A 123,112-nucleotide genomic window follows, 5' to 3' on the forward strand; every position below is an offset into this window, starting at 1 on the left:
CCTTGTGGCACTCACTGGTCACAGGCCTCCAGTCTGAAAACATCCCTCCACCACACCCTCTGTCTTCTATCTTTGAGCCAGTTCTGTATCCAAATGGCTAGTTCTCCCTGTATTCCATGAGATCTAACCTTGCGAACCAGTCTCCCATGGGGAACCTTGTCGAACGCCCTTACTGAAGTCCATAATGATCACGTCTACTGCTCTGCCTCATCAATCTTCTTTGTTACTTCTTCAAAAAACTCAATCACGTTTGTGAGACATGGTTTCCCATGCACAAAGCCATGTTGACTATCCCTAAACAGTCCTTGCCTTTCCAAATACATGTCCCTCAGGATTCCCTCCAACAACTTGCCCACCATCGACATCAGGCTCACTGGTCTACAGTTCCCTGGCTTGTCCTTACCACCCTTCTTAAACAGTGGCATCACGTTTGCCAACCTCCAGTCTTATGGCACCTCACCTGTGACTATCAATGATAGAAATATCTCAGCAAGGGGCACAGTAATCATTTCCCAACCTTCCCACAGCATTCCAGGGTGCACGTGATCAGCTCCAGGGGATTTTTCCACTTGTATGCATTTCAAGACATCCAGCACTTCCTCTTCTGTAAATTGGACATTTTCCAAGGTGTCACCATCTATTTCCCTACTGTCTATATCTTCCACATCCTTTTCCACAGTAAATACTGATGCAAAATACTCATTTAGTATCTCCCCCATTTCCTGTGGCTCCACACAAAGGCCACCTTTCTGATCGAGGGGCCCTATTCTCTCCCTAGTTACCCCTTTTGTCCTTAATATATTTGTAAAAACCCTTTGGATTCTCCTTAATTCTATTTGCCAAAGCTATCTCATGTCCCCTTTTTGCCCTCCTGATAACCCTCTTAAGTATGCTCCTACTGCCTTTATACTCTTCTAAGGATTCACTCGATCTATCCTGTCTATACCGGACATATGCTTCCTTCTTTTTCTTAACCAAACCCCCAATTTCTTTAGTAATCCAGCATTCTCTGTACTTACCAGCCTTTCCTTTCACCCTGACAGGATTGTACTTTCTCTCGATTCTCGTTATCTCATTTCTGAAGGCTTCCCATTTTCCAGCCGTCCCTTTACCTGTGAACATCTGCCCCCAATCAGCTTTTGAAAGTTCTTGCCTAATACCGTCAAAATTGGTCTTTCTCCAATTTAGAATTTCAACTTTTAGATCTGGTCTATCCTTTTCCATCACTATTTTAAATCTAATAGAATTATGGTCGCTGGCCCCAAAGTGCTCCCCCACTGACACCTCAGTCACCTGCCCTGCCTTATTTCCCAAGAGTAGGTCAAGTTTTGCACCTTCTGTAGTAGGTACATCCACATACTGAGTCAGAAAATTGTCTTGTACACACTTAACAAATTCCTCTTCATCTAAACTCTTAACACTATGGTACTCCCAGTCTATGCTTGGAAAGTTAAAATCCCCTACCATAACTACCCTATTATTCTTACAGATAACTGAAATCTTACAAATTTGTTTCTCAATTTCCCTCTGACTATTAGGGGGTCTATAGTTGGTCTACAATCCCAGTAAGGTGATCATCCCCTTCTTATTTCCACCTAAATAACTTTCCTGGATGTATTTCCGGGAATGTCCTCCCTCAGTACAGCTGTAATGCTATCCCTTATCAAAAATGCCACTCCCCCTCCTCTTTTGCCTCCCTTTCTATCCTTCCTGTAGCATGTGTGTCCTGGAACATTAAGCTGCCAGTCCTGTCCATCCCTGAGCCATGTTTCTGTAATTGCTATGATATCCCAGTCCCTTGTTCCTAACCATGCCCTGAGTTCATCTTCCTTCTCTGTTAAGCCCCTTGCATTGAAATAAATGCAGTTTAATTTATCAGTTCTATCTTGTCCCTGCCTGCCCTGACTGTTTGACTCACTTCTGTTCTCAGCTGTACCCGTCTCAGATTGATCTCTTTCCTCACTGTCTCCCTGGGTCCCACCCTCTTCCCCCCACCTTACTAGTTTAAACCCTCCTGAGCAGCTCTAGTAAATCTCCCTGCCAGTATATTAGTCCCCTTCCAATTCAGGTGCAATGCATTATTCTTGTACAGGTCACGTCTACCCCAGAAGAGATTCCAAAAATGTGAATCCTTCTCCCATACACCAGCTCCTCAGCCATGCATTCATCTGCTCTATCCTCCTATTCCTATCCTTACTACTCTTGAAGACCTCCTTTTCAAATTCCTGCCTAACTCTCTGTATTTTCCCTTCAGAATCTCATCCTTTTCCCTTTCTATGTCGTTGGTTCCAAAGTGTACAATGACCTCCTGCTGGTTCCTCTCCACCTTGAGAACATTCTGCACCCTCTCTGAGACATCCTTGATCCTGGCACCAGGGAAGCAACACACCATTCTGATTTTTCACTGCTGGCCACAGAAACGTCTGTCTGTACCTCGGGCTAGAGAGTCCCCTAACACAGTCGATCGTTTAGAACCCGACATACCTCTCATTACATTGGAGCCAGTGTCAATACCAGAAACTTAGCTGCTCATGCTAAGTACCCCTGAGTTTCCATCATCCCCTACATTTTCCAAAACAGCATACTTGTTTGAAATGGGAATAGCCACAGAAGACTCCTGCACTACTTGCCTACCTCTCTTACCCTTTCTGGAGTTAACCCATCTATGTGACTGCATCTGCGACTTTTCTCTCTTCCTGTAACTGCCATACATCACATCCCCTTGCTGTTGTAAATTCCTCATTGCCTCTAACTGTCATTCCAACCGTTCCATTCGATCTGATATGATTTACAACCAATGACATTTATTGCAGATATAATCCTCAGTAACCCGTAAACTCTCCCTAAACTCCCACATCCGACAAGAAGAGCATATCACTCTACTAAGGGCTATTTTTGCTTCTTCCAATCTGCAGACCCAGAAAATAGCCCCGTCTTATTCCTCTACAAAACACTGCTTCAGGCTAACTCAATACTTACGGCTTATATTTTTAAGTTTAGTCAAGAAGCATATCACAATAAGACATATAATCAAGAAAGAACCCACTCTACTCACTACTGCAGACTTACAGCAAGGCCCCAAGGCCACACTTAAAACTATTCACTTATCTGTCTCTGGGCTGTGACCTCTCCCAAACAGATTTCTCCAAGATCATCACTGTTTGTTAATTTTCCTAGATGCACTCTGATATCCAGTGACACATGAATTCAACAGCAAAGGCAGTAATTGTGCAGGTTCACTACTGTGTCAGTTAGCAGTGTGGGTATCTTTCTCTCTCTCTCTCCCCTGCACTGACCTCATCTTGTGCTGCCTTTGGCTGTTCCTCTCCCTTTTAAAAGTGTCGTCGTTTTGAATTTTTTTCTCCCAAGTTCCAAAACAACGCAACAACATATAAAACAGTAACTGGTAGTACAGAACTTGAGTATTGCTGAAAAAAGAAAAGTTTTATCAAAACTTTTCATTTTTAATTTATCAGGACAATTTGCTGAGAAATACCAATGCAAAGGGAAAAGTAACAGAATAAGAGGAAATTACTGATTGGTAGAGGTGTTGCCATAGGAAATGTGCCAGTTAATGCAGACTGACAGTTAACTGCCCAGGCTTTGTTTAAATATTAAACCTGGCACTTTGATTCTGAGGTATGGCCTTGCTCTGAGAAGTGAATCAGATCATAACTGTCACTTATTCTGCTCATTTGAAACAGATGCAGTGCATGCACAACGGATAGGGCCATGTGTTTATCTAGGTAGCTTCAAGCCTGAATGACAGCTTAACTCTTATTTAGCAAGTGTTTAATTGCATACTCGCATCTAATGCTGGTCACTTTACAGTGAACTTTACAAACAGGCTGGTTTGTTATTGTCAGTACATTTCTTATTGATTATCTTACAAATTGGTAATGTGTTATATAAATTATAGATGTTAGGTATGTTGGCCATATTTCCAAAGCACTATAGGATCAGATCAAATAGCATATTCTTTCAGTTGTCTACAATTGTGAATTATTCTGGTGAATAGAAGATGAAAAGTGTTGAGAAAATTTGTCTTTTTTTCCAGCCACACTCAAGATATCAAAAGCATAGAGAGCCTACAATTTTGACTCAATGTTAATGCCAGTTTGAGAAATAATTATGAGAGAAGCACGATAGCTGGGCCATTTCCACTGGAGGAGAGAAGACTGGGAAGATATGTCAGGCCTTGAGAATTATTTAAGGTTTTGATCAAGTGAATAGAAAAAGACTGGGGAATTGCAGAGGAGTAGTACAATTTAGGGTAAACAACACGGGAGTTGCAGGTAGGTAGGATAATGAAGAAGGTGTTTGGTATGCTTGCCTTGGTCATTGAGTACAGGAGTTGGGAGGTCATGCTGTGGTTGGTTAGGCCACATGTGGAATATTGCACGCAATTCTGGTCTCCCTCCTATAGGAAGGATGTTGTGAAACTCGAAAGGGTGCAGAAAAGACTTACCAGGATGATGGCAGGGTTGGAGGGTTTGAGCTATAGGGAGAGGCTGAATTGACCGGGGCTGAGGGGTGACCTTTATAGAGGTTTATAAAATCATGAGGGGCATGTGTAGGATAAATAGACAAAGTCTTTTCCCTGGGGTGGGGGAGTCCAAAGGTTTAAAGGTGAGAGGTCAGTGGTTCGCACTGCTGCCTCACAGCGCCAGAGACCCGGGTTCAATTCCAGCCTCAGGCGACTGACTGTGTGGAGTTTACACATTCTTCCCGTGTCTGCGTGGGTTTCCTCCGGGTGCTCCGGTTTCCTCCCACAGTCCAAAAATGTGTGGGTTAGGTGAATTAACCATGCTAAATTGCCTGTAGTGTTAGGTGCATTAGTCAGGGGGAAATACAGGGTAGGGGAATGGGTCTGGGTGGGTTACTCTTTGGTTGGGCTAAAGGATCTGTTTCCATATTGTAGGGAATCTAATCTAAGAGGGGCAAGATTTAAAAGGGACCTAAGGGAAACTTTTCAGGCAGAGGGTGGTACGTGTACGGAATAAGCTGTCAGAGGAAGTGGTGGAGGCTGGTACAATTACAACAACTAAAAGGCATCTAGATGAGTATATGAATAGGAAGGGTTTAGAGGGATATGGGCCAAATGCTGCAAATGGGACTAGATTAATTTCGGATATTTGGTCAGCATGGACGAGTTGGACCGAAGGTGTCTGTTTCCGTGCTGCACATCTCTGTGACTCCATGACTCTAAGTCATTGGCACTACTATGTTTGGGAAGTTCTGTAGCTGGGTGAAAGTGAGGACTGCAGATGCTGGAGATCAGAGTTGAAGAGTGTGGCGCTGGAAACGCACGGCGGGTCAGGCAGCATCCGAGGAGCAGGAGAATCGAAGTTTCGAGCATTCCCGATGAAGGGCTTTTGCCCGAAACGTTGATTCTCCTGCTCCTCGGATGCTGCCTGACCGGCTGTCCACATTCTGTAGGTGGGATTTTCCTACCTCTCCCATCACTGAGTTCCAATCACCTTCTGGCCTGTCCTGGCGTCAGACTGGAAGTTGTCAGGCCACAAAACGTGGCAGCCGAGGTAAACCATTCTGCCCATTGAGTTCTCTGCACCATTTAAATGAGATCACAGTTGATCTGATCATACTCAACTCCAGTCTCCTGCCTTTTCCCCATAACTCTTAACTCCCTTCCCAATTAAAAAATCAGTCTCAGCCTTGAAGGTACTTAATGGTCTAACCTCGACAGCCACTTGTGATAAAGAATTGCACAGATTCACTCCACTCAGAGAAGGAATTTCTCCTCATCTCTATCTTAGACAGGAGCGCCCTTATTCTAAAAATCTGCCGTCTGGTTTTGGACTCTCCAACAGGAGGAAACAACCTTTCTGCAACTGCTCTGTCAAGTCGCCTCAGAATAGAGTTGGTTTCAGTAAAGTCGCTTCACATTCTTCTATATTCCAGGCCCAACCTACTCAGCCTCTCCTCATAAGACAGTCTTTTCGTACCACAGATCAGCCTCCAATGTCAGTCTACCTTTCCTTGCAGAAGGGCCCCAAAACTGTCCACAGTATTCCAGCTGTAATCTGACTGGTGCCTACTAGAGCTTTTCCTTTCCAAGACCTCCCTGTTTTTATACTCAATTTCCTTTAAAATAAAATATTCCAGGTGTGGTTTGACTAGTGCTTTGCATAGTTTCACAAAACCTCCCTACTTTTATACTCCATTTCCTTTGAAATTTAGCAAACAGAATCAAGGAGAGATTAGGTTGAGGTGGACAGGATTATAATGGGTTTGGATAAGAGAGACAAGGAAAAGCTGCTCCTATTGGCTGATGGTTCAGGGACTAAGGGACCTAGATTGAAGGTTTTTGGTCGGGCGATATAGGAAAGGCAGAGGAAGGGGTCATATGAGGAAGAACATTTTCTCACAGCGAGTGGTAATGACCTAGAACTTTGGATAAAGTGTAAATTTCTCTTTATCTACCAACTCAGCCTCTGTGCTTCAATTTCCCACATTCTGAGCTCAGATCTGGTCTGACCGCAGCACATTGCATTTCAATGTTGAAATGAGGTATGTTCCTTCGCTCACATCCAGACAGAATTCTACCCTTACCACCTACTCTTCTCAATGAAAACCAGCAAGGTTTAACTCTTTGAAGTTTGACTAGTCATAACTATTTAATTTAGAGCAGATGTACAGCACACTCGAACTCATTTTTTGAATAAATATCAGCTCCTCGTCTTTCTATTAAAGTACATACTGGAACCATCTGATATGAGCACAAGCCTGGGGCCTACCTGTCCCCGGTGGGAATGAGACCTGCTGAGACTTGGGGACCGAGAGAGCCGCCCATCCCGGGGATGGTGCTGTGGATACTGAGCACGTTCTGCTGAGGTGCATAGGGATCGATCAGGTGACAGCAAGTGTTTCCTTTCCTTTGAACGGCCTCTGTCCAGGCTGTCTATATAAGGGATGTCCACTGTTCGCAGCCCTGTGAAAGCGAAACACATCTCTGAGAACACAAGCTCATTCCGTTCTTAAGACTGCGATTATGATAATAGTAAGTACATCAAGGCAAAGATAACTCAAAACAGTCCAAGCCAGCATGGAACAGAATGCTAAGCCCAGCTAAGGGAAGGAGTGTGGCGCAGAGGCCCAGCAATAATCGCATTAGTTGTCACAAAGTCTGGGGGAATTAAAACTGAAGCCTTTTTTTCTGGAGCGTTGGAGGCTGAGGGGTGACCTTATAAAGGTTTATAAAATCATGGGGGACAAGGTAAGGCGAATAGCCAAGGTCTTTTTCCCAGTGGAGGGGAGTCTAAAACTCGAGGGCTAGTTTTAAGATGAGAGGAGAAAGATTTAAAAAGTACCTGAGGGATAACATTTTCACGTGGGGTGGGGGGGGGGGGAGGCAGTTCATGTATGTAATGAGATGAGTTGCCAGAGGAAGTGGTGGCGACAAGTACAATTGCAACAGTTAAAAAGCATCTGAATAAGTTGATGAATAGGAAGGGTTTAGTGGGATATAGGCCAAATGCTGGCAAATGGAACGATATCAGATTGGAATGTCTGATTGGTATGGATGAGTTGGACCAAAGGCTTTGTTTCCATGCTGCATGACAGTATGCTCACCTTGTAAAGGCCTCGCATTTGTCAAAAGCATTCAGAGTAATACTTGGAACTGGCCTGATAACAGGCTCTATTAGGTTTAACAATGTGTCAGAATGTTTTTCTCAAGCACATGCCTTTTGAGTTTGTTTGAGATATCCTCACCCTTTGTTCTCTCTTTAAGGACAAAAGGGTGAGGAGATCCTCTTTAGTGGTTACGTCTTTAAAAACAATCAGCTGTGAGTTGTGTCATCCATGTCAAAGATTCATGGAACTGCAGTGAATGCATTCAGAGTCCTTCAGGGCCTGAGTAGTTGCTGATAGACCTCTTCAGATAAAGATTCCACCCATCTTGCTCCTGTGGGAGCACAACCCTCTGGATTGCCCTTATTATTTCTTCTTTGCTGTTAAAGTCTTTGAGGAAAGAGTCAGCAGCCATAGTCTTTGATTCCTCCATCATCCATAAATGATTTCCTGTGTTCTGCCAAAGTGCAAAATGAAGTTTTAGTGCAGGTTGGTTTAGAAAAAAATGACATTGAGTTTTCAAAATGGCCTTCAGCTCATCACTTCTCTTTGTCCGAAGCATGCTGGTCAAGGGAAAACTGTCCTTGAATTTAACGTGCATGGTCGTGCAGTGTCATTCCAAATTCACCTTTTTACTTCTTGACACACCTTGGTGACACATCAGGCAAATGCTCTTGTCTTTTACAGTTGTGAACAGAATTTGTTTTCCCATTCTGTGTGGAAGTTGTAAATCTCTGATTTCCTTTTAGATGGTCCAGGTTCATCATTCACCATCGATAGCCAGGGATATGTTTTTATGTAGCTAAGATAAAGCCAAGCAAACACTAGCCTAGAACTGAGATCATACTTAGGGTTAGAGACTTACATTATACGTGACAAACCACCAAGAGCATAGGCTTTTTAACCAGCTGTTTAAACTAGTGATGGAGTCAGAGTCATACAGCACGGAAACACGCCCTTCTTCCCAACATTTCCATGCTGAACAGGTATTCTAAACTGAACTAGTCCTATTTGGCCCATATCCCTTTGAACCTTTCCTATCCATGTACCTGTCCAAATGTCTTTTAAATATTGTACCGTACCGACCCCCACCGCTCCCTCTGGCAGCTCGTTCACCACCCTCTGTGTGAAAAAGTGGCCCATCAGGTCCATTTCAATTCTTTCCTGTCTCACCGTTATACCTATGGTCCCTAGTTTTGGACCCTGGGGAAAACACCTTGGCTATTTACCTTATCTATGCCCTTCATCATTTTATAAAGCTGTCACCCCTCAACCTCTTACGTTCCCAAGAAAAATATCCCAGTCTACCCAGCGTCTCCATATAACTCAAACCCAGCGGTCCCGGCAACATCCTTGCCAACCTTGTTTGCAGCCTTTCCAGTTTAACATCACGTTTCCTATAACAAGGCAACCAGAATTGAACTCCAACATAAATTTTGCACTTGCAGCCAACTATGACTTTTTTTTAAAAACAGGTCGAGAGGCTGCTTCCCCTTGTAGACTGTGCTGTCTCTCTGTTACTAGTCACGCTGCAGGTAGGCACCTGGATACACATCTCCGGAACATGTCTTGAACATTGCTGACTGCATTTACATGCGGAGGAACAGGAGCCAGTCACTATTGGTCAGTTTGTTTCCAGGTCCCCGGGTTAGCTCATGTTGCTCATATAATGGATGCAGCAGCATTCCCAGTAGCTTCTCTTTGTTCTGCATGATGTTATGAAGTTGAACTACAGCATGTACTGTACCTTTAAGAGAGAGTGAATGCTGTTCGGCACAGAGAGCTTACAAAAGCAGTCTCAGAGTGTACTGGAAAAATGAAAATATTGGGTGTGAAATGGAAAGCTGAGTTGGTTGCTGTTTTGACAACAGTTCGAATTTGACCAGTTCAAATTATAGAGTCATAGAGATGTACAGCACGGAAACAGACCCTTCGGTCCAAATCGTCCATGCTGACCAGATATCCCAACCCAACCTAGTCCCACCTGCCAGCACCCAGCCCATATCCCTCCAAACCCTTGCTATTCATATACCCATCAGATACTTTTTAAATGATGCAGGAGAAAACGGGGATGCTACAGATCAAAGTCGTGAGTGTGGTGCGGAAAAGCAGAGCTGTTCAGGTAGCATCCGAGGAGCAGGAGAATTGACGTTTCGGGTCCTGATGGAGGGTTTATACCCGAAATGTCGATTGTCCTGCTCCTCGAATGCTGCCTGACCTGCTGTGCTTTTCTAGCACCACCCTCTCGTGTTTAAATTATGCCCCAGGATATGAAAACCCAATTGAGTTTGAATTTATTGTTTTGCCAACATCGAACCAATGAGACAATTCGATGTTGGGGATATCAAAAAAGGTAGGGATTTTAAAAATCAGACAGAGCAACTACCATCAAGAGACAGAGAGAGAGAGAGACCCAAAACATTGAAACACTTTCTATTTTCTTTTTAGGTTAGATTCCCTACAGTGTGGAAACAGGCCCTTCAGCCCACACCTCCAAAGAGAAGCCCACCCAGACCCATTTCCCCTACCCTATATATGTCCCTGACTAATGCACATAACGCTATGGGCAATTGAGCATGGCCAATTCACCTGACCTGCACATCTTTGGATTGTGGGAGGAAACTCACACAGATACAGGGAGAATGTGCAAACTCCACACAGACAGTCGCCCGAGGCGGGAATCGGACTCAGGTCCCTGACGCTGTGAGGTAGCAGGGCTAACCACTGAGCCCCCGTGCCATCCATAATGGTACCTTTTCACAGTAAAAAGAAAGAAGACGACCCAGGGAGAACTTCAGCCGGAAGAAGAAAGACACCGAAGATGACAACGGCCGTGTGGTTTCGAAGTTAAGGTGATGTAATAAGTGTCTTATTAAAACTGCATATTGTTGTAGGGTTGGAGGCAAGTAATACACATTTCAGAGAAAGGGGTGCTCAGAGTTGTGAACAGCTGTTCAATGTTCACTTTTAGAATTAAGGAATAAATTGATATTATTTTAGTGGAATTTGGGTGTTCTCTGTCACTCATACTTTAATAGATGACGGGGCAGGGTCAGCTTTTCTGGGTGTTTGGTTTAATTAGCAGACAGGTCCACTGCCATGTTGGAACAATAAAGCTCCGAGTTTCGTGTATGGGAGTATTTTCAGGAAGCAGAAGTTACGTTGCAGCATTACAATTTTCGTGTGCTCAGTTTAGTGTAACGTAGGCAGTGTATGAGGGATTGAGATTGACCAATAGACTCAGTGATTGATGGCTTGAACTAGAAAGACAAGGGCAGTGTGCAATAACCCAGCCCATTGGTGGGGAATAACTTATCCCTCATTATTTCAAAGCTTACTGAATTAACATTTAAAATTTTGTCTCGTAACTCTCTCCCTCCTCCTGTTTAAACTTAATATTGAATTAATTTACATTGCCATCACTGTTTGCAAGATTGTACCATTTGGTCATGTTTTATTTTATTCACTGACAGGGAGATTTCAGTTATCAGTAGGAATAATAGGGTGGTTATGGTAGAGGATTTTAACTTTCCAAACATAGACTGGGACTGCCATGGTGTTCAGGGTTTAGATGGAGAGGAATTTGTCAAGTGTGAACAAGAAAGTTTTCTGATTCGGTATGTGGATGTACCTACTAGAGAAGGTGCAAAACTAGACCTATTCTTGGGAAATAAGGCAGGGCAGGTGACTGAGGTGTCAGTGGGGGAGCACTTTGGGCCCAGTGACCAAAATTCTACTAGTTTTAAATTAGTGATCAAAAAGGATGGATTGGATCTAAAAGTTGGAGTTTTAAATTGGAGAAAGGCCAATTCTGAACCAGAAGGGCACCAATATCCTGGGGGGTAGGTTTGCTAGCTATCTTCGGGGGGGGTTTAAACTAATTTGGCAGGGGGATGGGATCCGGACTTGTAGTCCAGCAAGTAGGCTAGCTGTTTGTCAGGATGTCCAAGTGTGTGGGGAAGCTGTGAAGAAGGTAGCACTGACAGGGAATACTTACGGACACACAGATGGGTTCAAGTGTGTATACTTCAACGCAAGGAGTATCAGAAATAAGGTCGGTGAACTTAAGGGGTGGATAGGTACCTGGGACTACGATGTTGTGGCCATCACGGAAACGTGGATAGAAGAGGGACAGGAATGGTTGTTGGAGGTTCCTGGTTACAGATGTTTCAGTAAGATTAGGGAGGGTGGTAAAAAAGGAGGGGGGGTGGCGTTGCTAATTAGAAATGGTATAACAGCTGCAGAAAGGCAGTTCGAGGGGGATCTGCCTTTAGAGGTAGTATGGGCTGAAGTCAGAAATAGGAAAGGTGCAGTCACCTTGTTGGGTGTTTACTATAGGCCCCCCAATAGCAGCAGAGATGTGGAGAAACAGATTGGGAAACAGATTTTGGAAAGGTGCAGAAGCCACAGGGTAGTAGTTATGGGCGATTTCAACTTCCCAAATATTGATTGGAAGCTCTTTAGATCAAGTAGATTGGATGGGGCGGTGTTTGTGCAGTGTGTCCAGGAAGCTTTTCTAACTCAGTATGTAGATTGTCCGACCAGAGAGGAGGCCATATTGGATTTGGTACTCGGTAATGAACCAGGACAAGTGATGGGCTTGTTAGTGGGTGAACATTTTGGTGATGGTGACCACAATTCTGTGACTTTCACCTTGGTTATGGAGAGAGATAGATACGTGCAACAGGGTAGGTTTTACAATTGGGGGAAGGGTAATTACGATGCTGTAAGACAGGATCTGAGGAGCATAAGTTGGGAGCATAGGCTGTCGGGGAAGGATGTCGTGGAAATGTGGAACTTTTTCAAGGAACAGATACGACGTGTCCTTGATATGTATGTACCGTTCAGGCAGGAAAGAAATGGTCGTGTGAGGGAACCTTGGTTGACGAGGGAGGTTGAATGTCTTGTAAAGAGAAAGAAGGAGGCTTACATAAGGTTGAGGAAACAGGGTTCAGACAGAGCAGTGGAGGGATACAGGATAGCCAGAAGGGACCTGAAAAAAGGGATTAGGAGAGCCAAGAGAGGGCATGAAAAATCTCTGGCGGATAGGATCAAGGATAATCCAAAGGCATTTTATGCGTATGTGAGAAACATGAGAATGACGAGAACGAGGGTAGGTCCAATCAAGGACAGTAGTGGAAGACTGTGTATTGAGTTGGAAGAGATAGGAGAGGTCTTGAATGAGTACTTTTCTTCAGTATTTACGAATGAGAGGAACCGTATTGTTGAAGAGGAGAGTGTGAAACGGACTGGTAAGCTAGAGGAGATACTTGTTAGAAAGGAAGATGTGTTGGACATTTTGAACAACTTGAGAATAGACAAGTCCCCCGGGCCTGACGGGATATATCCTAGGATTATGTGGGAAGCAAGAGAGGAAATTGCAGTACCGTTGGCAATGATCTTTTCGTTTTCACTGTCAACGGGGGTGGTACCAGGGGACTGGAGAGTAGCGAATGTTGTGCCCCTGTTCAAAAAAGGGAATAGGGATAACCTTGGGAATTTCAGGCCAGTTAGTCTTACTTCAGTGGTAGGCAAAGTAATGGAAAGGGTACTGAGGGATAGGATTTATGAGTATCTGGAAACGCACTGCTTGATTAGGGAGAGCCAGCACGGATTTGTGAAGGGTCTTGCCTTACAAGTCTGATTGAATTCTTTGAGGAGGTGACCAAGCATGTGGATGAGGGTAGAGCAGTGGATGTAGTATACATGGATTTTAGTAAGGCATTTGATAAGGTTCCCCCTGGTAGGCTTATGCGGAAAGTCAGGAGGCATGGGATAGAGGAAAATTTGGCCAATTGGATAGAAAACTGGCTAACCGGTCGAAGTCAGAGAGTGGTGGTAGATGGTAAATATTCAGCCTGGAGCCCAGTTACAAGTGGAGTTCCGCAGGGATCAGTTCTGGGTCCTCTGCTGTTCGTAATTTTTATTAATGACTTGGACGAGGGAGTCGAAGGGTGGGTCAGTAAATTTGCAGATGATACGGAGATTGGTGGAGTTGTGGATAGTGAGGAGGGCTGTTGTCGGCTGCAAAGGGACTTAGATATGATGCAGAGCTGGGCTGAGGAGTGGCAGATGGAGTTCAACCCTGCCAAGTGTGAGGTTGTCCATTTTGGAAAGACAAATAAGAATGCGGAATACAGGGTTAACGGTAGGGTTCTTAGTGAGGTGGAGGAACAGAGGGATCTCGGGGTCTATGTTCATAGGTCTTTGAAAGTTGCCACTCAGGTGGATAGAGCTTGTAAGAAGGCCTATGGTGTATTAGCGTTCATTTGCAGAGGGATTGAATTCAAGAGTCATGAAGTGATGTTGCAACTGTACAGGACTTTGGTTAGGCCACATTTGGAGTACTGTGTGCAGTTCTGGTCACCTCACTTTAGGAAAGATGTGGAAGCTTTGGAGAGGGTGCAGAGAAGATTTACCAGGATGATGCCTGGAATGGAGAATAGGTCGTACGAGGATAGGTTGAGAGTGCTAGGCCTTTTCTCATTGGAACGGCGAAGGATGAGGGGTGACTTGATAGAGGTTTATAAGATGATCAGAGGAATAGATAGAGTAGACAGTCAGAAACTTTTTCCCCGGGTACAACAGAGTGTTACAAGGGGACATAAATTTAAGGTGAAGGGTGGAAGGTATAGGGGAGATGTCAGGGGTGGGTTCTTTACCCAGAGAGTGGTGGGGGCATGGAATGCGCTGCCTGTCTGAGTGTGGCAGAGTCAGAATCATTGGTGACCTTTAAGCGGCAATTGGATAGGTACATGGATGGGTGCTTAAGCTAGGACAAATGTTCGGCACAACATCGTGGGCCGAAGGGCCTGTTCTGTGCTGTATTGTTCTATGTTCTATGTTCTATGTTCAATTTTGACAGTGTTAGGCAAGAGCTTTCAAAACTGATTGGAGGCAGATGTTCGCTGGTAAAGGGACGGCTGGAAAATGGGAAGCCTTCAGAAATGAGATAACGAGAATCCAGAGAAAGTATATTCCTGTCAGGGTGAAAGGAAAGGCTGGATGACTAAAGAAATTGAGGGCTTGGTTAAGAAAAAGAAGGAAGCATATGTCAGGTATAGACAGGATAGATCGAGTGAATCCTTAGAAGAGTATAAAGGCAGTAGGAGTGTACTTAAGAGAGAAATCAGGAGGGCAAAAAGGGGACATGAGATAGCTTTGGTGAATTGGATTTACCGAGAATCCAAAGGGTTTTTATAAATACATTAAGGACAAAAGGGTAACTAGGGAGAGAATAAGGCCCGTCAAAGATCAGCAAGGCAGCCTATGTGTGGGACCGCAGGAGATGGGGGAGCTACTAAATGAGTATTTTGCATCAATATTTACTGTGGAAAAGGACATGGAAGATATAGAATGTGGGGAAATAAATGGTGACATCTTGAAGTATGTGCATATTACAGAGAGGAAGTGCTGGATGTCTTAAAACACATAAAAGTGGATAAATCCCCAGGACCTGTTCAGGTGTACCCTAGAATTCTGTGGGAAGCTAGGGAAGTGTTTACTGGGCCACTTGGTGAGATATTTGTATCATTGATAGCCACAGGTGAGGTGCCAGAAGACTGGAGGTTGGCTAATGTGGTGGTAGGTAAGGATGGTAAGGACAAGCCAGGGAACTATAGACCAGTGAGCCTGATGTCGGTGGTGGGCAAGTTGTTGGAGGTAATCCTGAGTGACAGGATTTGTATCTGTTTGGAAAGGTAAGGACTGATTAGAGATAGTCAACATGGCTTTTCCTTGTGGGAAATCTTGTCTCACAAACCTGATTGAGTTTTTGAAAGAAGTAACAAAGAGGATTGATGAGGCCAGAGCGGTAGATGTGATCTATATGGACTTCAATAAGGTGTTTGACAAGGTTCCTCATGGGAGACTGGTTAGCAAGGTTAAATCTTATGGAATACAGGAAGAATTAGCCATTTGGATACACAACTGGCTCAAAGATAGAAGACAGAGGGTGGTGGTGGAGGGTTGCTTTTCAGACTGGAGGCCGCTGACCAGAGGGGTGCCACAAGGATCGGTGCTGAGTCCTCTACTTTTTGTCATTTATATAAATGATTTGGATGTGAGCATAAGAGGTACAGTTAGTAAGTTTGCAGATGACACCAAAAAAGCGAAGAGGGTTACCTCAGATTACAACAGGATCTGGACCAGATGGGCCAATGGGCTGAGAAGTGGCAGATGGAGTTTAATTTAAATAATTGCGAGGTGCTGCATTTTGGGAAAGCAAATCTTAGCAAGACTTATACACTTAATGGTAAGGTCCTGGGGAGTGTTGCTGAACAAAGAGACCTTGGAGTGCAGGTTCATAGCTCCTTGAAAGTGGAGTTGCACGTAGATAGGATAGTGAAGAAGGTGTTTGGTATGTTTTCTTTATTGGTCAGAGTATTGAGTACAGGAGTTGGGAGGTCATGTTGTGGCTGTACAGGACATTGGTTAGGCCACTGTTGGAATATTACGTGCAATTCTGGTCTCATTCCTATCGGAAAGATGTTGTGAAACTTGAAAGTGTTCAGAAAAGATTTACAAAGGTGTTGTCAGGGTTGGAGAATTTGAGCTACGGGGAGAGGCTGAACAGGCTGGGGCTGTTTTCCCTGGAGCGTCGGAGGCTGAGGGGTGACCTTATAGAGGTTTATAAAATCATGAGGGACATGGATAAGGTGAATAGACAAGGTCTTTTCTCTGGAGTGGGGATTCCGGAACTAGACGGCATAAGTTTAGGGTGAGAGGGGAAAGATATAAAAGAGACCCAAGGGGCAACTTTTTCACGCAGAGGTTGGTGTGTGTATGGAATGAGCTGCCAGAGGAAGTGGTGGAGGCTGGTACAACTGCAACATTTAAAAGGCATCTGGATGGGTATATGAATAGGAAGGGTTTGGACGGATATGGGCCAAGTGATGGCAAATGGGACTAGATGAGGTCGGGATATCCTGATAAAGAGCTTATGCTGGAACCGACGACTCTCCTGCTCCTCGGACGCTGCCTGACTGGCTGTGTTTTTCCAGCAGCACACTTTTTGACTCTGATCCCTAGCATCTGCAGTCCTCACTTTCTCCTAGTACATCTGTACATCGACATGGACGAGTTGGACTGAAGGGTCTGTTTCCGTGCTGTACATCTCTATGACTCTGTGTGTCGAGCGTCTTGAGTGCCGTTGGAGCTGCACTATTTTACATCAGGACTTGCCTGGGCAACTTTCCACATTGTCAGGCAGATGCCACTGTTCCATATAACTCGATGACCTTCCCCAGTCAAAAACTAACTTTCTTAATCTGAAATTTTTCTGACGGAACAACCCCCACAATGTGTTTTCTGGGAAGGGTGTTGTGCTCAGTGGAATAGAGATGGGGGTGTGGGGATGAGACACAGTTTCTGATTCCTACAACCTTATTGGGAAGCAGCCTTTTCTGAGTCCACTCCTGAAAGACCTTCAGTATCGGATCCCCCTGTTCTGCATACCCACCCACCTTCCCCAGTAACTCCCCTCCACAATACCTCTGTTATCTCCACATTTCAGTTAGATCACCATGCAATCATCCGAAGGCAAGGGAATGCAAAGCAGGTTGATGAAACCTGCCCTTAGTTAAACTCGGGATCATTCTGGTGAATGTGTGCTGTACCCCATACCTCCAGTATCTCTCTCCTGAGGTGCAGAGGTCAGAACTGTCCCCAGGTTTCCAGGTGGAGTCAAACCCGAGCTTTCTGCATTGGAAACAGATACTTTTTGATTACAGCCACCTTGAGATCCACACCAACTTTCCTTTCAACTTCTTCAATCGGGTTTGGAGCTGTCTTGTGAGCTTTTCATGCTTTCTGTACTTGGAGGCCTCAAATCACTCTGTCTGTCCATAGTTCCTAAATTCTCCCCGTTTCGAAATGACTCGGATCAATCTTTCTTCGGACCAAACTGGGTGAGCTCCCAGTCCATGATATACGCTTGGATAAGACCTGGGTGGTGACTCTCTGTCCAATTCCGTGTCACTAATGGATTCAAACAGTGCTGCCTGCTAGCATCCATCACCTTCAGCATGTTTTTCTCTGTCGTATTGTCTGATACATTGAAGGTGATCCTGGGATATCTCAGCCAGAGATGACGCCAGACTAAAACAAAGTCTCCAAGGACATACTTGCTGACTTCCCATTTGCTGACGACTGTACATGAACTGCAGACTCCGAGTAGGTCCTGCAGTGTAACATGGACAGCTTCGCCAATATGACTTTCACAGTCATACGGTCAACTTGAAGAAAACTGAAGGCAGGTCCCAGCCCGTTCCACACATGCCCTCTTTGTTCCTGCCAGCTACTCACTTCCCTGAGTAGCACTCTCGTGAGCTATCCCCGTTGACAAAGAGAACACATTCACTAAAGCCAGTGGAACTTTCAGCAGACTCTGAACATCAGTCTGGGAATGTGGCCGATTAAGTCCTTCTACCAAACTGCAAGTCTGGAGGACAATTGTCTTGCCAATTCTGTTGCTCGGACTGTGTAACAGCACTATGCCAACAAAATCAACCACTTTCCCTTTCCTTTCAGCTGCCTTTCGGAGATCGGGCGGCAGGACAAAAGGCTGGGCACTCAGCCGAGCTTGCCTGCCAAACACGCACACCCAAACTTAGGCAGGCACAATGGAGATTAGCCTGGTCACCACTCACCAAAGCATATCCATGGAGTGTGTGGGTCCGAGGTGCACTCGCAGAATGGTTAAAGGAAGCGTGGTGAGCGCACTCTGAACATTTCACTTTGGGTTTTTTATATCAGTTGCAAATCCTGGGAAGGGGTTGGCTCAGGATCACTGTTTACAGCATAAGCAACCAAACAAAAGTGCAGAAAGCAAAGGCAGAGAAGACAACAAAGGGGGCTGGAAATCCCGAGACAGCAACTCAGCCAAAGCTCCATCGTCTGCAGTATCCTGGCCTGTTTGCAGCATGATCACTGGGCACTGGTTGGTCTCAATACGCATTGGAACCCCCAGAGGAGGAATGTGCTCATCATCGCCTTGAGGGAAAGTGTGGAAGAGAATGATAAAGCTGATGCCTTGGTATGAACTCCTTCTGTCTCTTTCTACCACCAAACATTATCCCTACTCTCTGTCTCTTACTTCCAATCCAATTCCTCACCCAAATTCCATGCGCTTCCATGTTTATGAAAAGTCTCTTGTATGGAACGTTCTTGAATGTCTTCGGAAAGATCACATACAGTAGAGTAGCTTTGTGTTTGTCATTTTTGCCATATACAACTCATACAATAAAAACAAGACAGTGTTCCTCCAGGACCGAGGGTGCTACATGGACAGCACAAACTACACAATCGTATATGGCATAAAGTGCGTGGGAGTGCAAAACATGCAAGTTGTAGTGTAATAAAAGAATGATAAATAATAAGACATTTTTCTCACAGCAAATCAAAGTTGTGCAAAGAATTTCTGATGGGAAAGAGTCCGATCATACAGTGTTAAGGAGCCTGATGGCTTGGGGAAAGAAACTCTGGCCATGAGAAACCATATGTTCTGATATCTTTTGCCTGAGGCAGGAGGGAGTTTGAGTGAGGGGTGTGTGGGTCTTCCTCAATGCCCTTCGCCCTTCAGATGCAGCATGTGGTGTAAGTGTCTGTAATGGAGGGAAGAGAGACCCCGATGATCTTCTCAGGTGTCCTCACTATCCGTTGTAGGGTTGTACGATCCTAGACGGTGCAATTCCCGAACCAGGCACTGGTGTAGCAGCTCAGGGTACTCTCATTGAACAATATCCATCGACATTCCCTTATCTCTCACATTAGTCAGGTCTTTAAAGAAAGTTACCATGTTGATCAAAGATGTCTTAGCCTTTGTAAATCCAGGGCGAAAGTGAGGACTGCAGATGCTGGGGATCAGAGTCAAGATCAGAGTGGTGCTGGAAAAGCACAGCAGGTCAGGCAGCATCCGAGGAGCAGGAAAATCGACGTTTCGGGCAGGAGCCCTTCATCTTTGTAAATCCACTCTAACTCTCTCTGTTCAGGAGATATGTTCAGTCATTTTATTTGACTTTGCCTGCAAAACTTTGGTATTCCTTCCAAGTTCTCTTTTATATCCTCTTCTCAATGTTGTGCTGCTACTTATCTTTCTATCTCTACCAGTTTGGGGGAATCTTTACTGCTTTATATCTTCATATAAACCCCTAGTTATAATTCCATGCCATTTCACATGTCCCTATATTGTTTAATGACACAAATAGAGTTCTTGCCCTTTAAGAGTATGTTTAGATTAGATTAGATTACATTAGATTAGATTACATTACAGTGTGGAAACAGGCCCTTCGGCCCAACAAGTCCACACCGACCCGCCGAAGCGAAACCCACCCATACCCCGACATTTACCCCTTACCTAACACTACGGGCAATTTAGCATGGCCAATTCACCTGACCCTGCACATCTTTGGACTGTGGGAGGAAACCGGAGCACCCGGAGGAAACCCACGCAGACACGGGGAGAACGTGCAAACTCCACACAGTCAGTCGCCTGAGGTGGGAATTGAACCCGGGTCTCAGGCGCTGTGAGGCAGCAGTGCTAACCACTGGGCCACCGTGCCGCCCACAATGTGTACAAGTATTAATTACAGGTATTAAATTCTTCTTTCGACACCTCCCATTTCTCACTTGTAGACACCCCCCCCATTTCTCAACTGTAATTCCTGTCATCAATCAGTGGGAGTTGGTGGTGTAGTGGACCAGTAATCCAGAGGCGAGAGTGTTTCCAGGGGGCTTCTGTCCTTGTTGCGTTGGGAGGGGTGAGGTTCAAGGGCGGTGGTGTGTGAAGTGGAGGAGATGCGCTGGACGGCATCGTCAACCACGTGGGAAGGGAAGTTGTAATCATGGAAGAAGGAGGCCATCTGGGACTTTCTGAGGTGGAATTGGTCATCCAGGGAATAATGTTCTGGGAATAGGGGTTCAAATCCCTCCACGGCACCTGGGGTTTAAATTCAATGAATATTGGCGGAATTGGAAGCAAGCTTCGGTAATAGCAACCATTAAATGGTCATTGATTGGGCATAAATACCCAGTTGGTTTGCTGATGCCCTTGTGGGCAACAAAACCAGCTGGCCCTACTGCTCTGGTTTCCATGTGACTCCAGACCCACAGCAATATGATTGATTCTGAAAATGGTCGAGCAAAGCAGTTAGCGATGGGCAACAAATGAATTGAACTGAATTAGCTTCATTGTCACCTGTACTCAAATGAATACAGTGGAAAGTTTACAAGTCCCCACTTTCAGCACCATCTTAGGTACAGATTCTTCAAAACACGTTCTTAGGAAAAACAATGAGAAAAACAAAAAAAAAATCCAGTATTGCTGTCCTTGCCTGTGATGCCCACATCCCATGAAAGAATATAGAAAATTAGTTATGTCCTGTTTATTATGGTGAACTTTATCTTATAGCACTTGGTTCATGAGAGAAAGTGAGGACTGCAGATGCTGGAGGTCAGAGTCAAAACGTGTGTTGCTGGAAAAGCACAACCGGTCAGGAAGCATCCGAGGAGCAGGAGAGTCGATGTTTCAGGCGTAAGCCCTTCATGAGCTAACTGAAGCTCATGAACCCTTCAGCAACCTCATTCCGGATGAAGGGCTTATGCTCAAAACATCGACTCCCCTGCTCCTCGGGTGCTTCCTGACAGGCTGTGCTTTTCCAGCGCCACACTTCTTAACACTTGGTTCATGACTCATCCTCATAAACCACTTGGCCATTGTTCGCCCCTTTCCCATTATCAAGGGGCCTTGAATTATTTCACCAAAGTGACACCCTTTTACCTCAATAGCCATTTGCACGAGCCGCATCCAGCTGCCAGTGCTATCCCCGGTGAACGAGTCAGGGGGATGCTGCAAGGCTCAACCGTCAGGAGACAGCTAAAACACGAGCAAGGAACTTTAACCCAATGACTCCTCTGCCAACCCAGGCCAAAGCAGTAACCTTTTTAATCCGGCATTCACAGGCGCAAGATCATTGCCGTCCTCAGCCATGCCTGAGCGTACCTGCAGCTGAAGACCTGCCGGACGACCTCAGTGGTCTGCGGCCCCGTTTCTGGTATGGGTCCTCTGGGCTGGTTCTCTCCAGTGAGTACTCATTGAGCCAGGTCCCACTCGAGTGATGGCCAGCAAACGTGGAGAACGAGCGTTTCATTGGACTGATGTCTTCTGTCGACTTCCGGGTCACACAGGAACAACACACATCAGAGAAGAAGGATCAGCAGCACTGAAATTACACACATACTAACACAAAGTGTTTTAATAACAAAGGCGTTATTATTATTTGGCCGTGAAGTACCTTTAGGTTTTGACTGGGCTCTCTCTATCCTTGTATGTAGTGAGGATTAGCACTGCCCACTTTCCCGACATCCTACCTGTGTGCTGTTATTTTATCGCCTACTCCCACTCAATCCTTTCAAAGGTCCCTTTGTTCCTGCCCCCGGTGTTTCCCTCTTCCAGGATATAAGAGGGGATCCTCTGCTTTGGTCTTTTAAAATCAATTTTGAAGCATTTCCAACGCTTATAGCCAGCATTTGATCGATACCCATACTCAAACAGCCTGCCACAAAGTGAGACCAGTCCTATCATCCCATCAGATACAAAACTGAAACCAACCCTCAGCCCATTCGGGATCAGTTTCTGAATAGTTAAGTGGATGAACAATGTTAGTGAAGAGGGAAAGACAGAAAGAGATCCAATGCAATTGCCAGTGGAGAAAGTCATTATTTTGATTTGATTTATTATTGTCACATGGACCGAGATACAGTGAAAAGTACTGTTTGCCTGCTATAGAACATACGCACAGCACAGGAATGGGCCCTTCAGCCAACGGTGTTGTACTGAACAGGACGTCAAGTCCCTTCTGCCTGCCCTTGGTCCACATCCCTCCATTCCTTGCATGTGCTTATCTAAAAAATCCCTTAATCCCCCCAATTGTAGCTGCCTCCACTACCTCCCCTGGCAGAGTTCCAGGGCCTCCTCCACCGCCGTTCCCTCACCACCCGATGCCTGGAGGAAGAAAACGCCTCATCTTCCGCTTCGGAACACTTCAACCCCATGGCATCAATGTGGATTTCACCAGTTTCCTCCTTTCCCCTTCCCCCACCTCACCCCAGCTCCAACCATCCAGCTCAGCACCACCCTCATGACCTGTCCTACCTGCCTATCTTTCTTTCCATTTACCCACTCCAACCTCCTCTCTGAAACTATCACCTCCATCCCCACCCCCATTCACCCACTGTACTCTTTGCTATCTTCCCTCACCCTCCTCTCTGACCTATCACCTCCATCCCCACCCCCATTCACCTATTGTACTCTTTGCTACTTTCTTCCCACCCCCACCCCCCTCTCATTTATCTCTCCACCCTGCAGGCACCCTGCCTCTATTCCTGATGGAGGGCTTTTGCCTGAAACGTCAATTTTCCTGTTCTTCGGATGCTGCCTGACCTGCTGTGCTTTTCCAGCACCACTCTAATCTAGAGTGTTCCAGACTCTGTATAGAAAAAATTGCCCCTTACATCTCCTTTTAACTGCCCCTTCACCTTAAATGCCTGCCCCCTAGCATTAGACATTTCAACGCTGGGAAGAAGATTCTGACCGTCAACTTATCTACGTATCTCCTAATTTTATCACATAGTCTGCCATTAGACACTACCTTTTGTTCGACACTAACAGTCTCCATTAACTAGTCAGATCATTATCAACTCCTTTGTCTGTCCAATTGTTCTTCTCTCTCTTTGGGCTCTGAGCCCCACCTTACTCCTTACCCTCCCCCTATTTTCTGCATATAAACCACCATTTTGTTCGCGACATCAGTTCTGAGGAAGGGTCACAATAACTCTGACTCCTCTTCACAGATTCTGCCAGACCTGCTGAGCTTTTCTAGCGACTTCCGTTTTTGTTCATAAATTTATAGACTTCTGTCAAGTTTCCCCTCAGCCTCCCCTGCTCCAGAGAAAACAACCCAAATTTTTCTAGCCTCTCCTTATAGCTCATGCCCTCTAATCCAGGCAGCATCCTGATAAACCTCTTTTGCATCGTCTCTAAAGCCTTCACATCCTTCCTGTAATTTGGTGACCAGAATTGAACACAATACTTGAAGTGTGGCCTAATCAAAGTCTTAAAAACTGCAACGTGATATCCTGACTTTGTACTCTATTCCCCGTCCAATAAAGGCAAGCATGCCATCTGGTTACTTTACCATCTTATCAACTTGCGTGGCCATTTTCAGGGAGCTGTGTACTTGTTTAGGATTCTGCCATTATCTGTATACTTTTCCTTAAGATTTGATCTTCCAAAGTGCAGGACCTCACACTTACTCAGATGAAATTCCATCCACCATTTCTCCGCCTATATCTGCAACTGATCTGTATCCCGCTGTATCCTTTGACAGCCTTCCACACTATCCACAACTCCACCAATCTTTGTATCATCTGCAAACTTACTCAACCACCCAGCCACATTTTCATCCAAGTCATTCACATGTCACAAACAGCAGAGGCCCCAGGATGGATCCCTGCAGAATTCCACTAGTCATGGACCTCCAGCCAGAAAAATAACTTTCCAACTCTACCCTTTGCCTTCTATGGGCAAGTCAATTCTGAATCCATGTGGCCAATTATATGTTGATCCCATGCATCTTAATCTTGTAGGTGAGCCAATTCTGAGGGACCTTACTAAAAACCCATGTGGACAACATCCACTGCTCTACCCTCATCGATCACCTTTGTCATTTCCTCGAAAAACATAATCAGGGTACTTGGACATGACCTGCCCTGCACAAAGCCATGCTGACCATCCCTAATTAGGCCATGCCTTTCCAAATGCGCGTAAACACCGAGAACTCTCTCCAATAGCTCCCCAACCACTGGTGTGAAACTCACCGGTCTACCATTTCCTGAATTGTCCCTATTTCCCTTCTTGAACTTCTTTCTCGATTTCAAAACGCCCTCGCGTATTAGCATGCTCTGCATGCTCCATACCCTTCTCCTGGGGGAATACCGATGCAAAGTACTCATTTAGGATCCTGTCTCCCATCTCCTCTGCCTCCAAACACAAGTTCCCTCCTTTATCCTTGAGTGGTTCTCCCTTCTCCCTCATTAGCCTTTTGCTTTTAATGTATGTATAGAATACCTTGGGATTTTCTTTAATCCTTCTTGCCCAGGTCAATTCATGGCCCCTTCCTGCTCTCTGAATTTCCTGCTTGAGTTCTTTCCTGCTTTTGTTTATACTCCTCAGTGGCCCTGTCCAATTTAGCTTCCTTAACCTTATATCTGCTTCTTTTTACCTTTTGACTAAAGTCACAACCTCCCTCGTTATGCAAGGATTGTCATCCTAGTCCTTCCTCCTTACTACAACATGCTGGTCCTGAATCCTGATCAGTAGGTCTTTAAACAGCTCCCACATAACAAACGTGGACTTGCCCAATTACAGCTCCTCCCAATTAACACTCCTTAGCTCCTGCCTAATATTTATGTAATTTGCTTGCCCCCAATTTGGTAACTTCCTGCAAGGTCCTGACTATCCAGGCAAAATTATGTCTGACATAGGCTCACCAGGATAACAAAACCAAATGCAGAGTTTAGTGTTACTGCTACAGAGAAGGTGCAGACAAAAGTCAACTCTAATAAATGAGAGGTGCATTCAGAAGTCTGATAACAGTGGGGAAGAAGCTGTTCTTGAATCTGTTGGTATGTGTTTTCAAATTTTTGTATCTTCTATATGATGGGAGAGTGTGGAAGAGAGTGTAACTAGGGTAGGAGGGGTCTTCGGTTATGTTGGGTGCTTCCCTGAGGAGGGTCATTGAAGGTTTGTGTTTTACAAACGGGGATACAGAGTACAGGACATCAGACATTGTTTTAGGATCTCTTGCTCTGGAAGGTGCAATAGAAACACTGAACATTGCCATGCCCAGAGGACATCAAAAATATTATTAATTATTTTTGGACATTACCTTCCTTTTCTCTTTAAGGAAATGGACTTTGCTGGACTTTTAAACTCCCGGTAGATGGGATATTATTAGACTGGAAAAGATGCAAGGATGATACTGAGACTGGAGGGTTTGTGTTATAAGGAGAGGCAGAATAGGCTGGGGATTTTTTCCCTGGAGACTCATTGAGTCCTACAGCACAGAGACAGGCCCTTTGGCCCAAACTGGACCGTGCTGACCAAAATGCCCCTCTATGCTAACCCCTGCACTTCCCTGCACTTGGCCCATATCCTTCTAAATCTTCCCTGAATTTGTCCAAATGCCTTTTAAATGTTGTTAATGTACCTGTGTCAACCACTTCCACTGGCAGCTCATTCCATATGTGTACCACCCTCTGTGTAAAAATGTTGCCCCTCAGGTTCCATTTTATTCTTTCCCTCTAACCTTAAGCTGATGCACTTCAGTTCTCAATTCCCCAACCCTGGGAAAGAGACTGAGTGTATTTACCCTATCCATGTCTCTCATGATGTTATACACCTCTATAAGATCCTCCTCAGTCTCCTACATTCTAAAGAAAAATGTTGTGGCTTGTCCAATCTGTCCATAAAACTCAGACCCTTGAGTTCTGGCAACATCCTTGTAGAACAAAGAACATTTCAGCCCTTCGGCCCTCCAAGCCTGTGCCAATCCAGATCCTCTACCTAAACCTGTTGCCTATGTTCTAAGGATCTGTATCCCTCTGCTCCCTGCCCATTCATGTATCTGTCTAGATACATCTTAAATGACGCTGTCGTGCCCACCTCTAACACCTCCTCTGGCAATGCGTTCCAGGCAGCCATCACCCTCTGCATGAAGAACTTTCCACGCATATCTCCCTTAAACATTTCCCCTCTCACCTTGAACTCGTGTCTTTTAATTTTCTTCAGCACTCTTTCCAGTTTAATAACATCCTTTCTAAAGCAAGGTGACCAAAACTGAACACAATGTTCCAAGTGCGGCCTCACCAACATCCTGTATAACTACAACATAACTGCTCAACTTCTATACTCAATGCCCTGACTGATGAAGGCCAGTGTGCCAACAGCCTTCTTCACTGCCCTGTCTACCCATGACTCCACTTTCAGAGAACCATGCACCTGAACTCCAACGTCCCAATGTTCTTAACTACACTCGTTAAGGTCCTACCATTCACCATGAAACTCCTACCTTGATTTGACTTTCCAAAATGCAAGAACCTCACACTTATCTATATTAACCTCCATTAAACTTCTCGGCCCACTTCCTCAGCTGATCAAAGTCCTGATGCAATTTCCTCTGTCCATGATACCGCCTATTTTAGTGTCTTCAACAAACTTACTAATCATGCCTTGTACATTCTCATCCAAATCATTGATATAGATAACAAACAGTAATAGACCCAGCACTGACCGTGAGGCACTCCACAAGTCACAGGCCTCCAGTCTGACGAGCACCCTTCCACTATTGCCCTCTGCTTCCTACCATCAAGCCAATTTTGTATCCAATTTCCCAGCTTCCCCTGGATTTCATGCGATCTAATCTTCCAGAGCAGGAGAAAGTGAGGACTGCACATGCTGGAGATCAGAGCTGAAAAATGTTTCCTGAATTTCGGGCTTATCCCCGAAACGTCGATTCTCCTGCTCCTTGGATGCTGCCTGACCTGCTGCACTTTTCCAGCATCACATTTTTCAGCTCTAATCTTCCAGAGCAACCTACCATGTGGAACCTTATCAAAGGCCTTACTAAAATCCATATGATTACATCTCTGCTCTGCCCTCAACAACCTTCCTGGTCACTTTATCAAAGAACTCTAACAAATTTGTGAGGCATGATCTCCCACTCACAAAGCTGTGCAGACTACTCCTAATCAAACCCAGTCTTTCCAAATGAATGTATATATTATCCCTCAGAATCTTCTCAAATAACTTAGTTCCCAGGTTTTCTTTGCAGCCCTTCTTGAATAACGGGACAACATTCACTACCCTCTAGTCTTCTGGGATCTCAACCGTGGCTAACGATGATGCAGAAATATCAGCCTGGGCTCCCACTATTTCTTCTCTCGCAGGGTTTTTGGATATATCTAGTCAGCACCAGGAGATTTATCCACCTTCATATATTTTAATATATCCAACACCTCCTCTACTGTGATATGGACTGTCCTCAAGATATGGCAACTAACTTCTCCAAGTCTTCATGTCTTTCTCCATGATAATCACAGGGGAGAAATATTCATTGAGGGCCTCATCATCTCCTGCGGTTCCACACATAAATGTCCACTATGGTCCTTGAGTGGTTCTATTCTCTCTCTTTAATCATTCCTCCTTTTTTCAGGTCAAAGTCTCAATATTTCTTACCATCCAGTGTTCCCTATTCCTGCCAAACTTGCCCTTCACCCTCACACGAGATTATAGACCTTGAACTCTAGCTGTCTCACTTCTAAAGGCCTCCCACTGGCCAGAGGTCCCTTTGCCTGTAAACAAACTATTCCAATCAACTCCTGCAAGCCCCACTCTCCTTGCCCCAATTTAGAACTTAAACCTTTGGACCAGTTTTGTCCCCCTCCATCACTATTTTAAAACGTGGTCCCAAAGTACTCCCTCACTGTCACCTCAGTTACCTGGCCTGCCCTATTTCCCAAGAGGAGATCGAGTTTTGCCCCTTCCCAAGTAGGGCCCTCTATACATTGCTTGAGGGAACATTCCTAATGCACTTAACAAATTCCACCCCTTCTAAGCCTTTAATGCTCTGGCAGTCCCAGTCTTTGTTAGGAAAATTAAAATGCCCCACGATGACAATGCTACTGCTCCCAATCTCCCTCTATATGTGTTTCTCTAATTCCCATTGACTCTATTTGGGGGCCTATAGTATAACCCCAATAATGTCGCCATCCCCTTCTTATTTCTTAGCTCCACCCTCTAAGCCTCACTGAACGATCCTTCAGTTATTTCATCTCTGACTACTTGCTGTGATATTCGTCTTAATCAAAAATACAACTCCCCCTCCCCTCTTTCCAGCACCTCTGTCCCACCAAAGGACCTGCACCCTGGCCAATCCTGTCCCTCTCTTAGCCATGTTTCTGTAATAGCTGTAATATCCCAGTCCCATGTACCTATCCATATCCCAAGTTCATCCAACATACCTGTCAGCCCTCTTGCATTGAAATAGATGCAATTTAATCCAAACAGGCATTCCTTGCTCAGTGTTCCAGCTGCCCTGTCTCTTTAATTTCTGATACTGTATCTCCTTCTAGCCTCGCACTTATCTCCCTACTGTTAAGGATCTCACTTCCCTGCCAATTCCCTACTTTAACCCCTCTGTAGTAAACTTGGCCGCCAAGATATTGGTCCCCCTCCTGTTCAGGTGCAACCCAACCCTCTTGAACAGGTCACCACTGCCCCAGAAAAGATCCCAATGTCCTTAAAACCTGAATCCCTGCATCCTGCACCAGTTCTTTAGCCACACATTTATCTGCCACATCCTCCTATTCTTACCCGCACCAGCATGTGGCACTGGAAGTAATCCACAGATTACCACCGTCGAGGTCCTGGATTTTAAAAGATTTTCTTAGCTCACTATAATCACTCTGCAGGACCTCATCCCCTATTTCTACCAATGTCATTAGTGCCAATGTGCACAGTGACGTCTGGCTGTTCATCCTCCCCCTTGAGAATGTTCTTCCAGAGGTGACCTCATAGTGGTTTATAAAATCATGAGGGGCATAGATAAGGTGAATAGCCAAGGCCTTTTCTCCACATTAAGGGGTGTCCAAAATGAGAGGACATCGGTTTAATGTGAGATGGGTAAGATTTAAAAGGGGCAATATTTTCTCACCAAGTGTGGCACCTATGTAGAGCAAGCTTCCAGAGGATGTGGTAGATGCAGTTACACCATTTAAAAGACATTTAAATGGTGAACAGGAAAGATTTAGAGGGATGGGGGCCGAATGCAGACAAATGATACTAGTTTAGTTTGGGAAGCCTGGTTGGCATGGGCGCATTGGATCGGAGGGTCTGTTTCCATGCTGGATGGCTCCATGACTACGATTTACTGGCTAACTACATTCTGGAAGCCTCGGCAATGAAGTGGCAAAAGGACATGGCTAGTCGGATCAGCCTGGTGGAAGTTTGCAATTGTTGGTACAGCAGCAAGACAAAGAAAGCACAGATCGTTAGTCTCAGAGACTGCAACATTAACAAAAGCAACATTTCAAAGTGATTAAAAGTAATTAACTTTCTCTTAAGGTGTTCAGTGGATATTAACCAGAAAGAGAGAAACTTTGGGCGGCACGGTGGCACAGTGGTTAGCACTGCTGCCTCACAGCGCCAGAGACCCGGGTTCAATTCCCACCTCAGGGCGACTGACTGTGTGGAGTTTGCACGTTCTCCCCGTGTCTGCGTGGGTTTCCTCCGGGTGCTCCGGTTTCCTCCCACAGTCCAAAAATGTGCAGGTTAGGTGAATTGGCCATGCTAAATTGCCCGTAGTGTTAGGTGAAGGGGGCAATGTGGGGGGATGGGTCTGGGTGGGTTGCGCTTTGGCGGGTCGGTGTGGACTTGTTGGGCCGAAGGGCCTGTTTCCACACTGTAAGTAATCAAACCAACCATTATGCTAGGACCAGAAGTCGGCCAATCAGCCCAACAAGTCTGCTCTGCCATTCAATGAGATCATGTCTGCTCTGAAAATCCTCAATTCTGCTTTCCAGATTCTCGTATTGATAGAAAAATCAATCGCAACCTTGAAAATACTTTCTGACCGAACCTCAACTGCCCTCTGCGGTCACTACTGTCTGGGACAAGAAATTCCTCCTCATCTCTGTCTTAAATATGCGACTTCTCTGGTCCTGAATTCTCCCACAACGGGAAGTAACTTCTCTGCATCTACTCTGTCATGTCTCCGCAGATTCTTGTATATTTCAATAAGGTTTGATTAGATTAGATTCCCTACAATGTGGAAACAGGCCCTTCGGCCTAACCAGTCCACACGGACCCTCCGAAGAGTAACCCACCCAGACTCATTTCCCTCTGACTAATGCACCTAACACTACAGGCAATTTAGCCTGGCCAATTCACCCTAATCTGCACGTCTTTGGACTGTGGGAGGAAACCCATGCAAACACGGGGAGAACGTGCAAACTCCACACTGTAGCCCGAGGCTGGAATTGAACCTGGGATCCTAGTGCTGTCAGGTAGCAGTGCTAACCACTGAGCCACCGTGCCACCCCATTCATTTGCCTGTCATTCTTCTAAATTCTAAATGAGTACTGGCCCGACCTACTCAACATCTCCCCATAAGACAGTCCAATGGGATCAGTCCAATGATCCTTTACTGGAAATGAATGCCAGGGTATCTTCTAAACCCTCCCCACCGCACCTTGAACCTGTGCCTCCCAGCAATTGACCCCTCCACCCTGTGAAAAAGCCTCGTACTTTCCACTCTATCTATACCATTGACAATCTTATAAACTCCTATGAGGTCATCCCATAACCTCCTATGTTCCAGTGAAAACAATCCCAGTCTAGCCAACCTTTCTTCCTAGCTAAAAATCCCCCATACCAGGCAACGTCCTGGTAAACCTTTTCTGTATCCTCTCTAAAGCAACAACGTCCTTTCGGTAGTGAGGTGACCAGAACTGTACACAAGTCAGGTTTTTGCTTTACACAATGTTGAAGGTTTCCCGACAGCAAATGGCCATTTCCTGGAAGTAATTTACTTGGTAATCCCTCTTTACCAGTTTGCCTGCCAAGGAGAAACTACTCATAGCGTTCCAGCCGAGTTCTGACCAGTGCCTTGCATAATAGCAAGACATCCCTATTTTGATAACCCATTCCCTTTGGAATAAAGGCCAACATTCCATTTTTTGCCTTCTCTATGACTCACTGAACCTGTTGTGAGCTTTTTGGGATTCATATATTAGAACTCCCAGATCCCCCTGTTCTGTAGATTTCTGCAGTGTTACTCTATTGCTTTTTCCTACCAAAGTCCCTCGCCTCACATTAAATCATTGCTCACTGGGCAGCATCACGTGATCGAAGCCCCTCTGCTATTTGAAGAGTTTAAATTCTGACCTTATGAAATAGTCCATCTGAAACATCAACGCCACAACAGCAGCAAGAGAAAATAAAACTCCAGCCCGACACTCAGATTTGCATAAACCAAATGAAAAGTATTAAGTATACGTTTCCCCGAAATCTGAGGTTTTTGTGTTTGCCTGAAAAGCACAGGTTGTCAACTCTCAGCCTGCTGTACTCATGTAGATTTTGACTTATGATTGCAGGAGGCCTCCTGCGCCCCGCCCAGCTACCCCTCCAGCCTGGCTCTGCACTTGACCCCTCACTCTGCTCCTGCTCTTGCGCCCCTCCAACCCCTTTACTGGACCCTTAATGCTAACACTCATGAATTACTTAGCCTATTTTACACCACTCCTGGACTGAATGCAAGAATAAATAACTCTTGGACAACATTTTCAGAGAGGACTTGCTGAGCCCCACTTTAACAACTGACTTCACACAAACGGCAACAGGGTTTGGGGGAAAAAGAATTTCTTGAAGTTAAATTTGACCTGCTTACGGACAGAAGGCTTGGGAAATGATGGGGCCTTGTCTGTCTTTCTCTCTCTCAGTGGCTGTAACAATGGGTGAAAGAGGATTGAGAAAAAGGTTACAAAGAAAGATTCAGGAATGCTGGGATTGCCAATAAGACCATGAAGGTGTTTTCTTTTTAAAATGATGTGCAGTTCTGATGTCGAGCTGGCAGAGTTACAGAGTCATAGAGATGTACTGCATGGAAACAGACCCTTCGGTCCAACTCGTCCATGCTGGCCAGATATCCAACCCAATCTAGTCCCACCTGCCAGCACCCGGCCCATATTCCTCCAAACCCTTCCTATTCATATACCCATCCAGATGCCTTTTAAATGTTGCAATTGTACCAGCCTCCACCACTTCCTCTGGCAGCTCATTCCATACATGTACCACCCTCTGTGTGAAAACGTTGTCCCTTAGGTCTCTTTTATATCTTTCCCCTCTCACCCTAAACCTATGCCCTCTAGTTCTGGACTCCCTGACATCAGGGAAAAGACTTTGTCTATTTATCCTATCCATGCCCCTCATGATTTTATCAACCTCATGATTTTATAAACCTCTATAAGTTCACCCCTCAGCCTCTGACGCTCCATGGAAAACTGCCCTAGCCTATTTAACCTATAGCTATTTAACCTATAGCCTAGCCTATAGCTCAAATCCTCCAACCCTGGCAACATCCTTACAAATATTTTCTGAACCCTTTCAAGTTTCACAAAATCTTTCCAATAGGAAGGAGACCAGAATTGCACACAATATTCCAACAGTGGCCTAACCAATGTCCTGTACAGCCGCAACATGACCTCCCATCTCCTGTACTCAATACTCTGACCAATAAAGGAAAGCATAACAAATGCCTTCTTCACTATCCTATCTACCTGTGACTCCACTTTCAAGGAGCTATGAACCTGCACTCCAAGGTCTCTTTGTTCAGCAACACTCCCTAGGACCTTACCATTAAGTGTATAAGTCCTGCTAAGATTTGCTTTCCCAAGATGCGGCACCTTGTATTTATCTGAATTAAACTCCATCTGCCACTTCTCAGCCCATTGGCCCATCTGGTCAAGATCCTGTTGTAATCTGATGTAGCCCTCTTCACTGTCCACTACACCTCCAACTTTGGTATCATCTGCAAACTTACTAACTGTACCCCTTATGCTCACATCCAAATCATTTATGTAAATGATGAAAAGTAGAAGGTTTGCTCAGGTTATGGAAAGGAAATGATGAAGGAAATCAGGAATTTACTAGCACGGGGATCAAGAACAGGAGACATACCTTTACGTCACTGCGTGAACCGGAGAAAGAAGCACAGACATTAGTTTAGACAAAGACAGGAAAGAGGAGTTACCTCAGACTCCAGCTCCAGTCGTGGCATTGACACAGCTCGTCCTTGGTTTTCGATGGGGAGGTAATGGCTGTTGTGGGGATACCGCAGTCTTCCTTTTTCTAGCTCCTAGTACGTCACAAATTAAAGATGCACAGCCCAGATTAATGCAATATACTCCACTAACAACTGTATACAATCGAAATGTACCTTTCCAAATCAGTAGTCTGGCCACAACTGGAGTATTGGGTTCAGTTCTGAGCACCTTGTTCAAGGAAGGATGTTAAAATCCTATAGAGACTTCAAAGGAGATTTAAGGAATGATACCAGGAATGAGGGATTTTAGATACAAGGAAAGATTAGAAAGATTGGGCTTATTCTCCTCTGCGCAGAGAAGGTGAATTGGTGATTTTATTGAGGCGTTCAAAACTATGGACAATTTTCATTGACATTCTGTTACCATTCGTTGGTATATCACTAATATGGGCTCACACAATTTCAAGATTGTCAGCAAGACAGCTAGGAGTGATTTGAGGAGAAACTTGTTTACTTTGACAGTTAGAAAGTTTTGGAATGTGCTGCCTGGGAGAGGAGTGGAGGTGGATTCCTAAAGAAAGCTGGATATATAGTTGAAGGTCCTGAAGTTCGAAGGCTGTGGGAATCGGACTGGAGAATGGGACTAGCTGGCTAGCTCTTTCTGGAGCCGGTGCAGGCAGGATGGTTCAAATGACCACCTTCTGTACTGTCAAATTCCATGATTCCCTGACCACAAACCTTACTTCCTATTCTCCTGTCTTTTGGTCACAGTTCTGTGTTATCCCTGAAAATGTCTTGTCTTTCGTTCTTTTTATTATAGGATGGCATGGCGGCTCAGTGGTTAGCCCTGCTGTCTCACAGCGCCAGAGACCGGGGTTCGATTCTTACCTCGGGTCACTGCCTGTGTGGAGTTTGCACATTCTGCGTGGGTTTGCTCCGGTTTTCTCCCACGTTCCAAACGATGTGCAGGCCAGGTGAATTGGTCATGTTAAATTGCCCATAGTATTAGGTGCATTAGTCAGGGGGAAATGGGTCTGGGTGGGTTACTCTTCGGAGGGTCGGTGTGGACTGGTTGGGCTAAAGGGCCTGTTTCCACACTGTAGGGAATCTAATCTAATATCAAGTAAATATTTTTAATTGGAAAACCCTGTGCAGGGTTATTTGTCACTGGTTATATTTCCAAATCAGCTCTAAATTTCTATACCATTTCTTCTTTCAGAAAATGACATTCGGTTTGTAATGACCGAACCAACCCAGTGAATTTGAGTTTGAAAAGATATTCCCTTAGTTACCTCCAGGCCTCAGCCTGTCAGAGAAAGCTGAGGTTCTACACAATGTGATTGCTTTCAGGCAAACTTTAGAGCCAATCTGTACATTCGGAGCACGTGTACCTTGCACGGTGAACTGGCTCATGGTTTGTGCATTCACAGGATCCGGCCATGAAAACAGTTTGGAAAATATTGAAAAACTGCCTTCTCCAAAAGACTTGGAACACCCTCACTAAACTGAAACACCCTCACTAAACTGAAACACCCTCACTAAACTGAAACACCCTCACTAAACCGAAACACCCTCACTAAACTGAATCCTCAAACCTTAGTTAGATTCATAGCACAGTGCAGAAGGAGGCCATTTGGCCCATCGATTCTGCGCTGACACTGAAGGCCATCCCACCCACCCACTCTATCCAGATAACCCTTCACTCCATGGCTAATCCACCTAGCCTGAACGTCTGTGGACACTATGGGCAATTTAGCAGGGCCAATCCACCTGACCTGCACACCTTTGGACTGTGGGAGGAAACTGGAGCACCCAGAGGAAACCCACGCAGACACGGGGAGAATGTGCAAACTCCACACAGACAGTCGCCAGAGGCTGAAACCGAACCCAAGTCCTGCTAACCACAAAGCCATCGTGCCAAAAATTAAAAATGAATGTTTTACGTAGTGAATTAATCAGACAATCATCATCTGTGAATTGCACTGTGCTTGAATCTAGATATAAGACACGTTAACATAGAAACGATTGTTGAAAATGTAATTATCAAAAGGTTCTCTGAGCAATTTATTGACTTTAAGGAATTTTTGTTTTAACACTCAGCAAACTGCACATTTATACACGTCAGAGCATTGTTGGTCAATTTTGATTTGCTTTTGAAATGTTGGGCAGCAAATTCATGAAAGATGCTTTCTTTGCTGGTGGACTCATGATTTGCGACTTGCCTGAGCATGAAGCCAGCAAATACATCCCCCTGTATTCCATTTTAAATGATTCTGGAGGGGGATAAATAAAATGGACAGCGGGGAAGGGGAGAGAGGCAGCTGAATGTACACTGGGGCTATGGAGAGTGAGGTGGGAGAACAGATAATGGCTTTTCCTTCCCACTGTCCCCTGACCTCTCTCCCTTCTCATCGCAACCACCCATCTCCCCTCAAACACCTCCCCAAACACCCCCTGCCGACTCGTCACTGTGGGAAGCAAGAGAGGAAATTGCAGTACCATTGGCAATGATCTTTTCGTCTTCACTGTCAACGGGGGTGGTACCAGGGGACTGGAGAGTGGCGAATGTTGTGCCCCTGTTCAAAAAAGGGAATAGGGATAACCCCGGGAATTACAGGCCAGTTAGTCTTACTTCTGTGGTAGGCAAAGTAATGGAAAGGGTACTGAGGGATAGGATTTATGAGTATCTGGAAAGGCACTGCTTGATTAGGGACAGCCAGCACGGATTTGTGAAGGGTAGGTCTTGCCTTACAAGTCTTATTGAATTCTTTGAGGAGGTGACCAAGCATTTGGATGAGGGTACAGCAGTGGATGTAGTGTACATGGATTTTAGTAAGGCATTTGATAAGGTTCCCCATGGTAGGCTTATGCAGAAAATCAGGAGGCATGGGATAGAGGGAAATTTGGCCAATTGGATAGAAAACTGGCTAACCGGTCGAAGTCAGAGAGTGGTGGTAGATGGTAAATATTCAGCCTGGAGCCCAGTTACAAGTGGAGTTCCGCAGGGATCAGTTCTGGGTCCTCCGCTGTTTGTAATTTTTATTAATGACTTGGATGAGGGAGTCGAAGGGTGGGTCAGTAAATTTGCAGATGATACGAAGATTGGTGGAGTTGTGGATAGTGAGGAGGGCTGTTGTCAGCTGCAAAGAGACTTAGATATGATGCAGAGCTGGGCTGAGGAGTGGCAGATGGAGTTCAACCCTGTCAAGTGTGAGGTTGTCCATTTTGGAAAGACAACTAAGAATGCGGAATACAGGGTTAATGGTAGGGTTCTTAGTGAGGTGGAGGAACAGAGGGATCTTGGGGTCTATGTTCATAGATCTTTGAAAGTTGCCACTCAGGTGGATAGAGCTTGTAAGAAGGCCTATGGTGTATTAGCATTCATTAGCAGAGGGATTGAATTCAAGAGTCGTGAAGTGATGTTACAGCTGTACAGGACTTTGGTTAGGCCACTTTTGGAGTACTGTGTGCAGTTCTGGTCGCCTCACTTTAGGAAAGATGTGGAAGCTTTGGAGAGGGTGCAGAGAAGATTTACCAGGATGTTGCCTGGAATGGAGAATAGGTCGTATGAGGATAGGTTGAGAGTGCTAGGCCTTTTCTCGTTGGAACGGCGAAGGATGAGGGGTGACTTGATAGAGGTTTATAAGATGATCAGAGGAATAGATAGAGTAGACAGTCAGAAACTTTTTCCCCGGGTACAACAGAGTGTTACAAGGGGACATAAATTTAAGGTGAAGGGTGGAAGGTATAGGGGAGATGTCAGGGGTGGGTTCTTTACCCAGAGAGTGGTGGGGGCATGGAATGCGCTGCCTGTGGGAGTGGTAGAGTCGGAATCTTTGGTGATCTTTAAGCGGCAATTGGATAGGTACATGGATGGGTGCTTAAGCTAGGACAAATGTTCGGCACAACATCCGTGGGCCGAAGGGCCTGTTCTGTGCTGTATTGTTCTATGTTCTATGTTCTATGTCACTTCCCCTTCCTGGACCTTCCCTCCAACCCTTACCTGAACTGGAAGTGGCACCGTGTCTCTTTGCCACCTCCACACCCCCAAACTGTCATTTCTTTTCTCTCCACTCACTCTAAATCCACCCCCCTCCCCCCCACCCCACCCGATTACTCCAATGCTCCAACCTCCCCCTTCCCACCTCGGTGACTCAGCAGTGTCAGCAACACAGTCTAATTTTCAATACGGCCAGCCCTCGCGGCAACAATGGTGCATCTATCAGACCCAACGGACATGTTTTGGCCCTGTGGAATACACAGCCTTTTCCACACATGCACCTTGATCTGCTCTGATCCCGAGTTTGAATACAAGCTGATTCCTTACCTTTAGCCGCTGGTCACGGAATTCCTCGGCTTGCCTTGTTGACATCCTACTATGCTGGAACATAATCGATGGGGGCAAGGGCACCAGAGGAGCAAACTCACTTCTGCTATCCCTGCCAGGGGCATTGGAATGAAAGACAGAATCCACATAAGTGCCACTCGCAACCGCAGCTTTTGCCGAATCATTTGACAGACATTGAACTGCTTTGGAGGACTGGTCGCTACCGCCTGGCAAGAAACTGTATAGGTCACTTCCAGACAAGGATGATTCCCAAAAGCAGCAATATCAGAATAACTGGGCGACCTGCTGTTTGGGGGATCAACGACATGGAGCAGTGTGCACATGCCATGGATTGGAAAGTGCCACTTCCCTGGATCGCTTCCCTGAGAGACAGAGGGGCGCTCAGTTTGACATCTCATCCGAGAGACGTCTCTACAACAGTGTGGCACACCCTCATCACTGACTCGCCAACAGTGTGGCACTCCCTCAGCACTGACCCACCAACAGTGTGGCACTCCCTCATCACTGACTCGCCAACAGTGTGGCACTCCCTCATCACTGACTCGCCAACAGTGTGGCACTCCCTCAGCACTGACCCACCAACAGTGTGGCACTCCCTCAGCACTGACCCACCAACAGTGTGGCACTCCCTCATCACTGACCCACCAACAGTGTGGCACTCCCTCAGCACTAACCCACTAACAGTGCGGCACTCCCTCATCACTGACCCACCAACAGTGCGGCACTCCCACAGCACTGACCCACCAACAGTGCAACACTCCCACAGCACTGACCCACCAACAGTGTGGCACTCCCTCATCACTGACCCACCAACAGTGCGGCATTCCCACAGCACTGACTCACCAACAGCGCGGCACTCCCACAGCACTGACCCACCAACAGTGCGACACTTCCACAGCACTGACCCACCAACAGTGTGGCACTCCCTCATCACTGACCCACCAACAGTGCAGCACTCCCACAGCACTGACCCACCAACAGTGTGGCACTCCCACAGCACTGACCCAACAACAGTGCAACACTCCCACAGCACTGACCCACCAACAGTGTGGCACTCCCTCATCACTGACCCACCAACAGTGCGGCATTCCCACAGCACTGAGCCACCAACAGTGCGGCACTCCCTCATCACTGACCCACTACCAGTGTGACACTCCCACAGCACTGACCCACCAAAGTGTGGCACTCCCTCATCACTGACCCACCAACAGTGCAGCATTCCCTCAGCACTGACCCACCAACAGTGCAGCACTCCCTCAGCACTGACCCACCAACACTGCGGCACTCCCTCAGCACTGACCCACCAACGGTGTGGCACTCCCACAGCACTGTCCCACCAACAGTGCAGCACTCCCTCATCACTGACCCACCAACAGTGCAGCATTCCCTCAGCACTGACCCACCAACAGTGCAGCACTCCCTCAGCACTGACCCACCAACAGTGCGGCACTCCCTCAGCACTGACCCACCAACAGTGCAGCATTCCCTCAGCACTGACCCACCAACAGTGCGGCACTCCCTCAGCACTGACCCACCAACAGTGCGGCACTCCCTCAGCACTGACCCACCAACAGTGCGGCACTCCCTCAGCACTGACCCACCAACTGTGTGGCACTCCCACAGCACTGACCCACCAACAGTGCGGCACTCCCTCAGCACTGACCCACCAACAGTGCGGCACTCCCTCAGCACTGACCCACCAACAGTGCGGCACTCCCTCATCACTGACCCACCAACAGTGTGGCACTCCCTCATCACTGACCCACCAACAGTGTGGCACTCCCTCATCACTGACCCACCAACAGTGCGGCACTTCCTCAGCACTGACCCACCAACAGTGTGGCACTTCCTCAGCACTGACCCATCAACAGTGTGGCACTCCCACAGCACTGACCCACCAACAGTGCGGCACTCCCTCAGCACTGACCCACCAACAGTGTGGCACTTCCTCAGCACTGACCCATCAACAGTGCGGCACTCCCTCAGTACTGACCCACCAACAGTGTGGCACTCCCTCAGCACTGACCCACTAACAGTGCGGCACTCCCTCATCACTGACACACCAACAGTGTGGCACTCCCTCAGCACTGACCCACTAACAGTGCGGCACTCACTCAGCACTGACCCACCAACAGTGCGGCACTCCCTCAGCACTGACCCACCAACAGTGCGGCACTCCCTCAGCACTGACCCACCAACAGTGTGGCAGTTCCTCAGCACTGACCCACCAACAGTGCGGCACTCCCTCAGCACTGACCCACCAACAGTGTGGCACTCCCTCAGCACTGACCCACCAACAGTGTGGCACTCCCTCAGCACTGACCCACTAACAGTGTGGCACTCCCTCAGCACTGACCCACTAACAGTGCGGCACTCCCTCAGCACTGACCCACTAACAGTGCGACACTCCCTCAGCACTGACCCACCAACAGTGCGGCACTCCCTCAGCACTGACCCACCAACAGTGTGGCACTCCCTCAGCACTGACCCACTAACAGTGCGGCACTCCCTCATCACTGACCCACCAACAGTGCGGCACTCCCTCAGCACTGACCCACCAACAGTGCGGCACTCCCTCATCACTGACCCACCAACAGTGCGGCACTCCCTCAGCACTGACCCACCAACAGTGCGGCACTCCCTCAGCACTGACCCACTAACAGTGCGGTACTCCCTCAGCACTGACCCACCAACAGTGCGGCACTCCCTCAGCACTGACCCACTAACAGTGCGACACTCCCTCAGCACTGACCCACTAACAGTGCGACACTCCCTCAGCACTGACCCACTAACAGTGCGACACTCCCTCAGCACTGACCCACTAACAGTGCGACACTCCCACAGCACTGACCCACTAACAGTGCGACACTCCCTCAGCACTGACCCACCAACAGTGTGGCACTCCCTCATCACTGGCCGTCCGATACTGCAGCATTACCTGAGCACAGACCATTTGACAGTGCAGCACTCCCTGAGCCCTGCACTGCACTCTCAGCCTAGATGATGTGCTCATGTCTCTGGAGTGGATGTGAAGGAACTGCTCCCACTGAGGCCCAGCTGATGGTCCAATACATTATTGGGTTTTGCTGATTTTTTTTTGCATTCATCCACAAGATGGGGGTGTATCTGGCTAGGCCAGCATTTATTGCCCATTCCTAACTGCCCAGAGGACAATTAAGAATCAACCACCTTGTTTGGATCTGGAATCACATCTAGGCCAGGCCAGGCAATGACGGCGGTTTCCTGTCTTAAAGGACATTAATGAAGTAGATGGGCATTTTCCAACAATTGATAACAGTTTCATGGCCATCATTAGACACTTAACGCCACATTTTTTTTTCACTACATTCAAATTCCACCTCCTGCCATGACAGAATTTGAACCCATGACCTGGGTTTCACAAACAACAGACCAGCAATAATACCGCTAGGCCATCGTCACCCGTTATAAGGTAAGCAGCTTCTCCACACACTCACAAGTGGGTAGATTGACAAAGACAGTCACAGCGACAAGAGATTTGCTTGCACCAATTCTTAAAGAGAACGAGTTCCGAGCCAGAAGCCCATCTGACAACGGGCTCAACCGGAACAGGCCGAGTGTCCGGTCGCTGCGGAGGGGTGACCAAGCTCAGGAATGACTGGGAAAGGGTGTGGAGGGTCTGGAGTAGGTTAGGGGGTGATCAGGAGTTGATAAAGAGATGGACGGTCACCAGTGAGTGAATGGTGTGGAGGGTTAGGAGTGGGGCAAAGCGATACTGGGGGGGGTTAAGTAAGTGGGCAAAGAGTTGGCAATCAAATATAACCTGGGAAGATGCTTTTACAGTTGTGGGGGGGGGGGGGGGGGGGGGGGGGGAGGGGGTGGGGGACGGAAACTGCAGACCAGCTACAACACAAAGAGACTTGAGAGCACTTGTGCACCGAACACCAAAAGGGTAGGGCAGGGGATGTTGTCTCCAAGAACTTTACAAAAGCATTTGACAAGTTCCCTCACAGTGGACTGGTCCAGAAGATTAAGTTACATGAGATGCATGGTGAGTTGGCAAGTTGGATGTAAAACAGGCTGGGTCTTAGAAGATAGAGAGTAGTTATGAAGAGGTGTTCTTCTGTCTGGAGATCAGTGACCAATGGTTTTCCAAAGATCAGTGCTAGGACCTCTGGGGTTGCTTATAATTATGTAAATAACTTGGATACAAATGTAGGTGTTTTGATGTTTGCAGATGACATGAGAATTGGTGGAGCTGTGGATAGTGAAGAAGGTTATGAAAGAATACAGCAGGGTCTGGGTCAGTTCGAAAGTTGGGCAAAGAAATGGCAGACAGAGTTTAATCTGGACAAGTGTGAATTGTATTTCAAGAGGTCAATCGCAAGAAGGAAGTATACAGTTAATAGCAGGACCCTTACGAGCAGTGACATACAGAGGGTCCTTGGGCTGCAAGTCTGTAGCTCACTTAAAGTGACAACACAAGTGGATAAGGGGGTTAAAGTAAGCCTATGCCATGGTGGTCTGCAGCAGGTGGGGCATTGAGTAAAAAAGCTGGCAAGCCATGTTGCAGATGTAAAAAAACGTTCGGCACATTTTAGAGTTTTGTGTGGAGTTCTGGTTGCCATACTATAGGAAGGATATAGAGGATTTGTAGAGGGTGCAAAGAGATTTACCAGGATGTTGCCTGGTTTGGAGCATTTAAGCAACAAGGAGAGGTTGGACAAACCTGGATTGTTTTCGCTACAGCATTGCAGTCTGAGGGGTAACCTGACAGAATTATACAAAATTATGGATAGGGTGGATATTCAGAGCTTTTTCTCAGGATGGAAATATCAAAGACTAGGGGGCTTAGGTTTAAGGGGAGAGGGGAAAAGCTCAAGAGAGGTGTGCAAGGTTACAAACTGGGTGGTTAAGTGCCTGGAACACGCTATCAAGTGAGGTAGCTGAAAATGTGTTGCTGGAAAAGTGCAGCAGGTCAGGCAGCATCCAAGGATCAGGAGAATCGACGTTTCGGGCCTGAGCCTGAAGAAGGGCTCATGCCCGAAACATAGAACATAGAACATAGAAGAATACAGCGCAGTACAGGCCCTTCGGCCCTCGATGTTGCGCCGATCCAAGCCCACCTAACCTACACTAGCCCACTATCCTCCATATGCCTATCCAATGCCCGCTTAAATGCCCATAATGAGGGAGAGTCCACCACTGCTACTGGCAGGGCATTCCATGAACTCACGACTCGCTGAGTAAAGAACCTACCCCTAACATCTGTCCTATACCTACCCCCCCTTAATTTAAAGCTATGCCCCCTCGTAATAGCTGACTCCATACGTGGAAAAAGATTCTCACTGTCGACCCTATCTAAACCCCTAATCATCTTGTACACCTCTATCAAGTCACCCCTAAACCTTCTTTTCTCCAATGAAAACAACCCCAAGTGCCTCAGCCTTTCCTCATACGATCATTCTACTATACCAGGCAACATCCTGGTAAACCTCCTCTGCACCCGTTCCAGTGCCTCCACATCCTTCCTATAGTATGGCGACCAAAACTGCACACAATACTCCAGATGCGGCCGCACCAGAGTCTTATACAACTGCAACATGACCTCAGGACTCCGGAACTCAATTCCTCTACCAATAAAAGCCAGTACGCCATATGCCTTCTTCACCGCACTATTTACCTGGGTGGCAACTTTCAAAGATTTGTGTACATGGACACCAAGATCCCTCTGCTCATCCACACTACCAAGTATCCGACCGTTAGCCCAGTACCCCATCTTTTTGTTACTCTTACCAAAGTGAATCACCTCACACTTACCTACATTGAACTCCATTTGCCACCTTTCTGCCCAGTTCTGCAGCTTATCTATATCCCGCTGTAACCTGCCACATCCTTCCTCACTGTCTACAACTCCTCCGACTTTCGTATCATCCGCAAACGTGCTCACCCAACCTTCTAACCCCTCCTCCAGGTCATTTATAAAAATGACAAACAGCAATGGTCCCAAAACAGATCCTTGCGGAACACCGCTAGTGACGGCACTCCAAGATGAACCTTTGCCATCAACTACTACCCTCTGTCTTCTTCCAGCCAGCCAACTCCTAATCCAAACCTCCAACTCACCCTCAATGCCATACCTCCGTATTTTTTGCAGTAGTCTACCATGGGGAACCTTATCAAACGCCTTACTAAAATCCATATACACCACATCTACTGCTTTCCCCTCGTCCACCTCCTTAGTCACCTTCTCAAAGAATTCAATAAGGTTTGTGAGGCACGACCTGCCCTTCACAAAACCATGTTGACTATCCTTGATCACATTATTCCTATCCAGATGTTCATAAATCCTATCCCTTACAATTCTCTCTAAGATTTTGCCCACAACAGAAGTGAGACTCACCGACCTATAGTTACTAGGGTTATCCCTACTCCCCTTCTTGAACAAGGGAACCACATTTGCTAGCCTCCAATCTTCTGGCACTACTCCTGTAGATAACGTCGATTCTCCTGATCCTTGGATGCTGCCTGACCTGCTGCGCTTTTCCAGCAACACATTTTCAGCTCTGATCTCCAGCATCTGCAGACCTCACTTTCTCCTATCAAGCGAGGTAGCAATGTTTCAGAGGTACTTAGATGGAGACATGAACAGGGCAGGCGATAGAAGGATAGGGATTAATTTAAGATGGCATCATGGTTGGCACAGGTGTGGTGGGCAGAAGGACCTGTTCCTCTGCTGTCAAATGTTCTACGTCTTACTGCAATTATACAGGGTGATGGCGAAGCAACACCTGGAGTACTGTGAATAGTTTCGGTTCCTTATTTCAGGAAAGATATCACTCCATTGGCGGCAGAGAGGTTTCAGAGGTTCAGACAAGGTTCGCTCGAATGGTCCCTGGTCTGGAGGGATTGTCTTTTGAGCAAAGGTTAAACATCGCTGGGACTCTACTCATTGGAGTATAGCAGAATGAGAGGTGAAACATCATTGAAACATCACCGGTTATTAAGGGGCTTGATAGGGTCAATGCTGAGACAATCTTTCCCCTAATGTGAGAGCCTAGCACCAAAGAGCAGAGTCACAGTATAAAGGGGTGCCAAACTAAAACTGAGATGAAGAAGAATTTCATTACTCGGCAGGTTGATTGTCGTGGAACCCCTTGCCACAGAGGAGAGCTCTTGCACATAGTTAAGGCTGAGATCGATAGGCTCTTGATCAGTCAGGGAATCAAGAGCTCTGGGGATAGGGCATGAAAGTGGAGGTGAGGAATGTGGTATCAGCCCATGATCCTGTGGAATGGGGGAGCAGGTCTGAGAGGCTGAACAGCTTCACACTGTTCCCATTTTTTGTGGTTTCATAATCAGGATTGGGGCAGTGGGTCAGGAGTCGGTGAATGGGGTGGAGGGTCAGGACTAATGACTGGGTGAAGGGTGAGGAGTGGGGGAGTGTGGTGGAGGGTGAGGAGTGGGGGAGTGTGGGTGAGGAGTGGGGGAGTGTGGGGGAGGGTGAGGAGTGGGGGTGTGTGGGTGAGGAGTGGGGGAGTGTGGAGGAGGGTGAGGAGTGGGGGAGTGTGGGTGAGGAGTGGGGGAGTATGGAGGAGGGTGAGGAGTGGGGGAGTGTGGGTGAGGAGCGGGTGAGTGTGGGGGAGGGTGAGGAGTGGGGGAGTGTGGGCGAGGAGTGGGGGAGTGTGGGGGAGGGTGAGGAGTGGGGGAGTGTGGGTGAGGAGTGGGGGAGTGTGGGGGAGGGTGAGGAGTGGGGGAGTGTGGGTGAGGAGTGGGGGAGTGTGGGTGAGGAGTGGGGGAGTGTGGGCGAGGGTGAGGAGTGGGGGAGTGTGGGTGAGGAGTGGGGGAGGGTGGGGGAGGAGTGGGGGAGTGTGGGGGAGGGTGAGGAGTGGGGGAGTGTGGGTGAGGAGTGGGGGAGTGTGGGGGAGGGTGATGAATGGGGGAGTGTGGGTGAGGAGTGGGGGAGTGTGTGGGAGGGTGAGGAGTGGGGGAGTGTGGGGGAGGAGTGGGGGAGTGTGGAGGAGGGTGAGGAGTGGGAGAGTGTGGAGGAGGGTGAGGAGTGGTGACTGAGTGGAGGGTGAGGAGTGGGGGAGTGTGGTGGAAGGTGAGGAGTGGGGGAGAGTGGAGGAGGGTGAGGAGTGGGGGATTGTGGTGGAGGGTGAGGAGTGGGGGAGTGTGGTGGAGGGTGAGGAGTGGGGGAGTGTGGTGGAAGGTGAGGAGTGGGAGAGAGTGGAGGAGGGTGAGGAGTGGGGGAGTATGGTGGAGGATGAGGAGTGGGGGTGCATGGGGGAGGGTGAGGAGTGGGAGAGAGTGGAGGAGGGTGAGGAGTGGGGGAGTATGGTGGAAGGTGAGGAGTGGGAGAGAGTGAAGGAGGGTGAGGAGTGGGGGAGTGTGGAGGAGGGTGAGGAGTGGGGGAGTGTGGTGGAGGGTGAGGAGTGGGGGAGTGTGGTGGAGGGTGAGGAGTGGGAGAGAGTGGGGAGGGGGAGGAGTGGGAGAGTATGGATGAGGGTGAGGAGTGGGGGGTTTTGGGGGAGGGTCAGGAGTGGTGACTGGGTGGAGGGTGAGGAGTGGGGGAGTTTGGGGGAGGGTGAGGAGTGGGGGAGTGTGGAGGAGGGTGAGGAGTGGGAGAGAGTGGAGGAGGGTGAGGAGTGGGAGAGTATGGTGGAAGGTGAGGAGTGGGGGAGTGTGGTGGAGGGTGAGGAGTGGGGGAGTGTGGTGGAGGGTGAGGAGTGGGGGAGTATGGTGGAAGGTGAGGAGTGGGAGAGAGTGGTGGAGGGTGAGGATTCGGAGAGTGTGGAGGAGGGTGAGGAGTGGGGGATTTTGGGGGAGGGTCAGGAGTGGTGACTGGGTGGAGGGTGAGGAGTGGGGCAGTTTGGGGGAGGGTGAGGAGTGGGGGAGTGTGGAGGAGGGTGAGGAGTGGGAGAGTGTGGAGGAGGGTGAGGAGTGGGGGAGTATGGTGGAAGGTGAGGAGTGGGGGAGTGTGGGGGAGGGGGAGGAGTGGGGGAGTGTGGTGGAGGGTGAGGAGTGGGGGAGTGTGGTGGAGGGTGAGGAGTGGGGGAGTGTGGTGGAAGGTGAGGAGTGGGGGAGTGTGGTGGAGGGTGAGGAGTGGGGGAGTATGGTGGAGGGTGAGGAGTGGGAGAGTGTGGGTGAGGAGTGGGGGAGTGTGGTGGAAGGTGAGGAGTGGAGGAGTGTGGAGGAGGGTGAGGAGTGGGGGAGTGTGGTGGAGTGTGAGGAGTGGGGGAGTGTGGTGGAGGGTGAGGAGTGGGGGAGTGTGGAGGAGGGTGAGGAGTGGGGGAGTGTGGTGGAGGGTGAGGAGTGGGGGAGTGTGGAGGAGGGTGAGGAGTGGGGGAGTGTGGTGGAGGGTGAGGAGTGGGGGAGTGTGGTGGAGGGTGAGGAGTGGGGGAGTGTGGAGGAGGGTGAGGAGTGGGGGAGTGTGGTGGAGGGTGAGGAGTGGGGGAGTGTGGAGGAGGGTGAGGAGTGGGGGAGTGTGGAGGAGGGTGAGGAGTGGGGGAGTGTGGTGGAGGGTGAGGAGTCGGGGAGTGTGGTGGAGGGTGAGGAGTGGGGGAGTGTGGTGGAGGGTGAGGAGTGGGGGAGTGTGGTGGAGGGTGAGGAGTGGGGGAGTGTGGAGGAGGGTGAGGAGTGGGGGAGTGTGGAGGAGGGTGAGGAGTGGGGGAGCGTGGTGGAGTGAGAGGAGTGGGGGAGTGTGGTGGAGGGTGAGGAGTGGGGGAGTGTGGAGGAGGGTGAGGAGTGGGGTAGCGTGGTGGAGTGAGAGGAGTGGGGGAGTGTGGTGGAGGGTGAGGAGTGGGGGAGTGTGGAGGAGGGTGAGGAGTGGGGGAGCGTGGTGGAGTGAGAGGAGTGGGGGAGTGTGGTGGAAGGTGAGGAGTGGGGGAGTGTGGTGGAGGGTGAGGAGTGGGGGAGTGTGGTGGAGGGTGAGGAGTGGGGGAGTGTGGCGGAAGGTGAGGAGTGGGGGAGTGTGGCGGAAGGTGAGGAGTGGGGGAGTGTGGCGGAAGGTGAGGAGTGGGGGAGTGTGGGGGAGGGTGAGGAGTGGGGGAGTGTGGCGGAAGGTGAGGAGTGGGGGAGTGTGGTGGAGGGTGAGGAGTGGGGGAGTGTGGCGGAAGGTGAGGAGTGGGGGAGTGTGGCGGAAGGTGAGGAGTGGGGGAGTGTGGGGGAGGGTGAGGAGTGGGGGAGTGTGGAGGAGGGTGAGGAGTGGGGGAGTGTGGCGGAAGGTGAGGAGTGGGGGAGTGTGGCGGAAGGTGAGGAGTGGGGGAGTGTGGAGGAGGGTCAGGAGTGGGGGAGTGTGGAGGAGGGTGAGGAGTGGGGGAGTGTGGAGGAGGGTCAGGAATGGGGAGGAGAGTGAGGAGTGCCAGTCAACAGAAGAGTGAGAGTGAAGATAGGGATGAGTCATGATGGAAAGGAATGCGTGAACAGCCCTCATGGGCTGAATGTCCACGTGGGCAGTGAGAAAATGCCGATGTGAGTTTGAAGGTGGAAATCAGCTGAGTTTCCATCATCCTTTGCTATATCTTAAGGCACTATCTGAGACACTGTCATCATGTGGAACTTACATGTCATGGCCCATGTCTGGGTGCAGAAAAGGCAGCGCTTTGGTACTGGAGATAATCTGTGGGGGCAGAGACGAAGCCTCCATCCGCTGGAACATCGGTGTTCGACTCTAAACAAAGAACAAATTTGCAATCGCTCCGTGTTACAGAGACGTGTCCCGGAGACACCTGACTATAGTTTTCCTTGCTGTAAAAATCCAATATCGAGCTTCCACTAACAAATAGTCGCACCCTCTCCCTTTGTTCCCTCTTCCCTTGTGTGTCTTCAGTTGTAGGAGCTGGTCACAGGAATGGGACTTACACCGACAAACTACCAACTGACTCAAAATCCAGTGTTAACCCACGTTAGTGTCCAGTGTTAACCCACGTTAGTGTCCAGTGTTAACCCACGTTAGTGTCCAGTGTTAACCCACGTTAGTGTACAGTGTTAACCCACGTTAGTGTCCAGTGTTAACCCACGTTAGTGTACAGTGTTAACCCATGTTAGTGTCCAGTGTTAACCCACGTTAGTGTACAGTGTTAACCCACGTTAGTGTCCAGTGTTAACCCACGTTAGTGTCCAGTGTTAACCCACGTTAGTGTCCAGTGTTAACCCACGTTGGTGTCCAGTGTTAACCCACGTTAGTGTCCAGTGTTAACCCACGTTAGTGTCCAGTGTTAACCCATGTTAGTGTACAGTGTTAACCCACGTTAGTGTCCAGTGTTAACCCACGTTAGTGTACAGTGTTAACCCACGTTAGTGTCCAGTGTTAACCCACGTTAGTGTACAGTGTTAACCCATGTTAGTGTCCAGTGTTAACCCACGTTAGTGTACAGTGTTAACCCATGTTAGTGTCCAGTGTTAACCCATGTTAGTGTCCAGTGTTTACCCACGTTAGTGTACAGTGTTAACCCATGTTAGTGTACAGTGTTAACCCACGTTAGTGTCCAGTGTTAACCCACGTTAGTGTACAGTGTTAACCCACGTTAGTGTACAGTGTTAACCCACGTTAGTGTCCAGTGTTAACCCACGTTAGTGTACAGTGTTAACCCACGTTAGTGTACAGTGTTAACCCATGTAAGTGTACAGTGTTAACCCACGTTAGTGTCCAGTGTTAACCCACGTTAGTGTACAGTGTTAACCCATGTTAGTGTACAGTGTTAACCCACGTTAGTGTCCAGTGTTAACCCATGTTAGTGTCCAGTGTTAACCCACGTTAGTGTACAGTGTTAACCCATGTTAGTGTACAGTGTTAACCCACGTTAGTGTCCAGTGTTAACCCACGTTAGTGTACAGTGTTAACCCACGTTAGTGTACAGTGTTAACCCATGTTAGTGTCCAGTGTTAACCCACGTTAGTGTACAGTGTTAACCCATGTTAGTGTACAGTGTTAACCCACGTTAGTGTCCAGTGTTAACCCATGTTAGTGTACAGTGTTAACCCACGTTAGTGTACAGTGTTAACCCACGTTAGTGTCCAGTGTTAACCCACGTTAGTGTCCAGTGTTAACCCACGTTAGTGTACAGTGTTAACTCACGTTAGTGTACAGTGTTAACCCACGTTAGTGTCCAGTGTTAACCCATGTTAGTGTCCAGTGTTAACCCATGTTAGTGTACAGTGTTAACCCACGTTAGTGTCCCGTGTTAACCCACGTTAGTGTACAGTGTTAACCCACGTTAGTGTCCAGTGTTAACCCACGTTAGTGTACAGTGTTAACCCACGTTAGTGTCCAATGTTAACCCACGTTAGTGTCCAGTGTTAACCCATGTTAGTGTACAGTGTTAACCCACGTTAGTGTACAGTGTTAACCCACGTTAGTGTCCAGTGTTAACCCACGTTAGTGTCCAGTGTTAACCCACGTTAGTGTACAGTGTTAACTCACGTTAGTGTACAGTGTTAACCCACGTTAGTGTCCAGTGTTAACCCATGTTAGTGTCCAGTGTTAACCCATGTTAGTGTACAGTGTTAACCCACGTTAGTGTCCCGTGTTAACCCACGTTAGTGTACAGTGTTAACCCACGTTAGTGTCCAGTGTTAACCCACGTTAGTGTACAGTGTTAACCCACGTTAGTGTCCAATGTTAACCCACGTTAGTGTCCAGTGTTAACCCACGTTAGTGTACAGTGTTAACCCACGTTAGTGTCCAGTGTTAACCCACGTTAGTGTCCAGTGTTAACCCATGTTAGTGTACAGTGTTAACCCACGTTAGTGTACAGTGTTAACCCATGTTAGTGTACAGTGTTAACCCACGTTAGTGTCCAGTGTTAACCCACGTTAGTGTACAGTGTTAACCCACGTTAGTGTCCAGTGTTAACCCACGTTAGTGTACTGTGTTAACCCACGTTAGTGTACAGTGTTAACCCACGTTAGTGTCCAGTGTTAACCCACGTTAGTGTACAGTGTTAACCCATGTTAGTGTACAGTGTTAACCCACGTTAGTGTCCAGTGTTAACCCACGTTAGTGTACTGTGTTAACCCACGTTAGTGTACAGTGTTAACCCACGTTAGTGTCCAGTGTTAACCCACGTTAGTGTACTGTGTTAACCCACGTTAGTGTACAGTGTTAACCCACGTTAGTGTCCAGTGTTAACCCACGATAGTGTCCAGTGTTAACCCACGTTAGTGTCCAGTGTTAACCCACGTTAGTGTCCAATGTTAACCCATGTTAGTGTCCAGTGTTAACCCATGTTAGTGTACAGTGTTAACCCATGTTAGTGTCCAGTGTTAACCCACGTTAGTGTCCAGTGTTAACCCACGTTAGTGTCCAGTGTTAACCCACGTTAGTGTACAGTGTTAACCCACGTTAGTGTCCAGTGTTAACCCATGTTAGTGTCCAGTGTTAACCCACGTTAGTGTCCAGTGTTAACCCACGTTAGTGTACAGTGTTAACCCACGTTAGTGTCCAATGTTAACCCACGTTAGTGTCCAGTGTTAACCCACGTTAGTGTCCAGTGTTAACCCATGTTAGTGTACAGTGTTAACCCACGTTAGTGTCCAGTGTTAACCCACGTTAGTGTCCAGTGTTAACCCACGTTAGTGTACAGTGTTAACCCACGTTAGTGTCCAGTGTTAACCCACGTTAGTGTACAGTGTTAACCCATGTTAGTGTACAGTGTTAACCCACGTTAGTGTCCCGTGTTAACCCACGTTAGTGTACAGTGTTAACCCACGTTAGTGTCCAGTGTTAACCCACGTTAGTGTACAGTGTTAACCCACGTTAGTGTCCAATGTTAACCCACGTTAGTGTCCAGTGTTAACCCACGTTAGTGTACAGTGTTAACCCACGTTAGTGTCCAGTGTTAACCCACGTTAGTGTCCAGTGTTAACCCATGTTAGTGTACAGTGTTAACCCACGTTAGTGTACAGTGTTAACCCATGTTAGTGTACAGTGTTAACCCACGTTAGTGTCCAGTGTTAACCCACGTTAGTGTACAGTGTTAACCCACGTTAGTGTCCAGTGTTAACCCACGTTAGTGTACAGTGTTAACCCATGTTAGTGTACAGTGTTAACCCACGTTAGTGTCCAGTGTTAACCCACGTTAGTGTACAGTGTTAACCCACGTTAGTGTACAGTGTTAACCCACGTTAGTGTCCAGTGTTAACCCACGTTAGTGTACAGTGTTAACCCACGTTAGTGTCCAGTGTTAACCCATGTTAGTGTACAGTGTTAACCCACGTTAGTGTACAGTGTTAACCCACGTTAGTGTCCAGTGTTAACCCACGTTAGTGTACAGTGTTAACCCACGTTAGTGTCCAGTGTTAACCCACGTTAGTGTACAGTGTTAACCCACGTTAGTGTCCAGTGTTAACCCACGTTAGTGTCCAGTGTTAACCCATGTTAGTGTCCAGTGTTAACCCATGTTAGTGTACAGTGTTAACCCATGTTAGTGTACAGTGTTAACCCACGTTAGTGTCCAGTGTTAACCCACGTTAGTGTACAGTGTTAACCCACGTTAGTGTCCAGTGTTAACCCACGTTAGTGTACAGTGTTAACCCACGTTAGTGTCCAGTGTTAACCCATGTTAGTGTCCAGTGTTAACCCACGTTAGTGTACAGTGTTAACCCACGTTAGTGTCCAGTGTTAACCCACGTTAGTGTACAGTGTTAACCCACGTTAGTGTCCAGTGTTAACCCACGTTAGTGTACAGTGTTAACCCACGGTAGTGTCCAGTGTTAACCCACGTTAGTGTACAGTGTTAACCCACGTTAGTGTCCAGTGTTAACCCACGTTAGTGTACAGTGTTAACCCACGTTAGTGTCCAGTGTTAACCCACGTTAGTGTACAGTGTTAACCCACGTTAGTGTACAGTGTTAACCCACGTTAGTGTCCAGTGTTAACCCACGTTAGTGTACAGTGTTAACCCACGTTAGTGTCCAGTGTTAACCCACATTAGTGTACAGTGTTAACCCATGTTAGTGTACAGTGTTAACCCACGTTAGTGTACAGTGTTAACCCACGTTAGTGTCCAGTGTTAACCCACGTTAGTGTACAGTGTTAACCCACGTTAGTGTCCAGTGTTAACCCACGTTAGTGTACAGTGTTAACCCACGTTAGTGTCCAGTGTTAACCCACGTTAGTGTCCAGTGTTAACCCACGTTAGTGTACAGTGTTAACCCACGTTAGTGTCCAGTGTTAACCCACGTTAGTGTCCAGTGTTAACCCACGTTAGTGTACAGTGTTAACCCACGTTAGTGTCCAGTGTTAACCCACGTTAGTGTACAGTGTTAACCCATGTTAGTGTACAGTGTTAACCCACGTTAGTGTACAGTGTTAACCCATGTTAGTGTACAGTGTTAACCCACGTTAGTGTCCAGTGTTAACCCATGTTAGTGTACAGTGTTAACCCATGTTAGTGTCCAGTGTTAACCCACGTTAGTGTACAGTGTTAACCCACGTTAGTGTCCAGTGTTAACCCACGTTAGTGTACAGTGTTAACCCACGTTACTGTCCAGTGTTAACCCACGTTAGTGTACTGTGTTAACCCACGTTAGTGTACAGTGTTAACCCACGTTAGTGTCCAGTGTTAACCCACGTTAGTGTACAGTGTTAACCCACGTTAGTGTCCAGTGTTAACCCACGTTAGTGTCCAGTGTTAACCCATGTTAGTGTCCAGTGTTAACCCACGTTAGTGTCCAGTGTTAACCCACGTTAGTGTCCAGTGTTAACCCACGTTAGTGTACAGTGTTAACCCACGTTAGTGTCCAGTGTTAACCCACGTTAGTGTACAGTGTTACACAGTGTAACCCACGTTAGTGTACAGTGTTAACCCACGTTAGTGTCCAGTGTTAACCCACGTTAGTGTCCAGTGTTAACCCATGTTAGTGTCCAGTGTTAACCCACGTTAGTGTACAGTGTTAACCCACGTTAGTGTCCAGTGTTAACCCACGTTAGTGTACAGTGTTAACCCACGTTAGTGTCCAGTGTTAACCCATGTTAGTGTCCAGTGTTAACCCACGTTAGTGTCCAGTGTTAACCCATGTTAGTGTCCAGTGTTAACCCATGTTAGTGTACAGTGTTAACCCACGTTAGTGTCCAGTGTTAACCCACGTTAGTGTACAGTGTTAACCCACGTTAGTGTCCAATGTTAACCCACGTTAGTGTCCAGTGTTAACCCACGTTAGTGTCCAATGTTAACCCACGTTAGTGTACAGTGTTAACCCACGTTAGTGTCCAATGTTAACCCACGTTAGTGTCCAGTGTTAACCCACGTTAGTGTCCAGTGTTAACCCACGTTAGTGTACAGTGTTAACCCACGTTAGTGTCCAGTGTTAACCCACGTTAGTGTACAGTGTTAACCCACGTTAGTGTCCAGTGTTAACCCACGTTAGTGTACAGTGTTAACCCACGTTAGTGTACAGTGTTAACCCACGTTAGTGTACAGTGTTAACCCACGTTAGTGTCCAGTGTTAACCCATGTTAGTGTACAGTGTTAACCCACGTTAGTGTCCAGTGTTAACCCACGTTAGTGTCCAGTGTTAACCCATGTTAGTGTCCAGTGTTAACCCATGTTAGTGTCCAGTGTTAACCCACGTTAGTGTACAGTGTTAACCCACGTTAGTGTCCAGTGTTAACCCACGTTAGTGTCCAGTGTTAACCCATGTTAGTGTCCAGTGTTAACCCACGTTAGTGTCCAATGTTAACCCACGTTAGTGTACAGTGTTAACCCATGTTAGTGTCCAGTGTTAACCCACGTTAGTGTCCAGTGTTAACCCACGTTAGTGTACAGTGTTAACCCACGTTAGTGTCCAGTGTTAACCCATGTTAGTGTCCAGTGTTAACCCATGTTAGTGTCCAATGTTAACCCACGTTAGTGTCCAGTGTTAACCCACGTTAGTGTCCAGTGTTAACCCACGTTAGTGTACAGTGTTAACTCACGTTAGTGTCCAGTGTTAACCCATGTTAGTGTCCAGTGTTAACCCATGTTAGTGTCCAGTGTTTACCCACGTTAGTGTCCAGTGTTAACCCATGTTAGTGTCCAGTGTTAACTCACGTTAGTGTCCAGTGTTAACCCACGTTAGTGTCCAGTGTTAACCCATGTTAGTGTACAGGGTTAACCCACGTTAGTGTCCAGTGTTAACCCACGTTAGTGTACAGTGTTAACCCACGTTAGTGTCCAGTGTTAACCCACGTTAGTGTACAGTGTTAACCCATGTTAGTGTACAGGGTTAACCCACGTTAGTGTACAGTGTTAACCCATGTTAGTGTCCAGTGTTTACCCATGTTAGTGTCCAGTGTTAACCCACGTTAGTGTACAGTGTTAACCCACGTTAGTGTACAGTGTTAACCCACGTTAGTGTCCAGTGTTAACCCACGTTAGTGTCCAGTGTTAACCCACGTTAGTGTCCAGTGTTTACCCACGTTAGTGTCCAGTGTTAACCCACGTTAGTGTCCAGTGTTTACCCACGTTAGTGTTACAGCGGCAGAGAAGGTGCACAAAGTCCGAGATCAATATTAAGTTTAAAATTTGAGAGGTCCATTCAGAAGTCTAATCAGAGTGGGGAAGATGCTGTTCTTGAATGTGTTGGTGTGTTTGTTTAAGCTTTGTTTCTTCTGCCTGTCAGAAGAGCTTGGAAGGGATTATAACCGGGATGGGAGAGGTCTTTGATGATGTCGGCTGCCTTCCTGAGGCAGCGGAAAGTATAGATAAAGGTAGAGAGTCATAGAGATGTACAGCACGGAAACAGACCCTTCGGTCCAACCTGTCCATGCCGACCAGATATCCCAACCCAATCTAGTCCCACCTGCCAGCACCCGGCCCATATCCCTCCAAACCCTTCCTATTCATACACCCATCCAGATGCCTCTTAAATGTTGCAATTGTACCAACCTCCACCACATCCTCTGGCAGCTCATTCCATACACGTACCACCCTCTGTGTGAAAAAGTTGCCACTTAGGTCTCTTTTATATCTTTCCCCTCTCACCCTAAACCTATGCCCTCTCGTTCTGGACTCCCCGACCCCAGGGAAAAGACCTTGTCTATTTATCCTATCCACGCCCCTCATAATTTTGTAAACCTCTATCAGGTCACTCCTCGGCCTCCAACGCTCCAGGGAAAACAGCCCCAGCCTGTTCAGCTTCTCCCTATAGCTCAAACCCTCCAACCCTGACAACATCCTTGTAAATCTTTTCTGATAGCTATCTTGCGTGAAGGATTGGGCTGAATTCACAACTCTCTGTATGTTCAATATAAGTAATGTATGATATATCCTATATATTCTCTTGTGGTATAGAAATGCTACAAAATGTAACTCCCATTCTTGGCCCCATTCCCAACCGCCCCCAAACCCATTCCAGTTCAAACCACATTGCCAATCTCCATCACCAATCCCTACCCGATGTGACCCCTCAGAATCCGTGCTGCAGTTAGGACCAGTTGGCTGTTGGTGCAGTACCTGCTCCTCCTGTAGCTGTTGGTATTTTTTGGTTTTACTCTGCTTGTAGTAATCCATGATCATCATGGCCGCATAGATTTTCCCGATTGTAAGGTCAGTGGCTGGAGAAGAGAAAGGGGCTGGGTTACTCCTGAGGTTTCTCATACACATACACACTGTAATTGAATTGAATTAGGTCTATCGTCACATGTACTCACACGAGTACACTGAAAAGTTTTACAAGTCGCTGCATATGGCGCCATCTTAGGTACAAGGTACCTAGGTACAGATTCTTCAGCACAAGTTCTTAGGAAAAAAAATTTAGAAAAATAAAGTAGTAAAAAGTTTGGAGTAACAGTCCTTCCACAATGATATAATTTTAAAAATTAAAAGAGAATTTAAGACTGAGAAATCAGAGGTAAATTATAAAATCACTGCCATATTATATTGAGCAGGGAACATTCATCGGTCACTTAGTCTATAAGTGAGCTACTCAAGGCAGATCTGTAGCCCAATATCTGGTAATTGTTGAAACTGTCAGCCAAAGCCATGGGCAGGAGAAGGGATGAAATCTGGAGTGCCTTATGGATTCCAAGGTCGGAAGAGCATCAGGCTGGATCAAGGAGTTTGAGATCAGGAGAGGAGACTCATCATAAAGGGGTCATTTTTGCAGCACTTTGGAGAATCAGTGTGGACTTGTTGGGCTGAACGGCCTGTTTCCACACTATAGATGTTCAATGAAATTCCATGGAATTTTAAATGAGCTTTTCAGATGCATTTAAGAAAGTTATGGTCTAGGAAAAGCGATGTTTCACTTACGCATGTGGATTGGAACCAGGAGGTCTAAGGTCTTCTGAGGGAGATGAGGCCAAATAGTCATAATCTCCTTTCGTAACTCTGCATCTAACTGCTGCTTATCAGCTCCACCTGAAAGACGGGTTTATTCAAGAACAGCATTATAATGTGTATCTCAAAGTAACCCAACCCTACAAAGACAGCTCACAGTGTACAGATATCTCCCTGAGAGACAGAGCGAGAGAGAGAGGAGCGAGGACTGAGAGACACCAGTCCATGTTACTAGCTCAGTATCTCCATGTTACACCACAGTTACTAGCGGTGTTCCGCAAGGATCTGTTTTGGGACCATTGCTGTTTGTCATTTTTATAAATGACCTGGAGGAGGGGCTAGAAGGTTGGGTGAGCAAGTTTGCGGATGATACGAAAGTCGGTGGAGTTGTTGACAGTGAGGAAGGATGTGTCAGGTTACAGCGGGATATAGATAAGTTGCAGAGCTGGGCAGAAAGGTGGCAAATGGAGTTCAATGTAGGTAAGTGTGAGGTGATTCACTTTGGTAAGAGTAACAAGAAGACGGGGTACTGGGCTAATGGTCTGATACTTGGTAGTGTGGATGAGCAGAGGGATCTTGGTGTCCATGTACACAGATCTTTGAAAGTTGCCACCCAGGTAAATAGTGCAGTGAAGAAGGCATATGGCGTACTGGCTTTTACTGGTAGAGGAATTGAGTTCCGGAGTCCTGAGGTCATGTTGCAGTTGTATAAGACTCTGGTGCGGCCGCATCTGGTGTATTGTGTGCAGTTTTGGTCGCCATACTATAGGAAGGATGTGGAGGCACTGGAACGGGTGCAGAGGAGGTTTACCAGGATGTTGCCTGGTATGGTAGGAAGATCGTATGAGGAAAGGCTGAGGCACTTGGGGTTGTTTTCATTGGAGAAAACAAGGTTTAGGGGTGACTTGATAGAGGTGTACAAGATGATTAGGGGTTTAGATAGGGTCGACAGTGAGAATCTTTTTCCACGTATGGAGTCAGCTATTACAAGGGGGCATAGCTTTAAATTAAGGGGTGGTAGGTATAGGACAGATGTTAGGGGTAGATTCTTTACTCAGCGAGTCATGAGTTCATGGAATGCCCTGCCAGTAGCAGTGGTGGACTCTCCCTCTTTATGGGCATTTAAGCGGGCATTGGATAGGCATATGGAGGATAGTGGGCTAGTGTAGGTTAGGTGGGCTTGGATCGGTGCAACATCGAGGGCCGAAGGGCCTGTACTGCGCTGTATTCTTCTATGTTCTATGTACAGATAGCTCCCTGAGAGACAGACGGGGAGCTGAAAGACAGCAGTCTGCGTACACATCTCTCCCTGAGTGAGGGAGGGTGGTGAGATGCATTATTTGTGTACAATTGTCTTCCTTAGAGCTGGAGACCGAGCTCAGTATCTCTCTTATGACAGATTATGAATGTGCCAAGTAATATGACAGGAAGGCTGTCATAATTTCCTGGATAGTTAGCTTTCTGTCTGGCTGTCTCTCTTCTTAAACAAGACAGTCCTTAAAACCTACCTTATTAACGAAGGTCAGTTCCTCTGATATGTTGCTCAGGCCACATTTTGTGTGGTGATCACTCCTGTGAGACATCTTGGCATCTTTTACTACAATGAAGACACTACAGAAGTGGGAGCCAGTGGTTTTAATCAGGTCCCAAAAGAGAAAGTATGTGTCCTGTTTGGTGTGGCACCAACACTCGAGATCCCTCTTACCTTTCGCAAGCTTGATGTGAAGTGCTGTCCTGATTAGGCCCATGAGGGTAGAAGTGAAATGAACAGTCTTGTCTTCACTCACAGGCATGTTCATCAATACCAGCCTCTATAAAGGACAGGGGATAACAAGTCACAGCCACATCCAGTAAGGCCTCCTTTCCAGAGATTAGAGGGACTGGAACCTAGTTACACTCTTCACAGCAGCTCCAGTCATAGTGATGGGTGTGTGGGGTGCGTGTGTGTGCTGCAATGTTCCCCCACACCCTCCCACCACCCTGATGCCCCCTTCCCCTTACACAACCTCCCCCTCCCCCCGTTCCTCCATTCGCTGCACCTTCCTCCCACTGAGGATGGAAAGCGAGTTGTTTAAGGTAGCCCGTTGAAGTTGCCAACTCTGACTGGGTGCACTCCTGGACGTTACAGCACAGAAGCTGCCCACAGACTCTTGCCCATTGGCTGCCCAGCCGGTCCATCGTGTGACTGAGCCACCTTCACATTGCTCATTGGAAGGAGACCCATCTTGACATGATTGGACAATTCATGACTGGTCGCCGAGCCATCTTTTTGATTCTACCTCCAGTAGCTTTTTTTTGCAAACAAAAAGAAATTGTGAGAAAATGCAAAACAAACACTACTTTAATTTCGTAGCCAGATGATTTGTTTCCCTTTTTCCTGCATTGTCTGGGGCGAGGAATCTTTTAATTCCTGTGTGCTCCAGGGGAAATTCGGCAGACTTGGCAACCACAGAGGATACCAAACAAACAGCAACAGGCAAGGTCACCCCCGTTCTGAAATGGTGCCTAAATCCAGGACGTCCCCACCACCTGCCATAACCTTCTCAATTATTTCGGCAATTTGGTGTCATCTCCCCATCAAATGGGAACATCTAACACAACACTCGCAGAATGAAAACACACTGCACTCTCACTGCTTTTGGACTAGAAGCATTGACTGGGGGGTGACAAGCGAGCTGTGATCTCTCTCTCTGCCCGAAGTGATCGATGATCCATTTTTGTCAGGAGGCTTCCAGCTGACACCAAGGTTTACTGGGTGGTTAACACTGTAGAAGCCAGTTGTAGGTTACAGCAAGAGACAGATGGGCTGACCAGTGGCAGATGAGGGCAGATAGTCCCTGATGAGTGCAAGATGAGGCATTTTGGAAGAAGGAACAAGATGAGGGAATATTTAATGAATGGCAGGGCCCTGGGTAGCTCAGAGAAGCAGAGGGATCTTGGGGTAATTATTCACAGATCCTTGAAGTCAGCAAAGCCCATGAGTAGGATAGTAAAAAGAGGCATATAGAGTCATACAGTCATGTACAGCATAAAAACACAAACCCTTCGGTCCAACTTGTCTATGCTGACCAGATATCCTAAATTAATCTAGCCCCATTTGCCAGCATTTGGCCCATATCCCCCTGAACCCTTTCAATTCTTATACCCATCCAGATGCTTTTTACGTGTTGTAATGGTATCAGTCTCCACTACCACCTCTCATTCCATACATGCACCACCCTCTGTGTGAAAACGTTGCCCCTTAGGTCCCTTTTAAATCTTCCCCCTCTCACCTTAAACCTATGCCTTCTACCTTTGGACTCCCCCACCCTAGGGAAAAGACCTTGGCTGTTCACCTTATTCAATGCCCCTCATACTTTTATAAACCTCTATAAGATCACCCCTCAACCTCCAATGCTCCAGAGAAAATAGCCACAGCCTATTCAGCCTCTTCCGATAGCTCAAACCCTCCAATCCTGGCAACATCCTTGTAAATCTCTTCTGAACCCTTTCAAGTTTCACAATATCCTTCCTACAGCAGGGAGACCAGAATTGAATGCAGTATTCTAAAAGTGGCCTAACCAATGTCCTGTACAGCCGCAACATGACCTCCCAACTCTTATATACAATGCAATGAGCAATAAAGGAAAGCATACCCAAACGTCTTCTTCACTATCCTATCTATCTGTGACTCCACTTTCAAGGAACTATGAACCTGCGCTCCAAGGTCTCTTTGTTCAGCAACACTTCCCAGGACCTTAATATTAAGTGTATAAGTCCTGCCCTGGTTTGCCGTTCCAAAATGCAGCACCTCACATTTATCTAAATCAAACTCCATCTGCCACTCCTTGACCCATCTGATCAAGATCCCCTTGTACTCTGAGGTAACCTTCTTCGCTGTCCACTATACCTCCAAACTTACTAGCCATACCTCCCATGTTCACATCCACATCACTTGTACAACAAAAAGCAGTGGATCCAGCATCAATCCTTGCGGCGCACCACTGGTCACAGGCCTCCAGTCTGAAATGGCTTATGCCCGACACGTCGATTCTCCTGTGCCTTGGATGCTGCCTGACCTGCTGCGCTTTTCCAGCAACACATTTTCAGCTCCAGTCTGAAAAGCAACCCTCCACTACCAGCCTATCTCTACTACCTTTGAGTCATGTCTGTAACCCAATGGCTAATTTTCCCTGTATTCCATGTGACCCAACCTTGCTAACCAGTCTACCACGAGGAACCTTGTAGAACGCCTTACTGAAGTCCAGATGGATCATGCCCACCGCTCTGTCCTCATCAATCCTCTTTGTTAATTCTTCAAAAAACTCAATCTAGTTAATGAGACATGATTTCCCATGCACAAAGCCATGTTGACTATCCATAATCAGTCCTTGCCTTTCCAAATACAGTAAATCCTGTTCGTCAGGATCCTCTCCAACAACTTGCCTACCACTGACATTGGGCTCATGCTCTATAGTCTCCTGGCTTTTCCTTACCAACTTCCGAAATAGTGGAACCACGTTAGATAACCTCCAGTATTCTGTAGACAAACAGGAGGCTGGAAGAGCACAGCAAGTCAGGCAGCAATAGGAGGTGAAGAAGTTGACATTTTTGGAGTAACCCTTCTTCAGGAATGGATGTAGGGGTAGGGGGGAGCTACAGCTAAACTGAACGGTGGGAAGGGTTCTGGGTGGGGAGGGGGGCAGAGTGATGAGGTTGTGATAGGCAAATACAGGTGGTAAGCAGATCAATAGGAGGAATGAATCATGTTGATAGCTGGAATGGGAAATGGGGATGGGTGGGTGGGAAGGTTGTTTGAAGTTGGAGAACTCAATGTTGAGTCCTCTGGGCTGTGGGCTGTCCAGGTGGAAGATGTTCTTCCAATGTATGATCTGATTCACTGTGGCAATGGATGAGACCAAGGATGGACATGTCAGAGAGGGGGTGGGAAAGGGAATTGAAATGGATGGTGACTGGGAGGTCAGGCTTGCCCTTATGGGCCTGGCTGAGAAGCTCGGTGAAATGTGCCCTGATGTTATGTTTGGCCTCCCCGATGTAAAGAATACCACATTTGGAGCACAGGATACAGTAATCTAGGTTGGAGGAGAGGTAGGTGAACCTCTGTCTCACCTGGAAGGGCTGTTTGGGGCCCTGGATGGACGTGAGGGAGGAGGTGTGCTGGCAGGTTTTGCATCTTTTACGTTTGCAGGGAAAGGTACCAATGGTTCGGCGGGGTTTGGTGGGGGGATGTGGTGCAAACCAAGGAGTGGCGAAGGTGACTTGCTGCCTGGCTTGCTGGGCCCTTCCAGCTTCCTGCTTGCCTACTTCGGATTCCAGCATCTACAGTTTTTTTTGTCTCTAACCTCCAGTCCTCCAGCACCTCACCTGTAGCTATCAAGGATACACATACCTCAGCAAAGGGCCCAGCAATCAGATCCCGAGCTTCCCATAGAGTTCTGGGATACACCTGATCATGTCCCACAGATTTATCCACCTTTATGTGTTTTAAGACATTCAGCATCTCCTCCTCTGTAACATGGACATTTTTCAAGATGTTGCTATTTATTTCCCCACACTATCTTCCACGTCCTTCTCCACAGTAAATACTGATGCAAAGTACTTTTTCAGTATCTCCCCCATCTCCTGCAGTTCCACACAAAGGCCGTCTTGCTGATCTTTGAGGGGCCTTATTTTCTCCCTAGTCACCCTTCTGTCCTTAACGTATTTGTAGAATCCCTTTGGATTCTCCAAACCATATTTGCCAAAGCTATCTCATGTCCCCTTTTTGCCCTTCTGATTTCCCTCTTAAGTATATTTCTACTGCATCTGTACCCTTCTAGGGATTTACTTGATCCCTGCTGTCTATAGCTGATATATACTTCACAGAACATAGAACATTGTAGCGCAGTACAGGCCCTTTGGCCCTCAATGTTGCACCGACCTGTGGAACCAATCTGAAGCCCATCTAACCTACACTATTCCATTATCATCCATATGCCTATCGAATGACCATTTAAATGCCCTTAAAGTTGGTGAGTCTACTACTGTTGCAGGCAGTGCGTTCCACGCCCCTACTACTGTCTGAGTAAAGACGCTACCTCTGACACCTGTCCTATATCTATCACCCCTTAATTTAAAGCTATGTCCCCTTGTGCTAGTCATCACCATTTGAAGAAAAAGGCTCTCCCTTCCACCCTCTGATTATCATATATGTCTCAATTAAGTCACCTCTCAATCTTCTCTCTAACAAAAACAGCCTCAAGTCCCTCAGCCATTCCTCGTAAGACCTTCCCTCCATACCAGGCAACATCCTAGCAAATCTCCTCTGAACCCTTTCCAAAGCTTCCATATCCTTCCTATAATGCAGTGACCAGAACTGTACGCAAGACTCCTATTGCGGCTGCACCAGAGTTTTGTACAGCTGCAGCATGACCTCATGGCTCTGAAACTCAATCCCTCTATTAATAAAAGCTAACACACTGTATGCCTTCTTAATGACCCTATCAACCTGGGTGGCAACTTTCAGGGATCAATGTACATGGACACCGAGATCTCTCTACTCATCTACACCACCAAGAATCTTACCACTAGCCCAGTAATCTTTATTTCTGTTGCTCCTTCCAAAGTGAATCATCTCACACTTTTCCGCATTAAACTCCATTTGCCACATCTCAGCCCAGCTCTGCAGCTTATCTATGTCTCTCTGTAACTGACAACAACCTTTGGCACTGACTACCTACCTTAGTGTCATCTACAAATTTACTAGTCCATCCTTCTTTGCCCTCAATCATGTCATTTATAAAAATGACAAACAGCAGTGGCCCCAAAACAATCCTTGTGGCACGCCACTAGTAACTGAACTCCATGATGAACATTTCCCATCAACCACCACCCCCTGTCTTCTTTCAACTAACCAATTTCTGATCTAAAATGCTAAATCACCCTCAATCCCATGCCTCTGTATTTTGTGCAGTAGCCTACTGTCTTTACTGAAATCCATATACACTGCATCAACCACTTTACCCTCATCCACCTGTTTGGTCACCTTCTCAAAGAACTCAATAAAGTTTGTGAAGCAAGACCTACCCTTCACAAAACCATGTTGACTATCCCTAAGCAACTTATTCCTTTTTAGATGATTATAAATCCTATCTCTTACAACAGTTTCCAACACTTTGCCCACAACCGAAGTAAGGCTCACTGGTCTATAATTACCAGGGTTGTCTCTCCTCCCCTTCTCAAACAAAAGGACATTTGCTATCCTCCAGCCTTCTGGTACTATACCTGTAGACAATGACGACATAAAGATCAAAGCCAAACGCTCTACAATCTCCTCCCTGGCTTCCCAGAGAATCCTAGAATAAAGCCCATCCGGCCCAGAGGACTTTCTATTTTCACACTTTCCCGAATTGCTGACACCTCCTCCTTGTGAACCCCAATCCCATCAGTCTAGTAGCCTGGACCTCAGTATTCTCCTCAACAACATTGTCGTTTTCCAGTGTTAATACTGACAAACATATTCATGGCACACCTTCCTCATTCCTGAAGAAGGGCTCATGCCCGAAACGTCGATTCTCCTGCTCCTTGGATGCTGCCTGACCTGCTGCGCTTTTCCAGCAACACATTTTTCAGCTACTGATCTCCAGCATCTGCAGACCTCACTTTCTCCAAAAAAATATTCATTTACTGCTTCCCCATCTCCTCTGACTCCATGCACAACTTCTCACTTCTATCCTTGACTGACCTAAATCTCACTCTAGTGATTCTTTTATTCCTGATATAGCTATAAAAAGCTTTAGGGTTTTCCATAATTCTATCAGCCAATGACTTTGCATGTCCCCTCCTGGCTCTTCTTAACTCTCCCTTTCAGTCCTTACTTATCAAGGATACGCAGTAGCTGTTCCTTGAACAAGTTCCACATTTCAATTGTGCCCATCCCCTGCAGTTTCCTTCCCCATCCTATGCATCCTAAATCTTGCCTAATTGCATCATAATTACCTTTCCCCCAGCTATAACTCTTGTCCTGCAGTATCTACCGATCCCTTTCCATCGCTAAAGTAAACATAACCGAATTGTGGTCACTATCACCAAAGTGCTCACCTACCTCCAAATCTAACACCTGGCCTGGTTCATTACCCAGTACCAAATCCAATGTCGCCTCGCCCCTTGTTGGCCTGTCTACGTACTGTGTCAGGAAGCCCTCCTGTACACATCAAACAAAAACTGACCCACCTAAAGTATTTGAACTATTGTACTCTCGGTCAATATTTGAAAAGTTAAAGTCCCCCATAACAACTACCCTGTCACTCTCGCTCAATCGAGAATCATCTTTGCTATCCTTTGCTCTACATCTCAGAACTATTTGGGGGCCTGGAGAAAACTCCCAACAGGGTGACCACTCCTTCCCTGTTTCTAACCTCAGCCCGTACTACCTCAGTAGATGAATCCTCAAAAGTCCTTTCTGCCACCATAATACTGTCTTTGACTGACAATGCTACAACCACCCCCCCCGCCCCCCCCTCCCCACACACACTTTTTACCATCTTCTGTGTTCTTACTTTCTTACTGAAACATCTAAATCCTGGAACCTGCAACAATCATTCCTGTCCCTGCTCTATCCATGTCTCTGAAATGGTCACAGCATTGAAGTCCCATGCTGCAAGTTCACCCACATTATTCCGGATGCTCCTGGCATTGAAGTAGACACACTTCAAACCATGATTTGGAGATGTCAGTGTTGGACTGGGGCGTACACAACACCAGGTTATAGTCCAACAGGTTTACTTGGAAGCACACTAGCTTTCGGAGCGACGCTCCTTCACCAGGTGGTTATTAAGAATAGTGTTGAAACTTTATTGCTGGAACAGCACAGCAGGTCAGGCAGCATCCAGGGAACAGGAGATTCGACGTTTCGGGCACAGGCCCTTCTTCAGGAATGGCAGGAAAGGTTATTAAGAATAAAATTGTAAGACACAGAATTTATAGCAAAAGTTTACAGTGTGATGTAACTGAAATTATATATTGAAAAAGACCTGGATTGTTAACAAACAAGCAGCGCTCCGAAAGCTAGTGCTTCCAAATAAACCTGTTGGACTATAACCTGGTGTTGTGTGATTTTTAACTGTGTACACTTCAAACCAACCGCTTGCTTGCGACCTTGAAACCTTATTTCTGACCTCGCTACTTTTCCTTCTTTTTCTTTCCTTCTCTAGTCATCCAGCATTCCCTACGCCTACCAGCCTTGTCCTTCACTCTCACAGGAACATATTGTCTGTGGACTCCCGTTAGCTCATTTCTGAAGGGTTCCTATTTTCCAGCCTTCCCTTTTCCTGCATCTATCTGCCCCAATCAACTCTTGCCCACTACCTTCACAATTAGCTGCCTCCAACGTAGAACTTCAACTTTCAGGTCTATTTCCTTCCATCGCTATTTTAAAACTAATAGAATTATGGTCGCTGGCCCCAAAGTGCTCCCCCACTGACACCTCAGTCACCTGCCCTGCCTTATTTCCCAAGGGTAGGTTAAGGTTTGCACCTTCTCTAGTAGGTACATCCACATACTGAATCAGAAAATTGTCTTGTACTCACTTAACAAATTCTTCTTCATCCAAGCCCTTAACACTATTGTAATCCCAGTTTATGTTTGGAAATTAAAATCCCCTACCATTACTACCCTATTAGAGAGTCATAGAGTCCTACAGCACAGAGACAGGTCCATACCGACCAAAATGTCCATCCACGCTAACCCCATTTCCCTGCACTTGGCTGACATCCTTTTAATCCTTTCCTATCCATGTATTTATCCGAATGTCTTTTCAATGTTGTTAATGGACACTTCCACTGGCAGCTCGTTCCACTTTTTCTGTGTGAAAAAGTTACCCCTTAGGTTCCTTTTATTCTTTCCCCTCTCACCTTGAGGGGGGAATGCCCACTAGTCCTCGATTCCCCAACCCTGGGAAAAAGATTGAGTGCATTCACCCTATCCATGCCTCTCATGATCTTATACGCTTCTATAAGATCCCCCCCCCCCACCTCAGTCTCCTATGCTCTAAATTAAAAAGTTCAAGCTTGTCCAACCTCTCCCTATAACGCAGACTGTTGAATCAATCATCATAAATTTCTTCTGAACAATTTCCTGTTTAATCACATCCTTCCTCTAGCAAGGAGAACAAAACTGAACACAATACTCCAAATGCGGCCTCACCAATGTCCTGTGCAACTTCTACACTCAATGCCCTGACTGACGAAGGCCAGGGTGCCAAAAGCCTTCTTCACTGCCCTGTCTACCTGTGACTCCACTTTCAGAGAATGGTGCGCCTGAACTCCAAGGTCCCTCTGCTCCACTACAATCCTTCAGGCCCTCACCATTCGCCATGAAACTTCTACTTTGATTTGACTTTCCAAAATACAACATTTCACACTTATCAATATTAAAGCCCATTTGCCATTTCTCGGCCCCCTTCCCCAGCTGACCAAGGTCATGCCTGCAATTTCTGATAACCTTCCTCACTGTCCACGATGCTGCCTATTTTAGTGTCATCTGCAAACTTAGTAACCATGCCTTGTATATTCTCATCCAAATCATTGATACAGATAATAAATAATAATGGGCCCAGTGCCAACCAGAGGCACTCCACTAGTCACAGGCCTCCAGTCCGACAAGCATCCTTTCGCTATTACCCTCTGCTTCCTACCATCAAGTTAATTGTGTATCCAATTTGCCAGCTCCCCCTGGACTCCATGCGATCTAACCTTCCAGAGCAGCCTACCATCAGGAACCTTCTCAAAGGCCTTACTGAAATCCATATAGACTACGTCTGCCACCCTGCCCTCGTCAACCTTCCTAGACATTTCATCAAAAAACTCTAACAAATTTATGAGGCATGATCTCCCAAGCACAAAGCCATGCTGACTACTCCTAATCAAACCCTGTCTTTCCAAATTCATGTAAATCTTATCTCTCAGAATCTTCTCAAGTAATTTAACTCCCATAGATGTTAAGCTTACTGCTCTATAGTTTCCAGGATTTTCTTTACAGCTTTTCTTGAATAAAGGCGCAACATTCGCTACCCTCCAGTCTTCCGGGTCCTCACCCGTGGCTAACGATGACGCAAAAATACCAGCCAGGGCCCCCGCTATTTTTTCTCTACCTTCTTGCAGAGTTCTTGGATTTATCTGGTTCATACATTCTAATATGTCCAACACCTCCTCTACTCTGATGTAGACTGTCCCCAAAATATCATTACTAACTTCTTCAAGTTCCAAAGTCTTTATATCTTTCTTCACGGTAAATACAGAGGAGAAATATTAATTGAGGATCTCACCCATCTCCTGTGATTCCACACATACATGTCCACTTTGGTCATTGAGGGGTCCTATTTTCCCCTCTAGTTATTCTTTTTTCCTTTAATATACTTAAAGAACCTCTTTAGATTCACCCTAATCTTCTGAGCCAAGGCTATCTCGTGTCTCCTTTTCGCCCTCCTGATTTCCTGCTTCAGTAAACTCCTGTATCCCCTATGTACCTCCAGGGATTCCCATGAACCCAGCTGCCTGTACCTGGGTCACACCACCTTCTTTTTTCTGATCAAAGCTTCAATACCTCGTCATCAGGGTCCCCTATTCCTGCCAACCTTGCCTTCCACCGTCACAGAAACGTACCTCCAGCTATCACACCTTTGAAGGCCTCCCATTTGCCAGATGTCCCTTTTCCTGAAAACAAACTATTACAATCACGTTCTGCAAGCTCCTGTCTAATTCCATAAAAATTTGCATTGCTCAAATTTAGAAATGGAACCTTTGGGCCAGTTTGGTCCCTCTCTAGAACCATTTTAAAATTAATACAACTATGGTCACTGGCCCCAAAGTGCTCCCTCACTGTCACCTTAGCCACCTGTTCCTGCCCTATTTCCCAAAAGTAGGTCAGGTTTTGCCCCTTCCTGAGTAGGATCCTTCATATACTGCTTGAGGAAACATTCCTGCATGCACTTAACAAATTCTACCCCATCTAAGCCCTTAACGTTATGGCACTCCCAGTCTATGTTAGGAAAATTAGAATTCCCTACTCTGATGACCCTATTGCTCCTGCAATTCTCTCAGCATATTTGTACCTCTAATTTCCATTGACTATTTAGGGGCCTATAGTACAACCCTAATGACATCACTATCCCCTTCTTATTTCTTAGCTCCACCCACAAAGCCTCACTGGATGATCCTTCAGTTAGTTAATCTCTGACTACTGCCATGATACTCACCTTAATCAAAAATGTAATTTCCCCTCCCCTCTTTCCACCATCTCTGTCCTGCCTAAAGCACCTGTACCCTGGCACATTAAGCTACCAGTCCTGTCTCTCCCTGAGCCATGTATCTGTAGTGGCTATAATATCCCAGTCCCATGTACCTATCCACGCCCTGAGTTCATTGGCCTTACCTGTCAGCCCTCTTGCATTGAAATACATGCAATTTAATCCAACAGGCTTTCCTCGCTCCCTGTCATGTTCCAGCCTGACCCGTCTCTTCAACTTACTGTTTCTGATTACTGTATCTCCTTCCAACCTCGTACTTGCCTCCCTGCTGCTGAGGATCCCACCTCCCTGCCAATCTAGTTTAAACCCTACCATGTAGCACTAGATTAGAGTGGTGCCAGAAAAGCACAGCAGTTCAGGCAGCATCCGAGGAGCAGGAAAAGCAACGTTTCGGGCAAAAGCCCTTCATCAGGATTACAGACAGGAAGCCTGGAGGGTGGAGAGATAAATGAGAGGAGAGTGGGGTTGGGGAGAAAGTAGCATCGAGTACAATAGGTGAATGGGGGTGGGGATGGAGGTGATAGGTCAGGGAGGAGGGTAGAGTGGACAGGTAGAAAGGAGATAGGCAGGTAGGACAGGTCATGGGGACAGTGCTGAGCTGGAAGTTTGGAACTGGGGTGAGGTGGGGGAAGGGGAAATGAGGAAACTGTTGAAGTCCACATTGATGCCCTGGGATTGAAGTGTTCCGAGGCGGAAGATGAGGTGTTCTTCCTCCAGGCGTCTGGTGGTGAGGGAGCGGCGGTGAAGGAGGCCCAGGACCTCCATGACCTCGGCAGAGTGGGAGGGGGAGTTGAAATGTTGGGCCATGGGCGGTGGGGTTGATTGGTGCGGGTGTTGCCGTAAAGCGCTCTGCTAGGAGGCGCCCAGTCTCCCCAATGTAGAGGAGACTGCATCGGGAGCAACGGATACAGTAAATAATATCGGTGGATGCATTAGTAAACCTAGCCACCAACATATTGGTCCCCCTCCAGTTCAGCAGATAACAGATCGCCTTACAAATTTGACTCCCAATTTCCTGCTGACTATTGGGACGGGGGTATCTATAGTTCAATCCCAATAAGATTATCATCTCTTTCTCATTTATCAATTCCACCCAAATAACTTCCCTGGACATATTCCCGCAATATACTCCCTAAGTACAGCAGTAATGTTATCCCTAATCATAAACACCACTCCCCCTCCTCTTGCCCCCCCTTTTCTGAACCTCCGATAGCATCTATATCCTGGAACATTAAGCTGCCAGTCTTGTCCATCCCTGAGCAACATTTCTGTAATTGCTATGATACCTCAGTCCCATGTTCCCAACCATGCCTGAGTTCATCTACCTTCCCCGTTAGGCCTCTTACACTGAAATAATTGCAGTTTAATTCATCAGCTTGACCTCATTCTCTGCTTTGTCCCTGCCTGCCCTGAGTATCTAACTTGCTCATTTTCCCAAATGCACCTGTCTCAGACTGATCTGTTTTCCCACTGCCTCCCTGGATGCCAGCATTCCCCCTGCCAACCAGTTTAAATCCTCCTGCACAGCTCTAGCAAAACTCCCCACTAGTATATTTGTCCTCTTCTAATTCAGATGCAATCCGTCCTTCTTATACAGGTCACTTCTAGCTCAGAGGAGATTCCAATGATCCAAAACTGTGAATCCTTCTCCCCTGTACCAGCTCCTCAGCCACACATTCATCTGCTCTATCATCCTATTCCGACTCTCACTAGCTCATGGCACTGGGAGCAATTCAGACATTACTACCCTCAAGGACTACTTTTTAAATTCTCTCCTCAGAAGCTCATCCTTTTCTTTTCCTCTGCTGTTAGTTCCAGGGTGTACAATGATCTCCTGCTGGTTCCTCTCCACTTTCAGAATATTCTGCACCCACTCTGAGACATCTTTAATCCTTGCACCAGGGAAGTAACACAATTCTGATGTCTCATTGTTGACTGCCAAAATGTCTGGCTGTGCCTCTGACTAGAGAGTCCCCTATCACAATCAATTGCTTGGAACCTAATGTACCCCTTGTTACATTAGAGCCAGGCTCGGTACCAGAAACCTGGCTGTTTGAACCTCATTCCCCTGAGAGTCCCTCACCCCCTACATTATCCAAAATAGCATGCCTGAGACGGGAATAGCTACATGAGACTCTCGCAATACCTCCTCCTTCTCCTACATCTCCTGGAGGTAACTCATCTACCTGACTGTATTTATGGTTTGTCTCCCTTTCTGCAGCTGCCAACCATCACACCCCCCCCCCCCCCCCCGCTCCTGGAAATTCCTCATTGCTGCTGCAAATGATCCATGTGATCTGATAGGATTCACAACCAAAGACACTTCCTGCAGACATAATCAGCAACATGGGAAATCTCCCTAACCTCTTACATCTGATTGGAAGAGCACACCACTCTATCCAAGGACATCTTAACAGTCTACAGACCCAGAAAATAGCACAGTCGTACTGATCTGATAACACTGGCTCAGATGGTCAAAGTTTTCCTGGAACAGAGGTGCAGACACCACAACGTAGTTTGCAGATGGCTCCAAAATTGTGGTGTATTGGACAGTGAAGGAGGTAATCTCAGAATGCAATGGTACCTTGATCAAACGGACTGATGGGCTGAGCAGTGGCAGATGGAGTTTAATTTAGATAGATGTGAGGTGCTGCATTTTGGAAAGGCAAACCAGGGCAGGACCTCACATCTATCAGCCTCAACAGTAGTGTCAAGGGGAGTGTTGCCGAGCAAAGTGACCTTGGGGTGCAGGTTCATAGTTCCCTGAAGGTGAAATCGCAGGTAGACAGGGTGGTGAAGAAGTAGGAGCAAATTACTGCAGATGCTGGAATCGGTACTGAAACAAGATGTGCTGGAGATCACAGCAGGTCAGGCAGCATCACTGAATCTGAAGTATCAATGCCTTTTGCCCCCCACCATTCCACATACACCTCTTCCTCAAACTAGCATAAGTGCTGCCCCCTCCACACTTCACTTCAGCTCTGATGAAGAGTCATCTAGACTCAAAGCCTTAGCTTCCTCACTCTCCACGGATGCTGCATGACCCACTGTGACCTCAGTAGTGAAGAAGGCATTTGGTATGCTTGCCTTTATTGGTCTCCATTGAGTATAGTGGTTGGGATGTCATGTTGCGGCTGCACAGGACATTGGCGAGGCCACTTTTGGAATAGCATTCAATTCTGGCCGCCCTGTTCTCGGGAGAGTGTTGTCAAACTTGAAAGGGTGCAGAAACGATTTCCAAGGACAATGTGCCAGAGTTGGAGCGTTTGTGCTGTCGGGAGAGGCTGAACAGGCTGGAGCTGTTTTCCCTGGAGCGTCGGAGGCTGAGGGGTGACCTTATAGAGGTTTATGAAATCACAAGGAGCATGGGTAGGATAAATAGCCAAGGTCTTTTTCCCAGTGTAGGGGTGTCCAAAAGGAGAGGGCAGAGGTTTAGGGTGAGAGGGGAAAGATTGTGTGTGTGTGTGATGAGCTAACAGACAAAGTAGTGGAGGCTGGTACAATTACAACATTTAAAAGGCATCTGGATGGGGAGATGAATAGGAAGGATTTAAAAGGATGGGCCAAGTGCTGGCAAATGGGACTAGATTAATTTAGGATATCTGGTTAGCAGGGATAAATTGGATTGAAGGGTCTGATGCTGTGCTGTACGACTATGTGTATAAGTCATGAAAGCTGATAGGACAGGGACAGAGTGCAGTTAATAAAGCATTCAACATCATAGGCTTTATTAATAGTAGCACAGAGTACAAAAGTGGTGACGGAGGTGGTGTCGAATCTGTATACAACACAAACTGGACTTCAACTGGAGTACTATGTCCGGTTGCAGGGGACACATTTTAGGAAGGATGTGAATGCATTACAGAGAATGGTGGAGGGGTTTCTGAAAAACTTCCCAGGGATGAGGAATGTCAGATATGAAGACAGATCGGAGAAGGCACTGTCTTCCTTGGAGAAGACAGGAGATTTGATTGAAGAATTCAAAAGGTTAACAGGGACAAAATGTCCCCACTCGTGAAAGGATTGAGAGCGAGAGGCCACAGACTGAACGTAATTGGTAAAAGAAGCAAAAATAAGACGAGGAAAAACATTTTCAGCCAGTGAGTGGTTAAGGTGTGGAATGCACTGCCTGAGAGTGTGGAGGAGGCAGCTTCAATTGAAACATTCCGAAGGGAATGAGACTGTTATTTGAAAAGGAACAATGTGCAGGGTGACAGGGAGAAGGCAGGAGAATGACACTCAGTGAATTGCTCATTCGGAGAGTCGGTCCAGTCAGGGTGGGCGGAATGGCCTCCTTGTGCACTGTAACAATTCTGTGATTCATTCTTTTACAGGATGTGGACCTTGTTATGTGGGTCAGCATTTGTCGCCCATCTCTAAAGTGCCTTTCAAAAACAGCGGTGGGCTTTCCTTCTTGAATGCTTGCTGTCCATGTGATGTTGGTGAGCCAGTGATGATAGAAACAGTGAATGCTGGGAACATGAACACATAGGACACATAGAGACACACATGGGTTGAATAAATGTGCAGGATGATGGCAGGTAGAGTATAGAGTGTGAAGTGTGAGATTGCACACTTGGGTTCTAAAGATAGAAAAACAAAGAGGTGAGACTTGTGCATGTTGAGGCACTGTGTGTACCTGTACAAGGGACGGAGTCAATAAACAAATAGGATTGTTGAGATGATACTTAATTAGAGACTGCGATACTGGAGTTTTTTGAAAGTAGGAAACAAAGTCAATAAACAATTAGTGAAGTGGTATGCTGGCCTTCAGTGCACGGACACAAGGATAAAGAAATCTTGTTACAATTGTTCAATGTTTTTGTGAGCTCACACCTGAAAAAGCGGTGCAGTTTTAGCATCCAAGGAAGATGTGCTTGCACTGGTGATGGTCCAGTGAAGTGTAGTGATTGTAATGAGGTCAGCCAGGTGGACATCAAGGAATATGAGTTCCCTGACTGGGGCTGTATTATGGCTCATGTAGAGAGCCTTGGCTGACAGATATAGACAGGGGTGTCAGTGTTCTGTTCACTCTGGGAGCTGTCTCTGAGGGAGCTGGATCAGTGTCGAGGACTCTCCATGTCTAAATAAATTGCAGTTTGGTGACAGGATACCAGCCTCTGTAGAGATACTTCAGTGGTGACGAGAGAAAAGCACCATGCTGTTATTTGGGAAGCTTGACTAGTTAAATCTTGCTGAAGACTAGGCCTAGTATGTGGGAAGAATGCATTATTTTTTCCGGAATACTGATATTGGGGCAGATGAAAAGCAATGAGTAATTCTCCTGATAGCTTCTGGACCTGCGGCTTTTTCTGTCATTAGGAGCTTAGCTTTTCCTGAGACACCAGATACTAAAACCTTTCAAGAGTTGACAGATTTAGTTAAGGAATATTCTGACCCCAAGCTTCCTCTAATTCTGAGACACTATCGGATTTACTCGCAATTTGAGAATCTGGGGAATCCAAATCACGATTTCTGACTCGGTTAAGCTGACTGCCAGAGGGCATGGGACTTTGATTTAACCCTTAATGAGATGCTGACAGATCATTTGGTATGTGGGATTAATGGTCTCACCACACAAAAGCACCTACTAGCTGAAGCCCAACTGGACTTCACATAGGCACTACAACTAGTTTTATCATTGGAAAATGTGGCAAGTGGAGCATATGAGTCACAGGGTTTTGTAATGGAAGCGAACATTCGTGCCAGCCCGACTGAGCTTTAGGGTACACCACTTGAGTGAAGACAATTGCACAGCCTCACCCAGGACATATCCCAAACAGACAGAGTCTCAGTCAGCCTGCAGTCGAGAGTGGTGTAGGTTTTGGAGATGTGGCTGTGGTGTTTGTTTTGGAGATGTGGCTGTGGTGTTTGGTTTGGAGATGTGGCTGTGGTGTTTGTTTTGGAGATGTGGCTGTGGTGTTTGTTTTGGAGATGTGGCTGTGGTGTTTGGTTTGGAGATGTGGCTGTGGTGTTTGGTTTGGAGACGTGGCTGTGGTGTTTGGTTTGGAGATGTGGCTGTGGTGTTTGGTTTGGAGAGGTGGCTGTGGTGTTTGGTTTGGAGATGTGGCTGTGGTGTTTGTTTTGGAGAGGTGGCTGTGGTGTTTGGTTTGGAGATGTGGGTGTGGTGTTTGTTTTGGAGATGTGGCTGTGGTGTTTGTTTTGGAGAGGTGGCTGTGGTGTTTGGTTTGGAGATGTGGGTGTGGTGTTTGGTTTGGAGAGGTGGCTGTGGTGTTTGGTTTGGAGATGTGGCTGTGGTGTTTGTTTTGGAGAGGTGGCTGTGGTGTTTGGTTTGGAGATGTGGGTGTGGTGTTTGTTTTGGAGATGTGGCTGTGGTGTTTGTTTTGGAGAGGTGGCTGTGGTGTTTGTTTTGGAGATGTGGGTGTGGTGTTTGGTTTGGAGATGTGGCTGTGGTGTTTGTTTTGGAGATGTGGCTGTGGTGTTTGGTTTGGAGATGTGGCTGTGGTGTTTGGTTTGGAGATGTGGCTGTGGTGTTTGGTTTGGAGAGGTGGCTGTGGTGTTTGTTTTGGAGATGTGGGTGTGGTGTTTGGTTTGGAGATGTGGCTGTGGTGTTTGGTTTGGAGATGTGGCTGTGGTGTTTGTTTTGGAGAGGTGGCTGTGGTGTTTGGTTTGGAGAGGTGGGTGTGGTGTTTGGTTTGGAGATGTGGCTGTGGTGTTTGTTTTGGAGATGTGGCTGTGGTGCTTGTTTTGGAGATGTGGCTGTGGTGTTTGTTTTGGAGATGTGGCTGTGGTGTTTGGTTTGGAGAGGTGGCTGTGGTGTTTGGTTTGGAGAGGTGGCTGTGGTGTTTGTTTTGGAGAGGTGGCTGTGGTGTTTGGTTTGGAGAGGTGGGTGTGGTGTTTGGTTTGGAGATGTGGCTGTGGTGTTTGTTTTGGAGATGTGGCTGTGGTGTTTGTTTTGGAGAGGTGGCTGTGGTGTTTGTTTTGGAGATGTGGCTGTGGTGTTTGTTTTGGAGATGTGGCTGTGGTGTTTGGTTTGGAGATGTGGCTGTGGTGTTTGGTTTGGAGATGTGGCTGTGGTGTTTGGTTTGGAGATGTGGCTGTGGTGTTTGGTTTGGAGAGGTGGCTGTGGTGTTTGTTTTGGAGATGTGGCTGTGGTGTTTGTTTTGGAGAGGTGGCTGTGGTGTTTGTTTTGGAGATGTGGCTGTGGTGTTTGTTTTGGAGATGTGGCTGTGGTGTTTGGTTTGGAGATGTGGCTGTGGTGTTTGTTTTGGAGATGTGGCTGTGGTGTTTGGTTTGGAGATGTGGCTGTGGTGTTTGTTTTGGAGATGTGGCTGTGGTGTTTGGTTTGGAGATGTGGCTGTGGTGTTTGTTTTGGAGATGTGGCTGTGGTGTTTGGTTTGGAGATGTGGCTGTGGTGTTTGTTTTGGAGATGTGGCTGTGGTGTTTGGTTTGGAGATGTGGCTGTGGTGTTTGTTTTGGAGAGGTGGCTGTGGTGTTTGTTTTGGAGATGTGGCTGTGGTGTTTGTTTTGGAGATGTGGCTGTGGTGTTTGGTTTGGAGATGTGGCTGTGGTGTTTGTTTTGGAGATGTGGCTGTGGTGTTTGGTTTGGAGATGTGGCTGTGGTGTTTGGTTTGGAGATGTGGCTGTGGTGTTTGGTTTGGAGATGTGGCTGTGGTGTTTGGTTTGGAGAGGTGGCTGTGGTGTTTGGTTTGGAGAGGTGGCTGTGGTGTTTGTTTTGGAGATGTGGCTGTGGTGTTTGTTTTGGAGAGGTGGCTGTGGTGTTTGTTTTGGAGATGTGGCTGTGGTGTTTGTTTTGGAGATGTGGCTGTGGTGTTTGGTTTGGAGATGTGGCTGTGGTGTTTGTTTTGGAGATGTGGCTGTGGTGTTTGGTTTGGAGATGTGGCTGTGGTGTTTGGTTTGGAGATGTGGCTGTGGTGTTTGGTTTGGAGATGTGGCTGTGGTGTTTGGTTTGGAGAGGTGGCTGTGGTGTTTGGTTTGGAGATGTGGCTGTGGTGTTTGGTTTGGAGATGTGGCTGTGGTGTTTGTTTTGGAGATGTGGGTGTGGTGTTTGGTTTGGAGATGTGGCTGTGGTTTTTGGTTTGGAGATGTGGCTGTGGTGTTTGATTTGGAGATGTGGATGTGGTGTTTGGTTTGGAGATGTGGCTGTGGTGTTTGGTTTGGAGATGTGGCTGTGGTGTTTGTTTTGGAGATGTGGCTGTGGTGTTTGGTTTGGAGATGTGGCTGTGGTTTTTGGTTTGGAGATGTGGCTGTGGTGTTTGGTTTGGAGATGTGGCTGTGGTGTTTGTTTTGGAGATGTGGCTGTGGTGTTTGGTTTGGAGATGTGGCTGTGGTGTTTGTTTTGGAGATGTGGCTGTGGTGTTTGGTTTGGAGAGGTGGCTGTGGTGTTTGTTTTGGAGATGTGGATGTGGTGTTTGGTTTGGAGATGTGGCTGTGGTGTTTGGTTTGGAGATGTGGCTGTGGTGTTTGGTTTGGAGATGTGGCTGTGGTGTTTGGTTTGGAGATGTGGCTGTGGTGTTTGGTTTGGAGATGTGGCTGTGGTGTTTGTTTTGGAGATGTGGCTGTGGTGTTTGTTTTGGAGACGCGGATGTGGTGTTTGGTTTGGAGATGTGGTTGTGGTGTTTGTTTTGGAGATGTGGCTGTGGTGTTTGTTTTGGAGATGTGGCTGTGGTGTTTGTTTTGGAGATGTGGCTGTGGTGTTTGTTTTGGAGATGTGGCTGTGGTGTTTGGTTTGGAGATGTGGCTGTGGTGTTTGGTTTGGAGATGTGGCTGTGGTGTTTGTTTTGGAGATGTGGGTGTGGTGTTTGTTTTGGAGATGTGGCTGTGGTGTTTGGTTTGGAGATGTGGCTGTGGTGTTTGTTTTGGAGATGTGGCTGTGGTGTTTGGTTTGGAGATGTGGCTGTGGTGTTTGTTTTGGAGATGTGGGTGTGGTGTTTGTTTTGGAGATGTGGCTGTGGTGTTTGGTTTGGAGATGTGGCTGTGGTGTTTGTTTTGGAGATGTGGCTGTGGTGTTTGGTTTGGAGATGTGGCTGTGGTGTTTGTTTTGGAGATGTGGCTGTGGTGTTTGGTTTGGAGATGTGGCTGTGGTTTTTGATTTGGAGATGTGGCTGTGGTGTTTGTTTTGGAGATGTGGCTGTGGTGTTTGTTTTGGAGATGTGGCTGTGGTGTTTGTTTTGGAGATGTGGCTGTGGTGTTTGTTTTGGAGACGTGGCTGTGGTGTTTGTTTTGGAGATGTGGCTGTGGTGTTTGTTTTGGAGATGTGGCTGTGGTGTTTGGTTTGGAGATGTGGCTGTGGTGTTTGGTTTGGAGATGTGGCTGTGGTGTTTGTTTTGGAGATGTGGCTGTGGTGTTTGTTTTGGAGAGGTGGCTGTGGTGTTTGTTTTGGAGATGTGGCTGTGGTGTTTGGTTTGGAGATGTGGGTGTGGTGTTTGTTTTGGAGATGTGGCTGTGGTGTTTGTTTTGGAGATGTGGCTGTGGTGTTTGTTTTGGAGATGTGGCTGTGGTGTTTGTTTTGGAGATGTGGCTGTGGTGTTTGGTTTGGAGATGTGGCTGTGGTGTTTGGTTTGGAGATGTGGCTGTGGTGTTTGTTTTGGAGATGTGGCTGTGGTGTTTGGTTTGGAGATGTGGCCGTGGTTTTTGATTTGGAGAGGTGGCTGTGGTGTTTGTTTTGGAGATGTGGCTGTGGTGTTTGGTTTGGAGATGTGGGTGTGGTGTTTGTTTTGGAGATGTGGCTGTGGTGTTTGGTTTGGAGATGTGGGTGTGGTGTTTGTTTTGGAGATGTGGCTGTGGTGTTTGTTTTGGAGATGTGGCTGTGGTGTTTGTTTTGGAGATGTGGCTGTGGTGTTTGTTTTGGAGATGTGGCTGTGGTGTTTGGTTTGGAGATGTGGCTGTGGTGTTTGGTTTGGAGATGTGGCTGTGGTGTTTGTTTTGGAGATGTGGCTGTGGTGTTTGTTTTGGAGATGTGGCTGTGGTGTTTGTTTTGGAGATGTGGCTGTGGTTTTTGGTTTGGAGACGTGGCTGTGGTGTTTGGTTTGGAGATGTGGCTGTGGTGTTTGTTTTGGAGATGTGGCTGTGGTTTTTGATTTGGAGACGTGGCTGTGGTGTTTGTTTTGGAGATGTGGCTGTGGTGTTTGGTTTGGAGATGTGGGTGTGGTGTTTGGTTTGGCGATGTGGCTGTGGTGTTTGTTTTGGAGATGTGGCTGTGGTGTTTGGTTTGGCGATGTGGCTGTGGTGTTTGTATTGGAGATGTGGCTGTGGTGTTTGGTTTGGCGATGTGGCTGTGGTGTTTGTTTTGGAGAGGTGGCTGTGGTGTTTGTTTTGGAGATGTGGCTGTGGTGTTTGGTTTGGAGATGTGGTTGTGGTGTTTGTTTTGGAGATGTGGCTGTGGTGTTTGTTTTGGAGATGTGGCTGTGGTGTTTGTTTTGGAGAGGTGGCTGTGGTGTTTGTTTTGGAGATGTGGCTGTGGTGCTTGTTTTGGAGATGTGGCTGTGGTGTTTGTTTTGGAGATGTGGGTGTGGTGTTTGTTTTGGAGATGTGGCTGTGGTGTTTGGTTTGGAGATGTGGCTGTGGTGTTTGGTTTGGAGATGTGGATGTGGTGTTTGTTTTGGAGATGTGGCTGTGGTGTTTGGTTTGGAGATGTGGCTGTGGTGTTTGGTTTGGAGATGTGGATGTGGTGTTTGTTTTGGAGATGTGGCTGTGGTGTTTGTTTTGGAGATGTGGCTGTGGTGTTTGTTTTGGAGATGTGGCTGTGGTGTTTGTTTTGGAGATGTGGCTGTGGTGTTTGTTTTGGAGATGTGGCTGTGGTGTTTGTTTTGGAGAGGTGGGTGTGGTGTTTGTTTTGGAGATGTGGCTGTGGTGTTTGTTTTGGAGAGGTGGGTGTGGTGTTTGTTTTGGAGATGTGGCTGTGGTGTTTGGTTTGGAGATGTGGCTGTGGTGTTTGGTTTGGAGATGTGGCTGTGGTGTTTGGTTTGGAGATGTGGCTGTGGTGTTTGGTTTGGAGATGTGGCTGTGGTGTTTGGTTTGGAGAGGTGGCTGTGGTGTTTGTTTTGGAGATGTGGCTGTGGTGTTTGGTTTGGAGACGTGGCTGTGGTGTTTGTTTTGGAGATGTGGCTGTGGTGTTTGTTTTGGAGAGGTGGCTGTGGTGTTTGTTTTGGAGAGGTGGCTGTGGTGTTTGTTTTGGAGAGGTGGATGTGGTGTTTGTTTTGGAGAGGTGGCTGTGGTGTTTGTTTTGGAGAGGTGGCTGTGGTGTTTGTTTTGGAGATGTGGCTGTGGTGTTTGTTTTGGAGACGTGGCTGTGGTGTTTGGTTTGGAGATGTGGCTGTGGTGTTTGTTTTGGAGATGTGGCTGTGGTGTTTGTTTTGGAGATGTGGCTGTGGTGTTTGTTTTGGAGATGTGGCTGTGGTGTTTGTTTTGGAGAGGTGGGTGTGGTGTTTGGTTTGGAGATGTGGCTGTGGTGTTGGTTTGGAGATGTGGCTGTGGTGTTTGTTTTGGAGAGGTGGCTGTGGTGTTTGTTTTGGAGAGGTGGCTGTGGTGTTTGTTTTGGAGAGGTGGCTGTGGTGTTTGGTTTGGAGAGGTGGCTGTGGTGTTTGTTTTGGAGGCGTGGCTGTGGTGTTTGGTTTGGAGATGTGGCTGTGGTGTTTGTTTTGGAGATGTGGCTGTGGTGTTTGGTTTGGAGATGTGGCTGTGGTGTTTGTTTTGGAGATGTGGCTGTGGTGTTTGGTTTGGAGATGTGGCTGTGGTGTTTGTTTTGGAGATGTGGCTGTGGTGTTTGGTTTGGAGATGTGGCTGTGGTGTTTGTTTTGGAGATGTGGCTGTGGTGTTTGGTTTGGAGATGTGGCTGTGGTGTTTGGTTTGGAGATGTGGCTGTGGTGTTTGTTTTGGAGACGTGGCTGTGGTGTTTGGTTTGGAGATGTGGCTGTGGTGTTTGTTTTGGAGATGTGGCTGTGGTGTTTGGTTTGGAGATGTGGCTGTGGTGTTTGTTTTGGAGATGTGGCTGTGGTGTTTGGTTTGGAGATGTGGCTGTGGTGTTTGTTTTGGAGATGTGGCTGTGGTGTTTGGTTTGGAGATGTGGCTGTGGTGTTTGTTTTGGAGATGTGGCTGTGGTGTTTGGTTTGGAGATGTGGCTGTGGTGTTTGTTTTGGAGACGTGGCTGTGGTGTTTGGTTTGGAGAGGTGGCTGTGGTTTTTGATTTGGAGATGTGGATGTGGTCAGCCCATCGCAAAACGCTAAAGCAAAGCCATGCCTTGATCAAGTAGTTAAAATTTTCTTCAGGATTCAGGCCGGTAAGCAATGTAGTTAATGTTGGAATGCGGACTCAAGACAGCAAAAGAGTCCCATTAGTTCTAAGTTGAGTAAGATAACTCATAGGTGGATACCCAGGAGGGTGTACTCCTTGGAAGGTCCGCCTACATGTGGTTTGGAACAGTTAAATTGCTTAGCAACATCCAAACCAGAACCAATCAAAATAAATGTCTAGCTAAATGGTCACCTGGTTCTAATGGAACGTGACACTTGGAATGGCCATTTCAGTGATCGCAGAAACAGTCTTTAATAAACTTGGCTCTGGACTCCAATCTTTAAGTTTGCGCAAGACCTCAGCTAGACTGAGAACCTATACTGGTGAAACTTTACAGATTAAAGGTTGAACTTTGGATCCAGTATCTTTAGAGAAGCAGCTGGTTCAGGTACCACTGATTGTCGTAAAAGGCTCAGCCCAAACTTGATTGGGCAAAATTGATTAAGGAAGATTCACTGGGATTGGCTCAACAATTCTCCAGTTAGAAAATGATTGCCTCAGTGGAGCCCTAATTAAATACCCAGAGGTTTTTCAGGAAGGTCTGGGGAAGTCAAGGCCGCATCGCATGTTTACCCGGAAACAATTTCACGATTCTGCCAGGCCCACCCAGTGCCATTTGCCTCACGGATAAAAATCGAGGCAGAAATCAGAAAGGTTGAAAAGGAAAGGAATCATCAAACCAGTCAGGTTTGGGGAGTCGGTAGCATCAGTCATCCTGACCATGAAGCCCAACGGGTCAGTTTGCGTTTGTGGGGATTTTAAACAAACAGAAAACCACTTTTTGCAGCTGCATAAATACCCATTCACTCGCATGGAGGATTTATATACAAAGCTGAGGGGGGGGTTGGTGTTGTCCTTCGCAAAGCTGAACCTGAGTCATATGTATTTGGAATTGCAGTTAGATGAGGATTCCCAGAAGTATGTTACAATTAATACCCATAAGAGTTTGTACCAATATGTGAGACTGCCATTATCAGGCTGTGAAATGTTTCAGCAGGTGATTGAGAACATTTTACAAGGTCTACCTGAGGTGGCCATTTATCTAGATGTCATGCTAATAACAGGGAAGACAAGTTAAGGGCACTTAAAGAACTTGGATTTTGTCCTTGTACATTTTTCACAGGTGGGCATACGCCTTAGAAGGGAAAAATGTGTGTTCCAGGCACCCCATGTGACCTATTTCAGCTACAGAGTCAACAAGACAGGGGTTACGCCTGCTGCAAGATAAAGTGAGTCTAGATCAGAGTGGTGCTGGAAAAGCACAGCATCCGAGGAGCAGGAAAATCGACATTTTGGGCAAAAGCCCTTCGTCAGGAAAGCTCTATTCAGGGAAGTGAGGGAACAGCAATCATTCTCTCAGGTGTTGGCACACTATGATCTTGAGTGAGAGCTGGTATTGACAGGCTCTGCCTCCGCACAGGGCATTGGGGTAGTATTAGCTCATAGGTTGCCCAATGGAGAGGAATGCCTAATAGCGTATGGATCCAAGACTTTGGCTAATGCAGAGCGTAAATATGCCCCGGATAGAGAAAGGAATATTTGGAGTCAGAAAGTTCTACCAGTACCGTTAAAGGATAAAAATTTGTACTAATAGCAGACCACAAAACCCTGCTAGGTCACCTTAAAGAGGACAAGATAGTGCTATCCATAGCTTCAGGCTCTAATTATACTATGTGCATATAATTACAAGTTGGAACACCTTCCTGGAGGCCAAGTAGCAAAAGCCCTTTGCTGGTGCTGCTGTCACTGAATGAGCCTGCAATGGTTTGAAGTTTTCTGTACATGCTACCAGTCACAGCTGACAATATCAGACTTTGGAGGCAGAAAGATCCAGCCCTGGCAAAACCGAGACAGCTGGCGGTGTTGGGAGAAAGCAAAGGGCCATCACAATCAAAACTGGAAGCTTCTCGGACCTGGAGAGACCAGATTACAGCAGAGGACGGCATATTATAACGGGCAGCAAAAGTGACTGTACAGAGCAAACGTCGCTGCTGGATACTGGCTGAACACCACCAGGGTCATTCGAGGATTTCCAAAATGAAGATCTCAGTGAGAAGTTATGTCTGGTGGCCAGAATTAGATTGTCATGTTGGCAGGGCAGTATCCAGAGCATCCACAAGGACAAAAATTACCCCCTGCAGCTCTCACACATTTGGGTGAATGGCCAGGTAAACCGTGCACTCAGTTACACATCGTCTGTGCAGGTGCTTTCATGGGCTCGATGTTCTTAGTCTTGTGGACGCCTACTCAAAATGGCTGGTCATGCCGAGAGTTCATTCTTCAAGTATGAGGATGAGAGAAGAACTCGCACATCTTTTGCAATCCATAGGCTCCTGAAAGTATTGGCCAAAGATAACGGGCCATTGTTTACCAGCAGGGAATCTGAGTATTTCCTGAAGTCAAATGGTATTTGTCGTAACAGGACAGCTCCGTCCATTATCCAATAGTCTGGCTGAAACAGCAGTCCAAACTTTGAGTGCAGGCTTAAAGGTGGCTTACAATTTCAAACTGTCCCTGTTTTTATTTGATTATAGGACCACCCACCATAGAGGGATAAATCCAACAGAGTTGCCCATTGGGGTGGGGGAAAGACTCCACACCAGGTCAAATGGTCCTGGACCTGTGGGGAAGAGGATGAAATGATATCAGGAATGCCAATGCGGGACAGAAGACTCCGCTAAACAAGTTAGACAATTTACTTCAGGGAATGAGGGGAGTGTAGGAACCATAGGAATGGCCCTGCATGGGCAGGAGACATGGTCGACGTGAGGTCAGGCCCAGGAACATAAAGTTAAGGTCGGTGCGATGGGGCTGAAATAGAACGTGAACTGTATGGAAAGCTGCAAACCCGCAGAAGGTGCAAAATAGTGCCCAGCTCCTCAACCATCTTTCTGACTGTTCCGGAAGCCGTGGGCTCCCCCTCTCCATCAAGTGTTGAAGATATCTTGGAACCTGAGATGGACACGATGGATGTCACCGCCTCAAAGCCTTTGCCTCTTGAAGAGGGGAATGAATTTCTTCCGCGATGTCCAGGCATAAGAGGCAAGTTACTGTGCGCTACACACCGCCCTTATCGAAAACAAGTTGGAGTTTGCAGAGTTGGAGAAACCTGACCTGATGCTGAAACACTCCAGGCAGAGCTACAAGAGGAAAGAACTGGCCTATGCCCTTGAACTAAATGGGAAGGAACGTAATGATTGTAACAAGGTCAGCCAGGTGGAATAACATAGACTATCGCTTCTCTGATTGGGGCTGTTCATCTGGTCCAATCATGAAGACCTGGTCAACAGAATTAAAAACGAGTGTTCCCTCCAACTCTATTTTGATTTAGTCCCTACCCTCCCCCTCACTGTTTTGATCACACAGCACTGCCCTTTGATGTGAAGGGCAGTGCTTGTCACTGGCCACCCGGGTGTTTCCTATCTTCCTGGTGGTGGAATTTGAATAAAGATTCGTGCACTTTGTGTCTTTCACTGTGTCTCTCACCTGCACACACACACCATGGGTGTTGGGGATAAAATAAGCACTACCGCACTTAGGTGGTAGTGTGGGGGTAAAGAAAAAAAAACAAAACAAAAAAAAAATAAACAGGGGATACGAAGAAAAAGAAAAAAAAATAAACAAAAAAAAAATTAAAAAGGAGTGTTCCCTCCAACTCTATTTTGATTTAGTCCCTACCCTCCCCTTCACTGTTTTGATCACACAGCATTGCCCTTTGATGTGAAGGGCAGTGCTTGTCACTGGCCACCCGGGTGTTTTCCAATCTTCCTGGTGGTGGAATTTGAATAAAGATTTGTGCACTTTGTGTCTCTCACTGTGTCTCCCACCTGCACACACACACCATGGGTGCTGGGGAACAATAAGCAACACCGCACTTAGGCGGGAGTGTGGGGGGAAAAAAGAATAGGAGTGTTCTGATAAAAAGAACGGTGAGTCAGAAAAATAATTTAAAAAAATAAACAGGACTGTCAGAAGAAAAAAAATTAAAACGGAGTGTCTGCAGTAGTGTAGGGGTAAGGAAAGGGGGAAGAAACAGGAGTGACAGGGAAAAGCAAAGAAAAAAAAATAAACTGGAGTGTCAGAGCTTCTGTTCACTCTGAGAGCTGGCTCTGAGGGAGCAGGATCAGTGTGTGAAGGACTCTCCTTTTTTGAAGAAAAAAAAATGAAAAAGGAGTGTCAGACATTCTGTCCGCTCGGAGAGTTGGCTCGGAGGGGGCTGTATCAGTGTCAAGATTCCTCCACATGTAAACAAAGGGCGATAGGTGGCAGAAAATCAGCCTCTGTGGAGTCATTTCGGCTGCTTCACTCGACTGGTTCCTGGGGTGAGACAGATGTCCTACTGTGAGAGACGAAATCAAGTGTGCTGATTTGCTCCGGAGTTTACAGGAATCACATTAAAACAAACCAGATTCTAATGGGGGTGGAATAGGATGGACACAAGTTGTTTCTAGTTGGAGAGTCGAAAACTGGCGTTCCGGGGTGGGGGGGGAGGGGCTTAATTGCAAGATAACTTGCTGACCATTAAAAATGGAGATGGAGAAAAGGACTTTCACTCAGAGGATGAAGAACTTTTGGAATCCTTGAGCACAGATGCTTTTGGACACTACATTGCTGAATATATTTAAAGCCGAGATCCAGAGATATTCAGGGAATCAAAAGGTGATGGGGAATGTGTGGATTGGGAGCTTTGAGACAGATGACCAGCCAAGGATACATTGCTGAAACAGCAGGCTTAATCCCTGCTTGTAGATTTTATGTTCTACTGCACTTACAGACCCATCAGCGCTTATTATCTCAAAACTTCATTCAATTAAAAAAGTAGATATTTTTCTTATTTAAAAGAGCACAGACTGAAATTGACTCTGCACCATCCCCAGCAAACACTCCCAGACCAAGGAAAGCATGGGATCAGATACAGAGTAAAGCTCCTCTGTGCTGTTCAAACATTCCCTCTACCAGGACAGCAGGGGTTTAGATATCAACAGAGACATAGAGTGTATTTGTTTGTGAGAGAGAAAGGAGACGGAGGGAGAGTGCAAGAGGAACAATGGATGAGTGATAGAGGCAAATTGAGAGAGGCACAACCAAAGAGAGAGAGAGTTGAGTGGAAAGAATGTGTTGTGTGTCTAAGTATGGTGGACTGTCACTTTAAGAGTCTGATCATATGACACCATTGGCAGCTCGGGGTGAGCAAACAGCTCTCTTTAAGCTCGCTGCCTGCAGAGTGAAAACCTCCTGCTGTGGAACACTTCAGCCTCCTGCTCTTTCTTTGAATGCCACAAATTGAAGTGGGGGGAAGGAGGCAGAGTGCAGGAAAGAGGTGATGGCCTTAAAAAGATTTGGGGGTGGAGATAGAGAAAGGGAATTTGAAAGCTGGGCTAGAGGAGGCAACCATTCAGTAAATGCTGCCAGATGGACTGTGTTGCACCCTCCCTCTAGAAGAGACTCGTCACATCGATTTACAACTCCACAGTCCCGTCTCAATGATGCCAGCTCCTGTCAGTAGAGATTACTCCTCCTCTCCTGGGCTCCCTGACTCTGGGACTTCCTTTAACTGGTCCTTCATCTTGCTGGAGCCCAGATGTCCAGGATTTGTGTACCTGAATCCAGGACAGCCTCTGAGGGCAGGAACCCTGTCTAATCCTGTCATCTTGCCTGCTGGATTAGGGAATGGGGGCAATGCATTGACATTGGATGGCATGGTGGCTCATTGGTTAGCACTGCTACTTCACAGCGCCAGGGACCCAGGTTCGATTCCACCCTTACGTGACTGTCTGTGTGGAGTTTGCCCATTCGCCTTGCCCCACTGCGGATTTCCTCTGGGTGCTCTGGTTTCCTCCCACAGTCCAAAGGTGTGCAGGCCAGGTGGACTGGTCATGCTAAACTGCCCTTAATGTCCATGGATATCCAGACTAGGTGGGTTAGCCATGGGAAATGCAGGGTTTACAAGGGTAGGGTGGGGGGGGATGGGTCTGGGTGGGATGCTCGAAGAGCGCGGTCGGCGTGGGGCCGAATGGCCTCTCTCCATGCTGTAGGGATTCAATGATTCCACATCGCAGTTGCAAATGTTTGCCTCTGTCTGTCCCTGATAACTTCAGACAAGCTTAACCTGGTGGGTTGAGGGGAGGGGAGAGTGCACATTCCAGTCTTGTTCCCTGACTCCACGTGGGACGGATCTGGAAAACTCAGGCCAACCCCTGGCAAAAATGGATCAGTCAGATCACGCGGCTTGGAAGTTTACCTGCACGCGTCCCACATCTTCTGGTTAGGTTCGGGCAGCGCCGCAATCCGTAAACGGCTAAATCAACACGACAGATTGACAGGACAGACATTACCAAGCAAGACCCTGGAATGCACGAGGAGCCCTTCAGCCTTTGCAGCTGGGAACAGCAGGGAGTGCTCGGACGATTGATGCAAAGTGTTTCCAATATGGCAGAGATGGTGATGAGTGTAGGAATGGGGGCGGGGGCGGGGGGGGGGGGTGGAGTCAATGCGTGATCAAACCATGCACTAAACACACAGCGTTCACACAAAGCAGCTGTCTGAATCATGCGTCACAGTATAGCATGAAATGGTCTCCAGCAAAGTTCAAGTGGTTGCTAAACCTCAATTCTTGTGCTTAATTTTGCACACATCAGGGTGAGAAAGGTTAGTGCTGCAGAATAGAGGACTCTCCGCTCAGCACAGGTCCAGGGTTAGATATAAAGCTACCTCTACTGTTTTAAACTGAACGTAAAGCTAAGTCTACACTGTCTGCATGAAACATTCCCAGGACAGGGACAGCACGGGGTTAGATACAGTGTAAAGCTTCCTCAACACTATCCCTATCAAATACTCCCAGGAAAGGGACAGCATTGGTCATATATACAATAAAGCTCCTGCAACTCTTGTAAACTGAAAGTAAAGCTCCCTCTATACTGTCCCGATCGAATACTCCTGGGACAGGGACAGAACAGGGTTAGATACAGAGTAAAACTTCCCCAACACTATTCCCATCATACACGCCCAGGACAGGGACAGCACTGGATTAGATGCAGAGTAAAGCTCCCTCAACACTATCCCCATCAAATACTCCCAGGTCGGGGCAGAACAGGGTTAGATACAGAGTAGGACTTCCCCTGCACTATTCCCATCAAATACTCCCAGGACAGGGATAAGCATGGGTTAGCTACAGAGTAAAGCTTCCTCTGCACTGTCCCCTTCAAATATTCCCAGGACAGCGACAGAACGGGGTTAGATACAGAGTAAAGCTTCCTCTACACTGTCCCCTTCAAATATTCCCAGGACAGCGACAGAACGGGGTTAGATACAGAGTAAAACTTCCCCTACACTATTCCAATCAAACACTTCCAGGACAGGGACAAGCATGGGTTAGCTACAGAGTAAAGCTTCCTCTACACTGTCCCCATTAAACACTCCCAGGACAGGGACAGTACAGAGTTAGATATCGAATAAAGGTCCCACTACACTTTTAAACAGAAAGTAAATTGAAAGTAAAGCCTTCTCTATAGGTTAGATTATATATTGTCATCATCAAACACTCCCAGGACAAGGACAGTACGAGATTGGATGCAGAGTAAAGCTTTCTCTACACTGTCGTCATTAAAACTCTGGTATGAGGTTACTGTCTTGTCGGAGTGCTGGAATTATATTGTATTCTATCCCCAACACTAACATGACACACCCTGAGAAACATGAAAGTCACAAAAACAAAGCTCGGGATGTAATAAGGAGAACTGAGTGACAGTTCCTGAACTTCAATATCTGACTGAGGACATTTAACTGTTAGACACAGACTCAAAAAGAAGTTCAACTAAGACCTTCACTCAACCCCAGACAGAAACGCTGACAAAGATACTTTCAGTCTCAGGCAGACACAGTTTGAGGTTTGTTTTTCTACCTTGTAAGCCACTTTCGAAGGACATTTCTTCCCCAGACCCAGCGGTGGTGACATGAGGGTCAACATTTGATACATGTCAGTGTAATGGATTCGGCCGCTTTGAATGGAGGGAGGGATGTGATAAGCATGAACAGGAAACAGAACAGGAAAGAGTTAATCACATCTATCTCAATCAGCAGAACAACCCTTTGTCATTAAACCAGCCAGTCATACAGCACAGGAGGAGGCCCATTGTGTCTTTACCAGCACTTCCAAAGAGCTTTCCAATTAGCTCCGCTCACTTGCTCTTGCCCCTAGCCCCTGAATTTTCATTTGGTTTTCATTTTTCCAGAATATCCTTTTTTTCTCCCCAGAGTTACTATGAGTCTGCTTACATCACCTTTTCAGGCAGCAGATCATAATGTCTCGTGATCTTGCCCCTAGCCGTTTGATACATTTTGCCAATGATCCAAAGTTTTCATTACCATTTTTCCTCTCTTTGCAAAGTTCAGCTGTTGCATAAATGCGGTTGGATTCGGTGAGCTGCTGTGGGATGATGGGTTACTGGTTCAAACCCCACCATACCAGCAGTGCCCAGCACAGCAAGCGTGAATCAGGGGAGGGACAAAGGGAGGCAGAAGAAGACATGCACTCCATGCATCTGGATTATGCATTTCTCCTCCATAAAGAAACAGTTTCTCGTCTTTCCTTTCCCTTCACACTGATCCGTACTGCCAGTTTAATATCTTAACCCTAACCAAATGGTAATTTGCCATCAGCTCCATCCGTTATTCAAGAATTTGATAGCATTGCAGTGTGCGAGAGTCTGTGCGGGATCGATTCCCGACCTGCTCGACTTCTCACAGATGTGTCAGTCACGCGCTGCTCATTCAGAATTCCCCGTGGCAGGCATTTTGCACTGCCAGATGCCCAGGCTCAGAAGGGTGCTGCTGTCAGGGTAGGATGCGACTGAGTGTGTATCAGTGCACGTATGTGTGTGAGAGAATCTGTGTGTTTGTACATGCAAATGTTTATGTGCGTGTATCTGTCCCTCTGTGTATGTATTTGTGTGCACGTGTATCTATGTGCATATGTGCATGTTTGCCTGTGTACGTGATGCGTGTATATCTGTGCATGTGAGTGTGCATGTGCGTGCATGCAACAGAGTGTATATGCATGCGACAATGTGTGTGTGTCTGTGTGCATCTGCGCATGTAACTGTGTGTGTGTCTGTCTAATGCATGTGAGAGAGAATGTGTGTGTATCTGTGCACGTGTACATGTGAGGATGGGTGTGTTTGGCTGTGTTTATGTGCACACAAGTGTGTGCCTGGATACACGAGAGTCTGAGTGAGTGTGTGCACGTGAAAGTGTGTCATGAAAGTGAGGGTCTGCATCTGTGTGGGTCTTTGCATGTGCACACGAAAGAGAAGGTGTGAGAAGGTGTCCCTGCAGGGGTGCGCCTGTATGTGGCTCATTCATATTATCCCGACTTCGACACTGGAACTTTTCCAACACAGCCTGGCTGTCCTCCTGCATTCCACGCTCTCTGACCCAAAGGTTGGATCATACTCTGCTGCCTGCCTTCTGACTCACTCCAGCTTATTGTTCACCCAGCAGTCCTGTGCTCCAGGACCTGAACTACCTATGGTTAAGCAGGACCTCAATTCTAAAAACAAATCACATTCTCATTTACTAATCCATGAGAGGCTTGTGTTCTGCAATTTGCTCCGGCCTCACAATTCCAAATACAGTAGCACCTCGACAAACAAACGACCCCGTTCACGAACAAATCGGTTTACGAACAGGATTGTACATAAAACTTTGCTTCAACGTACGTACGAAATTCAAGGTACGAACGCAAAACGAATGCAAGGTACGAACGTGTGCGGCCGCGTGGTTTCATTGTTCTGCTTTGCTACGCGCTTGTTGAAGGCAAAAGCTCTCGGGCCCCGCGTGATCTCATTCAGTTCGTCTTTGGTGCGTGCCCTGTGAACAGCCTTCGTTGCTCCGTCCAAGCATTCTTACGCTCTCCGAACAATGGGAAGAATTTAATCAATTCGCGAACCGGGTCCCGGAACGGATGAAGTTCGTAAGTTGGGGCGCTACTGTACCTCCAGCACCGATAGCTGTGCGGCCTTCAGTTGCCTATGCCCTAATCTCTGGTATTCCGTCATGAATCTCTCTCTCTACCTTTGCCTTAAACCATACCTCTTTAACAAAGCTTTCAGCCCTCATAACACTGAGTACGTGTTCAATTTCACAACGTATGGGGTGTTTCATGAGAGGTGCTATATAATTATCAGGAGTTGTGTGTTTTTGTGTAAGAGTGCTCGTGTCTGTGGGCAATATTTGGATGCACGAGTGTTACTGTGAAGATCAGAACTTAACAATGGGTATGGACGGGGGGGTGGGGGGGAGGCACAGTGGCTCAGTGGTTAGCACTGCTGCCTCACACTCCCAGGGACCCGAGTTCAATTCCCGCATCGGATGACAGTCTGTGTGGAGTTTGCACATTCTCCCCATGGGTTTCCTCTGAGTGCTCTGGTTTCCTCCCACAGGTGCAGGTCAGGTGAATTGGCCGTGCTAAATTGCCCATAATGCTAGGTGCATGAGTCCGGGGTAAATATAGGATAGGGGAATGGATCTGGGTGGGTTACTCTTCGACGGGTCGGTGTGGACTTGTTGGGCCGAAGGCCTGTTTCCACACTGTGGGGAATCTAATCGAATCCACTGAGTGTGATCTATCTTTTGATATGATTTTGTCTCAACATCCCATGTCCTTTGACTCCCCCAAAAAAGCAAACATCTGAAGATATTTGAGACTGGGATAGATAGATGTGGGACCCTCTGGGAGTAGAGAATTCCAAAGATACACAATTCTCCAAGTGAATAAATGTACCCTCATCTCAGTCCTACATGCTTGACTGCTTTTCCTGGAAGTGCAGCCCCACAGATACCCCAGCGGGGGCAACACCCCACCAGATCTGTCCCCTCAATCTCCTTAAGAACCCTCTATATTTCAGTAAGATTGCCTCTCATTCTTCTAAACTCCAGGGAGGATCAACCTAGTCTCTGGTCACTGGAAAACCTGCTCATTCCAGGGATCAATCTAGTGAGGTTATTGGTACATGTGAATGTCTGAGTGTGTATTTAGTCTCAGTGTGCTTCTGCTGGATTTACACAAGTGAGTGTGAGTGTTTGGGGGTGAGACTCTGTATGTGTGTGTGAGTGTGAGTGTGACTGCGTGAGCAAAAGAGTGTGGCTGTGTGTGAGAGAATGTGTGTGCACGCAAGAGTGATAGTGAGAATGAGTGAGAGAGAGCACATGTGTGGACCTGTGTGTGAGAGACAGAGTATGACTGCGTGTGTGGATGTGAGAAAATGTGTAACTGTGCAAGATAGTGTGTGACTATGAAAGAGAGACTGTGTGAGGTAGTGTGTGACTGTGTGCATATGGGAGAGCGTGTGTGATTGTGTGTGTGTGTGTATGGACTGTGTCTGTATATGTGTATGTATGTGTATGTGTGTGTATGGACTGTATGCCGTGTATGTGTGTGGATTGTGTGTGTACATGTGCGTGTGTATGTGTATGGACTGTGTCTGTATATGTGTATGTGTGTGTATGGACTGTGTGTCGTGTATGTGTGTGGATTGCGTGTGTACATGTGCGTGTGTATGTGTATGGACTATGTGTCTGTGCGTGTGTATGGACTGTATGTTTGTGTGTATATGTGGACTGTATATGTGCATGGACTCTGTGTGCATGTGTGTGTATGGACTGTGTGTCTGTATATGTGTGTGTATGTATGGACTATGTGTATGTGGATTGTGTGTGCCAATGTGCGTGTGCATGTATATGGACTCTGTGTGTGTGGACTGTGTGTTTGTGTGTGTGTATGCAGACTGTGTATGTGTATGGACTCTGTGTGCATGTGTGTGAATGGACTGTGTACCTGTATATATGTGCGTATATGTGTGTGCGTGTGTGTGTATGGACTGTGTGTCTGTGTGTGTGTGGATTGTGTGTGTACATGTGCATGTGTGTGTGTATGGACTGTGTGTGTATGGACTGTGTGTCTGTGTGTGTATATGGACTGTGTATGTGCATGGACTGTGTGCGTGTTTTTCTGTGTGTATGTGTATGGACTGTATGTCTGTGTGTGTGTGTCTGTGTGTGTATGGATTGTGTGTGCGTGTGTATATATGGACTGTGTATGTGTATGGACTCTGTGTACGTGTGCGTGTGTATGGACTGTGTGTCTGTGTTTGTGTGTTTTTCTGTGTGTGTGTATGGACTGTGTCTGTGTGTATGGATTGTGTGTGCGTGTGTATATGGACTGTGTATGTATATGGACTCTGTGTGTGTGTGTATGGACTCTGTGTCTGTGTTTGTGTGTTTTTCTGTGTGTGCGTGTGTATGGACTGTATGCTGTATGTCTGTGTGTGTGTGTGTGTGTGTGTGTCTTTGTGTGTGCACGCTGCTTGGGCAATTGAAGCAGGGCACCCGTACCAAGATGAATACCCACTCAACCAACTCAGGAGCTGGGCGACCCCTGGGAGGTTTCAGGTGGCTTCTGCCTATGGCTTGGTTCTGTGCAGAAAGCACAGTGCATTGTAAAGAGAAAGTTGGTTGCTGTAGACCGGAGATACTGTCTCTTTAAAGGAAGCCTGTCATTCCTCAGTCAGAGAGGGGCAACCACTGGGTGCGGCTAAGTCAATATAAAGCAAACCTTGCAGGCCACCCTACAAGGGCACTTCCTCCCCAGTCCCAGGGGAGGCGCGATCATACACACTATTGTGTACATGTCCTTATAATGAATCCTTCCGCTACAAAGAAAGCAGATTTGATTAGACAACAACAACAATACAGAACAGACAAGTTTCTATTGCTGAGTAAGGAGAGCTCATTGCCAGTTCTGTGGATGGTGGCTTTGTGTTCCTCTTCAGCTCTGGCCCCTCGCGTCAAATGTGAATTAACCAAGAGACAGTGTGCATCTTTGGGGACACCAAAAGGTTAAAATCTCTGGGAAGTTCTTGCATGCTGTTTCGCATCACTTTCCCGAGATCCACAAACATTCACATTCTGACTGAGGTACTCTGAATTGTCTTATTTCTCCAATTCTCCAGAAAGTACACTTGGATTTACCGTGTCCTACACTTAGAAATCTGCTCTCGCTCTCTCGGGGATGGCAGAGGACAACAATGAGAGATCGTTGGCACGGTGGCACAGTGGTTAGCACTGCTGCCTCACAGCTCCAGAGACCCGGGTTCAATTCCCGCCTCAGGCAACTGTGTGGAGTTTGCCCATTCTCCCCGTGTCTGCGTGGGTTTCCTCGGGGTGCTCCAGTTTCCTCCCACAGTCCAAAGATGTGCAGGTCAGGTGAATTGGCCATGCTAAATTGCCCGTAGTGTTAGGTAAGGGGTAAATGTAGGGGAATGGGTCTGGGTGGGTTGCGCTTTGGCGGGTCGGTATGGACTTGTTGGGCCAAAGGGCCTGTTTCCACACTGTAAGTAATCTAATCTAATTATCATGCTGAATCAGGAGTTATCTGGAACCTGAATTCAAGGTTGATAATGTACGGTCTGAAAGGGTGTAGGTGACTGGCCACCAGGGCTGTGTGTCTGACTGTGTCTCACTCCCTTCACAGCTTCATTACAAATAAGTGTCTTCACTTCAGCTACAAGACTGATACAAACAGGTCAGGACCCCTGGTAGACCACTGATGTTTCGAAACTCGAAGACGGATCTCGAAAGGTTTATTTTCCACATTGATTCAATACAATATCTAATAACTTCATATCACATGCAAGGGACACACCGGACACTGTTAAGATAACCCTCAGAAAGAAAAGGGATAGAGACACCAGTCAGCGCAAAGAGGACTGAGAGATACTGTTAAGTGTACAGATATCTCCCTGAGAGAGAGAGGGGACTGAGAGACACCAGTCAGGGTACAGATATCTCCCTGAGAGAGAGAGAGGGGACTGAGAGACACCAGTCAGTGTACAGATATCTCCCTGAGAGAGAGAGGGGACTGAGAGACACCAGTCAGTGTACAGATATCTCCCTGAGAGAGAGGGGACTGAGAGACACCAGTCAGTGTACAGATATCTCCCTGAGAGAGAGGGGACTGAGTGACACCAGTCAGTGTACAGATATCTCCCTGAGAGAGAGGGGACTGAGAGACACCGGTCAGGGTACAGATATCTCCCTGAGAGAGCGAGAGAGGGCACTGAGAGACACCAGTTAGTGTACAGATATCTCCCTGAGAGAGAGGGGACTGAGAGACACCAGTCAGTGTACAGATATCTTCCTGAGAGAGAGAGAGGGGACTGAGAGACATCAGTCAGGGTACAGATATCTCCCTGAGAGAGAGGGGACTGAGAGACGCCAGTCAGTGTACAGATATCTCCCTGAGAGAGAGGGGATTGAGAGACGGCAGTCAGGAAGCGAGGGGAAGGGGGAGAGAGAGAGACAGAGAGAGAGAGAGAGAGCGATTGAGAGAATGACAGAGATAGAGCACAAGAGGGCAAGTGTATGTGGGAGACAGAGAGAGAGGGGACTGAGAGACACCAGTCAGGGTACAGATATCTCCCTGAGAGAGAGCGGGGACTGAGAGACACCAGTCGGTGTACAGATATCTCCCTGAGAGAGAGAGGGTACTGAGAGACACCAGTCAGTGTACAGATATCTCCCTGAGAGAGAGGGGATTGAGAGACACCAGTCGGTGTACAGAAATCTCCCTGAGAGAGACAGGAGACTGACACACCAATCAGTGCACAGATATCTCCCTGAGAGAGGAAGGGGGCTCAGAGATACCAGTCAGAGTACAGATATCTCCCTGATATAGGGAGAGGGGGCTGAGAGACACCAGTCTGAACACAGATATGTCCCTGAGTGCATGGTACTGAGCAATCCTGAGTCACATACAAATATCTCTTATCATCTATTATGAGAGTCGCTTGCCATTGTAAATTATTTATGGTGTAAGTCACTCTCCCTCTGGTCTGTTTTAGGGATCTCTCGTCAGTGTATACAGATTGTGTTTCTTGCATTCCTCGCTGTGACAGCCCTTTCTCCTAGCTGCTGACTAGTATCTGACCTTGAATTGGTTCCCTGGACTGTTGCATTGCTCAGTGTTGGTGAAAGAAGAAGCAGGGAGCAGATTGGGAATGAGACACATACCAGGCAGCTCGATCGTACTCAGCCCAGACTCGCACAAACTCATCCAGGTGGTGTGGGCCCAGGATTGACGAATCTCTGGTCAGGTACTCAAAGTTATCCATGATGACGGCCACAAACAGGTTCAGCATCTGAAAAGCAAAGGCAAACCCACTTTTTAATCGAGATGCCCAGAAGTGGGGTCAAAGTGCAGCCAGTCAGTGAGGTGGCCAGGCCTTCATTTTCTTGGCGAAAGGCCCCCAGAGACTCCCCTAAGGGCTGACCCGAGCTCAGGGGCAGGGAGGCTTTGGGGCCAAGATTGGAGATGGTTGACATCCCTGGTCACTGCGCTGCACTGGAACCCAGAGCTTCGAGCTCTCGGTGGGGGGGAGGAGGGAGCGGGGGTCAGGAAGCCTACATCAGGCCTTGTGGGGGAACTGAGGGCTGGATGTCTGGGAAAATCCAAACGACTGGAAGTCTCTGATTTTTCCGTCAGCTTTCAATCTCCCTCAGCCAGTCCCAGCATGGCTTGCGGGAGCCCATTTGTACATAGCAAGATCCCAGAAAAGGCAACTTGGTGCCATCAGGGGTCAGTCAGTTTTCACAATGTTTGATGAGAGATAAAGGTGGGGCAAGGCTTCTGGAAGTTCTGCCAGGTCTCGTGCCTTGGGATATTTTGCTTTTCTCCGGGATAAGCCAACTGGTGTCAGTCGTGTTGAAAAGACATCATCACACACTCAGGAGTATCGGCTTCAGAATGGCCTCGAATCTGCAGCTACATGGTCCGGGACAGCACTGTTACCCACCAGGAATGTCCTGGGAGAGTGGAGGGGTTTGCCTGGTTACAGAATGATTCTAACCGCATCTCCCTTCAGCAGGGTGTCAAAAATTCAACCTGATGCTCCACTTACAAGGAATGAGCACAGGAATATGAAGGAGACGAAGTAGAAATAAGCAAAGTCGGTGCCACAGTGGTGATCCGAGGACTCCTCACATCTCTTCTCACTCAGGCAAGCCAGCATGATATCCTGCCATGACTCCCCCGTTGCACTCCTGCAATGAGAACACAGACTCAATGGGTCTGGGGCACACACGGGGCAACAGGAACACGCACCGGGCAATGGGAACGTGCGCTGGATAATGGGGACACATCGAGCAATAGGGACAAACACTGGATAATGAAGACGATGGAGCACTGGGGGACAAAGCTAGATAGATGAATAAAAAACAAATAGCAAACATTTCTGTAGTTATTTAAAAACAAAAAAGACCAACAAAGTGATCAGTGGACCTACAGAAATTGGTCTGGGAATGAGTAATGGTGATAAGCACAAGACAGTTGAATTGAATATGCTATATCAGTTGCAAAGGGGAACCAGTGGTATTTCAGAAGGCATTTGATAAGATGCCGTAGCAAAGGTTATACCCTCATGGTATAGAGGGTTACATATTAGCGAGCTTTGAGAAGATTTGTAGCTCAGGTTGAGGTTCTGAGCGGGACGTTTCACTTCCAGATGTTTCGTCATCCTACTGGGTAACATCTTCAGTGGGCCTCCGGGCCAAGCACTGTTGATGATTCCTGCTTTCTATTTATATGTTTGGATTTCTTTGGGTTGGTGATGTCATTTCCTGTGGTGACATCATTTCCTGCAGTGATGTCATATTGGCACGGATAGAAGATTGGCTCGCTAACAGAAAGCAGAGGGTAGATGTAAATGGCATTTTTCAGTTTAGGAAGATATTGTGAGTGCTGTAGTGCTGGAGCATCGATTTGTTTTTATAATTAATGCAAATAACTTGGATCAATTTATCTTGCCAATATAATATATTATCTTGGATGAATATAACTTGCCAAATTTGTGTTGTGAAAAGGACACATGGAGGTTACAAAACGATATAGGTCAGTGAACTGTCAAAGATGTGCCAAATGGAACGTAAGGTGGGAAAATGGGAAATTATCTATTTTATCAGTAAGAACAAAGAGAGCATTATTATCTGAAAGGAAAGAGATTTAAGAGCTCTGTGATGCAAGGGGAGCGACTTTTCTTGGTGGTATGAATTGAAAATGTTAGTTTGCAGGTACAGCAAGTAATTAGGAAATCTCATAGAAAGTTATCATTTATTGTGAGAAGAATGTAATACAAAAATTAGGGAGATTATACCTCAGTTATACATCCACTGGGAGAACTCTGTACAGTATTGGTCTCCTTCTTTCAAGAATAATATCAATGCATTGGAGGCAGTTAAGAGAAAGTTTACCAGACTATTGTCAGGAAAGGCAACATTTTACACTTTTCACTATCTTTATTTAGATTAGATTCCCTACAGTGTGGAAACAGGCCCTTTGGCCCAACAAGTCCACACCGACCCTCCGAAGAGTAACCCACCCAGGCCCATTCTCCTAGCCTATGTTTACCCCTGTCTAAAGTACCTAACACTACGGGCAATTTAGCCTGGCCAATTCACCTGACCTGCACAGCTTTGGACTGTGGGAGGAAACCGGAGCACCCGGAGGAAACCCACGCAGACACGGGGAGAATGTGTACACTCTGCACTCAGTCGCCCGATGCTGGGATTGAACCCGGGTCCCTGGTGCTGTGAGGCAGCAGTGCTAACTACTGAGCCACTGCGCCGCCCCAAATTTACAGAGTTATAGAGTCACACGTCATGGAAACAGACTCTTTTGCCCAACTAGTCCATGCCAACCATGTTTCCAAACTAAACTAGTCCCGCCTGCTTGCATTTAGCCCATATCCCTCCAAACATTTCCTGTTCACGTACCTATCCAAATGTTTTTTAAATGTTGTAACTGTACCTGCATCCACCACTTCCTCTGGCAATTCATTCCACACACTAACTACTCTCTGTGCAATAAAGTTGTGCCTCATGTCCTTTTTAAAACTTTCTCCACTCACTATAAAAAATTACCCCCTAAGTTTGAACTCCCCAACCCTAGGGAAAAGACCTTTGTCACTTATCTTATCTGTCCCTCATGATTTTATAAACCTCTAAAATGTCACCCCTGAACCTCCAGTGGGAAAAGGTCCCAGCCTATTTTTATGGATCACATCCTCCATTCCCAGCAACAACCTGGTAAATCTTCTCTAGATCCTTCCAATGTAATAATATCCTTCCTGTAGCAGGGTGATCAGAACTGCACACAGTAATCCAGAAGATGCCTCATCAATATTTTGTATATCCTCAACATGACCTCCAAATTTCTGTACTCAAAGGTCTGAGCAATGAAGGTCAGTGTTGTTAAGCACCCTGTCTGTGTGTCATGCAGATTTCAAAGAATTACGTATGTGTTCACTGAGATACAGCTTCATAGCACTGTGGATGACACCTTCCATTGCTTTACTGATGACCAAGAGTAGATGTATGGGGCGGTAATTAGCTGGGTTATCCTGCTTTTGCGTACAGGACAGGGCAATGTCGGCTTCTTTTGAGGGAACCATGTGGATATTTCTGACAATCAGCAATGGTCATTCGTCATCAGTACGTTTTCACTGATGCTCAGATCAGGTTCCACCAGGGCCACTCAGTTTCTGAGCACAGTTCCAAATTTGGACAAAAGACCAGATGTGAGGAGAGACTGGAATGAATGGGTATCAGAAGCAAACTTTGTGCTGGTTTGAGTCATAACAGGTACATAGGAAGATGGTAGTGGTTGTTGGAGGTCAGTCATTTCAGTTCTTGACATCTATTTCGGAGTTCCTCAGGAATAGGATCTTAGGCCCAGCCTTCTTCCCTCCATCATAAGGTCAGAAATAGGAATGTTTGTCGATGATTGCACAATTAATAAAAACAATTAGCGAGTCTGGTTCTTGTACCAAGCTGTATTGCTATCGGTCAGAGTTGGAATCATCAGAAAAGTTATTGATTCTTTAACTCAAAACCAACTTTAGAGCATTGAGAGTTTTAACAAGTCACTGTTCCGAGTCGGCAAATCACCAACCATAAGGTGCACCCTATTGCTAGGTAAGAAGTTCACAGTAACTCACTCAAATGTAATGGAACTAAGAGGTGGCGTGGTGGCTCAATGGTTAGCACTGCTGCCTTACAGCGCCAGGGACCCAGGTTCAATTCCAGCCTTGGGCAACTGTCTGTGTGGAGTTTGTATATTCTCCCTGTGTCGGCGTGGGCTTCCTCCCACATTCCAAAGATGTGCAGGTTAGGTGAATTAGCCATGCTAAATTGTCCATAGCATTAGGTGGGTTAGTCAAGGGGTAAATGCTGGTTCATGAGTCTGGGTGGGTTACTCTGTGGAGGGTCAGTGTAGCCCGAAGTGCTTGTTTCCATGCTGTAGGGAATCTAATCTTAAAAGGAAGTGTGCAAAACATACTCAGAAAAAGCAGAGCTAAAAACTTACTTGTACTTAGCAGGTTGACAGCGGCAATGGGGCAGTGGTGGAATGGTAATGCCCATCGATGAGAATCCAGACCCCTTGGAATGTTGGTTCAAATCCCACCACAGTAGTGAGTGAAATCAAAATTTCAAGGAATAAATTCAATGGGTTTCAGAGCAAGGCTGAAGGCATTCTTGTAAAAAAGTATCAGTTTGTGAATGTCCTTCAGATGCTGAGAAAGGAGTCCAGTCCCACAGTAATATAGTTTACTCTGAGATGGCCTTGCAAGTCAAGTTGTATCAAGCTATGACTGAGTCATATAAGAAACCAAAAGGACTACCAAGGAAACCACCATGGCTATGATCACCCTGTTACATCCTCCTTACTATCATCTGGGGGCTAGTGCCGAAATTGGGAGGGCTGTCTCACGGACTACTCAAGCAACAGCCTGACACAGTCATACTCACAGAATCATACCTTACACACAATGTCCCAGACACCACCATCATCATCCCCGGATATGTCCTGTCCCACCAGCGGTGATGGCTGAATGGTGTACAGGCAGGAGGGAGTTACCCTGGGTCTACTCAACATTGACTCAGGACACCATGAAGTCTCATGGTTTCAGGTTAAACGTGGGCTGGGAAACCTCCTGCTGGTCACCACATACTGTCCTCCCTCGGCTGATGAGTCAGTCTCTCCTCAGTGTTGAACAGCACTTGGAGGAAGCTCAATTCTGGTAATAGTACTGAAGACTTCAGAACCTGCTGCTCCTCCAACCAAGCTCTTCCAGCACGGCTCAACATTAGCATCTCGCCAACAACGTGGAAAATTGCCCAGTCCTGTACACAAACGCAGGATCAATCCAACCCAGCCAATTACCGCCCCATACGTCTCCAGTTAATCATCAGTAAAGCAATGGAAGGTGTCATCAACAGTGCTCCGAAGCTGCATCTGAGGACGTTTTCACTGATACTCGGCTCAGGTTCCACCAGGGCCACTCAGTTCTTGAGCATAGTTCTAAATATGGACAAGCGACCAGATGTGAGGAGAGACTGGAATCAATGGGTATCAGGAGCAAACTCTCCGCTGGTTGGAGTTACATACAGATATATAGGAAGATGGTAGTGGTTGTTGTAGGTCGGTCATTTCAGCTCCCCACGTCGCTGTGGGAGTTCCTCAGGAATAGTATCCTAGACCCAGCCATCTTCCCTCCATCGTAAGGTCAGAAATGGGGTGGTTTGCCGAAGATTGCACTATGTTCGGCACCATTCACAACTCAGATACTGACGTAGTCCATGTTCGAATGCAACAAGGTCTGGACAATATCTAGGTTTGGGCTGATAACTGACAAGCAACACTCGCACTGTACAAATAGCAGGCAATTATCATCTCCAATGAGAGACAATCTTGATGTTCAATAGTGTTACTATGACTGAATCCCCCACCATCAACATCCTGGGGGGTTTTACACTGACCAGAAACAAAACTGGACTCCCCATATAAATTTAAAAAGCAGGTCAGAAGGTAGAAAGTCGAGTGAGTAACTCAGTTCCTGACTCCCCAAAGCCTGTTCACAAGGCACAAGTTAGGAGTACGTTGGAATACGCCAATGGGCTGAGAAGTGGCAGATGGAGTTTAATTCAGATAAATGTGAGGCGCTGCATTTTGGGAAAGCAAATCTTAGCAGGACTTATACACTTAATGGTAAGGTCCTAGGGAGTGTTGCTGAACAAAGAGACCTTGGAGTGCAGGTTCATAGCTCCTTGAAAGTGGAGTCGCAGGTAGATAGGATAGTGAAGAAGGTGTTTGATATGCTTTCCTTTATTGGTCAGAGTATTGAGTACAGGAGTTGGGAGGTCATGTTGCGGCTGTACAGGACATTGGTTAGGACACTGTTGGAATATTGTGTGCAATTCTGGTCTCCTTCCTATCGGAAAGATGTTGTGAAACTTGAAAGGGTTCAGAAAAGATTTACAAGGAGGTTGCCAGGGTTGGAGGATTTGAGCTACAGGGAGAGGCTGAACAGGCTGGGGCTGTTTCCCCGGAGCGTCGGAGGCTGAGGGGTGACCTTATAGAGGTTTACAAAATTATGAGGGGCATGGATAGGATAAATGGACAAAGTCTTTTCCCTGGGATGGGGGAGTCCAGAACTAGAGGGCATGGGTTTAGGGTGAGAGGGGAAAGATATAAAAGAGACCTAAGGGGCAACTTTTCACACAGAGGGTGGTACGTGTATGGAATGAGCTGCCAGAGGAAGTGGTGGAGACTGGTACAATTGCAACATTTAAAAGGCATTTGGATGGGTATATGAATAGGAAGGGTTTGGAGGGATATGGGCCGGGTGCTGGCAGGTGGGACTAGATTGGGTTGGGATACCTGGTCAACATGGACGGGTTGGACCGAAGGGCCTGTTCCCATGATGTACATCTCTCTGACTCTATAATTGCCTGGATGGGTGTAGCTCCAACAACACTCAAGAACCTTGGCACCATCTAAGACAAGCAGCCGCTTGATTGGCACCAGAGCCACCACATTCAACCTTCACTCGCATCAACTCAGTGGCAGTAACTTATGCCATTTGCAAAATACGCTGCAGCAACTCACCAAGGCTCCTTCCAAACCCATAACCACTTCTATCTAGAATGACAAATACATGGGAACGCCACCCTCTGCAAGATTCCCTCCAAGCCACTCATCACCCTGACTTGGAAATAAACCACGATTTCTTCATCTTTGGTGGCTCAAAATCCTGGAATTCCCTCCGTCAGGGCTTTATGGACCTGTCGAGAGCACACGGACCGCAGCGTTTCAGGAAGGCAGATCACCATCTACTGCACCAGGGCAACTAGGGACAGGCAATAAATGCTGAACCAGCCAGTGACGCCCAGCCCAGGGAGAAGGCTTGACAGATTATGGAAATCTAAAGCAAGGCTCATAAAGAATTCTCTTCACAGACGCATTCTTTCAGCGTTTTAGCTTTGATCACGAAGAATGGTTTTGCAGGAAATGAGGAACAAGGAATAAAACTGACCTTGGTGTGTGTGAATAGATATATCTTTGCTCATTAGCTTCAGTTCAGTCTCATTCATTTCCATTCATTCCTGGAAAGCTAACTGAACACAGCAGAATGGTTTTCTGTACACGTCAGAGGGCAGTTAAGGTTCAACCACGTTGATATGAGACTGGAGACACATAGGAGTGTGGACTGGCCACGTTGGGCAGCTTTCCTTTCTAATGAGCTAGTGTTTCACTACAATCTGACAACACAAGCAGCTCTTTCTGTCCAGATCCGTTCAATTCTAAAATAAGTGCATTAAAAAGAATTGTGTTTACGTCCGGCTTTTTATCACCAGTGCCATTATACTTTCTCGCCAATTAAATACTTTAATATTTAATTGGCGAGAAATTACAATGACACTGGTGATAAAAAGCAGGACGTAAACACAATTCTTTTCGAGTATTTAAATGCTTCTAAAGCATCATAACTGGAGGAAACGCCGCAGCCACGTTCTGCACAGCAAAGTGCCACAAACAATAGGTGCTGACAATCAGATTTGTGCTGTTGACTGAGGCACAGAGTTGGTCAGGAAGCCTGGGGATAACCCTCCTGCGCTTCTTCAGACGTTGAGCATGGGATCGCCCTTACATCCACTGGAGGGGGGGGGGCAGGTGGATGCTCTGTCTGATGCCGCACCCACACGTTGGGCGTCTTTGACCCTGCTGCAGTCCCTCAGCACTGCCCAGGGTGGGACGTTTGGCGGGTGCTCACTTTGAAGAGTGGGACGCGAACCCAGAGACCTTGTGAGTTAGAGGCAAGAGGTGGGACTGTGAGACCCTTCCCCTGTGGGGCTGGGTAAAGGAAGACGAGAGGCTTTTGTGGAAAGAAATTCTGCCTTATGACAGCCCTCCGTTCATAAAAGCTATCCACAACAGGATCCTCAAGGGGCTGGAGCAGTACCACCAAGGCTACCTGTACAAGATCCTGAGAATCTGCTGGGAAAAGCTATGTACCACCACCAACATCCTTGACCAGGCCAACATCCCCAGCATCGAGGCAATGACCATTCCTGATTGGCTACGATGGGCTGAACACATCATCTGCATGACTGCCACAAGCCTCCCCAAGCAGGTGCTCTACTCCCAGCTTCAAAATGGCAGGCAAGCCCCAGGTGGACAGAGGAAGTGGTTCAGGGATACCCTCAAGGCCTCATTGGCAAAGTGCGGGATTCCCACAGACACCTGGGAATCACTGACCTGACGCCATCCGAAATGGAGGAGGAGCATGCGGAAAAGCATCAAGCACCTTGAGATTTGCCATCAGGACAAAGCAGAAGCCCGGCGAAAACAGTGAAAGCAGCGCGCTGCCACACCAACGGCCCACCCACCCCTTCCCATGACCACCTTCTGCTCCAAGTGTAACAGAGCTTGTGGAAGCTGCCTCAGTCTGCACGGCCACCTCCGGACTCACTCCGAGAGTGGAAGAGAGTCATTCTCGTCTAGGAGGGACCGCCAATGGATGAATGAGTAAACTGCAACTCAACAAAAGAGAAAGTAAATGCAAGAGCACATCCAGAACCCACAAACGGAAAGCATCTAAATTCAGATCTCAAGGGGGTTGGGGGGAGGTTTAATTGGTTTTAGCAGTTCCTTTTGATTTTTTTAGTACAGTTCTCATGCAATGTCTGTAAAACAATGGCCATTCTTCTTCAGCATTCAGTGTTTTTCTGTCTTTTCCCCACATGGGAGTGGGGTGGGGAGACAGGGAGAGAGAGAGAGACAGAGAGAGAGAGAGAGAGAAAGTGTGTGTGTAAGTATTTGGAGTTCTGAAGGGTGTGTAGCTCAAGTCATGTATTGGTAGTTAAGATACTGTTTTTCTTTCTCTCTGCTCTTGTTAAAGTTAAGTGTGTTTCCATAACTGGAGTTATTTTCTGATACAAGTGAAACCTGATGTGAATTGGTTTTGGCCTGATCGTCAAACAGTCAGGAAAACGGCGGTTCTGAAGGATTAACGGGAATCAAACGCATGTTGGGACAGCTTGGGAACAGTGTGGCTCTATTACTGACACACTGCTCTGACCTGTTTGAAACACACCACTGAACCATGACTGACACAGCTAACAGAAAGATTTGGGTTTCTTCGAACACTACTTTTTTTTTAACGATAAGTGTGTGACATTAGATTAGATTAGATTAGATTACTTACAGTGTGGAAACAGGCCCTTCGGCCCAACAAGTCCACACCGACCCGCCGAAGCACAACCCACCCATACCCCTACATCCACCCCTTTAACCTAACACTACGGGCAATTTAGCATGGCCAATTCACCTGACCCGCACATCTTTTGGACTGTGGGAGGAAACCGGAGCACCCGGAGGAAACCCACGCAGACACGGGGAGAATGTGCAAATTCCACACAGTCAGTCGCCTGAGTCGGGAATTGAAGGTCCGAGGTCAGCATGGAATGCACTGCCTGGAAGGAGGCAGCTTCAATTGAGGCATTCAAGATGGTGGATATAGGTTTGCTCGCTGAGCTGGAAGGTTCATTTCCAGACGCTTCGTTACCCTACTAGGGAACGTCTTCAGTGAGCCTCAGGCGAAGCAATGCTGAAAATTCCTGCTTTCTATTTATATGTTTGGGCTGGTGATGTCATTTCCGGTAGTGATGTCATTTCCATTGGTGAAGTCACTTCCTGTTCCTTTTCTCAGGGGGTGGGAGCTGGGGTCTAACCCGATGTGTTTGTTGTTAGAGTTCCGGTTGGAATGCCATACTCCGAGGAATTCCTAGAATTCTAGGAAATGAACCTTCTGGCTCAGCGAGCAAATCTACATCCAAAACCTCAACCTGAGCTACAAATCTTCCCAGAATTCAAGAGGGTGGTTGAATGGTGTGACAGTAATGTGCCTTTAGCTCTTTGCTGTTTCTATTGGAGAGAAGTGTCACAGTGGTGCTGGTATGTCTGCTGGGGAACCAGTGGGTAAACATCTTTGAGCTTCCTGAGTGTTTTCCTTTAAATTCGACAGAAGAAGCATCAGTGGGTGGAGTCAGGCCCACACAGACCCAGGGTTTTAGTTTTGTTTTCAGTGTTTAGAACTTGAAGATGATAGATACGGCTCTCTCTCTGCTACAGCAAAAAGCTGGCATTGTCTCTCTGCTGCTAGGTTGATTCATTTGGCATCTATTTCTCTTGGACTGGTGATAGCACGTAAGGAAAATTCTTTTTTTGCTGAATTTGCCTTTGCCAAGGGTGTGTTAACGGGATACGATTATATTGGGTTAGTTGAAAATAAGTAGTCACATAACATAAAGCCCTTGATAAGGTTCCCAACGAGAGGCTTAGAACATAGAACATAGAACATAGAAGAATACAGCGCAGTACAGGCCCTTGGGCCCTCGATGTTGCGCCGATCCAAGCCCACCTAAACTACACTAACCCACTATCCTCCATATACCTATCCAATGCCCTCTTAAATGCCCATAAAGAGGGAGAGTCCACCACTGTTACTGGCAGGGCATTCCATGAACTAACGACTCGCTGAGTGAAGAACCTACCCCTAACATCAGTCCTATAAAGTTCAGAAAGTTAGGTGTCATGGGAAACAGGGAAACCTGGCTGTCTGGATACAGAATTGGCTGGCCGAAAGAAGACAGTGAGTGGTAGTGATTGGAAAATATTCCGCCTGGAGTCGGTGACCAGTGGTGTCCCGTGGGGATCTATTCTTGAGCCTCTGCTCTTTGTGGTTTTTATAAGTGACTTAGATGAAGTGGAAATGTGGGTTAGTAAGTTTGCTGATGACACGAAGGTCGGTGATGTCATATATAGTGTCAAGGGCTGTTGTAGGCTACAACAAGACACTGACAGGATGCAAAGCTGGGCTGAGAGGTAGCAGATGGTGTTCAACCTGGATAAATGCGAAGTGATTCATTTGGAAGGTCAAATGTGAGTGCTGAATACAGGGCTAAAGACAGGATTCTTGGCAGTGTGGTCGATCAGTGGGATCTTGGGGTCCACATATATAGAACCGTCAAAGTTGCCACCCAAGTTGAGAGGTTTGTAAGAAGATGCCTGTGTTTTGGCTTTCATTAACAGGGAGATTGAATTTAAGAGTTGCGAGGTTATGCTGCAGCTCTATAGAGCCCTGGTTAGATCACACTTGGAATACTGTGTTCAGTTCTTGTCACCTCATTATAGGAAGGTGCTTTAGAGAGGGGGCAGAGGAGACTTACCAGGATGCTGCCTGGGTTGGAGAGCTTTTCACACTGGAGTGAAGGGGAGAGGTGACTTGACAGAGGTGTACATGGTAATGAGAGGCATAGATAGAGTAGATAGCCAGAGACTTGTCCCCAGGACAGAAATGGCTGTCACAAGGGTCATAATTTTAAGGTTGATTGGAGGAAGGTATGGGGCGAATGTCAGAGGTTCTTTACACAGAGAGTGGTGGGTGTGTGGAATGTACTGTCAACGGTGGTAGTAGAGTAATTTAGTCGATTGCTGGACAAGCACATGGACAGCAGTAAATGGAGGGGTGTATAGGGGAGGTTGATCTTAGATGAAGATAATGCTCAGCACAACATCGTGGGTTGAAGGACCTGTACTGTGCTGTGCTGTTCTATGTTCTATATTATTTAATTAAGTATATCAATAGAATTAAAGTTGTGCCAATTCTCATTTTCTTGTTTGCATTGTAACTGTGTTGTAAGAATAAAGCCCAGCGGTGGACCAATTGAATCACATCTGGGACACATAGAACATAGAACATAGAACATAGAACATAGAACATAGAACATAGAAGAATACAGCGCAGTACAGGCCCTTCGGCCCTCGATGTAGTGCCGATCCAAGCCCACCTAACCTACACTAGCCCACTATCCTCCATATGCCTATCCAATGCCCGCTTAAATGCCCATAATGAGGGAGAGTCCACAACTGCTACTGGCAGGGCATTCCATGAACTCACGACTCGCTGAGTAAAGAACCTACCCCTAACATCTGTCCTATACCTACCCCTCCCTTAATTTAAAGCTATGCTCCCTCGTAATAGCTGACTCCATACGTGGAAAAAGATTCTCACTGTCGACCCTATCTAAACCTCTAATCATCTTATACACCTCTATCAAGTCACCCCTAAACCTTCTTTTCTCCAATGAAAACAACCCCAAGTGCCTCAGCCTTTCCTCATACGATCTTCCTACCATACCAGGCAACATCCTGGTAAACCTCCTCTGCACCCGTTCCAGTGCCTCCACATCCTTCCTATAGTATGGGGACCAAAACTGCACACAATACTCCAGATGCGGCCGCACCAGAGTCTTATACAACTGCAACATGACCTCAGTACTCCGGAACTCAATTCCTCTACCAATAAAAGCCAGTACGCCATATGCCTTCTTCACCGCACTATTTACCTGGGTGGCAACTTTCAAAGATCTGTGTACATGGACACCAAGATCCCTCTGCTCATCCACACTACCAAGTATCCGACCATTAGCTCAGTACCCCATCTTTTTGTTACTCTTACCAAAGTGAATCACCTCACACTTAGCTACATTGAACTCCATTTGCCACCTTTCTGCCCAGTTCTGCAGCTTATCTATATCTCGCTGTAACCTGCCACATCCTTCCTCACTGTCTACAACTCCTCCGACTTTCATATCATCCGCAAACTTACTCACCCAACCTTCTAACCCCTCTTCCAGGTCATTTATAAAAATGACAAACAGCAATGGTCCCAAAACAGATCCTTGCAGAACACCGCTAGTTACGGCACTCCAAGATGAACCTTTACCATCAACTACTACCCTCTGTCTTCTTCCAGCCAGCCAACTCCTAATCCAAACCTCCAACTCACCCTCAATGCCATACGCTTGCCTTTAAATAAAATAGTTGGAGTTGAGGATATCTCATTGATATGTTTTAAGAGGTTTTGAATTTTGTTTAGTTAGAGTAAAATGGAAGGCAGGGACAGACATGGAAACTGGCACCAAGTAACAGCACCAATGCTGGCAAGATGGGCTGAATGGCTTGCATAATAAGACTACGATTCTGTAATGGATGGTTTCTTTGGTTTAGCGGACAGATCTTTCAGACAGACTCTTGGCAGAGGCGCATCCCATTGCAGAGATGACATGATGAGCGGAATCTGTTGAAAAAAAACGTCACCGCCGATTTCAAAGCATCCAACCAGCAGGACACAACCTTCCCGGACAGCTGAAGGGCAACACACCTGAACAGCAGCATCAAAGCATTGAAGAAATTGTGGAAGTTGTTGTGTCGGTTGATGGGGGTGCTGTCATCCAGGCCGATGTTTCCGAAGAGCTGTGGGAAGTTCAGGAAGAGATTGAGGCAGTTTCATGAGTCAGCGTGCAGGACACTGGCTAAGTGTAACTCTCACTGTTCGATTCACATGCAAACCCTTTCGCTGTACTCAAGGCTCATACCTGCATCCCAATGATGGCGTAGATGAAGAACAACATGGCGATCAGCAGGCAGACGTATGGGAGGGCCTGGGGAAGATAACGTAGCACCAACATGATCATTTCAGCATGCTCGTCACAGCATGACACACACAACAAGGAAAGACCAAACGTGCTTTAGAAACAGCTTGTTATAAAACAGAGGCTACCAACATTCCGCACTAGAGCACACACACCGCCCACCGCAGCACGGACACACCGCCCACCGCAACACGGATACACCGCCCACCGCAGCACGGACACACCGCCCACCGCAACACGGATACACCGCCCACCGCAACACGGATACACCGCCCACCGCAACACTGATACACCGCCCACCGCAACACGGATACACCGCCCACCGCAACACGGACACACCGCCCACCGCAACACTGATACACCGCCCACCGCAACACGGATACACCGCCCACCGCAACACTGATACACCGCCCACCGCAACACTGATACACCGCCCACCGCAACACTGATACACCGCCCACCGCAACACTGATACACCGCCCACCGCAACACTGATACACCGCCCACCGCAACACGGATACACCGCCCACCGCAACACTGATACACCGCCCACCGCAACACTGATACACCGCCCACCGCAACACGGATACACCGCCCACCGCAACACTGATACACCGCCCACCGCAACACGGATACACCGCCCACCGCAACACTGATACACCGCCCACCGCAACACTGATACACCGCCCACCGCAACACTGATACACCGCCCACCGCAACACTGATACACCGCCCACCGCAACACTGATACACCGCTCACCGCAACACTGATACACCGCCCACCGCAACACGGATACACCGCGCACTGCAACACGGATACACCGCCCACCGCAACACGGACACACCGCCCACCGCAACACGGATACACCGCCCACCGCAACACGGACACACCGCCCACCGCAACACGGATACACCGCCCACCGCAACACGGACACACCGCCCACCGCAACACAGACACACCGCCCACCGCAACACAGACACACCACCCACCGCAACACGGACACACCGCCCACCGCAGCACGGACACACCGCCCACCGCAGCACGGACACACCGCCCACCGCAACACAGATACACCACCCACCGCAACACGGATACACCGCCCACCGCAACACGGACACACCGCCCACCGCAGCACGGATACACCGCCCACCGCAACACGGATACACCGCCCACCGCAGCACGGAGACACCGCCCACCGCAACACGGACACACCGCCCACCGCAACACGGATACACCGCCCACCGCAACACGGACACACCGCCCACCGCAGCACGGACACACCGCCCACCGCAACACGGACACACCGCTCACCGCAGCACGGTCACACCGCCCACCGCAGCACGGAGACACCGCCCACCGCAGCACGGAGACACCGCCCACCGCAGCACGGACACACCGCCCACCGCAGCACGGAGACACCGCCCACCGCAACACGGATACACCGCGCACCGCAACACGGATACACCGCCCACCGCAACACTGACACACCGCCCACCGCAACACGGATACACCGCCCACCGCAACACGGATACACCGCCCACCGCAACACGGATACACCGCCCACCGCAACACTGATACACCGCCCACCGCAGCACGGATACACCGCCCACCGCAACACTGACACACCACCCACCGCAACACGGATACACCGCCCACCGCAACACGGATACACCGCCCACCGCAACACGGATACACCGCCCACCGCAACACTGACACACCGCCCACCGCAACACTGACACACCACCCACCGCAACACGGATACACCGCTCACCGCAACACGGACACACCGCCCACCGCAACACGGATACACCGCCCACCGCAACACTGACACACCACCCACCGCAACACGGATACACCGCGCACCGCAACACTGATACACCGCCCACCGCAACACGGATACACCGCGCACCGCAACACGGATACACCGCGCACCGCAACACGGACACACCGCCCACCGCAACACAGATACACCGCTCACCGCAGCACGGACACACCACCCACCGCAACACGGATACACCGCCCACCGCAACACTGACACACCGCCCACCGCAGCACGGACACACCGCCCACCGCAACACAGATACACCGCTCACCGCAGCACGGACACACCACCCACCGCAACACGGACACACCGCCCACCGCAACATGGACACACCACCCACCGCAACACGGACACACCACCCACCGCAACACGGACACACCACCCACCGCAACATGGACACACCGCCCACCGCAACACGGACACACCGCCCACCGCAACACGGACACACCGCCCACCGCAACACGGACACACCACCCACCGCAACACGGACACACCGCCCACCGCAACACGGACACACCACCCACCGCAACACGGACACACCGCCCACCGCAACACGGATACACCGCCCACCGCAACATGGACACACCACCCACCGCAACACGGACACACCGCCCACCGCAACACGGATACACCACCCACCGCAACACGGATACACCACCCACCGCAACACGGACACACCACCCACCGCAACACGGACACACCGCCCACCGCAACATGGACACACCTCCCACCGCAACACGGACACACCGCCCACCGCAACATGGATACACCGCCCACCGCAACACGGACACACCGCCCACCGCAACACGGATACACCACCCACCGCAACACGGATACACCACCCACCGCAACACGGACACACCACCCACCGCAACACGGACACACCGCCCACCGCAACATGGACACACCGCCCACCGCAACACGGACACACCGCCCACCGCAACATGGATACACCGCCCACCGCAACACGGATACACCGCCCACCGCAACATGGACACACCGCCCACCGCAACACGGATACACCGCCCACCGCAACACGGATACACCGCCCACCGCAACACGGATACACCGCCCACCGCAGCACGGACACACCGCCCACCGCAACACGGACACACCGCCCACCGCAACACGGATACACCGTCCACCGCAACATGGACACACCGCCCACCGCAACACGGATACACCGCCCACCGCAACACTGATACACCGCCCACCGCAACACTGATACACCGCCCACCGCAACACGGATACACCGCCCACCGCAACATGGATACACCGCCCACCGCAACACGGATACACCGTCCACCGCAACACGGATACACCGCCCACCGCAACACTGACACACCACCCACCGCAACACGGATACACCGCCCACCGCAACACTGACACACCACCCACCGCAACACGGATACACCGCCCACCGCAACACTGACACACCACCCACCGCAACACGGATACACCGCCCACCGCAACACGGATACACCGCCCACCGCAACACTGATACACCGCCCACCGCAACACGGATACACCGCCCACCGCAACACTGATACACCGCCCACCGCAACACTGATACACCGCCCACCGCAACACTGATACACCGCCCACCGCAACACGGATACACCGCCCACCGCAACATGGACACACCGCCCACCGCAACACGGATACACCGCCCACCGCAACATGGACACAACGCCCACCGCAACACGGATACACCACCCACCGCAACACGGATACACCACCCACCGCAACACGGATACAACGCCCACCGCAACACGGATACACCACCCACCGCAACACGGACACACCGCCCACCGCAACACGGATACACCACCCACCGCAACATGGACACAACGCCCACCGCAACACGGATACACCACCCACCGCAACACGGACACACCGCCCACCGCAACACGGATACACCACCCACCGCAACACGGACACACCGCCCACCGCAACACGGATACACCGCCCACCGCAACACGGATACACCGCCCACCGCAACATGGACACACCGCCCACCGCAACATGGACACACCACCCACCGCAACACGGATACACCGCCCACCGCAACACGGATACACCACCCACCGCAACACGGATACACCGCCCACCGCAACACGGACACACCGCCCACCGCAGCACGGATACACCGCCCACCGCAACATGGATACACCGCCCACCGCAACACTGATACACCGCCCACCGCAACACGGATACACCGCCCACCGCAACACGGATACACCGCCCACCGCAGCACGGATACACCGCCCACCGCAGCACGGACACACCGCCCACCGCAACACGGATACACCGCCCACCGCAACACTGATACACCGCCCACCGCAACACTGATACACCGCCCACCGCAACACGGATACACCGCCCACCGCAACATGGATACACCGCCCACCGCAACACGGATACACCATCCACCGCAACATGGACACACCGCCCACCACAACACGGATACACCGCCCACCGCAACACTGATACACCGCCCACCGCAACACTGATACACCGCCCACCGCAACACTGACACACCACCCACCGCAACACGGATACACCGCCCACCGCAACACTGATACACCGCCCACCGCAACACGGATACACCGCCCACCGCAACACTGATACACCGCCCACCGCAACACTGACACACCACCCACCGCAACACGGATACACCGCCCACCGCAACACTGACACACCACCCACCGCAACACGGATACACCGCCCACCGCAACACTGACACACCACCCACCGCAACACGGATACACCGCCCACCGCAACACTGATACACCGCCCACCGCAACACTGATACACCGCCCACCGCAACACGGACACAACGCCCACCGCAACACGGATACACCACCCACCGCAACATGGACACAACGCCCACCGCAACACGGATACACCACCCACCGCAACACGGATACACCGCCCACCGCAACATGGACACACCGCCCACCGCAACACTGACACACCACCCACCGCAACACGGATACACCACCCACCGCAACATGGACACAACGCCCACCGCAACACGGATACACCGCCCACCGCAACACTGACGCACCGCCCACCGCAACATGGATCCCCCACCATTAGAGTACTGCTCTCGGGGCAGGGTATGTAATGAGACCCTGGCAGTGGTGTCCTTGCCTGACCGTGATCCCTGTTTCTGTGCTGTTTACCTTGAAGGATTGCACAAAGGTCCAGAGGAGAATGCGGATGGTATAGCCCTGGCGCAGCAGCTTGATCAATCGAGCAGCGCGGAACAGCTTCAGGAAGCTCAGGTTCACAAACTTTAGCTGCACAGAGATTGGAATGGTCGATCAGAGGCAGCTCTTACAGCATCTGTGCCCCTGCACAGTCAGTTCCCCAATGGCCTCCCTGTGCCCCCCTGGACCTTCAGCGATATCTCCGCTCTCTCAGAGTCTTCCATCCTTTCACAGATGGTGGTTTTTCCTCCCTCGCTTTCCCCCCCACGATTTGCACTGATTCCTCTCACTGTTTTTCTCTATTTCTTGCCCTTCCTCTCTTTTCCCATCCTCCTCTCCCTTTCCCCTCCCTCTCCATGAATTCCTCTCTCTCTCTCCTCCCCCTGTCACCTCTCTCGGCCCCAGATTCTCCCTCCTCCCTCCCCTCTTGTACACCCCATTCCCTCCCCCTCTCTGTCCCCCATCCCTTCTCTCTGCCTCCTCTACTGCTTTCTTTAACCCTTCCCTCTCTCCCACTCGCCTTGGTCACTCTCCCCCTCCAATCTCTGTCCAATCCCCTCTCCCTTCACTCCCCTCTCTCACTCTCCCCCCCCATCTCCCCAATCCTCTCTCTCTCTCCAATCCCCTCTGTCACTCTCTCCACTCCCACTCCCCACTTCCCTCGCTCACTCTTCCTCTCCCCCACTCCCTCTCTCACTCTCCCCACTCCCCCCTCTCACTCTTCCTCTCCCCCACTCCCTCTCTCACTCTCCCCTCTCCCTTACTCCCCTCTCTCACCCCCCTCTCTCTCTCCCCTCCCCTCTCTCACTCTCTCCACTCCCCTCTCACTCTCTCCACTCCCAAATTTCACTCTCCCCCACTCCCCAAACTCACTCTCCCCCTCTCACTCTACCCCTCCCCTCTCTCACTCTCCCCCTCCCCTCTCTCACTCTCCCCCTCCCCTACTCCCCTCTCTCACTCTCTCCACTCCCCTCTCTCACTCTCAAATCTCACTCTCCCTTCCCTCCACTCCCCCTCTCACTCCCCTCTCTCACTCACTTCACTCTCCGACTCCCCTCTCTCCCTCCCCTCTCTCACTCCCTCCCTCCCCTCTCTCACTCCCTCTCTCCCAAATCTCACTCTCTCTCTCCCTCCACTCCCCTCTCACTCTCTCCACTCCCCTCTCTCACTCTCTCCCTCCCCTACACCCCCTCTCCCTCCCCTCTCTCACACTCTCCACTCCCATCTCTCACTGTCTCCCTCCCAAATCTCACTCTCCCCCTCCTCTCTCTCCACTCCCCTCTTACTCTCTCCACTCCCCCACTCTCCTCTCTCACTCTCCCCCTCACCCACTCCCCTCACTCACTCTCCTCTCTCACTCTACCCCTCCCCCCTCACTCTCTCCACTCCCCTCTCGCCCTCCCCATACCCTCTCTCCCCCACTTCCCTCTCTCCCCACTCCCCTCTCTCACTCACTCCCTCCGAAATCTCACGCTCTCCCTCCCCTCTCTCCCCACTCCCCTCTCTCTCTCCACTCCCCTCTCTCCCTCCCCCTCCCCTCTCTCCCCACTCCCCTCTCTCTCGCTCTCTCCACTCCTCTCTCTCTCTCCACTCCCCTCTTTCTCTCTCCACTCCCCTCTCTCACTCCCCCCTCTCCCCTCTCTCATTCTCCACTCCCCTCTCTCACTCTCTCCCTCCCAAACCTCACGCTCGCCCTCCCCTCACTCCCCTCTCCCCACTCTCACTCCCCCACTACCCTCTCTCTCTCCACTCCCCCATCTCTCTCCCCACTCCCCTCTTTCACTCCCCCCACTCCCTTCTCTCACTCACGCCACTCCCCTCTCTCACTCCCCTCTCTCCTCTCTCACTCGCCCCCTCCCACTCTCATCACTCTCCTCTCTCCACTTCCCTCTCTCACTCTCCCCACTCCCCTCTCATTCTCCCCCTCCCCCTCCCCTCTGTCCCCACTCCCTTCTCTCACTCTCCCCACTCCCCTCTCTCACTCTCCCCACTCCCCTCTCATTCTCCCCCTCCCCTCTCTCCCCACTCCCCTCTCTCAATCTCCCCACTCCCCTCTCACTCTCCCCCTCCCCCTCCCCTCTGTCCCCACTCCCTTCTCTCACTCTCCCAACTCCCTCTCTCACTCGCCCCCTCCCACTCTCATCACTCTCCTCTCTCCACTTCCCTCTCTCAATCTCCCCACTCCCCTCTCACTCACCCCCTCCCCTCTCTCCCCACTCCCCTCTCTCACTCTACCCCTCCCCTCTCTCACTCTCCCCTCCCCTCTCTCACTCTCCCCCTCCCCTCTCCCCACTCCCCTCTCTCACTCTCCCCACTCCCCTCTCACTCACCCCCTCCCCTCTCTCCCCACTCCCCTCTCTCACTCTACCCCTCCCCTCTCTCACTCTCCCCTCCCCTCTCTCACTCTCCCCCCTCCCCTCTCTCCCCACTCCCCTCTCTCACTCTCCCCACTCCCCTCTCACTCTCCCCCTCACCTCTCTCCTCACTCCCCTCTCTCACTCTCCCCCTCCCCTCTCTCACTCTCCCCTCCCCTCTCTCACTCTCCCCCTCCCCTCTCTCCCCACTCCCCTCTCTCACTCTCCCCACTCCCCTCTCACTCTCCCCCTCCCCTCTCTGCCCACTCCCCTCTCTCACTCTACCCCCCCTCACTCTCCCCCTCCCCTCTCTCACTCTCCCCCTCCCCTCTCTCCCCACTCCCCTCTCTCACTCTACCCCTCCCCTCTCTCACTCTCCCCACTCGCCTCTCACTCTCCCCACTCCCCTCTCTCTCCCCCCTCCCCTCTCACACTCTGCCCACTCCCCTCTCACTCTCCCCACTCCCCTCTCTCACTCGCCCCACTCCCCTCTCCCACTCTCTCCACTCCCCTCTCTCACTCTCCCCACTCCCCTCTCCCACTCCCCTCTCCCACTCTCCCCACTCCCCTCTCACACTCTCCCCACTCCCCTCTCCTCTTCCCCACTCCCGTCTCTCACTCTCCCCACTCCCCTCTCTCACTCTCCCCACTCCCCTCTCCCACTCTCCCCACTCCCCCTCCCCTCTCCCACTCTCCCACTCCCTTCCCTCACTCTCCCCACTCCCCTCTCCCTCTCTCCCCCACTCCACTCTCACTCTTCCCCTCCCCACTCCCTTCACTCACTCTTCCCCTTCCCCACTCCCTCTCCCTCCCCTCTCTCACTCTTCCTCTCCCTCACTCTCTCCCTCCCCCCTCTCACTCTCCCCCTCCACTCTCCCTCTCCACCTCCCCTCTCTCACTCTCCATCTCCTCTCTTTCACTCTCTCCACTCCCTACTCTCACTCTTCCCCCTCTCACTCTCCCCACTCCCCCTCTCTCACTCTCCCCACTCCCCTCTCACACTCTCCCCACTCCCCTCTCACACTCTCCCCACTCCCGTCTCTCACTCTCCCCACTCCCCTCTCTCACTCTCCCCACTCCCCTCTCCCACTCTCCCCACTCACCTCTCCCACTCTCCCCACTCCCTTCCCTCACTCTCCCCACTCCCCTCTCCCTCTCTCCCCACTCCACTCTCACTCTTCCCCTCCCCACTCCCTTCACTCACTCTTCCCCTTCCCCACTCCCTCTCCCTCCCCTCTCTCACTCTTCCTCTCCCTCACTCTCTCCCTCCCCCCTCTCACTCTCCCCCTCCACTCTCCCTCTCCACCTCCCCTCTCTCACTCTCCATCTCCTCTCTTTCACTCTCTCCACTCCCTACTCTCACTCTCCCCCCTCTCACTCTCCCCACTCCCCTCTCTCACTCTCCCCCTCTCACTCTCCCCACTCCCCTTTCTCACTCTCCCCGCTCTCACTCTCCCCACTCCCCCCTCACTCTCCTCCCTCTCACTCTCCCCACTCCCCCCTCACTCTGCCCACTCCCCCCTCACTCTCCTCCCTCTCAATCTCCCCACTCCCCCTTCACTCTCCCCACTCCCCTCACTCACTCTCCCCACTTCCCTCACTCACTCTCCCCATTCCCCTCTCTCCCCATTCCCCTCTCTCCCCATTCCCCTCTCACTCTTCCCCACCCCCTCTCTCCCCACTCCCCTCTCTCACTCTTTCCCTCCCCCACTCCACTCTTTCACTCTCCCCTCCCCCTCCCCTCACTCACTCTTCCCCTCCTCCACTCCCCTCACACACTCTTCCCCTCCCCCACTCCCCTCACTCACTCTCCCCACTTCCCTCTCTCACTCTCTCACTCCCCTCTCTCACTCTTCCCACTCCCCTCTCTCTCACCCTCCACTCCCCTCTTTCACTCTCCCCTCTCCACTCTCTGTCTCTCACTCCCCTCTCTCCCCCTCCCCTCTCTCCCTCCTCCCTCCCCTCTCTCCCCACTCCCCTCTCTCACTCTCCCCACTCCCCTCTCACTCTCCCCCTCACCTCTCTCCCCACTCCCCTCTCTCACTCTCCCCCTCACCTCTCTCACTCTCCCCTCCCCTCCCTCACTCTCCCCCTCCCCTCTCTCCCCACTCCCCTCTCTCACTCTCCCCACTCCCCTCTCACTCTCCCCCTCCCCTCTCTCCCCACTCCCCTCTCTCACTCTCCCCACTCCCCTATCTGCCCACTCCCCTCTCTCACTCTACCCCCCCTCTCTCACTCTCCCCCTCCCCTCTCTCACTCTCCCCCTCCCCTTTCTCCCCACTCCCCTCTCTCATTCTCCCCACTCCCCTCTCACTCTCCCCCCCCCTCTCTCCCCACTCCCCTCTCTCACTCTACCCCTCCCCTCACTCACTCTCCCCTCCCCTCTCTCACTCTCCCCACTCGCCTCTCACTCTCCCCACTCCCCTCTCTCTCCCCCTCCCCTCTCACACTCTGCCCACTCCCCACTCTCTCTCCCCACTCCCCTCTCTCAATCTCCCCACTCCCCTCTCTCACTCGCCCCACTCCCCTCTCCCACTCTCTCCACTCCCCTCTCTCACTCTCCCCACTCCCCTCTCCCACTCTCCTCTCCCACTCTCGCCACTCCCCTCTCACACTCTCCCCACTCCCCTCTCCCTCTCTCCCCACTCCCGTCTCTCACTCTCCCCACTCCCCTCTCTCACTCTCCCCACTCCCCTCTCTCACTCTCCCCACTCTCCTCTCCCTCTCTCCCCACTCCCGTCTCTCACTCACCCCACTCCCCTCTCTCACTCTTTCCCTCCCCCACTCCACTCTTTCACTCTCCCCTCCCACTCCCCTCACTCACTCTTCCCCTCCTCCACTCCCCTCACACACTCTTCCCCTCCCCCACTCCCCTCACTCACTCTCCCCACTTCCCTCTCTCACTCTCTCACTCCCCTCTCTCACTCTTCCCACTCCCCTCTCTCTCACCCTCCACTCCCCTCTTTCACTCTCCCCTCTCCCCTCTCTGTCTCTCACTCCCCTCTCTCCCCCCCTCCCCTCTCTCCCTCCCCCTCCCCTCTCTCCCTCCTCCCTCCCCTCTCTCCCCACTCCCTCCCCTCTCTCCCTCCTCCCTCCCCTCTCTCCCCACTCCCCTCTCTCACTCTCCCCACTCCCCTCTCACTCTCCCCCTCACCTCTCTCCCCACTCCCCTCTCTCACTCTCCCCCTCCCCTCTCTCACTCTCCCCTCCCCTCCCTCACTCTCCCCCTCCCCTCTCTCCCCACTCCCCTCTCTCACTCTCCCCACTCCCCACTCACTCTCCCCCTCCCCTCTCTCCCCACTCCCCTCTCTCACTCTCCCCACTCCCCTCTCACTCTCCCCACTCCCCTCTCTGCCCACTCCCCTCTCTCACTCTACCCCCTCTCTCACTCTCCCCCTCCCCTCTCTCACTCTCCCCCTCCCCTCTCTCCCCACTCCCCTCTCTCACTCTACCCCTCCCCTCCCTCACTCTCCCCCTCCCCTCTCTCCCCACTCCCCTCTCTCACTCTCCCCACTCCCCTCTCACTCTCCCCCTCCCCTCTCTCCCCACTCCCCCTCCCCTCTCTCCCCACTCCCCTCTCTCACTCTACCCCTCCCCTCTCTCACTCTCCCCACTCACCTCTCACTCTCCCCACTCCCCTCTCTCTCCCCCTCCCCTCTCACACTCTGCCCACTCCCCTCTCACTCTCCCCACTCCCCTCTCTCACTCGCCCCACTCCCCTCTCCCACTCTGTCCACTCCCCTCTCTCACTCTCCCCACTCCCCTCTCCCACTCCCCTCTCCCACTCTCCCCACTCCCCTCTCACACTCTCCCCACTCCCCTCTCCCTCTTTCCCCACTCCCGTCTCTCACTCTCCCCACTCCCCTCTCTCACTCTCCCCACTCCCCTCTCCCACTCTCCCCACTCCCCTCTCCCACTCTCCCCACTCCCTTCCCTCACTCTCCCCACTCCCCTCTCCCTCTCTCCCCACTCCACTCTCACTCTTCCCCTCCCCACTCCCTTCACTCACTCTTCCCCTTCCCCACTCCCTCTCCCTCCCCTCTCTCACTCTTCCTCTCCCTCACTCTCTCCCTCCCCCTCTCACTCTCCCCCTCCACTCTCCCTCTCCACCTCCCCTCTCTCACTCTCCATCTCCTCTCTTTCACTCTCTCCACTCCCTACTCTCACTCTTCCCCCTCTCACTCTCCCCACTCCCCTCTCACACTCTCCCCACTCCCGTCTCTCACTCTCCCCACTCCCCTCTCTCACTCTCCCCACTCCCCTCTCCCACTCTCCCCACTCACCTCTCCCACTCTCCCCACTCCCTTCCCTCACTCTCCCCACTCCCCTCTCCCTCTCTCCCCACTCCACTCTCACTCTTCCCCTCCCACTCCCTTCACTCACTCTTCCCCTTCCCCACTCCCTCTCCCTCCCCTCTCTCACTCTTCCTCTCCCTCACTCTCTCCCTCCCCCCTCTCACTCTCCCCCTCCACTCTCCCTCTCCACCTCCCCTCTCTCACTCTCCATCTCCTCTCTTTCACTCTCTCCACTCCCTACTCTCACTCTCCCCCCTCTCACTCTCCCCACTCCCCTCTCTCACTCTCCCCCTCTCACTCTCCCCACTCCCCTTTCTCACTCTCCCCGCTCTCACTCTCCCCACTCCCCCCTCACTCTCCTCCCTCTCACTCTCCCCACTCCCCCCTCACTCTGCCCACTCCCCCCTCACTCTCCTCCCTCTCAATCTCACCACTCCCCCTTCACTCTCCCCACTCCCTTCACTCACTCTCCCCACTTCCCTCACTCACTCTCCCCATTCCCCTCTCTCCCCATTCCCCTCTCTCCCCATTCCCCTCTCACTCTTCCCCACCCCCTCTCTCCCCACTCCCCTCTCTCACTCTTTCCCTCCCCCACTCCACTCTTTCACTCTCCCCTCCCCCTCCCCTCACTCACTCTTCCCCTCCTCCACTCCCCTCACACACTCTTCCCCTCCCCCACTCCCCTCACTCACTCTCCCCACTTCCCTCTCTCACTCTCTCACTCCCCTCTCTCACTCTTCCCACTCCCCTCTCTCTCACCCTCCACTCCCCTCTTTCACTCTCCCCTCTCCACTCTCTGTCTCTCACTCCCCTCTCCCCCCTCCCCTCTCTCCCTCCCCCCTCCCCTCTCTCCCTCCTCCCTCCCCTCTCTCCCCACTCCCCTCTCTCACTCTCCCCACTCCCCTCTCACTCTCCCCCTCAC

At 48.6% G+C, this 123,112-nt stretch overlaps 1 protein-coding gene across 1 annotated transcript; it reads right to left on the minus strand.

Moving 5' to 3' along the window:
* Positions 1-6,689: 6,689 nt before the first annotated feature.
* LOC122546864 (putative voltage-dependent R-type calcium channel subunit alpha-1E) lies at positions 6,690-115,625 on the minus strand. Its single transcript, XM_087990242.1, has 14 exons — positions 115,515-115,625; positions 110,447-110,512; positions 110,233-110,324; positions 97,570-97,711; positions 96,683-96,810; positions 89,517-89,613; positions 58,765-58,870; positions 57,033-57,140; positions 56,235-56,335; positions 48,363-48,469; positions 37,798-37,909; positions 33,459-33,563; positions 21,593-21,761; positions 6,690-6,952 (listed from the first exon to the last, which is right to left on the minus strand). The coding sequence occupies exons 2-14, from the start codon at positions 110,480-110,482 to the stop codon at positions 6,690-6,692; spliced, it is 1,566 nt and encodes a 521-aa protein (XP_087846368.1). The 5' UTR covers positions 110,483-110,512; positions 115,515-115,625.
* Between the last annotated feature and the right edge of the window lie 7,487 nt (positions 115,626-123,112).

The sequence above is a fragment of the Chiloscyllium plagiosum genome, unplaced genomic scaffold (assembly GCF_037043375.1).
Source record: "Chiloscyllium plagiosum isolate Xiang-an unplaced genomic scaffold, Cpla_swu_hap1 HiC_scaffold_9, whole genome shotgun sequence".
NCBI classification, from domain to species: domain Eukaryota; kingdom Metazoa; phylum Chordata; class Chondrichthyes; order Orectolobiformes; family Hemiscylliidae; genus Chiloscyllium; species Chiloscyllium plagiosum.

What these genes read in the sequence shown, in the direction of transcription:
- LOC122546864 (XM_087990242.1), bottom strand. Translation starts at nt 110,482, where the DNA reads ATGTTGTTCTTCATCTACGCCATCATTGGGATGCAG. An exon ending in ACGCCATCATTGGGATGCAG is followed by an intron (nt 110,325 to 110,446) that starts GTATGAGCCTTG and finishes AACTTCCCACAG; the next exon opens with CTCTTCGGAAACATCGGCCT. An exon ending in TCACATCAAGCTTGCGAAAG is followed by an intron (nt 57,141 to 58,764) that starts GTAAGAGGGATC and finishes CCCGTCTTTCAG; the next exon opens with GTGGAGCTGATAAGCAGCAG.